The sequence below is a fragment of the Apteryx mantelli genome, chromosome 8 (assembly GCF_036417845.1).
Source record: "Apteryx mantelli isolate bAptMan1 chromosome 8, bAptMan1.hap1, whole genome shotgun sequence".
NCBI classification, from domain to species: domain Eukaryota; kingdom Metazoa; phylum Chordata; class Aves; order Apterygiformes; family Apterygidae; genus Apteryx; species Apteryx mantelli.
Window position 1 is genome coordinate 7,251,233 of NC_089985.1, and position 144,179 is coordinate 7,395,411.

General features: G+C 39.2%; 3 long non-coding RNA genes across 7 annotated transcripts; 2 read left to right on the forward strand and 1 right to left on the reverse strand.

The window, feature by feature from the left end:
* Window positions 1-8,246: 8,246 nt before the first annotated feature.
* LOC106487409 (uncharacterized) lies at window positions 8,247-55,359 on the forward strand. Its single transcript, XR_010884781.1, has 5 exons — window positions 8,247-8,323; window positions 8,758-8,830; window positions 30,488-30,553; window positions 40,965-41,116; window positions 55,261-55,359. It is a non-coding gene; the product is annotated as an uncharacterized lncRNA (long non-coding RNA).
* On the reverse strand, window positions 52,276-60,323 carry LOC106487410 (uncharacterized). The gene is made up of 3 exons (XR_001293061.1): window positions 60,271-60,323; window positions 56,830-56,905; window positions 52,276-52,310 (listed from the first exon to the last, which is right to left on the reverse strand). It is a non-coding gene; the product is annotated as an uncharacterized lncRNA (long non-coding RNA).
* A 208-nt stretch (window positions 60,324-60,531) lies between these two features.
* On the forward strand, window positions 60,532-93,867 carry LOC106487411 (uncharacterized). Of its 5 annotated transcripts, none has more exons than XR_010884818.1 (7): window positions 60,532-60,594; window positions 72,321-76,254; window positions 79,916-80,007; window positions 80,974-81,076; window positions 82,498-82,583; window positions 85,864-86,184; window positions 93,166-93,867. It is a non-coding gene; the product is annotated as an uncharacterized lncRNA (long non-coding RNA). The 5 variants fall into 5 exon arrangements; XR_010884816.1 differs by lacking the exon at window positions 93,166-93,867 and having other exon boundaries at window positions 72,321-75,369; window positions 76,164-76,254; window positions 85,864-90,455; XR_010884814.1 differs by lacking the exon at window positions 93,166-93,867 and having other exon boundaries at window positions 85,864-90,455.
* The last annotated feature ends 50,312 nt before the right edge of the window (window positions 93,868-144,179 follow it).

Consider the following 144,179-nt stretch of genomic DNA (forward strand, 5'->3'; position numbering starts at 1 on the left):
TACTTACAGCATGCGCACATGTACCACAATAATAAATAAAGCAAACTAATTTTCATAATTCACTATCCAAGCTATTTCATATGTGCATCCTTTATAAATTTATATGACACCTTGAGGAAGTTCAGCTTCCTGTAGTCTTATTGCCTAGCAAGGAGGATGAGTCAGTCACCTTATCACTCAAAGATACCGCTGGGCAACATAAAAATTTATATTGGATACACTATACTTAGCTATTGATATTGCTCACAGCAGTCACCCCTGGGGAAAGCAATTTCATTAATGACCTTCCTGTTTAAAAAAAAAAAAAAAAAAAAAGATAATCCTCTTTAGTATTTATTCTCAGTAAAACCAATAAACTTCAGTTCCGAGGATCTTCCTGACCTAGTTCTTTGCCATTAATTTAGTCTCTGCATGTGCGTGTTCTTTATAGTATTTATCACCTAAGCATTATTACCAGCTTTATGGCAAAAATCATTATGTTCATATTTCTTGGTAATTTAACTTCTCTATTGCATCAACACTTATATTTGGATTTTTAATTGTATAACACTTTGCTTAAGTATCCTTAACAGTCAAACTGCTCAAGCTAATGAGTCACCACACACTACTTCCCCCAAATGGTTTTATTCATTTGCTGAATTCATGTGAAGTTTAGTTCAGAGGATATGAATTAGAAATGTGTGGATGTCCCTACAGTTAACTAGTGCCTTTTGCCATTTTTGTTCTCTTGGGAACTTCTGAAGCCGCTGAATCGCTCCTTTTCTCTAATGTACGTGATGTATCGCCAAAGAAAGATACTCGCTTCTAATATCAGTAGACCAGAAGATCTGTCACTTGTTTTCAAATGCAAGTTGCGTATTTTCTTGTATCATTCTTCTGAATGTAGAAGGTCAGGGTATATAAATTATCCCAATAGCTTAAGAAACTGTAGTGGCTACACTGAAAAATATAATTGTGTAGAGTAAACACATAATTTACATTTTAAGTGAGTTTTTGTGTAACAGTGTACAGTAAAGGAATTTTATGAAAAGGGAAGAGGAGAGTATAGGTGAGACTTTCAAATCCCCAGTTTATTTAGAAAGATGAGTACTCATAAACACTGACTGAATATTTCTAGTAACATAGTTCAGATATTATGAAAAATCTATGAAGAATCTCCTGCTCCTCCACAGTATGAAATATCCTGAGAAATAAATACAAAGGATTGTGGAGAGAAAATGGTATTGGCAGAGACTGCAGCTCAAATAAATGATTTTATCTATCTACTTACGTAGTACACTAAAGGAAATCCTGAAATTATTCATATGGGTGGGTACAGTTACACCTGGCTGTACTCTTTGGGTACTGCACAACATAATTTTGAAAGTGTCTACATAATGAAGTAGAAAAAAGGTAAACGTATATTTTCAATTTTTGCTGCCTTTGCAATGACGATGTGGGGGCTGGATCAGACAACTTCCAGAGGTCCCTTCCAACCTCAACTATTCTGTGATTTTGTGATATGGTAACTTGCCCCATACCACTTTAACTCAGGTTTAAACCTAACCTGCTGGCCTATCAGCAAGATCTCTACCTTGCTTTCGAACTTCTAACACAAATTGTTGTCATGATTTTTATTTTTAATCCATTAGATAACTCAACTATATAATTTTAATGACTTTGGTTTTTTTGCATTGCAGAAGTTTCTAGAGTTATAGAAGAACAGGAAAAGTATGATAGTGGTCATTTGTACTGTTTGAAAATGTTATTTTAATTATTTCAATAGAGATTTAAAAAGGTTATACTTTTTTTCTATCACATGAGAACAAGTTATTTAAGTATCTGAAGAGAGATTTAATGCAGGTACAACTGACTAGCTCTCGTGCTAGAAAAAGTAAACTGTACTTAAAAGATGCTTACTTAAGACTGTTATAATTTTATGGTTTTCATTAACTTTGTCTATGCAAGTAAGATATGCAAAAAACGTACTGATGCTAACAAGAGTTTTGATTCTGCAGAAACTAAAATAAAACTGCATAATTCTTTTTACTGGTCCCACTTGGCTTTTTGAAAGAAACAAAGTAGAAGTATTAAGTAGCAATAGTCAAATTTTCTATGAAATAGCAGTAAGAGTGAAAACAGATAAAAAGAAATAAGTTTCTTCCTTAGGTTTTTATCTTTCAAATTATAAATAAAACCTTTCATTTTTGGTTAAATTTATTTTTCCTTGGTTTGTGGACTATACTGTACAGAGAATAATAGCTGTGATGCCTTTTTTTTAAACCTTGTGCCAGGATTTTAGCTTTTATTCATCCCTTACAATGGATCTGGTGCTAGAATGCAAAACATAGATGCTTTGTAAGACAGACATCTTTAAAAAGCCTAGCTCAAAAACCAAAGAAGAACTAAGAGATAAATTTCTATACAGCTTACGTCATTGGTAAACTATCAATTCAGCTTAGTGCAATTTTAAATAAGTAAAATAAAATATTTCAGTTCTGTCTAAAAGCCAAGTATTTCATCTTGATTTTCCTGATAGAAACCCATAAGTTACCGGCTAAATAAAAATATTTTCTCGGAAAATTGTTCCAACACATTTCTAATCCGATAATGCTTAAGCATGTATTTACTATTAAAGCTGTGTTAATGCTTCAAATGTTAAGCCTGTATATAATTTGCTTACAGGATAAGGCCATAATGAAGCTTTTGAAGCTTTGCCCTGTAGGTTTCATCAGGTACACATATTTCACCCTAATGCACCAACCTCAGTCTAACGGAGTGGAGCATTAAGTTCCCTGTGCACCCCAGTCAAGGGAATAGGTCTCATTCATGTTAACGACCGTTCAGTGTATGCAGCAGAGATTTATTGTAAAGAAGAGATGCATGGTTCATCTGAACACAAAGAAAAACCTTATTTTAAAACACGAGATGACATTCTAATGTTAGTCCTTTAATTTAGTGGTACGCCTAGTAGTAGTCCTAATTTGGTGGTAAACCTACCATGACAAAAAGGACCCCAAAGGTATTCCAACAAGTAACCTATCAACTTGGTGAAGAATAATTATCTCCCTCGGTTCATTCTGTTCATCACAAATTCTCTCATTTTTCTCACGTGTTTTCCAGCTGGGAAGCAATGCAAGAGACTCCCAGAGGAACCAGACGCCAGTGCTAATGTAGGGTCTTGAAGTCTGAAATTGTTCACAAACCAAATTTGTTTACAGTTAGAGGGGAAAAGGCCATTTGGCACAAGAAAGCCTGCACTTCAAGGCTTATTCATCTCAGCCTCCTCCCTACTTTCTCTCTGCATCCTTCAATTAATCCCCCATAGAAAAAAAATGCTGTCTTGAACTCATTTATTATATTTGCTTTAATGGCTTTATGGAATCGTTTTGCATGTATTAACTGAAATCTAAATACTTTAAGAATGGCATGCTGTTTTGGCCGCAGAAAGCTGTTATTTTAATGGAAGTCATGCGGATATTCACATGAATCACTGTCAGAACGCAGGGGTTAAAATGATAGCTCTTAAACAGAAGTAGCTCTCTCTTAGCTGTAGGATAGATTCACTAATTTTTATCTTTTTTTTTAGAATATTAAGATTATTTCAACAGGGATGAAATGTAATCTCCATCTACAACATGAGAACCATTAGTTACAAACTTATTAATTGATTATCTTACTAATTAGAATATGATTACTGTTGTATGGCTTCAAATTAATTTTAAACTACTTGAATTAAAAAAACAAACACAGATTGCATCTATTGCAATTCTGAATACAAATATAATAGAGCTATGAATGCTAATTAGCATTTTAATTAGCCTTTCAGCACAGAAATGAGTGTAGATATAACACATTGTGCATCAAAATGTTCATGTTTGGTGTTTTGGTAAGGATATGAATCGCTAAGGATAAGTAGCACTATATAAAGTAGATGACTATGGCAAATTTGGCTTGTCTCCATGTCAGCGTGCTGTCAGTTCACTTGTTTGCTTCATTGCACTGAGCTAAACGTCCATGAGTGCAGAATCTTAATACAGACTTATTAATTATTTTTGGATTTGGCCTTAGGAGCAAACTTACAGCTTTCTTATTAAAGAGAACACTTGCAGTAATCTTAATGTACCGAGGACTGCTACCAAAGAAATAAAGAACAATTTACTCCAGTACCCAGATACATTCCTATTTAAATTCCAGAAGTGCAATTTCTTTCTCTCACAAACGCGCATAGTGGGACAAGCTGTTGTTATAGGATCTCAAATGCCAAACCTTTAGGACAAAGTCTAAGTGCTGAAAAGAAGTGAACTGATAGTTCAGCAGATGGCAGAACTTCCTCTAAGCCATCATCTTGGAGGTTGGAGGAAGGGGTTACTGTTGCACCTCAGTGCTTGAAAACTGTGGGTTGCTTAAATCTGGCAGTTTGTCTTCAGAAATAGGGAGAATTTATAGAATTATATTATTGAAGAAAGCATTTTGTTATTATGAGATGTTTGGAATTTTTGCAGGAAATTCCCTACCTAAAGGAGCTAAGAAAACGCTGTCTGGCTGAGATGAGTTTCGTAGGGAGCCCAGATTCCTCATCTGGCCTACTGATATTTAGGTTGGCAACTCCCGTTATGGGTTTTAGGTGGGGATGTACATGTCAATAATTAACAAAGAACAACCCAAGAGGATGTGTTAGTGAGCAGGGGCGAAGCAGTCATTGGTGCAAAACCATGCCAAATACAGTAGGACTGTCATTTTGTCGCATGATCTTTGCTAGCAAATTAAAAATGTATGCCTTGAGACGCATGAAACGCTGATGCCTATGTCAAGAGGAAGATATTCTTATAGTTAAGGTACTGGTGCATTGACTGTGCTGCAGGACTGGCGGTGCTTCAAAGGTGTACCTGCCAGCCTCATTGCATCTATGTCAGGAGGAAGCTGAACGTGCATCAGGGAAAAGAGGCAAGTGGCAAACGGCCCGGGAGGCAGCTGGGATATGCTCCCGCTGAGGCAGAACGTAGCCTAGATTCTCTCAGGATCTCTTTGGTTTCTAACACAACCCCAAATTGTTGCTGACCCCTTATCACACAGCGTCATCTCTCTGCCTCATTTCTCTAGCGGGTAATTTTTCTTCCCGCCTTCCATCCCTGTTCTGTCTCCTAGCGCGGTACAGTCTGAGATGCCGGATCAGTATCTGTAACAAGCCTTTGTTTCTGTCTGAGCTTTGTTAGAACTACTGTAATACAAATATGCCAGTATTTCAAATGTTTTGACCTATTACGAGGTACCCTCCTCATTCAATTCTTGCAAGCCTTTAAGAACTATTCCTCCTGCAACAGTTAAAGTAGCTATGTGAAATAATTAAGAAGTATGAGGTAATGTTTGAAAGACAAGCATATCATAGTAACTGAACGGCATGGCTTGCATGTTCTCCTCTCTTCTTGTTTTACTATTTTTCTGTGGAAAAAAAAAGTTTGTTTTTTTTCTAGATTTTGCCTCATTCTAAACATGACACCAGGGTGTATAAACAAGAAGGAAAACATTGTTTAATTGTGATCCGCACTGTTTGCGTGTATTGGGCCAACCCTGGCTGATGTTATTCATATGAACTTCTCCATGACATGATCTACACCATTGTGCAAGATAACCTCAATCTCCGTTCCTCTAAGATCTTTGCATTGCTTTACAGAGAGTTTTTCAGCTGGTGTAATTTCCATGACCATATGGAAGTTCATGGAACTTTTGACAATTTGCCCCCTCTAAGGACTCCTCTATCAGAACAAATGGGCTTTTAAATTTACTGATGTGACACCAACATCTAACATAAAACCTCTTTATACTGTTAGAATGGTGTAAAGGGACCTTCGCATTGCTGGAAATCAGGCTTATTCTGCTAATTCCTTTTCTGTGTTTATATTTGTATTTCAAAAACAACAAAAAAGGTATGTAAGGAGCATTAAAAACCTAAATATATATATATCCAATTTTAGCATACCTATATCCAATTTTAGCAAGGTTTTTATTTCTCTGTGCCTATCATCTCAGGAAGATATTTATTAGGCTATTAGCTATATTTTAGTTTTGCTAGGCTGTTTTAGTTTTGTTCCTCATCATGCCTTTTTGTTCCAGAGACAGTGTAAATACCTAAGCTACTACTGGTAACCCAATGAAGCACTTTACTAAGCATCTCCTGAAAAGAAAGTGGGTCAGTTTTCTGACATTCAGTCATTAATCTAATGAAGCACATGGTAATTGCAAACAGTCAAAGTATGAGTCTATACTATTCCCTTTAATACTAAAAATCCCAAGATACTGAACCACCAGATATAAAATTCTGTAACGCAATGCTTATGTGAGTTCAATAGCCTATTTTGTAATGCTTTTTGGTCTCAGAAGGATACAGATTGATGATATTTGGTACTAAGTTCTCAGATCAGCACTTACAAGGCATTTCTTAAATCTTTCTTGCCACTTTCTGTCTAGTCAATTGGAAAAATCTGTCCTGAGAGTAATTGAAAATTGCCCCAGATTGTCACTGAGTGATTTACAGAAATACTCTTTGATTATAGTCCCAGATGGTTTTATATTTTACTGGCCATCATACTGCACTGAAAAAAAAAATTGTCAGCTGTGGACAACTAGATAATTGGCGTAGTTTATTCCAAAAAATTATGTCTATTTCTTCAGGCAATCTCTTGCAAGGTTAAAAAAAAATCAATACCATAAATCACGATTCAATGAAAATATGATGGCCTTACAAGGTCTGATAAACTGTATCCAAATGTTTATTTTGCTTCAGCAGTATCACTTTTCTGCGGGAGGCAGAAAAGGCAGCTGAGGGACACATTTTATATCAGTCCTTTCCTTGGATGGCCTCCCGTTTAGATATACAGTATGTATGTCTTGGTCATCTTTGAGAAGTGCACGAGTTTTTCACCCGGATTTCGTGGGCAGGTAAAGCAAGTTCATAAAGCGTATTACCACTGAGGTACACTTATGTTAGTGGGCTGTAGTAGGTGACAGAGAAGTGATTTCCAGAGGTGCTTGTACCAATGACAACCTTCAACTCTGAGAATAACCTTAGCGGTCTGACGGTTTTAAAGGCAACCACATGCTGAAGGAACTTGCTGATCTGAAGGATTAAATACACAGCTATTAAAATCGGTATCACCTGAGTCACCTGAATCCAAGCCCACTGGGTTGTAATATATCTGAAGTGTACGGCATCAATAAAAGATGCTTTAATCCTAATTTCAGTATCAGTTTTGCCCAGTAGCTGGTATTTGTGAAATGCCTTTCCAGATCTTCTGTAACCCTGTGCAAAATGAGGAGATGTACTGAAAAATATTGGAGGGGAAAAAAAGTGGATAATGGAAATCATGACAGAAAGAAATAAAGTAGGAATGACAGGTTCTCAGACAGACTAAAACATTGCTGAGAAGTGAAGCCTGAAAACTGCCCAATATTCAGATCTGTCACATGTGCAGCAGGAAAACATCTTTGGAAAAAAAAAACAGCTAGAGCTCAAAATATCTTTCTGCTGAAGGCACAGCAAAGCAATGAAGCAGAGGTCTTGCAGGTCTGGTATCAGGAAAGCCAGCTGCTTCAAAGTGACAAAGGTAGTTGGATATTAATGACATTGTTTTAAAATGAACACAGGGAAAACGCATCAGTATTTCTCCTGGGATAATTTTTATCATTCCAGCTAAAAAAATTACTAAAAACTACTGCAAGGCCTGGAATGTAAAATGCTGGCAGAAGGATAAGTAGCTCATTCTTAAAACGAATAAATCCAGTGCCACTTTAGCTCCTTTTTTATCATCCAGGTGTTAGGACTGAAAGTCTTTCCTAGCATTCGGGAGGCACAGGAACACATGCAGAAAGCCTGTTCTTGTCTGTACAAATGACTGTATCTTCTGTTTGCTGTGTATTCTAAAAACTTGTTTTGTCCAGCCACATTTAAGTAGACGCCACCAGTTAAGGATATGCACCTTCCTGTTGGGCATCACCGCTAGGGTTTGGACAACAGAGGCTGCACGGTGCCCTCGTCTGCAGGGGGCGGCGAGCTGCCCCGCGCCGGTTCCAGCTGGTTCCAGCCGGTCCGTCCCGGCTGCGCGCAGCCCCCGCGCCCGCAGCGGCCCTGCCCAGAGGAGCCGGCGGCGGCTTTAGCAGAGGGCGGGAGCGGCGAGGCGGGAACGTGTGGGGAGAGAGGGGAAGAGACGCGGGTGGAGGAGCGAGGCGGGAGGCACGTGCGGGGGGACGGGGCGGGGGCGGCGGGAGGAGGCGCGTCTCGTCTCGGGGGCCGCGGCCGTGGGGTCCCCGCCGGGGCAGAGGAGCCGCGCAGAGCAGGAGGAGAAGGGTGAGAAGCCCGTTGCGGCGGGGAGAAACGTGCAGGCGCTGAGCCCGGGCTCCTGCGCCGCCCGCCCGTCGCCTCAGCGCGGGGGCTGGGAGGGAGGGAGCGAGCGTGAGGGGCGGCGGCGGCGACGGGGGGAGCGGAGCCGAGGGAGGAGAGGTGTTGGGCTGCGGGGGCCCTGGGGAAGGGGGGCAAGGTGTTTCCTCAAGTGCTTGTGTAGTTGTTTGTGTTCTCTTTGTTTCCCAATACCTGTATCTAGGCTAATTGGTGATCAGTTAAATTAAGTGAAATTTGCTGAGTGATGACTTTTACCCATTACAACCTCACAAAAATTATTTTCTAAGAATAAATGTGTTTAAAAAGAATCGTTACTTAGAGATAAGGTTAATTTTGTTATTATACATGAGTTAATGTGAATTGGTCTTTTTGCTTTTTTTTAGGATCCTGACATACTGATGGAACTCGATGACAATTGGAGGAAAGTTCAGAAGCTTTTCCCTTTTCAGCTTAATGGTAAAAATCTCTTAAATAATCACTTAAAAAGAAAAGTTATTTGTTATTTGATGGAGCACATGGATTCTAGCAAGTAGTAATAACCAAACTAAATTCTAAGGTGATAATTATAAATAAGCTCACTATTTGGATATCATAAAAGAAAGCACATGCTTAAGAGAAATTGCTCATATTTGAAGGTATTAAAAGGCTTAAATTAGCAAAAATGAGCTAGAATCCTTAAACTAAAATTTGGAGAAGTCATTTGAGAATGGGAGAAAAAACAAATTCTGAACTTTCAATCTAAAAGAGTGGTCAGTTTGCTGATCCTGACAAAGTAATTGTAAGTGTCGCTGCCCACTTAAAGTATTGATTTTGTAAATGTGAAACTACTAATCACGTACCAGCACTTTTTGCAAAGATATAAATGATCCATGTGAAGTTGGAGGAACTGCTAAAAGATGGCACTGATATCAGAGCTGTCATCTGTAACACATCTCGCCTTTCTTCCTCTCAGTAGTCTAACTGTCCTGGGTCATGTAAAACTCATGAGTACCTTTGAGAGAACTGTCGTGCTCTTCTGTCATCATCTCCGTGCATTGGAGAGCTAGACATTCCAGTTCATACCTTTTCCTCATTTTAATGTGTATGTTACAACTTCAGATGTCCATGAGGTAATACCATAGATCTGATCAAAGAAAGCACGTCTTTTTTTCTTGAAGGAAAAAAGGAAATTGTCGTAAGGTCTTCTATTAAATTGAACAAAGCCTTTAATGAGCTGTGTTCTGTGGCATGTGATGATGCCATTAGCAAAGTTGCTGTGCAGTAGCTTTCCTCTAAAGTCACACCTTGTTTCGCTTGTGTGAAATTTAATTAGTTAGGTTTCATCAATAATCACTGAGAGCGAAGTGTCTCTTGATTATGTGTTTGGCTTGTGTACTTCAAAAGTAGGAAGTGAATTCTGTCTGCAACCTAGACCTTTGCAAAGATGTCCTCCAGTGCCTATTTTCTGACAATGACAAAACATTATAAGGCGTTTATGGGATTTTTGCTTGCTACTTTTTTTTTTCCATCTGTGAACAGCAAGCAAATGCCTGTAGAGAGAGAAAAGCCTACTGTGAGAAAAAACATTGAGAATTCCTGTGAGAATTGCAGTTAGTATAGCAAACGAATGTTGTTCTAGGCGCTGAGTTATTGGAAGTCAGTTCTGTGTGTGCATCTGAGACAGGTTTTTAACTAGCTAAGGACATTTTGGAAAAAGGTGTCATGGCAACTGGAATATTTCTGTTTAAGTAGCAGCAGCTGTGGAAGAAGCAGGAGGAAAAAGAATTGGGCCTTGGGCACTGGAGTTGGGGTTTTGCTGACAGGTTCTCTGAGCACAAGAAGATCCCTTTGAGGGGCTGCAGGAATCCAGATTTCTGGAAAGTGGCACAGATGTAACTTGCAGAGCAGATGATGGTGCAGCATCTGAGAGGGAAATGTGGACTGAGATGTCCAAAAAGACTCGTGGGAGTTTTGCCTAACCTTTGATGAAAATCTGGTGCCTAGGGAAGCACAGAATTGCCTGTTACTGGGCAGACTGATTCAGAGAGGTCTGTGGGTTCACAGAGCACAAAACTGCGTTAAAATCCTTTTAAAAAATACATGAACTTCTTGATGTGTTAATTAAGAAATGGCCAAATAGTCTGTCATCTTCTAGCTCTGGAGTACAATACCATTATAAATAGGACATGTTTCCATTCATTAGTTAATTAAAGTAAAAATTGAATGGGAGATTGAGAAATTGGTAAGAGCGGAAAACAAGTGTAGTTACGGTTGCACAGGCTGGAGTTCAAAAGCATGTGTTTTTATCTGACTTATTTCTCAGCAAACACCCTACTCTTTAACAGTTTTGCTTAAGGAGATTGCTAAACTGGAAGAGAGACTTCTTCCATAAAACCCTGTTAAAAATGTATGTTAATATGAGCCAGGAACCAGGAGCTGAAAGTGTGGGTTAATTTCTCTTTTTGTTACCGTATGTCAAACATACCTCAATAATTCTGAACCATATTCTAAGCTGATAAATAAGTAAGCAATACAAGAATTAGACCTATAAAGCCTAAACAAAAGCTCAACATTTCCACCAGTTGGAGTACAACGACATACACTGCGTTTTTTCTGTCCCAGTAACTGTTATAATTTGTTGGCAAGGGCTGAGGTAAGTACTTTGCAGCCAACATTCTCCCTGTAGGCATTAAACAGTTTACCTGAATGATGTACGTTGCTTCTGCCAGCTTAAGGCTTTGAGTCTAAAATCTTTTTTCCTCGATATTTGGTCGTTTGCACAAAAGCATAATATGCTTGCAGCTGCACCAGAAGGCTGGTTCCTCTTCAGCTGGGGCCAAGAAATCACAGCTGTGTGAAGTGGCACATATCATAAACAATTAGGCAAGGGAATCATTTTTTAAAGCATTCATCCCCTCAGCTACACAGTGATCAGAAAATAATGAAATGCCCTCCCATCAAAGGAAAAATATCTTAGAACCTGATGAAGCAGATGGGCTGGTTTAATAACAGATTGAGGCAGCATTCGCCTCTACAGCACTAGTACCTGTAGTAAAGCTGTGAGAATTTAAAACCCATTTGACATGAGATAGTATGTGTATTCCAGTTGTTGCTGAGGAAGAAAAATCGGCTTGCAAAATCATCAGTGGGACTATTTTTAATTGTGTCAGAGAAGAAGCAGTGGAGAGGCTGAGCTGTTCTCATGTTTTTTCCAATCCAAAGTTTGAACCAAATGGAGGTACAATGTAGGGGAATGAATATCTTTGCAGCGTCCAGTCCACATGAAAAGAGGACGTTCGCTTTTAAAAACGATAATCGGCAACTTTTGATTAGCGCTTTGATTTTTTTGAAGACTCTTCTCCTGGGTTACAAGCGCGACAGCTTCAGCAGCATTGACTTAACCTTACAGTGAGAAGAATGCCTCTTCTTGAATTAATACTCACTACATAAAATCTATGAGAATCTCTCAGTCACCAAATGGAAACATAGAAACCCGCAGGCTAGAGTTAGGGTCCTGTAACTCGGTTGAGGTACTCTGGATGTCAAGGCAGAGTTAAGCCATGGATAGAGGGGCACAGTCAAGATAACTAGATGCAAAATAATTGTAGGCAGAAAGCTAAAATATACTTGAAAATACCAGCTACCAATGTAAGTACTGATGGCTGTTTTCCAGACATCATAATTTTGTTGATTTGGAGGATTTGATTTGTACAAATGTATTTAAACAAATAACTATAAATGAGTGTAACCATCAGTTCAGAAGAGTAAATTTTTCCTATTATTAGTCAATTTAAAAAAAAAAGGGGGGGGGGTTAATACACTTGTGATGGCTAATACTACATTTCACCACAACCAGCCATTAAAAATGGGAACCATTAATAATGGAAAAAATGGGTAAAAATGCAGAGGACTAGGAAGCTGAAAGCAGTACACAGATGGTTAGTGGGAGACCTGTTATGTATGAATATTTTTGTCAAAATATATATTAATGAACAACATTTGGTTGTATCTTGGATCATATGATATTTGACACCAGTCCTGCATAGAATTAAGCACACGCTTAATGTGAAGTGTGGGGTAGTTCTGTTGCAGAAGCGAGACTTCATCCAACTAAAAGTTATACATGTCTGAAAATGTTTTTTATAACTAGAGAAGTGCAGAAGTGTTTTCAGGCATGAGTTTTGTTTTTTTTTTTTTAAACTAAATTAAGTGTTGCCATTTCCACTTAATGTTTATACAGCTATCATTATAAATGATCAGAAGAAGGATGTAAAAGATAATGAATTCTGAGCACTCAAATATACAAGGTGAAATTCTAGATCGAGTGAAGTGAGTGCAAGCTTCATCATCCAACGGAGCCACATTCCCTAACCTTTTCTGTTCTCTTTATCAACCAGTGCAATCTAATATCTGATAACAATAGGTCTGGAAACCAGGGCTTGATTATACTACTGCTTGTGAAGCCAGCTTCTTTTTTCTTTAAATCACAGCGTGTGTTTATCAAAAAGTTTTCAGTATTTCGATATGTAACCTTCTGTATAATATAGTTACACATAAGAACAGAAATCTAAAATTGATCTTTTTGTAGCTGTGTTGTATCTGTTCCTTGTCTATTTTTTACATTCTGTACTGTATAGCAGCTGATTATCTTACTGACGAAGTATACTGTCCTGCCTTTGGCATTACAAAATCAAAGAACAAAAAATGTATTACTGTTTATTTAAGTAACAGCAAAATTTTCCTCCATGACCTCTACATTTTTTACTTTTGATAGTGATGTATGAAGGCAGAAAAACAGTTTGACTTTCAGATACACAACAGAGGTTATGCTGGCAGTAAACAAAAATCCTCTTTCAAATATCTGCAGGAAGCAAGCTTGATGTGGAATTCACTAAGGGAGAAGAACCTGGAATGCAGGTAGTTAGCAATAAAACTGTAGTTCCCAAATACACTAAAGAATATGAATGAAAGATGATATGGAAATATTTGCAACTGCAAATCATTGTTTCTGTGTGTTTTCCTACTTTATTATTTGCAGTATACATATAACAGTTAAAAATGCAATAATTAAAATGTTACCAATTTTGAAGAAGCATATGGCAGCTGTGTAGAAGATTTGTTTCTGTAGACTAAATGTATTCTAGAAGTGTATATGTTATTTACCTCTATTGGCTTTTAAAACATGTAAGCTTTACTTAGTATATTATTAAAGGGGGGGTAACACACTTAAAGAAAAATACAGTAAGTAGCTGCTAACAATACCTGCAGAAATGTTCCATACTTAAATAAAACTGAGAAAAAGACGTTACAGCAATCTTAAGTCTACCCCCCAGTGTATAAAGGTTGGATAATTATCTGATAAATGTTCAAGAGCCCTAATATATAATGAAAATTGTATATGCCTTTGTAGCATGATTTGCCATTGGAAATATTTGTATGGGTCAGACAGACATGGAAGGGTAGAGTAATAAAAGAAAAAAAGGATGAAGCAGCTTACTTGGGATAGAGAGTTTTTCAGTCATTTCCAAACTAATCTAATTCCTTTGGCATGTGGAATGAAAACTTCCCACAATTTTTGAGTGCAGGACAGAGCCTTCTGTGTGTATTCTTTTCCTCTCTAGAGCATACAGAGTGTATGTATTCATGCAAAACAGATGTAGGGGTTTGTGTGTGTCAGAATGGAGTACAATTAGGAAAAAAAATAGGTTAATGAAAATGTTGTCAGTCTTTGTCAGCAAGTTTGCCTTTAAGAAGTCCATTCTTTAAATACTGGGTTACAACCTAACTTGTCATCCATAAACAGCGAAAGATTTCTAAGGCAGAAAGTACTTGCCCAGAACCTACAGTGATGCACTACAAGGAAAGCCATCCGAGTATTTCTGCTGGATAGCTCTTCAGAAAATGGGTGACAGATGGGGCAACATAATCCTTATGAAGTGGGGAATCTTTCCTTATTGCCACAGTTGCAGAACATCTGAAATATTTTTTGCCTGTTTTTCATGCAGGTTAAAGTTTTTAGGCATTCCTAACACCTCCTGTGTTAACTGTGTGCTATTTTGCATGTACATGGTTTCCATTTAAAGCGCCTGAGTTAAAGGATAGAAAACAATTAACTTTAGAAATTGGATAGCAGAAATGCTTCTCCATTTTTTTTTCCTTGCCCTTAACCTGAGTTTCATAGGTGCTCTACATGATCTTATATGTATAAATATGTATATGGCCCAGAAATATTGGATTAGGTTTGACCTTCAATATATTCTTCTCTTGAATCAATGAGAAATGTTTGGTATTTGCTATTTTAATTTTTCTTCACACATTGGCAAGTGGATTTGCCACTGTGAAAATAAAATCTGGCAGCAGGATCAGTATCTTATTCTCGATATAGTAATAGACAGGAAACTGATTTCCTTAGAATACCTCCTTTGGATTCGGACAGTGGAAGAATCCAAAGTCCAAATCAAGCATTTAGAGAAAAAGCAAAATCAGCATAGGTGTGTCTGAAGCCAAAAGTAGACAAGACTTTGATTTGAAGGATCTGTGTGATTATTTTTTAAAAGCTTGACAGCAATGCAGGTTTGTCTGACTTGATTTTTCACATTTTTTTTATTGTGGTTGGTCATATTATCTAGGAGGAGGAACTCAAACCCTATGTCACTGGAATGGAGCAGGTGAAAAATTTGTTTGAGACCTGTGCGGTTGGTAAGACCCCTCTCTCGCACAACAGAAAAAACAGATTTGCTGAGTTGTGTTCCTGAGGGAGTTTGTTTCCATGTCAGTAGAATATTGTTGTAGGAGTCCTGTCAAAGATGATGTGAAATTAGGAGAAAGAAAAAGACAGAACTGTTTGCAGTCCAGAAAGAAACATTGAATGGTAAGAACAGAAACTACACGGTGGTCTTGAGGCTTGAGCATCCTCTGACTGGCCAAGTGCCTGTGCTGAGTAGCAAGTTAATTCCTTTCCTGCTAAGTTTCTCTGAGGTTTCATAAGTGTGTTTTCTGCATCTGGATAGAACCAAGAGCTTTCAAAAGCCTTTGAGGAAGAACAAGTGGAAGGGTCCCTAATTCATAATGAATCATCCAGTAACTCAGTGATAAGGTCATTTAGCTGAGATATGCGAGCCTGTTCAGACCAAAGATTTGGTCTTCAGTTCCCCACACTTTAACAAGTACGGGTTCTCATTCTTACTCCAAAGTCTCTCTTGGACCCAGGGAACACTGGCAGTTTTATCACAATTTTTTTATTTAAATGAAACTTTTTTAGGGGCTTCCTGTTTAAAGTCTCAGTCAGCTCTAATGATGAGCTAAAGCAACTCCATTGTCCTCTGCAGCCTGAGCGCACAAAGGGAATTAGTCTCTTTTATGTTGTTCTTTAGGCTAAGCATGCCTTCAGTGTGTCTTCGTATCCAGGCTGAAGAAACGTTTAATCTAATAAGCTTTTATTTGACATCTCTGAAAGGACCCTTCAGCCCTCATGCAGCTACCTAAATTTGGTCCTTTTCCTTCACTTCCCCAAATGAGGATTCCTCTGCCAACTTGGGCTGTATTGGTTACTTACAATTCTAGCTGGCCTTTTACATTACGTTCGTTCTCCCTGGCTGAGCAGAGCAAAGAGTGACCTTCTCTTCAACTCACTCGTTTATTTTAAAATACTAGTCTTATCAGCTTAATGTTGCAATAATTGTTCTTTTTTCCTGTTTATACTATGCTGTTTTTCTGACTCCGGGACAATCCCCTTATTTATCATTCTATTTCACTGAAAATGTTGCTGATACAACATGAATTATCTCTACTTCATAGCATCTATCATTCAGAATGAAGTTCAGTATCTGAACTTTGCAGCCTCTGGCATGTTATCAGCTGCCATCCAGATAGGTCAGTCATTTGTAACATGTTAACTCCAATTCTTTATTTTCCTTTATAAGTTGCAAGGTCACCTTAAACCCTGGAAAAGGCCTAAAGAGCAGTGAAGGATGAGTGGGCAAGGAAGTGATGTATTCACTGTTGCTGTAACTTGGATGCTCCAAACAGAATGCTATACAAAATACTAATAATGTATCATAAGAAGGAAAAGCAATTCAACAAAACACCACAGTGGTTAGTCAGATCCTTGTCTGCCAGCAATTTCATCTCTGGTTCCAGAAAATGCCGTTGCAACTCAGAATTGTTTTACCCTTGCCCTGCCCAGGTTCACAGTTCAAAAAATGGCTGGCTCCCTGTGAGTCTTTTTTCTAGTTCTCCACAGCTTTTATGACTCCTCCCTAGACTCTCAGTATAAAGCTGACAGGTTATTTATTCCTAATTTAATAAGGAAACCAATGTCTTACTCATATCATTGTTCTGAGGAAGTCACCGAAAGTACTCTGCTTTTTGTCTGAATTTCAGGGAGCTGGTATTAAAGCTGTACTGACCAGGGAGGTATGTGTATTTATTGTATTTTTGGCTTTAATGCTCCTTTCAGTAGTCAAGACTGCATCGTTCTGAACATTTGTACCTGTTCTGGAAAAGATGAGAGTTGTAAACTAGCAAATTTTCCATGAAACTATTTTCTCAAAGCTATTGCGAGTAGCTTAATCTCCAAAGGACAGAAGATCTTAACAAAGCAAGGTATCTCACAAGCACAATAGGAGATGAAATTCATTGTGACAGCTGCAAGGTAAGGCACACTAGAAGGAACAATTGATACATTGATGGGATCTAAATTAACTGTAACTACTCAGGGAAAAAGTCCTAGCTGTCATTGTGAACAGCTCAGTGAAAACCTCTGCCCAGTGTTCAGTAATGATTAAAAGCCAAGCAAGACGTTACAATGTGCTAAGGAGAGAATAGAGACTACTTTTGAAAATGCTGTAAGGCCGTTCTGTAAATCAGTGTGGGAGCTCACCTTGAACCATGTGTTCGGTTTTATCACCCCATCTCAAAAAGGATGCATCAGAAATAAAGAACAGAAGCCCTGAAAGTCTACCTTTTCAGGGAGATTATTGGGTCAGATTCCTTCTTTGATTTATACCCTGTGCTGTCCCTTTGAAATCAAATGGTTCTCCAGGTTACAAATCACTATAGAATATGACCTATTTAATTTAGAGAAGAGATGCATAAAAAATACTTATGGTGAGGACACACAAACTAGCAGATGACACACTGCAAACAGATTCTTTCCTTTTTGAACAACCCTAGCTCTTAAAATGACCAGCAATGCATAAAAGGAAATACAAGCATATAACTTTATAAACAGGCATCTGATACTTGCTTTATAGGAAATACATCCTCTTTTCCCTCCAGTTGTTCCTGATTAAAAATAATTTTGGGAGTCAGAGGGAGAAGAAGGTGAAGATACCAACAGAAGTAAGGATTGGGTAGCAGTATGCAAAACTGATTCAGGAAGAATGACTCAAAATGAAGGGCAACTTGGACTAAGGTGCAGCGAACTGCAGGAGAAAGATACTGACCTCACTGATGAAGGAGATAAAATCGGGCCAATATGCAAAAAAGACCCAGGAGTTGATAAACAGGGCAACAAGAGTTGGAGCACAATTCTGAGAAACTTGATAGAGTCTTAGAGGACATGATGTGTTAAAGCAGGGAAGAGGTACAAATTGCATCCATGTCTGTGGTGGTGCTGCGGAAAAAGCACCTGGTTGCTGAACAGATCAGTCAGTATGTTTGATCAGGATTTTAACAAGGTCTGCAGTGGGGGTTTACATTAATTTGTAGCTAGCCTAAGAAAGACTGTTTAGGTGCTAATTAGAAGTCTTTTGAGTGCTCCTGTGTTTGAAACATTGTTGCCTTAACTAACTCAGAAGTTCTTACTCTAGCAAAGCAAAATGAGCTGGTTATTAGTAATGAAAGCTGATCGCAGAGGGAGATGCTCAGGCTGTGAATGTAATTCATAACAGGCAGGAGAGCAAGATTTCAGCAGGGCAAAAAAGGAACATTTCATTCTCTTGTTATGTGCCTTGGCAGGGGAGAAAGCCCAAATGGAGCATGTCACAGAGACTCTGAATCTCAGAGCCAGATTATGTGATTTACAAGAGAGAAGAACACAGGAGAAAAAATCCACTCTTAAGACTCATCTTTCTTGGTTTGGTTAATACATGTTACGATCCATTTATAACGACAGTTCACATTGCTGTCTCCACTGAACCAGTCTGGAAGGGGGCAAGCTGTGGTACTTGCTCTGTCTTCCCAGATTGCCCCTTTTCTTTTCTGAGGTTCCAAAATCTGAGAAATTCCAGCTCAAAGGCATTGTTCTGATTGCCCTTGCAGGGGTGCATACAGAATAAAGAAGGTTTTCATATCAGTGTTAAAGGATAAACCACAGTATAGACCATTATTTCCTTAAAATAAAGTGGTTTCCTTTAGTATTAGGTAGTTTCAAGCAGAATTGAATAAAGTCATATGTTTTATTTTTCTTTTTGGTTTATTACTTGGCTAAATTGCTGAATTTAAAGAATGAATAATTCTGTGGGTTGGAATGTAGACTGAATATTTCCTCTTGGTTTCTTACTAGAGCTTGGTTGAACTATTTATTACGGTGACAGGTATATTCGTCAAACGTGTGTGTGAACAAATTTCATCCTGTGGGCTGTGCATGACAGTTCGTTTCAGTCACTGGAGTCACATGGCCATGCAGTTCTCTATTTAGATGACATAACCTCTGTAACTGCAAAGAGCGTCTGAACAATTCACAGCAACTTTGGTTTGCTCAGGGGTCTTTAGGGAGCAAAAGACAGCAGAAGAGAAGCAGGCTTCTGGAATTTAATTAAGGATGTAGGAAATAGTCTCCTTTTCTACTGCAGAACCATGACATTGTGTCTGTGTAAATGGCCTTGGTTGTCAAGTGAGGATTTGCATAGACTTTATGAGCATTAATGATGTATTCCCCTGAGAATTGTTTCAGTCCAGCCGTGTATACTGCAAAGGTGAAATAGCACCTGTGCGCGTCCCTTACCAAAAATGATTACCCAGGTGCATCTACTGTGTGCAGAAAACTATAGTTAGATATCATTTTCTGATAATTTTTGGCAAATGGACAGTTACTAACTTTTCTCATGGTAATTGGTGTTTTCCTCAGTAAGGTCACAGAAGGTTTTGCAAGCTATTAGCTGTGAATCTCAACTTTTCTTATGTAGCGTGAAGCACATTTTACATGCAGTTTTTCAATGTTCATGGAAAAAATTTAACTTCTCGGCAGTAGTTTTGTGAAGTGAACCAGAGTTTTTGCATGACAATAATAATTGCTCCAGTTCCTAAAACTAGCAGCAAGCCTGACAAAATATTAATAACATAGATACCTCTAAAGTATTTCTGTTTTGTCTCTTCTTTCCTTTTTTTGGACCAGTTATAAAGAAAGTGTGACATCTCTGCATAAAGCAAGAATTTTCTTAAACAGTATTCTTAGGTCTCCCACACAAATGCAAGTAATTAGGATAACAAAAATATTATTCATCAGTGTCATTACAGGAAACATAGCACTTCAGACAGTGACAACTGAGCCATTGTAGTCAAGTGTCTAGACAACAAGCTGTAGCAGGTGCAGACAATAAACCAGCTTGGGTACACCTCACACTATTTAAAATTCTTTATGGAGCTGCTTTGTGAGTAAGATTGCAGGAGAAGCAAGCAAAAGGTGAAAAATCTCAGTTATAAAAGTTTCAACGCAATTTCTAGAGAGGGCAAGCATAAAAGTTTACAGTTCCCATTATGGCTTTCTCTGAACCAGACAAACCCCTGAGATTACGGTAAGGCAGGCATGCCAGGGTTATAAATATATTTATAGGAAGCACTGGTGCAGTGAGTAAATGGGCTGTTGCTTCCAGCAAGCTCCCAGGAGTAATCACACATGGGCTCCACGGCTTCTCCAAGGGCAGGCATCCTGACAGGCTCTTCCCACAAACAGCAGGTAGCAGTGAACTTTCAGCAGTCTCCGGGTGTGCCCTGAAGCAGATATGTCATGCAGGCTCTTTCTTGCTGCAGCAAATAACTACTCTGTGCAGCCAAATATACTCTCTGTGTGAATATATAACCTACACATGTACCTATTGAGTTTCTCGGGTGCATCTGAGAAGCAATGAACCCAGGAGAAGGTGGGAAGAGATGTGAGGCTTTTATGTTTTTCCTCTTGCTCACCTGCCTGCCGCATTCCTCTCCTTACTCCTGGAAATACTGAGTTACGTAGTGTGGATTCAAGTATGCGTGGATACCAGGAGTGTGAGGACATGTGCTTTGTGAGAATATCTAGTTGATGGCCTTTCAAAATAAAAGAGCGCACTTGTCCAGCTGAGCCATGTGCCCGATCACTGCAGTATGTCTTGTCTTCTCACTCATGCTCTTTCTGGCTGTTTCTTCTGTGTGTGTTCTCTGTTTTGTTTGTGTACGTGTGTATTTGTGTGTGTGTGTGTGCTCACACTAGCGAACATCAAGCTGGACTAGCTGGCAAGCAGGACAAGAGGTCTGGGTGCGAGCCACCGGACATAGAGGTCGCGGGTGGTTATTTGTGTGAGTGTGCTCTGTGCTCACGTGGGTGCCAGCACAGGCAGTGCCGTGTTCAGTTCTGCATGGCATGGTTTAGTCTCCGCATGCGTGTGCGTATGTGCCTCTCTGGGATATGCGCTCAACCTCCTTGTGGGCTGAAACTGGTGGGACAGAGTGCAGCCTCTGCAAATTCGCTGATGATACAAGACGGGGAGGAGCGGCTGATGTGCCAGAGGGCTGTGCTGCCACTCAGAGGGACCTCGACAGGCTGGAGAGATGGGCGGAGAGGAACCTCATGAAGTTCAGCAAAGGCAAGTGCAGGGTCCTGCACCTGGGGAGGAATAACCCCATGCACCAGGACAGGCTGGGGGCTGAGCTGCTGGAGGGCAGCTCTGCAGGGAAGAGCATAGTTTATCTATTAGTATTATAGTAATACTATACTTCACTGTCAGTACTATTACCTGTAATCTAGTACTTTGCTACTCTAACTGCAAACTTTTTTCTCCAGGATCAGCTCTCTCACCAGAGAAGTTCATAGAAACTGAAAGATGAAACGCATGTAAAGAATGAAATGAAATCTTGCAGGTATAGACAGAAAATAATCAGATAATTGTGACTGTTATAAAGGGATATCACGTGGAAATCTGAGTTAAGGAAAATTAATACAGCCCAATAATTTTACAGTGAAAGTAATGGTGAGTAAAATGTTCAAACTTAACTTTGCAAACAACTTTTCTCTCCAGAACTTCAATGACCATAGTAAAATACTGACGTTTTTAGATGGCATTTTATCATTGCTAGGGTTTATAAACCAATATAGGAAAAAATCTTAATAAATGCTAGTTAGAATGAAGCAACAGAAACCTTATGGCAGGAATGATATTTTTAATAAAAAATTGAAGTAAGACATTTAAGAGATGACTTATCTGGAAAACTTTGTTGTTGTTCTCCACAGTTTCTATCTCCTTAAATTAGTCTCTAGTTGTAGATTACAGTACAAACTGGCAGAAATTTTAGTGCTAAGCCTTATTAATAAATGAAGGTATGTACCATTTTTCCTGACATCCTTAAAATAGTGTCTTTCTTGCATATCAGTTTCCAAATAAGTAGACATTTATTTTGGGCTGATTGTTCTATCTTAAAACTGGACTGTGTTTGCATGGGAAGGCTCCAGTTCCTAGAAGGCGTTTAGGCTACCTCTTAATTTTAATCAAGTTGTCAAATGGATCTGAAACGGCAAGAACAGGCCGGATATTGTCCGTGTTCCACTGTGAACCTGCTGTTTTGTTCTACAGAATTTCAGCTTTAATTAGAAAGAAACGGCTGTTCTTTCACACTGTTATAGCCACAAAGAAAATCTCAGACAAGACCAGAAAGGAAGTATAAATGAGGCGATACAAGCGCTAAGGCCTGTCTGTGGCATCGCTCGCCTTAATGAGGTTTTACTTCATGTGGTATTTAACAGTATTATAATTGTTTGTTCCTTTGGTAGAAGGGAGAGGAAGGGATAGAGTTGTAAATAGTATCTAGAAAACAAGTGCTGGTGACGTAGGTGAGCAGTATTTCCTAAGTGTTTCACATATGTTTTTAACAGCTTCTTGCTGGGAAGGAGCCCAGCACACACGATCCATGAATGTATTAAGGCCCCTCTGAAGGGAGATCAGACAAAACAAGGGAGATGATCTTTATGCACTGAAACTCATTAGAAGTTGTTTCTAAAGGCCATTAATTTCTCCTTCAGTTCCCTCGGCAGGTTGCATTCATACCATGAGGCTGGCCAGAAACTGTTCATTAGCATTGGTTAATCTGAGAGTTAATAGAATATTCTGCTGCTTGTTTACTTCGGCGTGTACTTTATCACCTTCTGGAAACATGCTCTGTTTTATCACTTTGAGTTTCTGTTGTCCTGTTTTAGCTAGAGAACATCATGCTGTATAGGTGTTGATCTGACAGCTTTGATCTCCTTCTTTATCACTTCTTGCACTGTTTCTTGGGTTTGATCTTAACTGAGGCTAAGAGTTCCTTAGAGACCCGGTGTGCCAAGTGCCAGCTCAAGGCTTAAGCACAGTAGATAACTGCCTAAGTCTTAAGTAGACTGTCCGTGGAGTAGGAAACAGCAGACTGCCTGTTTTGTGCAAGCCAGAGAAGACAGGGAGTTAACTGTTCCAACACAATGTGTTTCTTTTTTTGCTTGCTCAGCCTTTTCTGCTGTTGCTGTTAATAAAGAGGTAGAGTGTATGGCATGGTAACTGCTCAGCCATAGACCTGCACACCTTTTTTTCCTGCAGCCCTAGAACTAACTGTGCTGCTACAGCAAAACACAATTTTGCTTTTTCTCCAGAGAAAAACCAAGTCTGCACAAGATATATAAGATTATGCATTTCTACAACACTAATGCGTCCTGACTGAGGCCTTTTAGCATACTCATAATAGAAATAAAAAAGAATAGTTGTATCACATACGGGAAAAGTGCTTCATGTAACTGTGATGTTTTTCAGCTGCAATTGTAAGCACCTAGGGGGTGAGTGGTACCGTGTGCTTGTACAGACAATGAGGAGTTTCAATACTGAGAAAATCTTCTGGGAGCTAATGTAATATAAGAGTTTACTACTATCACTATGAATAAGATTCTGCCTGCTTGGGATCACAGTGAATGTTGTCTTATTCAAGACGATGGGAAATTCATTGGCCTTTTATACCACTCGGGTAATCTCTGAATATCGTAATTTCCAGAGAGGTACCTTATTATGATAAATTTATTGCATTTCTGAATAAATTTTCATGTCCATTTCTTTTCTATTTATGAGAACTCGAGCAGCAGCTTAGTCCTAATAAATGTGGAATTATTATGGGAAAACATTTGCTTATTTGATCCATTTGTGTTAGGACATACTAAGATCTGCATTGTCATAAGGATTTGATCATCTCATAATCTCTATTTATTCTCCCTGCAACCCTTTGAAATTCAGTGTTACCCACACATTTTGTAGATAAGGAAAAGCAAGATGAAGCTAGGAACTAATAGGAGTATTTAGATTTGAAAATCAGAATGTAGTATTGCTCAAGATTAAAATTAATGAGTCTCATTTAACAAGACTGCGATATTCACATGTCGCATCTAGCATTTCTGTGAACAGTTTACTGCTGATAAAGAAGTCAATTCCAAAAGCATTAAGGACATTAATGAATTATTTGGAAGTGTTTCGAATTATCAAAGTTAGAATATGACTCAACAGCTGGGTGAAATACCATGAAAATTTTTGTGATACATAGAGGTTGTTTTTATATTTCCAAGCAGAATTGGTGCTAAGGTGGAGGTTTTTCTCAAACTGTTGGGCAAAGTGAGCTATGTGGTAGAGCACAAAAATGCTTTGCACGTTTTATCCATTATCTTTTCATATTGTGGACTGGGTTGTTTGTGGTTGGCCGTGTAAATCACAGGCTGCTATTGTTGCAATGGTTTGGGGTGAGATACACAGGGTAATAGGTGGCAGTTACTGTGGTTTAATTTTAACAGTTTAAAATGTAGTAGCTATGAAGGCCTTTCTCCAGCTAGCCTCTTCCTAGCTGAAAAAAACCTTTAAGACAGTTTGCAGTAGGGAGGTCAGCGTGAAAAATCACGTGGAGAGTCTTGTAGACCAAATAAGAGCAGTAAGACAGGAAAGCAGAGCAGTCAGACAGAGTATGTATGAAAATCTATATGCTTTTTACAGATCCTGCAAATACTAGTAAATCCTTAGAAGTCTGGTTTAAAATGCGCTGTGGCTGTGTGTAATCCAGACCTCAGCAAAGGATTCTGGGAAAACGTTGAGCCACTTCTCATCAATTATTTTCTCCCCATTCTTTCTCAGTGGACCCTTTTTTCTTGCTTTGGTTGAAGAGATCTAGTCCTTAATTAGAATACCAGTAGGGATTTTGCAGGTGAAACTTTTGCAATTCACACATCTGTCTTCTTCAGGAAGGTTATTAGACTAGAGCACAGGCCCATTTGTCTCCTTTCTCAGGCTTCTGACAAACCGTTCTTTGTTCCCTCTGGGAGTGTGGGAATTGTAATGTAGGCAGAAAATTGACCCTGCATGAGAGAGTCTGTGAGAGAAGGAATACATTTAAAAACAATCTTAAAACAAGAAGACAAGCTTCAATTTGCGACATTAAGTAAAACATGTGAAATTGTTGAGGAAAAAGAGAAAAAAGCACTTCTTTGCAGGCTATTAAAATGAAAAATTCTGGCTTAATACTGAAATAGCTTACCTGGTGTTGACATTGCTGTATCCTTTCTGAAAACAGAACATTTGGGTCTGTCTTACCCTGAAGCATTGAAGAGTAGGAAACTTTTTTTTTTTCCTTTTGTCTAGGAAAGCCTAGTCTTACTGATGGAGAAGCGTGGCTGCTTTACACAGAGGGTCCTGTTCATGGGTACATTTTTCTTGCAAACAGCTCACTAAACCACTGAGACCTGCCTACATAAAATGTGCTTCTGGGATGCGTTTTTCCTCTTCTCACCTTTCTGCGCTTTCCTGGACCTCGTCCTTTTATACCTCAGGGCTGAGCGGCATCTCAGAGCGACTGCAACAGGTCTGATAACTTCAGTCAACATTCTGTTGCTCGAGTATCTGTCACCCCCAAATTATTTATTGGAAGGCTGATGGTTTAGACTGCTGTTGGAATCATTGCTCTTCAAATAGATCATTTCTTTATTTCAAGAGCAAAGAGGCAGGAACCATTAATGCCTGCCTTGTAATAATTCAATACCTGCTAATAATTCAACATTACAAGTCCGGCTGAAATCTATAGTTCCTAAAGAGGGATAAGAAGTCCTAGAAGATGGAGTATGATGCATCTCTGCTCTTTGGATAGCTCCATTTCTAAATTAATCTGATACAGATAAGAATGTGTAAATATTAATTAACTAGCAACAAATAAATTGGTTTAGATAAGGTTTCTAAATTTAGAAACAAGTTACTCTTTATTCTCTTCACAGTATGCTGACATTTCTGGTGCTTTAACAGTCAGGTCAATTCTCAGAAAATGCATCGTGTTACTTTTATTCTAGACTAGTTAAATTCTAAATTCCTAAAATTTTGCTGGCTAGCCCCAGAAAACAGCAGGAAGAGCCAAGAAATGATACACAATCAATAATTCATTCATACTGTCTTCTACTCTGCCTCTTCCTCATATATATCTGTTAAGTTGCTTCACTGCCCTAATTCAAACTTCTCTTCACGATTTTCCTCTTTACCGTATCTGGCATAGAGCCTAACAGTAGCTGTGTCCAGAGTATGTATGGGCAGATTTTCTTTCCAGAGGAAACTTCCATTTGTCATGTTCTTGGTGATATGTATCTGTTTTACATCCACCCTAAGCCTGAGTTTCATGAATCATTTTGCATTCCTACACCTGTTTATGTCAGCTGTCCCGTGTAACTTAAGAGTTAATTGAGAGAGTTAATTGTGTGATGCTGGTTATCCTACGGAAATAGGACTAGATTGCTCAGAGGTGGTTAGTATTTGAATGCTCAGTTGTTCTCAGAATTTTGTTTTACCACAATGTCTACTCTCAATTTTTTTTTATTATTATTATTGTTAGTATTAACGACTAATGCAACTTCATTTACAGTTTTTGTGTTAGAGCTCCACTGACAATCGTCAAAGAAAAGTGTTTACTCTGTAGCTTTTTACCGTTTAGTATTACTGTGTATGTGGCTAAATTGTATTTTTTCAGTATATCTTTCTGCCTCTTTCTCTATCTGCCTGTTGTTGTTTTACTTCTATTCATTGTAAGATACTGAGACAATTATCGCAACAGTGGGGTCTGAAAATGAATGGTAATGTCAGGTAATGTAATGGAAGTGCTTTATACGTGGCTCCGTTATTTCCAACATCAGACAAATATATAAACCTGATAAAATAACCAGTAGGAATCAGGCATTTAGAGCAGTACGTTTTGTGCTGGCTGAACGTCTGGAAGGCAGTATCTTTTTATTTGTTAAGTTATGCTGAAGAAACTTTTGGAAGAGCAGAAAGTTCATTGGTGCTTGCCTGACCTATTCCAAGGGGGCCCTTTATTTATTGCAGGTTGCCAAGTTACCTTCTGCTTGGTCATTGAAATCACTTGACATGAAGCTTTTATCTGCTTGTGGAAGGTTGTTGACCGTGCCATTCATCTCAGTAAAGAGTTATTCTGTCACTTTTAGTCATAGCTGCATAAATGTTGTGATGATAATAGTAGAAAACTTTATCTCTTAAAGTGGCAACTGTTATTTTATCCCCTGGAGCAAACTGTCAGGATTCCTAAAGGTCTTATATTAAATTGCAAATCTAGGACCATCATTTCTGAATTCTAATTTTAGTTGCTGAAGTTGGAAAGTGTAGCTCTGAGCAAATGTACACTCAATTAGTGCTAAGTTTTGGAGTTTTTCATCTAACGAAAGCTTTTTCAATTAGTTCAAAATTAAATCAAAACATTTCCAGTTCACTTTTTCTGAAATATAGTAACCAAAAAAATCATCAAGTGCTATGTACTCTAGCAGCATTTTCTTTAATAATGGATTTTCTGTACATAGACAGTTGAAGGTTGCTTGCCTGCTAAGGCAAAAAGGAGCTGATTTTTCAGTAACTGAAGTCCACCATCCTTTCATTAACACCTAACCAAAACTGTGGGACTCTGTAACATCAAACCCTAAAGCTATATTTTAACTGATAATAATTTAAAATAGCTTTCAGCGAACCCTGAATTAACTCTTTGTGAGTGGTTCTCAAGCAAATACCTAGTCCATAATATTATATTCAACTCATGAAGGAAGATAGGTTTTAAGTCCTTTTTCTACCTGATTTGAAGAAGAAAGAGGTACAAGTTTACTGAGGAGTCATCTGATTTGCTTAGTCCTGAATTTCCCAGTTTAGTCTCCAGTGTGTTGATCATGACGGCTGCTATCACGCAAGTATATGATAAGACTTCGTTTTGGGTGAGACTAAAGGGGGAGATGGCAGAGGTCTGTAAAATCATGAATGGCAGGAAAAGGGTGAATGGGAATCAGCAGTTCTCTCGGGGCAAAACCTGGGGGCATCAGTTGAAACCAGCAGGTAACAGGAGACTGTACTTCACACAGCATATAGCTAAGCCTTGGGTGGAAATACTAACTTTAAGTGGGTGCAAGGGGAACTTGTAGAAGAAACGGTTCTTGACAGAAATTTAAAGTGGGCAAGTAAAAATATTCAGAAAGTGGTTTCCTGTATCAAAGATTTCAGTTAGGAGGGAAGTTACAAAATGTGGCTCTGTTCTTTATCACTCTACAGTATGCGAGGTGGTGCTTGCTGCATCTTTCTCCCATCTTCTATCCCAGCTGCCAAAGGCAGATCTCACTACGTGATTTTGTTCCTGGTCAGTAAAATGCCTCTGTAGGTGTCTAAATAGGCATTGATGATACCTAGATTGTGGGGAAGATATCCACATGTGGGACTTCACTAAAGCACCTACGTTCCTTCCTGCGAGACTGCAGGGTCCAAGGGAGCAAATGGTGCGTACGCAGCACGCTTCCCAGCACGGAGCTGGCGTGCTGCTGGGTGCGCTCTAGGAACGCTGAACTACTTCCATGTCCTGTAGTTCAGCTGTAGCAAAGCCATAAAATTGCATTACACTGAATTCAGCTAAGTTACATAGTTGAGTATTAAGCTGCAGAAACAACAAGATTAGATGGCTTAAATATGCAGTAATGTATCTTTTCACAAGATTTTGAATGAACTGTTTTGTGCTGCAGCTACTTTGGTGCCCTAAACTGGTTCTGTTTGATTCCTAAAGAATGTACTGTTACTAATTTATAAAAAGACCAAACAAAATCAGTATTTTATAGTTCTTTTAAAAAATGAGAAACTGGCAGTTTAGTATATGCTTTTTTCAGGCTATTTTTAATTTTGTCTGTAAAACTCTGAGATAACATGTCACACACAGGTGTGTGCGCATAAAGATTAAATTAAGATCCTTGCAAATGTATTGGCACCAGCTTCAACATGAACTTACTCTCCGAATGATTTTTCCTGTAGGAAATGGTAAGAATGAGCCAAGTCTCTTGTTTTGAAGTTGCATGTCATCAAGAACAGCTGAAGTCCCGGAATAAAGCTTAGATCTCATTTGTGTAGTGATTCTAGTATAGAGTTTATTTTCCTTTAGGTTACAACTTTCTAAATGTTCAAATCCAGATGTACCTCATGAATCCTCCTTCATGTACTACAATGTGTATAGCATTTTATGACTCTTACTTGGCGTTTTAAAACATTGTCATTGATCCCTTCTCGCTACAGCCCCCACTCCCCAAATGCAGTATTGCAAATGCCTTGAAGTACATCCATGTTTTCATATTGTGTGAGTTATCGACTCTTTGCTGACTCGGAAAGTCAAAATCATTCTATTCATCCTTCTGCCAAATATCTGCTATCATTCCAAATAGCTCTGCTTTGTCATATACTGCTATAAAATGAAGCTGGCTTTTCACGTTCTGGATAGACTGGTGTCCCACTGAATAAGAGCACTCAATGCAAAATATATAGGCCTGCTGTTCCTATTCAGTACTGTCCAATCTGCAATGACTCAAATTTTTCTGTATAACAATGTTTCTTTACAGTTTGGAATGTCTTTTGGTGCGTGATAAAGTTACAGTAGATGAAAGTGAATAAGGAATTATACTCCCTAAGTAGCATGGCTTTGTTTTTTGCTTTTTATTGGGACTTCACCTGTGCATATCCTTTTCTACCTCTTGCTTCTTTAATACATGTTTCAGTCTAGTTCCTTCCAGGTACATCTTAACTGCACACCCAGAGAACTCATGAGAGCTATAAAACTATGGCTTCTTTGGAGGAAGTCCGTTATAAGCTTACCGAATAGGGGGAAAAGAATGAATGTACCTTGACAAATTCCTTATTAAAAAAGGTCACATGATGGGATCATTGCTCCTATCATCTGATGATTTTGCAGCTGACACTATTTGTCTCCAAAATAAAATCCAAACTACAGCAGCTACTGTATTTCTAATCAGCATGATAATTCAACATCATCCCCATTTCCCCCAGGATCAATTAAGCAAAACATCAAAAAGCGTTGTGACTGTAATTAGCCAGTTATTCAGCATGTTTTTTATTATTAGCCTGCTCTGTAACCACCACCCTAATCACAACTATAATCATGGAGAAAATTAAGCTATAGCTACTGACTATATTTAATAAGCAATTCCAAAGCAAACTGGATTTAACCAGAACCTAGTTAGTAAATGCGTATGACCGCAGATAACTACAGATTTAAGGCAGTCTGAACTCCCCTTGTTTGAAACCATACCTATGAATTTGAAACTATATCTGTGAAGTAAAACACTGTGATCAACTCTCAGAATGACAATATAAAAATCAAGATTAATTTAAGAAAATCCCTTAGTAAATGTAGAACGCAAGATGAAAAGATTTTTTCTGCATATTAAATGGATGATTCCTATGTACATTAAACAATAGATAATATTATTAGCTGATGTATGTATTTGCTAATCTTAAAGCGGTGTCATTGATTACTGAATATTATCAGAGATGAGAAAGAGTACATCTGAGGCGCTTGAATGAATTTTTAGAAAAAATAAACTAACAGAATATCACAGGCTATAAGTTGTTTTGTCTTGTCTTCCAGGGTATGTATGTAGTTCAGAAATTATTCTCAAGTGACAAAGATGGAGTCCATCTTCATCCAATGAAGGTACTGGTATGACTGCTATTTCTATAATACCTGTACATCACAAACACTTCTACATGCTTATCTTAAATATGTAGAAAACTTAGGTGACTTGAGAGTCACAAACTGTACTGTGTGAATGTATACTGTACACATTCATAGTTGTGACTCAAGTATAACGAACTCATTTCAGAACTAGCTCATCAGCTTAAAGACTGGCCACTTCTCCAGTATTAGATTGGTTCTAATATTAACATTTAGAAACTTCAGCAGATGTATCAGAGCTTTGAGCAGAATCCTACTGAGTCCTAGGTACTGGTAGGTCCAAAACCATAGCTGAAATGTCGTAACCACTCCTACAAAAGTTAATGGGAGTTTTTTTCTCTGACTTCTTTAAGGCCAACAGAAGTGTCAATTTTCCCTTTTTTTCACACTTTCAGTCTATATAAAATTCAACTGAAGTATATAAAATTCAATTAAAACATATTCAGTGGATGTTATTTTAGAACAGGATTTCACTTTGTACATCTGGACAATAGAGATAGGCATGTAAATTATAAAATTGTATTTTAGGTCTTTTTTCAAGCAGAATTTCCACTCCCCAAGAGACTAGAGATACTACAGACTGAGCTTTTATGGGTACATTTTCCAGAGGAAAACCACACTGAAAATCAGTAATGTCTAGACAACTTAGCAGTTCCGCTGATGCGCGGTACACAAGGGGAGTGACACCACAGGCGCAGCATGGTCCGGCTGATGTTTTTGTGCTTCAGTAACTCAAGATTCTGAAAAAGAAAATGGGGAGTGGAGAGAGGCAACTCTCTCCATGCCAGCTAATAAGAAAGACCAGTTAATTTAAAATGTTCTTCCCTCTGCTCCATTAGTTTATTTGCCCTTGTACCAACATAGCCTGTGGCTGAATGACGTTTTCCATTTCATTTCTTGAATGTAAAGAAGCACCCATGGTACCTAAAGATCTGTGAGTAATTTTCACTAATGCTAATGTTTTAGAAAAAGATTTTTCCCATCTTGTTTACTAGGATGGAATCTACTTCAGTTTGTTCCTTTTGTTTTTGGCAAGAAAATAGGCTTGCAAAACACAAGAACAAGCTGACATCCAAATGTGTTTTTCTCGTGCTCAGATATATAGGTAAAAAAGAGAAACCTATACAAAGTCATGCAGTGATGTAAACTAGCGATCCAAGATCAGCATTTACTGGATCAAAGTCAGCCTTTGGTTACATCAGTAATTCCAGTGAAGTCAGTAGATTATATCTAAAATCAACTATATTTTTCAGAGCAAAAACTTGCTTTTTTATAGGAATGTGAGTGTAGGCTGACCTTACAGAATAACTATAGGGTTATTAACTTTCATTCCTTTTCAAGTGCACACATACGCAAAAAAAAACCCAAATCAAGAATTTTCTCTTTACAACATGTTTCTGTCCTGAAATGGATTGTAGGCTTCTGTTTTGAGAATATGCTGCTTCACTCTGGGCTAAATTTAGACACAAAAACCATTGCTAGGAAGGACATCCAGGTATTCCCACTAGAATTTACCACTCAGAGTTACCTATTATTTTGTTCTGTAAAAGTGAAAGTGTACTATTTATGGTAGAAATAATGCTTTATTTTTAGCAGGTGAGTCGATGTGGCATTTTGAAGCACCTACACTCTTGACCATGTTGTTCTAAAGAAACTTCTGTTACAGAGTTGTAGCTACTCTCATACTAGATGACTTTCATTAATTTTGAACAGGAATCTTTTATCAGAAACCACGTATATTCTTGTTTGTATATGCATAATTGTATGGTTGATACTGAGCTATGTTAACCAGCCAGTAGCAAATTATGTACAATTTTAATACTAATAAATATTGAACAAAGTCACAAAGGCTCACATGCGGCTGTACATTTCCCCTCAGACACTCATAAGCATTAACAAAAAATTAAATAGCAGACCTCATCTTTCAGCAAATGAAAAAATGCAAACTGAGGCAAATTGTCTGCTCCTCTCCGGGAATGTAATAACCAATGGCCTAACTTCTGTTCAGAAACCAATGCCTACTTTATAAGCGCTTCACAAGGAATACATTTGAAATTTCTATCACATCAGTATAAAAATGAGAATGAGCATAGATTTCTCAAAGCACTTCAGTCAGTTCTTAGTTCCTAGACTAGCATCTCCATCCATCCATGAAGCCTAAGATATAATAGCAAAGTGTTAATTATGGCTGAAATCCTTAAATATATTTCAGTATCTAGCTGTCACCAAAATAGTGATAAGCCTCATCCTCTAGCAAAAATCATGGTGTAGCAATACCTGAGGTGTAAATGTCATGAGACTATTCCATCATTTCTTACGGAAAGTTACTAAAAATAATGATACAAATGACTTCATATATAATCCAGTAGAACGCAGTATACTAACAGACCAATTCTCTAATGAAAATTGGGAGACTGTATTATCAGTGTAACGTGAGGTCAAACTAACTACACACCTTTACACCCTTGTGAAAAAACACATTCAAAATCATACCCTGATTCCATAGTAGAGACAGAAATCAAAAAGGATTTTAATCCACAAACTTGTTTTCACTGCAGGTAAAATCAAGATAAAGGATAAAGTGATCGTCTTCTGACTTGTGGTATTTAAAGTTCAGTTGTACTGAAGGTGCCCAAATTTGTCCATTGTTTCCATTATCATGCTAAGGATCTCTAAATATGCATGAAGTTAGGCCTTGAACAAAGTTCTGCATTTTCAATATTGTGAGAATTAAAATAAACTCTTAGGTCTGTTCAGCTTCCTTAAAAAACTACAAAATCCCTCAACACCCATTAATACCTTCAATTGAAAGAGACTGATTATTGTAACTTCTTAAAACTGTGTTAAGTTCTCTTAAAATAAGCTCTCTGTGCCACCCTTATGAAGAATTAAATTTTCCATTATTGCTAATATCCTACTGAAAAGCCTTGTCATGTCAACATAATATTTGTTGAAAGTAATGGGTCAAGTTTTTAACACCCTACATTCATCTAACCTGAACGTAAACTGTAATTAATTAGTGATAGTTCATTGGCATATGATCAAGGAGCTTTGAAAAATAGATTCGGGTAGCTGGTATGAACCGCAGTGTTTTCCTTTCTGGCAAAGGGCTGCTAGAAATGTTTTGGTAAGGGTGGTTGAGTGGTGTAGTGTAACCGTCTCCCACAACCATCGCTTTGTTATCCTTTCTATTCCCCACTGCCTTAAAACAGCAATTAGAAGTTTATTATAAATGTCCAGGAACCATAATAGGCAAAGATCAATTAGGAATCCATGCTGCTAAAAAGATATTTATTAAAATAACAACAACCTTTCAAATAATAGTTCAAACTTCATTACTCGAATACATTCTTGAACTTCTATTTTCTGCCTCACTTCACTGTAATTGCAAAATGTAATAGTGACAATAAATGTTTCAGACTAAAGTACATAAAATACATAAAGCTTTTACATTACAGTGTCAGTGGTTGGGATTTTGTAAGCAGATTCTAACCAGTTTTATTTGCTTATTTGCCCGCACAGTTCTAAAGTTCAGTTCTAGTGTAAAATGGCAAAAATCTGCCATTTAGCTAAGTTTAACTGGAACTGATTTGTGCTTGGCATGTTGACATGGATATACAAAATGGCACTTTGCTCTGTATATGCATACTTTTATGAACAGATGGCACCAGTCAGAATCTGGCAGCAACCTGAATAGGTAAATGCGGAATAAGGACTGGCTATTATATGACAGCTCTCAAAAAGGATATGAATACCTAAAGGGATGCCACAAGTTTGGGACGACGGTCTGCTGAAGTGCTGAAAACTACTGTGATCTAACAGGATACAAAGCTTATCCTCCAAAATTACACTAGCCACTATCAAGTAGTATCAATAACATTATCTCCCACCAGAATAGAACTGTCCTTCAAAATAATGTTGTCTTCTGGCTTTTATGAAAGTCAGGACTTAGACAGCTGACCAGTGACATTTGTTACAACACAGGGAGTAAGGCAGAGACAGGCAGAGGGAGGCCTGAATGTTAGAAAAAGGTCTGTAAATACAGGTGCACGAACAAAATTACCCCCTCAGTAAAAAGACTCAGAAATGAGTCATTCTTCCTAAGTTTTAATTCTTCATTTTCCAGGAAGGTGAAGGCCTTCCTCAGCATGCTAGTTTTGGCCTATTTAGGAGGTACATCTGGGACTCTATTTACAATACCTGAAAAACAACATTGCTCAGTATATCAATCTGAGCAGTAATACTTTTTTTCTTGCTGCCTGGAGATGGGCCTATTTCGATAAAGTATATGTGTGAGAGAATCATTCTGTTACCACAAATAATTTAAAACATAAATGAGATTAAGGTTTTGATGCTTATTTTATTGAAGAAATGTCTTGTTGAAATATGTCTTGAAGTTTTAAAGGAAAAAAAATCAATGTATTTTATGCTAAATGATGGGGAAAGAGGCGCTTGTTTCTCTTGCTCAGTCTCCGCTTACGCCTTCTTTCTTCCCCTTTGGGGAAAACAATAAGAGATGGAAGAAGAACTAAACACACCAAAAAAGATTATGTCATTGAAAAGAAGTTTATTTTGTTTAATAAAAACAAGTAAAACTGCTGTTTAAGCTAATCATTAAAAGAAGCAGGCAATACTTCTAAACGCTTTTAACGTTTGAAAATGCACAGCTGTTCAAAACATTATCCTTAATGTAAAGTTGTTAAAACACTCCTCTGCAAGGGCTTCTTATAAAACGCTAATGGAAGCACCACCAGAGCTCTGAGCCCCCCATAAGTCATACAGCGGGGCAGGCCTGACGTGGTACTTACTTCCACAACAGTTAGAGGTGCGAAAGCCCTAAGAGGTTTTTCAACTGACACCTGTATCTCAAAAACAAGAATAAATATGAATGCTACTGTCAACAGATAAAACTTGCAGGTTTTATGCCCCATGCCCCATGTACGGTAATGTCAACTAACTGCTTTGCAGCAACCTTCCACAAAGTTTCTAAGGGAAGCTTTCATCATCAAATGAGCGGATTTTTACGACGGTAATTTGCCCTCATCTTTCTGTCAGTGGTCCCACAAGGCCAGCTTGCCCCGATGGTCTTACCATCAAGAATATTGAGCTTTTTCTAGAATATATGGAAGCAAATGGAAAATGCTGCTTTATTCTTGGAGTAAATAAGAATGCTTTTATTGCTTGTAAAGTGCATTAGCACAGGGCCACAAATGATACTGATGCATCAACTGATCAGTAATGTGCGTAGGCGTCCTCACCGCTGTTGATTTTCGTTCTTTATTACAGTATTTCCCTTGGTCCCCAACAAAAAAGGAAAGGATGCTGAATTTCAGTCTAGTAGCAGTGTTACAAAATGACTAAATTAGGAAGCATTTGTGGGCAACTTACTTCAATATAGATTGTTGTGACAAATAAATACTACTTAGAAAATACAGTTTGAAAATGTGAAACTATTTATGTAAGTATAAAGATGTCTAATGGATTTGGCTTAAACAAGTTTTATACTTCAAATCCTTTTCTTTTCACGCTCAACAATTTTATCTCTGATCTTTAAAACCCTCTGTATTTCTGTTGCTGGGTCTGTACCTTAGAGAGAAAACATGCTAATCATTTTGCTCCTGCTTCCTAGTGTTCTGAACCTATTTCCCTCCGACAGTTCCATGCATGATTATAATTTGAGGATAAGAGAAACAATTTAAATCTTCAATTATGAAAGCGTTTCTTTGTTAATTCCCTCCTGGCTAAATGACTTCCTCTCACACTAGGAAGTTAAACATCTGACAGCATGACTGAGCTTCAGCAACTTCAGTTTCCATTCACAAAAGGCTGCTTCTCTAGCTACTTTTCACAGTCTTGATTGAATTTACGCTGATTTGCTCCCTCTTTTCTTTATAAATGGTTCCCTGAGAGAGCCAGTCTAAAGCCAATATTTGCATCTAAGCTGGGTGTTTGATTCTCTGCTCGAGTTTATGCTATGTTATGTGTATTTCGATAATTGGCTGGATGAGGAACATAAACTTTCTGGGGGGCTGTTTCTTTGGGCAGCATCTGGCTAGTTCAGCTGGGAAGACAGGTCAGAAGTTTATAACGCAGTGCTCCTGGAAGCGTTAGTAATGGTTACGTGTTGTGAAACAGCATTGGAAAACAGCTCAAAATTGTCATATTAATATTACAATATTACAATGAGAAATTCAGAAGGTAGAATAGAGGTTGGAGTAAATGAAACACAGTATAATTATTTTACCTTTAAGTATATAAAATGTGCCCTCCTTACAGTGTTGTAGTTCAAATATAAGGGGAAAAGTGTAGGGAGTTGACTATGTTCCGGGGAGGCATAGTTGGTTTTTTTCTTTCTAAGGTTATATGCAAACTAGCCATAAGAGGGAATAGGGAACAAGGACATTCAAATATATATACTAAAGTTACCATTTGCAATGTGAAAGACCTGTATGCACAGAAGAGACGTTTAAATATATTTTAAAAATGCTTGCCATTTATTTCATAAACTCATTACTTCTCAAAAATAAGCTGGCAACTGTGAATAAAAAACATATTTATATAGTGAGCTTTCTGATTTTCCTCACCCTTCTGTATCATGCCAGTCAATATATATTTTATTTTTAGAAAAGCTGGGACAGAAGTAGCATCTTACTGTTAATAAAAAATAAATAATTAACTGCAGCACTTCAACACATGGATGATTCATGAAATAAAAACAACCATCATTTATCTACTCATCTATATTTCAATGTCATGAGTGGATACTAATGTATGACTTGCAATAAATATAAAGTTAATATGCTTTCTGCTAAGAATATGTAACTTTGATTTAAGGTAATTTGTTTAAGAGCCTAATGAGGTTGACATTTGAAGCAAGTTCCTGCCTTTATTATTACTTCTGGCTTTACTGAGATGAAATAAAATTGTTGCAGGTGACTCAGAAAATGCGTTGACCTGTCAGGGCAGAAGAGACACTCTGAAATGACCATGCAGCATGATGTTATTTTTTGAGCTTTATTGGATATGGTAGCAAGTTTTCCGATACTACCTGATTTGGGCCAAGGACAAGACAATAGGGAGGGAAGACTGGAGAGTGCGGCGGCTGGGCTGACATGGCGTGAGACCCCCATGCATGGAGGATCAGCCACAGGGGAGGCACGAGGGAGGGGAGAGCCGTCACGGATGGGGCAGGTTGGCCTAGCAGAGAGGGGAGCAGCGGTAGGGAGCTCGGCATGGGCACCGTGTCCCTGCAGGGAGAAGGCACAGTGGCAGTGGAGAGTAGAATACGCTGGAAGAAGATTGTAGAAAGCAACTGGGAACCAGCTTTAATTTCAACAGCTGGTGAAACCACAGCAGATTAGAGTGCCTCTGACAGAGGCTGGACAGTAGGTAACTTCTGCTGACCTGTAGTAGAATATCAATGGAGAAAATAGACATTAAACTAGTCAGTATTGCTTCCTGACACTTAATTTTACTCTCTTAAAATGCAGCTCAGCATATTTATTGGAGCAGAGGGGGAAGATACTTGTCTTCATGTCTCCTGCTTCTCTTGGGCATCATAGTGGGGAAGTAAATGAATGTCTGCATCTTACCAGTAGGAAATAGCTAGCTATTCTTGGCACTAATGAACATCGATCCTATTTGTAGTAATTAAGATAAACCATTGCCCATGGATTTACATGCCTTGTTATTATCTCTAGATTTCAAGATTGCTGATATTGAAAAGGAGCGGGAACCAGTGGAAAGTATATTGTCAGGGGATGCAGATGGGATGGCTTTATGGCAGCGGCAGGCAGCAGGAGCTGTAGTTGTAGCTTGGCAAGTAAGTACTGAAGTGTTCAGCCTAGAAGAGAACATAATGGAGCTTAAGCATTACCCCATCATCTCCCTAAAGCCACCCAATGTCTTGCTTTAGAAAATGAGATAGTGGTGGGTGGGTATCCAGCATTACAGGTCTGAATTGTCAAAATCTAGGTTCAGCTGAACAAATATAAATTCTTCCATATATCAGAAATTGTAAGGGCAGGCCTTGAACAAAAACAGGGAAGAAGATACTGGGCAATACAAGTAAAAGAAAAACCTAGAAGATGAAAGGGGACATGTGAGTAAACCTTTTTTTCCTGCAATAAGAGGATACAAAACTATGACTAAAGGGTTTTGTTACTTGTGGCTGAGGTATTATGCTTTCATTTTTTGTTTTATTTTGTTTAAGAGGCCTTTCATTTATATAAGTGAAATCAGTGAACATGCTAGGTAGGGTAAACTGTTGAAATAACAGAGTCTACAGGCAAGGTCTGTGCTAGTAGAAGATGACAGAAGGCAGCTGAGGAAGTGCTGAGGGGGAGTAGGATCTAGAGCAAGCAGATTCAGGGTTTATATGAGGAACAGGATTGGGGCAGGGAAGTAAGACATGCATAACATTTCTCTTGAAAACAGAGCATCAGAGATACTCTGCTTTCTACACTGGCTCTGCGCTATGCTAATGTTAAGAGCCATCATATACAGTGTGATTTCTTGTGTAGCTGTTTCTTGATTTGATTCATGACTACAAACTTTAAAGTTCATGAGGTTTGAGATAAGGAGGTCTTTTTGCTCATATCTGTCTCTTCTCATCTTAGAGAGTCCTACTCAAAGGGAAACATCACAGATAGTAGTCTAAACTGTTTATTCGGGCTGCTCTTACTTTTTTTCTCACGGACATCATAACTATCTATAACAGGCTGTGCAAATAATGCCCATCTCAAATCAGCACATGGCCCATAATCAAATAAGTGTTTTTTCTCTCCTAAAGATGTTGTGGTTCCAGTTTAGTCTGATTTCAAAGTTTGGTCTACCTACACTTCTTGGATTTGTTTTTTACCTAAATAGTGTCAAGGTCAGTAGTTTGCACGAAATCCCACATTTGAAAGAGGGAAGATGTAAAACAAAGCTAACTGTAAAGCTTCAGAGTCACCTATTGCAATGAAAGATAATCAGGGAAAACTTCTCTTGAAATACCTCAGGTTTTAAACATTTTTCTATCTGTACTAAAATCAGAACAGTGATTTCACTTGACTGAAGTACATTGGGAAGGTCTTGGCTATAAAAAGCATTTTGATCCATCTCAAGAAGATAACTGCTGAGATGAATGAATTAAAGAGATGTGTGCTGAAAGCAAACAAAATTGCAAAATAAATAAATCTTTTGTCAGAGTTTACAAGCTCAGAGCCGCATTAAGTTTTGTCTACAATTTGCCCCAATGCTTAAATACCTGTATGATGACATATTGAGGTTAGAGTTCCCAGTGAAGCAGTGTTGTGTATCTGACGGCATTTATATTGATTTTAGCACCAGATAGCTGCAATGTGACAACTGATGGATTGTAGGGAACACACTTCGTTAACTCTGTATGCCTGTCTCTTGCTACTAGCCTTTTTAATCTGCTAACTTTTTAACACCCCACTCAATAATTTCTCTCAAGAGCATGTGTGTCTGGCTTGTACTTTAATGGTCTTTCAGAATGAGGAAATCAATAATATTAATTACTCATGGAGTAGGACCTAAATAACCTGGCTATAAATATACATACATTTTTTAAATAGTATATTTAAACAAATGGTATCACATAGAGTAGGAGTCTATGCATATTTTTTATATTGATGATTATTCTTCCTCTTTATATAGCTCTTCTGAAAATGTCATTACTTTCTTCACTATTTCAGTAATATAATTCATTGTAGTTTGCTTGAGGAGAAGTAAAAAAGCAAACTACCACAGCAAAGAACAGTTTACATTTAAGATCCCAAAATTACATTCTGCACTTAACTGCATTTTGTCAGGTCGGTCATAACCAAACAACACAATGAGCATTAGAGATGGCAAATTAATAATCCAGTTATTTGGCAACATGATCGCATGCATTGCCATCACCTTGGGGAAAACTTCAAAATAGAGGCACCTGGTGTTGAAAGAGACCTGTTATGTTCTATTTCTGGTTTATGTTTTTGCTGTTTGAAGCACATGCATTGAAATGTCTCAAACAGTGAGATCCAACATTATCTGATGACTACTGAACTGTTAAATTGATCAGAGCACTGAGATATGTATATATTTTTAAATCGACCTACTGGCAAATTTCCTTTGCCTTAATGCTTTCCCATTACCCTTAATTAAATCCTTTTCTCATCCATTGCCTCCCAAATTACATCACTAACACCTTTCCTTCCCATCTTGGTAGCGCCTCCAAAATTTACGCAAATTAATAGCTCCTCAAGGTTTTAAACACTTTGGGCAAAATTCACCTCACGTAATTTCATTGGGAACAGATGGAGCTGCACCAGGAATGAATTTGGCTGCTAGGAATTACTGAGCAACCTGAGGACTAAACTACTTATGCATTCGTGTTTTGCAGGTCTGATTTCTCCAGCGATGTCAAGAAAGATAAAGAAGCAAAAACAAAACGCTAAAGAAGTTACGATCTCTGCGAGGCTGCTCTGCTCTCCCCTCGGTTCACCCATTCACAACTCTCAGTGACAGTGATGAGAGGGCTGCCATGGATCAGAGGTAGTCATAACCCTGGGTGTGATGGTTGCTTGAAATGTCTATTTATCTAAATATATTTAGAGCTGTTTCCCTATAGACATTTTTATTACCTGGTATTTATGTAGAAATTGAATTACTACTGCCTTATATTAGTTTTATGCCTTTGTAATGACATTAAAAGCAATACTTACTCAACATCAAACTAGAATAAAGTGATGGTGAACCAGGCCCAATCCACTTTACTGTAATCATGCTCTTTAAAAAGGTGCAAGTGTTTGAGTATGAAAAAAACAAGCGCTCACAAAAACTAGTAGCTTCCTCTAAAATATTACCCTTTTTTCACAGTATCTTAAAACAGATTGGTTTGGAAACAAAAAACAATCTTAATGAAAGCTTTACTTTGACAATAAAATATATGTATAACATAATTGCTGGAACAAAGCTGAATGACAAAGAAGCAATATCCCTGATTAATTTTGAAACATTTAAAACAATCAATTGAAAACCTTTTAAATAACACCTTCTGATGAAACGCAGCACTTTACAACAGCAAAATAACCTGTGGATATATTTTTTTTTAACTGGAAAAACTGGAAATGTTCTGGGTAAATGGAAATGTTCTGGGTAAACCACAAACAAATTGCTTTGAGATTTCTTGTTTGAATACATTTTGGAAATATAGAATGACATTAGTTATCAGAAAGAATTCCGTATCTCACTGTTTAGGCCAAGAGAAGTGGGAAAAGTGTGACAGCTGGCTTTGTGGGCACTCGAGCACATTTCCTTCCAGAAGGCTGTCAGGCAAAACTAACTTCCTTGTTATAATTAAATTACATGATGTATATTATTCAAGAGTCATCTCTACTGGTTCTTAAACATAATGAATTGTTTTGAGGGCCAAAATGCTGTCATTTTACAAAATTACATGTTTTCTACTTTGTGCTTTACTGTTATTTAAAAAATTAATCATAGGAAGGACTCTAGTCTCACTCTGTCACACAAAAAAACTGTCCTTTAAGCAAATAGCTTGCTAGGATTGATTTATAAATATTATATAGTATAACATAATGACATGTAACAAAATTTCATTACAGTGTAAGGTTAATTTGAATTCTGATTTGTTCTCCCTGGTAGGCAATGGGAGATATTTGCCTTCGGTAGCTGCTGTGCTATTTTATGCCGGTATTAGAGTGAACTGTAGCATTCTGCAAATGCAAAAATTGACTTTCTTAAAGACAGAATGCTGAAGTGCTCTACTAGGTTTTAAAGAGAAAGCGTGTGTTGTTTGAATGTAATTGATTCAGTATATGCTCAATTCCGACTACTTCACAACAGGTAGGAAAAGGTTGTAGTGCGAAATAGAGGGATTGAGGAAAAGTAATATGAAGCAGGAACAGTATCCTGTATTTGGCAAATTATTTCACTGTGTGCAGGATCCTTAAGAGCCTCACAGCAGTGGATGAGTAGGTGGTTGTAAGAAATCTGCATGAACTGCTCCTAAAAACTGTCTGAGGTGGGCAAAGAGAGGAAGAGAGGTTTTTGGCTTTGTCCTGTCCAGCTGCTCTAATGCAGATGGGAAAGATCGAGACCCAGATTGCTTCCCATATATCAGTGCCTGCAGTCCTGCCCTGCTCCATGAACATTGCTCCTGGGTGCTGCTCTCCTGTCTGGAATAAAATGGAAGGGAAAAATACAGCCTTTGTGCTAACAGAGTTTGCTCTTACCTTTTCCTGTTTTTAACTGTCTTATGTATATGAAAATGATAACCGGTGAGCAGCTAGCAAACATTTTTATACTTAGATCTAATTACTTTTCAGTTTTGTCATTCCAGCCATAACTGCAACTTAAGCAGATGTTGTGATAAAGTATTTGATGATAATACACAGCCACAAGCAGTTGGGGTATATTTTGTTCTTTGAAAAATGATTTTAGGTCGATCATAGAATGATGCATGAAATCTGATTCAGAAAAGTAATTAAGACTTTAGAGGGGAAAAAAAAGAAAAGGACTCAGCTCTGACTGAAAATGGTGGATTTTTGGACAAAGCTCCAAAATACCAAAACACTGCTTTTCACTACTTACCAGAAATAATGCTGTTTATATATCCCAACTCTCATGTTTCAGCAGGAAAACTTTCAGTAGAGGAGCTGGAAATCAAAGAGAATTTGAATCAGTGAAATACTACAATTCATTCAGAACTGATCAGTTATTTGGGAGGTTTTCCAGCATTGTGAAATCCTCCCCAAGCTGATGTACAGTAGATTGAGAGTCTTTGTATTACCACATTTCCACTATCATTTAAAAAAAAAACAAAAAATACCTTTTAAGTAGGTTGTAGTATCAGACCGTTCCTAAGTAGGGATGCTCAAACTCAAACTGGGATAATTTCTGCAGGCCTGATATGACATGACAGCCTGCACATCTCTCCCGTTCTTGAAAATAAGTCATCATCTAACTCACAACTTCAGAAGTTCACAGAGAATCAGAAGTAGGTTCAGAGAGCTGCTGGCATAAAGGAGCAGGGATCAGGAGAGGAGGGTTTGCCAAGAGATAAGGGACGCTGGAAGAGACATCCCCATGGATTCCCTTCTCCTTCTTATAATCTCTGCTGCTCCTGAACTGCAGGTCTTTTTCAGATAACTTACAGTTATAAATGTGAAAGCAAAGTAATAATGATTTCAGTCGGCTGCCAAGATAACAACAAAGTGCAGGTTCTTACAGCCTAGGGAACAGTGTGAAGTAGTTAAAATGATAGAGGTCAGATGGAAAGAGATCCTGGTTGTTTTCTTTTTACAAGATTAGTATGTGGGAATATGTAAGATATATAAAGAGGCATATTTCATTGGAGACTGAACTACTGAAAGGACTCTATCATCAAAAACTGCACAGATTTTAGTCAAGAAATTACAATCCAGATTCTCTGCTACATTCTAAAACGAGATGTAACAAATACCTACTCAGTGGAGCTCAGTGGACTTCCACGATCATAAAATTGGTGCTACAAAGTGGAAGCAGGCCCTGAAAAACTGGATCATGAATGTAATAAAAGTGGCAAGAACTTGGAGATCTGAAAACAAGATTCAGTTCTTTTCCTCTTCAATATTTCATTTTCCCTAAAACTGTTTACAGAATAATCCAAGCTTTACGTTTCGTTGCCACTATGGTTTAAAGATTTTGCAAGATGAGATTGAGTCCCTGCCTGCATTGAAAGAGACAGCTCTCAAAACACTGCAACACATCACGCGGGGAGGTGAAAGCCGAGACAAAATGTGAGGTCTGAAAGACAACCTCTGCCACTGGCAAATTTATTTTTTTTCTTTAGAAAGTACTAACCTTTCTAAATGTGAAATATATGAGGACTTCATGCCCTTAACAAATGAACAAGTATGAGAGAGAGAAATGAAAACCAGGCCTGGGGGAAAGTTTGATCCCTGGTTCTTAATAGATACACAGAATGCAGTGCCAGTATAATCAGACTGAGTCTGTTGGAGAAGAGAGATGTGTGGCACACCAATTACCGACAGCAGGGAAAATTGAAAGAAATTACATTCAGGGGAGTGTGAAATGTGAAAGTCAAGGAAATAAATTTGATGTTGTATGACCTCTAGTGTAATATGTGGAGAACTAATACATTTAACCTAGTTGTAATCATGTCATAGCTGGACTGCATTAGGAACTTTTTCATTTAAATTTTCCTCTCTATGTCTCTGTGCTCAACTTTTTAAAATGGAAAATAACATAGCAACACAGACAGCTCTAGAGTTTGGTCTAGAAAGGGGAGCTATGCAAAGTTTGGAGCTCGGAATTTGCTAATCATACATGGCTCACATCTGATAACATTGAATATTATTATCCCTGGAGATTTCCTTGAAGAAGAAAAGAAAGACGATATGGGTACTATGAACTATATTGTGCATTGGGTTGACTGGTAGACTAAAGTATTTACAGAGTAAAAATGATCTGTGTAGAAATACCTGGTATCAGAAGAAGGGAAGGTGTGGTTTAAATTACTTGAAGATGTGATTGGGAAGCCTTAAGTTTAGTGATGCTTCTTGAAAGCAAGCGTGGATTTTGGTTGTCATCTGTTTTAACAGTGGCAATGAAAAGGGTAAAAGCTCTGATTAGGGAGAAGCAAAAGACTGTGGGAAGCATCTGATGACAAGATCGCACTGAAGCTTTTTGTGTCTGCCTGATACCCGATTTAAATATTTCAAGATAGTTGATGTCTATTACTTCTTGTCCTAACCACCATGGACTTGGAGAAGAGAATAGTGTCTTCCCCTTTGCAACAGCCTTTTATGTCTTCTTGTCTTTAGGATAAACAATTGCAATTCTTTTACTGTTTCCTCATGGTTCCTGCAAATCATTCTGCTTGTGCACCAGTTGATCCATATTCTTAATGTGGTTAAGATGTTGGAAGAAGAGCTTTTGGGAGATGTGAAATGTCATTTCTTAAATTCCCTTTGCCAGTTCACTTCAAGTAGAATTGTGGCTAATCCGACTGCCTGAAAAAAACATCATAAGGACATTAATTTGTAAAGATACCTGTTAGAGGTGCATTTCAGAGGAACAAAGGAAAGAGTTAATAAAAGATGCTCTATCCTGTGATGCTGTGACAATGTACAAGAATATTTCTTTTGTCGACAGGTATCTCCAACACAAACAGAAACACAGGATTTCTGCAGGACCAGTGTGAAGGTCAGCGTGGCAGCCCAGCTGCCTGAGAACTTAGCTGAGTGTTGCAAATTAGCTTAGTTTAATAGATTGGATATAACCATTTGAAAATCTTTGCTATGTTAATGCTGGTTGTTAGTTGTTATGGTTATGTCTGGCTCAAGAATGAAATTTTAGGGACCCGTACCTCTCAGAAAGGCCAGCACGACTGATTGTTACGCACCACAGTACTGATTAATTAGAGCACAAACACTAAGTGAACCAGACCTCACTGAAAGTCCTTCTTGGCTCTGAGTTCTGAGATCTAATGCCCCATTGTATTTAACTAAACTTTGCTCGATTATGTTTAAAACAGGTGAAAAAAACAATGTTTTAAGTCCACTTAATTCTTCCTTCAGAATGGTATCTTTTCTGACTTAGGAAATACAATTTTATTAAGCACATTCTGTATAATTCTAAAAGAAATGGTATCTAAAATAAAGCATACACCCACACACTATATTTAAAGGTTTTGCAATTACTTTTGTCTGAGGGTACGCTTATATTATTTGGATGAATCATGACTATCAAGTTAATGTGTCTTTGCCATTCGTGTATGTTTTAAAAAACTGTTTCCTCACAGATAAGAAAGTAACTTTGGTCATGAATTTGGAAATGATGCAGACTACCTATTTCTGTCTTTTCCCTTTATCAGTGCTGCTTTTTTCAGTGAAAGAATTGGTTCTCACAGTTAAAAGATGGACTGATCCTCTCAGCCAATCAGTCCATTCTTCAAACACTTAAAGCCCTGTTTTCCCAGCAAACAGTTCTTCTCTCAAAGTTATACAAGCTCTCATGTCCTTTCTAGGGGTGTATACGGTGGTACTGGATGTGACAATAAGGTGGGTGCTTGAGTGACCCTCCCGGCAGCTGGGTATTGCGCTCATACAGCATTCCCATCCCCTGCTGATCCTAGAAGCATCGAAGGACAGCACTGTCACGCTGAATCAGCCCGGCCATCTGCTGAGTTCGGTATGCTGCCCCTCACTGTGGGTCATTCTGTGAATCCCAGACAAAGACGCAGGACCCTTGAAATGAGAAAAAATGGGAAAATCTGTATCGCCTGCTAAGCAGGTCTCTGAAGTTATAGCAAAATGTTTAACACCCATTCTCAGATCTGTTTATTTTTATACTCTTTATGTTCACCTCATATATTGGGTGAACTTTTGTTTCTCTGTGTAGTCTTCTGTACAAACTTATTCTGGTTTGCAGGCAAAACGCAATTTAACAACTGAAAAATCCGGAAATGAATGTACCTTGACATCTGCGTAAATACCAACCTCATTTGGAGCAATTCAGCATGTCTATACTTTTGAATAGTGATGTACCAACAGCACCCACTCAGCTGCTAAATGCTTTTCTTTGACTTTCAAAAGTCTTGTCGATAAAGTCAAAAGCTTTTTCTTGTGAAGACTATAATAACATTTTCACTAAGGTAAAGGCACCATCACGGTAAAGTAAATTCACTAAAGAAAATAAAAAGATGGGCACAGAGAAGAGAAAAGAAAGAGAAGAGGGCCAGTAAAAAATATAGAATTATATTGAAAGATGAATGAAATATATGAAAGGACATGGGATACTATAATTTCTCTGTAGGCTACAAATGGAAGAAGGCATTGAGCTTTAGGGGTAAGGAGAGGCTCTTGAAAAGAACGTAGAAGGGGGTAAAAGTACACTTAGCTTGTGGCAGGACTATTTTCCTTTTTAGGACACTATCTTCAGTCATTTAAATCCAATTCTGGTGTCCCCTAGGCTGTCTCAGAAAGACAGTCTGAGCGCCTGAAGTACAAGGCCATTACAGAATGCATGATTAAACTGTCATCTGGGTCCAGGTTTAAGTGGAAGTAGACTAGCGTAAAATCTGTAATGGAGGATTTGGCTCCTGCTTTTTAACCCTATAGAAGGCACGAGTTCAAGCATCCCTTAAAATTCGGGTTATTACTAGAAATAATCACACGTTTATAATTAAAATTGATTATTAAAATATTTATTTTGTTATTGTACAGCATATCATTCTAACTGGCAGTTTCTATCAGTTTCTAACTTGTGGCATGTAACTTGGAGAATCTAGCTTTTCAGGTATTTAAATAATACCTGAGTGCTGCTGACTGGAAGAGAAATTATTATGCTAATGAGTAACTATCTTCCTTTTCCAGCATTGATTGAATTACTCACAGAAAAATTCAGATTTTTTTCATCACATGCTTCCAGAAGCTAAAGAATGAGGATGTTTAGAAGCAGCATCTAGGATCCAAATAATCAGTGTCTTGGGAATGCACCATGTTGCATGAGGCATATTGTAAGGGATCCAGGAGGAGGCACTGGAAGAGAAATAGTCTTCTGAGGGAATGATAATTAATCTGGCAGGCCACTTGGTATCCAGTGGTGATAGCAAACTTCACCAATTAATCAGTGTGACATGCAGAGGTCATTTACCAGCTCTTCGTACATCTTTGCATCTCTGGAAATGAATGTGAGAAAATGCACGATAACGTTGAATATTATCACTTCCTCCTTAGCATTGACCTCCACTGAAACACACTGTTAAAAGACTGTCAGTTGTTGTTACACTAATTTGAACTGAAGAACAGGCAGCAGGTGGTGCTGCCTCTGTTGACTCCTTCCTGCCTACACAGTCTGTTTCCTACTGGAGGAAACATTCATTCTCAGCGGATCAGTATTTCAGTAAAGAAAGCGGAATGTTCCTCACACCGAGTCACAGAGTTAAGTGTCTAAGCAATCAAAGTGAAACATAAACACAGAGAAAAAGATCAAAGCTTGGACACATATGCATGAAGATTTGGAAAACTGATGCATGCTGTGTAGTGCTCCTTTTGGTCCTAGATTTGTCTGCTTGTAACACACTGCCATGCTATGTGGATTTCTTTGTATCCTCAAACCATAGGATGATTCAGGTTGGAAGAGACCCTGGTCTGCGATCCGACCGGGTTGCTCAGGGCTTGATCCAGTTGGGCCTTGAAAACCTTCAAGGGTGGAGATGGCACAGCCTCTCTGGGCAATCTGTTGCAATGTTTAATTGCCCTCACAGCGACAGTATTTTTCCTTATATCTATCAGAAACCTCCTCTATTTCAGTTTATGACCAGTGTCTCTTGTTCTCCCACCATGCAGTACTGTGAAGACCCCAGGGTCTTTCCAGCAGAGCTGCTCCCACACCAGTCAGTCCCCAGCCTGCACCGTTCAGAGGGTTAGTGCATCCCACGTGTGGCACTTTGCATTTGTCCTTGCTGAATTGCATGAGATTCCTCTCGGCCCGTGTAGTAACTAAGCGAATGGCTTCTGCAGATTTGATTTTGCCATTCTGAAATCCTTAGATAACATTGATCTGAAGATGCATCAGATGAGTTGTGGACTAGAGTTTTCTAAAGCTCAGTAAATACAGTTTGTCACTGTAGAAAAGAGCCAGCAATTTGCTCATGGAAGCATGTGAAACTATTAGAAATTCAGCTCTTTGAGCCCATTATTATCAGTGACTGTCACACTAAGAGGGTGTAGTTGTTTATTCTGTGTTGAAAGACAGCATTGTGGAGAGCGTTTTTTATCATATTTCATAATGTTTTTCAATATCGGGTATAACAGAGCAGCACTATCCCAAGTCTAAAGTATACGTACTTGATTTATAAAAATGTATTTTCATAGCTTCATGTGAAGTCTCTAAGACACATGAAACAGCTATAGCCAAACCTCAGAATCATTACTATATACCTTGTCCACACTAGCATTAACCAGATCTGATCATATCAAAAACCCTGAAAAAATCAGTAAAAGCTGTCTTAGTGAACAATAGTGAGAACAGACATGAGAGCGCTGAAATGAAGTGACACTAAGATTACAAAGGACCCCAGCTAGCATGTTCAAATTGCAGCAGCACAAGAAATATGTAAAGCACTTTTCACATTCACTGTGCATGTACACAGGCCCTTCTTTTTCCTTAATTAAAGAGCCTGAGTTTGAAGTCAGAGGATGTGAAATTTCCATTTAAAGACAGACTTTATAGTGAGCACACTCTAATTGCTGTGGTGTGGCTTTCCCCACTTCTTTCAGTGCTGTTCAGATTTTGGCTTTCTCTCTGCCATTCCTTAAATCTTTGCAATGTTTTGGAAGTGCTTTTAAAAAATGGCACTGTACTAACTAGGACCTTAAAATCAGATGCGAACCTAGTGAAGGGCCACGAAGATGATTAAGGAATTGGAGCATCTGATGTACAAGGAGAGGCTGAAAGAGCTGGGAGTGTTCAGCCTGGAGAAGAGAAAGCTTGAGGGGATTTTGTCCATGTGTATAAATACATGATGGGAGGGTGTAAAGAAGGTAGAGCCACAGTGGCACCCAGTGACAGGACGAATGGCCGTAGGCACAAACTGAAATACAGGAAATTCCACTTAAACTTAAGAAAAAACTTCTTTACTTTGAGGGTCAAACACAGAAGCAGGTTGCCTAGAGAGATTGTGGAGCCTCCATCCTTGGAGATATTCACAGCCCAGCTGGACAGGGTCCTGAGCAGCCTGTTCCAGCTGACCCTGGGTTGGATCAGACAGTCTCCAGAGGTGCCTTCTGACCCAGCTATTCTGTGATTCTGTTAGAAAGGTCAGGTCTTAGAGGACATCAGAACTGAGTGTTTCTTCCAAGAAACCCCAAGATCCACATTCATCCCGTATAGCTTCAGGCACAAATAAAAACCTAGATTCTTCTGCAGTTAATAGTAACACAGAGAGAGGCATCTCCAGAAGAAAGTTCAAATCTGCCCTTGAGTTTCCAAAACAACTGCAGGTATACCAAAAGCAGCAACATTATCTTAGTTTTGGAATACCTGTTGCTTTCTGAAGGCTATTTGGAAAAGTTACTTCCCACAAGACTAGATTCTGAGTCTTTGGTATCATTTCCCTAGTGTGAAGCAAGACAGAAAAATCTCTTTCCTTTATACTTCCATCCACACTGAAAACTCTGTTGTTAAGGCTGTGGAGCTGCGTCTTTAACGGGTATGTGAATTTGAGCTAGGTGTCAAGGTAACGTCATGAGTAATATATATTATTCACAAATGCTTCTCTGCTTTTGGATTTTTGCCACTTAATTGACAATTATATAAAAAATTCTGGTCATGTCAAACACAGGATTCCTAACTCATGTTCACATGCAAGTTTTATTTTGCATAACTCATATAAGGATGGTCTTTGGTTTATAGAAATGTATATCTAGACAAAAAGTTAAAACATGATTTTTTTTAAAGAACCTTAAAAGGGTTGCTAAGGAGAGGGATACAGGATTGACAGAGGGCATATATACCAAATTTTTAGGTTATTGTAATGCCATGTTTCAGGTTTTATATGGCAGGTTTGAGGGATAAAATTAGTCAATTCCTGGAAAATAATGAACAGTGCAAAGGTGACTTTTCTGTGTTACAGCTCACAGCTGCTGTTGCACACCTTGGAAAATAACTATAGCAATTATCAAATGGGCACAAAGAATAATGTTGGTGAGTCATAATTAATTAAGTTTTTTGAACTGATTTTGCTGTGCTTTATGACCAGTAACCTGCAGGTGAGCACAACGTTCCATATGTAAGACCTATTTCATAATTTAGAACAGATTAACTTTTAACATACACTTCTTGTTCGTTGGTACATTTAGAAAAATCTGTCTGTCTCGTTCCAGTGAACAGGAAAAGTGCAGAAAAAAAGGAACCTTATGTTTGAAGGAGATATTTTTAGAAGCCCCTCATTCTGTCATATTTATTCATGCTACTTTGTTACCACATTAGCAGCTTTAAAAAGTCTTGAGCAGCTCCACTGTATTTGTCTAATTACTTTCCTTTCTGTTCCGGAGCTAATAATATAAAACGTACTCCGAGCACTAGAATGAAGTCATTAATCAAATTGCAGATTTAACTGTCACGGGGACCAAGCGGCAGGAATAGATTGTAGGTGGTATGAAAGTGTTCCTGGCAAAACTTGGACTTGGCTTGTGGTGTGTTGCTGCACTTAAAAGCAAAGTCGCTATGGCATGTGATCGCTGTTCCCCACTCTCAGCTCTCAGGCGGTAGGGTGGGAACAAACAGGAAAGGATTTAATCAGCCGCCAGCACTGCCCAGGAATGGGAAACTCGTTCAGGAGCGACGGTGTTGCTTCTGCCACCCTGTACTGTGTTGGCAGAAGCCCTTTCCAGGGCTCCCATCCCAACTGCAGCACAGCCCTCTCGCCGCTCCCATCAACCGCTGCATGCGCTAGCGGTAATGCTCACCTGGCTGGCATCCCCGGGGCAGTTTTGGAGTTTCCTGATGCTGCACGGAGCTCCAAAATGCCGATGGAGTGTCTAAGAGCCTAATTCTGAAAAAGACATTGCTAACTTTGGATATATACACACCTTTTTTTTCCAGGTAACTAAAGATCCAGGGCTCAAATGCAGATGTAGTTAGGTCTGTAGCTGCAGAATCAACAAAATCTATGGCTTCCCGTGGTTTGAACAGATTAAGTGCTGTCTTTCATGAACTGGAAATAAAAAGAAGTCAATCAATGAGAGGCATTAAATGAATTTTTCTTCACTTATATATTTCTATAAACTATTAATTTAATATGTCCTTGAGGTGTTTGACCTTTTGCCAAATGTGATTGAAAATGGCCAGAAAGGTTAAAAGCTTTCGGGGTATCAGACAAGCAAATATGTATAAACATTCAAATTTTTAGATAATCAGGCTAAGAATTACCAGTTTGATCTCATCTTTTGTAGAGATTCAGCCACCACAAATACTATTGATTTTTTGTGTGTGTGTGTGTGTCTCTCCTGCTGAGACGTTCCCACTCTTCTGCCCTTGTGTTGTGTAACATCTCCTTCTTCCGTAATTAACACCTGTGACCGGGAAGTCTGCATATAGTTTAGCTTGCAAGCCGCAGATTACCTACCTTTCTTTAAGAGGAAAGCAGTCTTTTTTTCGTATAATACTAAGGAAATTAATCCTTAATATTTAGTCACTTGCCAGTGCACTTTCAGACTTTTTCCAGCCACTTTTCCAGGGCACTTTAGCAGTAAGTAAAACATGCTTAAAAGGAAATATATTTCAAGCAAGTTTTCATTCATACGCGCTCTTCTCTTGGTTAATATACTGCTCTAAAATCAATATATTGAGTTATATATATGTTTAAATTCAGTGCTAGTGTGTTAATCCTTTGGGAACAGCACATTAGTAGTCTTGTTTAGGCTGAATATTCTTAGCATGAACATTATTCATGCAATGCATGTCATTCACAATTCATATCATATGTCTGATATCATCAATTCAAGGGTATGAACTTGCTTAAAACGTAAGAGCTGGGTATATCATAGGTCATTTTAGCCTAATCTCCTGAGGAAGTGAAAATGATTTGATAGTATGCCTGTCTCTTCCAATGATTTTTAATCTAGTTTAGGCTTTAACCAACTTTAGCAGAAGATAAAGGTCTAGCAGAATTCTGGATTCCCTCTACTACAACTTGGGAAGCAGGTTGGTTGTGGATCCAAGCCTTGCATCTTGTTTTTATCAAAAATAATTATTGCTGATCAATAGCCAAGTTGCTAGATACCCACAAAGAGAAGCCCTGGCTCCCTGGCAAGAGCGGTTCACTGAGAACTTAGGTTACTTAGGAGGGCGGGAGAGAGGGAGGGAGGGAAAGAGAAAGAGACCTTTCAGCTTCTAAAGCTTCCCTCCAAAACATACCCATTTCTTCTCCAAAAGATTTAACAGCAGGATGATCCTTGGCGATGTCATGACACTTTTTTTGGCATCTGTGTTATGAAAGTTTCAAGTTATATTGCCTGTCACTGCTCCTCAGTGTCTCTGATGCTGGCTTGATTTAGAGCAAAATAAAAACTAGCAGACAGAGACTCAAAGCCCTGTTGTCTGTATAAAGACCTGTTTTCAAGCTGAAGCAGCACTAACAGATGCGTGGCTTGATTCCCCCTTTGAACTGAGGAAGCTGGAGTACAGTTTTGAAAAGATATCAAGAGCTTGTTTCCCCTGAACAGCATGATAATTTTGGTGTTCAGAGAGTAACCTGAATCGCATTATTTGAATGAGGTGAAAAGTGGTACTAGGTAATTGAAGGATGAGTGCATACAGACAAGCACAGTTCTGGGATAGAGTCACATAGGTACTGGTGGTGATAAAAGGGCAGAGATCAGTAAAACTGTGAAGATTAAGGGAAAACAGAACAATTAGGATGAAGTGGTTAGTGGGATCTGCAGCAGGTCTTCCGGACAGAGTAACATAGTAGTCCTATGATATATAGGATATAAGAACTTGAGTACATTACAGAATTGGGATCCAGTCCTTCATTTGGCATTGCTAACTAGAGAAGCCATGGTTCCACACCAATTAGCACCACCTCCCTATGAATGAAATGTGGTACAGGAGGGGACGTTACCCCAGGGTGCTCCTTGTGATTGCACTGTGGACATGCACTGCCCATCTGTCGGGTGCCTTGCGGGATGCTGTCCCCGTTGCAAGGTGCCGGTGTTTGCAGCATTTGTCGTTAGGGGTCTCTTCGCTCTCTGTGGCCCTCCAGTGTCTCAGGATAAGCATTTTGGCTGCAAGTAGGGAAGTTCTAAGTCCAGCCGCAGACTAAGCAAAAGGAAAAGTGCATGACGCTAGGCTCTGCTGGAGAGGAAGGCAGCAAGAGAAGTTACAATCGGTGCACGCAGAGGGAAAAACAAGACCAGAAAGGGCTGACGAAGAGCCCAGTGGCTAGAGGACATGACTTCGTAAAGTGAGGAAGGTATGCAAGCAGTAACCAATCTGGCACAAACTCTGCTACTTCAAATCCCTTTCAGGATATACCCTTCAGGATAGTTTGAATATCTTTGATCCAGCAGAGCAGCTTTGCAGTGGATTACTGCTTTGTGTTACTTGATTGGTGTGGTTTTAATCCAGCAGTAGGCACCCGAAAACTGGACTTACTGTCTTGAGGAATGATCTGATACTAGAACAGCCAAGACCACATGGAAATGCAAATTTATAGTTAAATTGCAGCTCTGTCACTCTAAAGGATGCTTCCAAAATTCTAGATAAAAATAAAAAATACAAATATCCCTAAGATAACCATTTGTAAAAGAACTAATAAGAGTAGCATATATTACATTAGTGGGCCAGTAACCTGTGGAGGAATATATTTTAATCTGCCTAATGTCCAAAAGTTCAACTCTTGCGTTTAAAAACAAGTTTAAATATGACCCAGTTATTTTCTTTTTTAACTGAAAAACAAAAATGGCAAAATAGTTCTGAACAAAGCATAGCAATTTTAATTCTCTTACAGCTCCTGTATACTATGTTTCTTTCATTTTATAATTAGGAAATCACAACATTTCAGTCAGATCTATCCATTATTTGTAAATATAAAGTAGCAAGTTACTAACATTATCAATGTTGTTGATATGCTCTTCAGTCTAAGCAGTTTATTCACATTTCAGGGCTGGGCTGCACAGACTTCACTCCAAGGAAGACATGAATATGGATTGGGGCTTTTCTGTGTAAAATGTAAGGCCAACCAGGGGATGAAGTTCTATGGAAGTTTTGTGTTTTAAAAGGTATTTTTCCATTACACATAGGATATAAATAAAAAATTGTCTGAGTGCTTTTGCATTGAAACTCAAACTTTGCATCACTCAAAATTTGCATTGAAATCTTTGAGTTCTTGTTTGAGATATCCAAAGGTCTTTAGTTCCCTAACATCACTTGCTTACTTTCTGTCCAAAAAACCCATTTTTGCTCACTAGCCAGACTAATTGAGCCTGTATATAGCCAATAGTACTGTTGCGCTGGTCTATGTCAGTATAAATTTACTGCTGCCTAGAAGCCAGGAGGAGAAATACAATTGCAAGATGTGTCTGATTTGTGCTAAATCCAGTCATGCTGATTAATTATTATGGCTTGCTCTGGGATGTGTGTTAAACCTCACTCAAGTCCATTATGTTATAGCTGGAAATAAAACATAAGATTTGGAATCAAGGCCATCACTTTTTTTTTTTTTTACTTTTTTTTTTAACTAAAGCCAGCTTGCCATATGTTGAATCTCATACCTGTAGAAGAATATTGGGGATAGAAAACCCTAGACTGTGTAAATAAAGGAGGCAAAATGGCTCCCATTGCAGATAATGGATGAACATTTCTTTGAATTAAACATTTAAATGTGGCTAATTAACTCATTAACCTTTACATTAACAATTATATTTCACACTGTGCACTACACTGCTGCTCTGCTGTGGTTCGTGTGATTCTTAATTAAATCTAAGTCCAGTAGTCTGTCAAAGATTTTCCATTAATTCAACTATTATGAGTCCATAAATTGGGGAAGAAAATTCCTCACAACTTTGTCCGCTGATAGGCTTGTGGTTAAACTCTTGTCTGTAAGAGCCGCGGTTCGCCTTTAGTCATTTTGGTAGAACCGCAGAATCCTGTGGCATTTAATTAGAGAGGCTATTGAAGGAGTTTATGAAGTAAAAGACATAGGTTTCCAGGAGCTCAAAGTGCTTGCCTTTTCATATGACTGTGTTCTCCTCTGCCTTCCCAAAATGACTCTTCTGGGTCCTTTTCAGTGTTCTGCAGCAGTGATTTCCTATTTAAATTCCAGTCTTAACTCCTGACTTCTGTGTATATCCGCCTTTCCTTTTTAAGCTAGCTTCTTAATGAGGATCAGGATATTTCAATATTTGGAGATCCTGTGTAGAAAACCTCATTTGATTTAAAAAGAAAAAGCTGCAATTACTTGAGCTGCAAAATTTCCAATTTCTATTTATTAAATTCGACTAACAGTTAGTCCTCAGGTAATAACACTGTGCCTGTTAGTAGATCATATAATTGTTCTTGCTAAACTGGTATAAATACCAGTTAGCTCTACTGATTTAGTGAAGTATTCCACATTCATACCAGCTACCTCTGATCAGATGCTTCTCCTGTGGGATAGGACCCACTAAGTAAAAAATGCAACAAATTAAAGCACGGTTTTCTTCAAGCAGGTAAATGAGGTTTGTAATACTAACATGTAACACTATTCTTCCGATGTGGACATTGTCAGCCAGAGTCTCTAAGACACAAAACCTCTTAAATCCTCTTTTCCTGGAATCATAAAAGAGAAAGAAAAAGTTAATTACTGAAGCTCAAGATGTATGATAGCCTTTTAAGTATAACTCTTCTGTGACAGAAACAATTTAATAAGTTATTACAAAAATGATGACATTAGATTTATGTGTTCTCAGTTTTCACTCTTTCTCTTTAGGCTTTCATCCAGTTCATCAGGTACAGTTTACTGCCAGACTGTCAATCTGTTTCATTTAAGTAACTTCTGTGTTTCTGTTTATAATCCATTTTTTCTATGCACAGAATGTACTGCAGAATTCTATGATTTGCTATTTGTTAGTATGATCTTAAATATTGCATGCTGCTTTGTGTAAGACCAAAGCTTCCCGTTTCTGCCATTTAACACTCCTCCCCCTTCTAGTAGCTATCCAGTCTCTTAGGAAGCTTCACATCCTTCTCAAAGTACATTATAAACAGTTCCTGAATTGGGAAAAGAGAGATGGATATTGACGCTTGTACACTGCTTCTGTTACTTCTACATGGAAGAAGATGGTATTTAAAACCATTCTATCTTGTTAGTCTAAACCAGAATTGTAACTAGTGAAAATAAAATTTGCTGGTCTAGAAACTGGCAATGATATTGGAATAAAACAATGCATTAAATCATTCATAGTAAAACATAGGCATGGGCTCAATTTTTATAATTCATATGAAAAATGACAAGCATCTTTAATACCATGTTCAGACAGTCACTTGGAGCAGACTCCAAAGGAAAAAACATCCCCTAGAAACACTACGGATTATTGAGAAATGCTAAGCACCAGCATCGTTTCCTAGAACATAGTAACTGACATTCCCTTGACCTAGCTTGGCTTACTGTATCAGAGTTACAATATAGAAATGTTGAAAAATGAAGTATGCGTTGACAGGACAGTGTAAACCATTTTTTCCACAGGGGATCTTAGTTTTCCAGGAAAATACCTTTACCGTCATCAGTCACAATGACCCTGCATTGGTTGAGTTTCAAATCAAGCTACTCACAATCCACACTGTAAATGAAATTTGGCTTCTGTGCTTTCTTCAATATTAGAGGCCCTTCACACCTTAATTTTTTCTCCTATGGGACATCAGGCAGAGCATAGTGGAGTGAAAAAGCACAGTTACAACTTCCAGATGTGACCTGCTTGTGGTTTTGCTGATGAACACACTCACATATTTACCTGCCTTATCTTACCTACATTTATAGCTGAAACTTGCTCTCCATGTTATGATCTTTCTAAAGAGTTACTGAGTAGTACATTGCATCTGTGACACAGACTAATGAACTAATGCCAGGTAGAAACACTCTAGTTTATTCGTACAGTATTGTTGTTTTTAACAGTCTCATTCACTTCCTGTTACACTGATGAATGTGTTCGATGTATAACTGTGTTGCCAGAAGTTTTTCTTTATGAGTTTTTTTTGTTATTATTATTTTCCAGGGGTTGGGGAAGGGTTGTTTGGTTGTCTTTCAACTTGGGAATTCTTGTATTTGTCCTGGTTTCATTTAGTCACTGAACACAAGCACTGAAAAGGTAATAAGGATGCAGCTGCGTTTTAGGGGCGCTGGAAAGATTGAACCTCTGTCTCATAGAAACAAGGAACTTAAATCTGCTTTCAGGTTGCAATAAACTAGGATCAGGAACAGAGCACAACGGACTTGTCTTAGAGAGTCCACAGCAACCTGACCCCAAAGTGATCATAATCACAAAAGACTTTCCTGCGTATGACACCAAATCTCCTGCCTTTCCTGAGGAAGGATACTCTGCCTTATTGGGGCTGAGATCTAATGACAAAAGTCCTTAAAATTCAGCCCACCCTGCAATTCGATTGCAGTATTTCATAACTCTGAGCTTTCATATCCTGAGAAGGTCAGCAAGTTAAGGAAATTATGAAGAAGCAGATCTGGGAGGTTGCAAAAAAGACCTTGTTGTGATTTATTTATGCAAAGCTGGAATCCAAAGTTTTATTTCATTTAGTTGGGAAAAAAAAGTTTCTGTATTTTAGATTTTACAAGTATTTTTTTCTGCTGAATGTTTCTAAATACAGTTTTTGATCTGGACCTCATATACAAGTCACATCAAAGAAGAAACACCTCTCTCTGGTCTCCTACCTCAAGGCAGAGGTGCAAGGTAGCAACAGCAGTAGCTGCCAAGACCAAGGAGTGGTTTGCTTGCTATAGACAAGGAGAGTTTTCTCTCTGCTCTCTTAGGCATCAACAATAGCCCTGTTCCTGTGAATTTTTACTACTTAAGAAATTCACCTCTCCACCATCCGTACCTGGTTCGTGTGCAGATGACTTGTTGCTAAACAATTGCATGGAAACATTTTGTTTAATCAGATTGTTAATTTGTTCTTAATCACAGATAGGGGGAACATTTCCAAAAAGCAGGAAAGCCACACATGCAGTTAGTCTAACAAACTGTTTCGCTAAATTCGAAGTGAGATTGTTTTTATGTTTCAAACAAATGCAACCCTTGCTGGTTTTCAGTGAGCATTTTTTTAATGAAAAGCCACTGTTTATTGTGCAAAGCAGAAAATAGTAATGCTATGCCTAGTATTAATGAATTTTAAAAGCTCCATATCTTTAAAAATGTTTTTGGAGGCAGCAGGTAATGTAAGGGCAGTGAAAATATAAATCTTGTATTTAGTGGTCTAGCAACTGGATAGAAAAGAAACTTTTGCCCTAAGTGCCCTTCCTCCATTCTTTACTTTTGCCCTTCTTTTGGGTTAGTTTGTTCAGGCATCTTTAGCCAGGTGCACAGAAACTCTGCAAGCAGGTTATACACCACTTGAATGTATAAAGCAATTATTTATTGCCTAACACACATGAAAGATAACTAGGATTGAAGGAGCTGTTAGGCAATGCTCACCGCTGAGGACAAGGCCCCTGGGGCCCTTTGCTGGCCGGGCAGGCACCGGTCAGGAGGGGACGGGCTGGCCCCTGTAGCTACCAGGAACAGTGTTGCTGAGCTGCTGTCCTCCACCGGCTCCACCGAGACTTGAGCTGAGGATCTGACAGCTCCTAGCTGCCAGCTAGCTTACCTGGTTCTTCCCTTCAGGATATTATGGCTTTCCCCGTTAATGTTTTTCCTTTTGAATCTGATGTTCCCCATCTCAGCAATCCTACCTCTCTGTATACATTTCACTTTTCTCATCTTTCCATGGATTTAAGCAGCTTTTTTCAGCAGTCTGAGCCAAGGTTATACAGACATGCTGTATCAGAGCTGGGCCCTGTATCCTTGTTAAACAGGGAGCTAAACCCCCAAGGGGGCTGGTTTAAAATCCCAGGGTTACAAAGGGAGAGGCTCATATAAATCCACTGGCTGTGCTCTTACCTTTTCCATGGCAATCGTATTTCTTACCTTTTATTCTTATTCACGCTTTTCCCGCTTCAAATTCTAGAGAGAGAGAGAGAAATTTCCTTCCTTCCTCCATACCTTCTACACAATGAAGGTAGTTTTCACCCTGAGACTGCCTATAGAAAATTTCCTGACGTTCAAACGACATGGACTGTAGTACCAGAAGAAGGGAAGAAAACTATACTGAAGCAAAAGAAACGGCATGCATAATGCAGCTAACTCTGAACGAAATCTTTGTTTACAGAATATTCTTTCTCCTTTTTTAGGTTGTTCCGTACAGTTTCTTTGGCAAGACTGCACATCAAAACCTCAGCCTCAACTCTCCAGGTGGGTGTCGTTCCCCTCCTTTGTCAATCTTCAGTCCCTGACTTTTTCATTTCAGGTTACTGTCTTCTTTTCACTCTTCTGCCTTAGAGAAAATCACACAGCTGTACTCACTGAGGATATGAATTCTCTCAAGAAACAGTCTTTGTAGGCTTTCTAAATCCATTTGAGATTGTAGTGGCTTGGATAAACAGTTATAGATCTGTTTTTCCTGTACTGCCTTCACATCCTATTTTCAAATGAGCATCACTTAGTTTGAGGGCTTTCAGCTCTCTTGTTCTAGTTTAATGACTGTGCGTTAGCACACCAAAGTATTAGCTGGAGGTATCAATCTGAATCTCGCTCTCTTAAAAAGGCAGGGCACATTTTTTACAACTCCTCCTAGACTGTATGTCTGCTTTATATCAGATATGATTTAATAGACTTTTTAAAGTCAGCTTGTCATCTGTCTTCCCTGAATATGAAACGAAGCACATTTACAAGTTACACACTTTAGAAAGCCTTTCCTTGTCCCTGAAAGCTCCTACTGAAGCATCTATTCTAGCACTCCTCTTTTTATGGAAGTCTTTAAGCCTCTCTCCCTTGTATGGACAGCTTAAAGTTTGTTTGCTATTTTCTACTTTGCTTCTTATCAGGTCTAGGAATGGTGTATTACACAGGCACCTTCCCCTTGGGGGGATTTCAAAAATATATTGGCCTACTCCAGAATCTGGCATTTATTAATCACGGCAGAGTGTACCTGGTGCTGTTCCAGACAAACTCCTTCCCTCTGCCATCTATCCTCAGCCGAAGCACTCACAGGGTCTCTTCAGATGCAGTTTTTGCTTTTGTTATTTTGTATCCTGCAGCAGGAGTGAAGTCAATCAGCTTCAATCAGTGCTGACACTATGAAACACAAGAGCACTACATCAAAATAGGAACATTTGAGGGCAAGGTTGCTTTATGAATACACGAATAATAAACTCCAGCTGTGTCCTGCCAGTGGCTACATCAGCCAGACAATCTGTTTTATTGGTTTGTTTGTTAGTTTGGGGCTTTTTTGTGTCTGTGTGTATCTGAATTATCTGAATTTAGCCTTACATAGCTGAATCGAAGTTTGCCTGTAGAAAGAATTCCATCTTTGAGATGGAAGAACTCAGAAGATCTGAGATGTGAGCACTATTGAAAGAAGCACTTTCAATAATTGAGTAGCAAATGCTTCTTTCTTAGGAACAAACTTCAAAAACAAGCCTCTACAAACCTCCCTTGAGGAAAACAGAGAGTTAGCATAAGATCTGCTTCTTCTGGACAGGAACTGATTAGGATACCCATCTGCCTCTTCATCTGAGCAATTTCTCTAGAAAATGACCAGATAGTGGTTTGCAAACTGTGGCGTGTTGTGTACCAGTGGTTCAAGGGCTATGATGAGTGAGTTGAAGATTGCCTACAGAACTATATTCCCTTCCTAGCACCGTGCATGTGCTCTTCTGAGAATCCACAGTCTAAAAGGCAGAAGAACCATTGCCATTGCAGTTCGGTGCTGACCTTGAGAACTGTAGCTTTGAGGTGTAGTGTATAGAATAGCCACTGAAATAATCAGGATGAGAATAACAGAACTTTTTTACATAGAGAAAAAATGTTTGTTTGGACTGAAGACAGAATATGCACATACCATAGTACAGATAAAAAAACAAGAATGAATAGAACAGAGAGGAGAAAGCTCAGTAAACTCTTAACTGGAAAATAACTAGATGAATAAGATAACTTTTGAAAGCAGCTTCATGAAATTTTGTTTTGTCTGGGCTTCTCTAAAGATTTTTACCTAAATAAGCAGAGGAAATCAAACACCTGAAATATATATTTTGCTCTGCTCAAAAGAAAGAAGGTACTCCAGGGAGGTGATTACACCTCCTTATGATTTATATTTCTCAAAGGTCCAGTCTCTAGCTATCCTTTACCAGATCAGAGGTTCTCTCTGTGCTGGAGGTTTCTGGGATGAGCTGTCACAGACTTTACTTATGATAACTCAGTGCTTGCTGGAAAAAATCAGGGGAGAGATGCAAATATTATCTATCCATCCCTGTTTTGGCTCACTAAACAACATGTTGCTCTTCCGTATCAAGAGCTATTTTCCTGCCTTAATGGTTTACAGGGCATGGAAAGACAAGACTTGCATTAAATTAGTTGCTATATGTAAATTTTTGAAATAATGCTTGCATCTTTATCTTCGTGCATATTTTAAAGGTACTTCAGAGAGACATCTGATTGTAAATGATTTCTAATAGTCTTGCTTAGTTAAGACCTGTGAAAACTTGTTTTTGGTATGATTTCCAGTATTTTCAGGTTGACCTATTCCTCAGTTCCTTCCTACTACAAGAGCTTTTTCCATGTTCCTTTATGAAACTGAAACATAAGCTTTTGTTTTCTTTTCTTTTCTTTATGAATTATGTAACATTTTCTTCTGCAATATATGCTTAATAATTGTTTGTTTGGGTTTTGAGTTTTGTTTCTCCAGTTGGAAAAATTCTGTATATAAGAATGAGATGGCTTCACTCTGATTTTTTTTTAATTTAAAATATATGCTTATAATACATATTTATATAAGTAATAACATCCAATATATTTTTAAGATTACTTTGTGAAAAGCTTTATGTTTACATTGCTTCATTACATCATTAACGTCAACAAGTTCTTACTATCACATATACCATGATCAGTGAAACCTGCTTTTTAATATTATAATTGGCCTCCTGCACATGGAAAGCATTTGTCTGCTGATAAGCAGAATGGTGTGAAATATTTTTTCCAGGCTCATTATGATTCTGTGCACCTCCAAATAAGAAAAAGCAAGAAAAAAAATCAAAATTCTGTAGGAAAAATAGGTTTATATAAAAGATGTAAGCAGCTTGAGCTTGGCTTTCTCTTGCTCAGTGTTGATAGCCCCAGTTTTACACACAGATTTCTTAAAACTGCTGATGTGAATTTGTAGTCTTGGTTAGAGATTCAGCTGTAATCCTAGTGCAGGCTTCAAAGAGCAACAGAGCATAGCCCTGATGTCTAAGCACTGATAATGCTCAATAAGGGGTACTTCTTCTTCATAGCTCTTCATCAGGTCATCTCTGCCCTGGTATGGCCTGATCCGATTGCTGCATGGTAAGGAGCCTCCTTTTTAAAGGCTTTGTGTTATTTGACCGAACAGAACCCCATAGCTGTCCGTATAGTTTTTTATAAAGGCAGTAAGGCAGTGCATGGTGTGGTATTCTTAAATCTGCCAGTTCTGTTACCACATATAGGGGTTGTTACAATAAAAAGTAAAAAAAACCCTGACAGCTGACTACCTTCAGCCATGATGAAAATGATGGTATTAGACATTATCACTATCTCCTGGGATGCCATTTAGCTTAAATAACACATAAATGCAAGTAGTCTTACAACTGATATGAATGATAATTGCTCTCTTGCTCTATTTTGCCTAAAATATCCATGTAATGATAGTGATGAAAATGCTGATAGATAAATGATCATATTATTGCATTTTCTCCCCTCCCCAAAGCATTTAAGTCTGAAGTCACACTCTGTGCTATTTTCTTTATTTAGAGTAAACTAGAGTCCTATATCAAACAAGGTGACATGAGCAATTATTGTCAGTATTAACTTCACTTATACACGGCAGAATTTGGCTTGAGATTTCATTGCTGCTGAAAAAGATAAAAACAAACATCATGATAATCTCTAGCTTTTACAGCATCATTCATCCAGAAGTGTCACAGTGGTTTACTATAATGCATTGACTCTCTCCAGTTATTCTTGTCGTTTAAAGTAAGCAATAGAGCTGGCTGAACATTTTTTAATCCTTTATTTTTAACAAAAAGTGTTTAAAAGAGAAGTGTTCATGAAAATACTTATTTCCCTTGGAATTTTTGGATATTCTAGAGAAATAAATCACAACAACCTCTTCAGGAGGAAATACCAAAAAAGAAGAGTTTCACATGAACATTTTTGTACTGTGCCTAATAAATAATAACATACCATTTTTTACAGATGCATGAAGAAAGAGGAAGAGATAGATAATCTTTTTATCACATGTTTATACTCTGTGTTGTTCACACACAGAGAATTTTTTATTGCTGCGTTATTATGCGTTCATATATTGTGAAAGGGATATCCTCAGGGTCACTACGAAGTGCTACCCGAGTCAGGAGCAGAACCCAAAGCAATTGCCATGCTTCCCAGTCCCAGGCTGTAGCTACCAGCCATTTGCTTCTCGCCTGTTGTATCAGCTGTGAAATACTCTCTGTGGTTATCAGTCATGACGGATCTCTCCTATTCTAGCATGCAGCAGGGATTTTGCTATTTCTGAAATTATAAAAGAGATTGGGTGAAAATGAAGAAAAAAGTCGCAGTAAGAGTTAAGGTCCATTGAAATTAATTCTTGACCAGTTTCCTCTCCATAAACTCTCTAAAATAATTATCCATAAATTCCTTAAAAGTCCATTTTATTACAAAAAAGGATCATCTGTAGAACCCACAGTCAGCTAGGTGAGACTCTACATTCATTCTGATTAACTGAACTCCACAGTTGCAAAGTACAGGAAAAAGGTAAAAGCTACTCGGCATGTTAAATCAGATCTAAATTTACTGAGTAAATTTAGAATATCGTATACAAGTATGACGTTCATAAGTGGGGTTATTCAAAGATGCATATATTTAGGACCTTGTGCGAATAAGTATCAGGGAAATAGTTGATTTAAGTTGAATTAAGAATATTGAATTATTCTTTCCTTTGAAATGTCTCAGTACTAAATTTGGAGATTTCATGCACATAATTATATAAACAAATTAATCTTCTTGTACGTACAGGTCCAGGACAGTAGGAAATGTATGCAGTAAGTTATGTATAGAATAATGCTGTGGGATCTTGTGCAAAAAGGGATCACTTAAAATTAAGGAACTTGCCTTTACCTTTACCTGTTAGTTTTTTCTTTGGCACAAACAATAAGACTCTTTCCAAAGATAGGCTCCATGACATGATTTATTAGGGGGAAGTTCTTTTCATGAGAATAATATTAATACCTAATTCATTATAAAATAATGTTTCTTTATTAAAGCACTGAATACCTTAAAACAGCTTTTGTGTCTCTGAGGTGTGCAGAGACTTCACGGTTCAGATATTCTGGTCAGCTAGATTTCAGCCTGAATCTTGAACCATGGATATGAAGTGAGAATTGGTATGCAGAAAAATGTCTGATGTGGGAACTTGAAAGTGCTGAAAAAATCCATGGGATTGCCCAGGAACTCTGGATGCTGGGAGGCCCTGCTGCTGCTGACCCCAATTGAATGGGGTTTTTGGCTTCCTCACTGACTGTTGCTGAAACTGCTGAAGTCAAGAAATGGCCACTGCCACTTTTTCTGCAGGGAAAAAGCAAACAAAATGTTACTTTTTTTGAAAGATTGTGGTGAAGCCTCAAGGTGAAAGGCTAGAGACCTGGACCCTCTGAAACACCCTTCTGCAGAGGATCCGGATGACAGTAAATCTTACGATCTTTGCAAGGAAATACAGTATTCTTTCCCTCCTCTCTTCATCACAAAGTAAAGATTTAGAAATGTTATTGGAGAAGTGGGAGGGTATGGATCACCTGTTTGAATGCTCAACATACAGTTATGTTTGGTGCTCCGGATGGCATGGTGGCAATGAAGGGTATGGATCGCCTAGCTCAGTGCTCAATGTACAGTTATGGTTGGTACTCTGGATGCCATACAGGTGATGAAGGAGGGTATAGATCAGCTAGATCAGGGCTCAGTACACAGGTTTGGTGATGAGGATGCCATAGTGGCAAAGAAGGACAGTGTGGATCACCTAGTTCAGCTCTCAAGACACGGTATGTTTGGAGGAGTGCACAGCCCTGATGTAGGTCCAAGGCAGATGCCTGCAGGTGGTTATTCAAATGTCCATTCTGCCTGTTCTGTCCGTTCTGGGTGGGGGACGTGAACCTACTAATCATGATGACAAGTAGAAATTGCAGCAGTTTCTACAGAACAGCACTTTGGCCACAGCTTTTGGGGGTTGTTGGTGTGCTGACTGCTTTTCTGCCCCAGCAAGCCTCACCCAGAGCGCATGCCCTACGCCAGTGCTTGCACTGGGGACATCGCAAGGTCTCGTTACCCCCCCACACTCATAACTGGGACTTCAGGGCTTTGCTGAATCTCTCAAGTCTTTACTCAGTTCACAGTGAGCAGAAGCACAGGGATGATGCTCTAACCATTACAGAGTTAGATTAAGCAGAACTAAGGAAAATGGAAATTATTAATTTTCATCAGCTGAAAATCTGGGAGCAGAAGTTGTGCAACCTACAATAAAATACACATTTACATTTTGGCATAACTGAATTCACTTGGGGCGTTACCATTTTATAATATGAGTATTGATTGTGTAATAAACTACTTTTGTCGTACGGAAACCACACCAATAATCCAATATAAACATTAAAATTGTGAGCATAACATTCCATAAAATATAATTGATTTTAAACACTAGTAACTATATAATAATAGTGATAGTATTTTAAAGTCTACTACAGATATTCTTGTCTGCAGGCAGTGAAAAAGGCCTAATTAAAATGAACTGTAATGGTGTTCGACCAGCATGTGATTTGACGTATTATAAATTCATTCCCATATTAATTGAGTATACTCTTTTTTGTGATCTCAGGCTTAATAATAAGAAAGGGTGAAAAAAGAAATGAAGGTAATTTATTTGCTCTTTCTACAGTACTGACATTTTTCATCTTAATGAGCACTTAAAATGTAAATTATACAGTGAGCTTAAAAAATAGAACAAAAGATGTGTGTGAGGCTTTTTCTTATTTTTCACATTGAAATTAGTTGTGATAATGATAAAAAAAGTGGATGTTCCACAACAGACTTTGCCCAAGAGTACTGGATGTCATGAGATATCTTAATACATTCAGCATTCCTGCTTTCCTTGATTTATGGCTAAAAGTTATGAACTATTTTGTGACTTTATTTAAGGACAGAAACCTGAATCAATAATAATTTTAAACATTTTCTTAAGTGCTTTTTCAGAATAACAGTGCTTTCTTGAACCTTGGCCTGGGCATCTTCCACCATAATCTTGAAGAACAGACTAGACCTCAGGGAAGTTGCTTAACCTTCCCATGTTAACTCCTGACATCTAGTGTTTAATTAGTTCATGGTTTATGAAGTGCTTTGAAGTGAAAGGAATGAAATTGTGTCAATAATTATCTTTCTGCACTTATTTCATAGATCTCAGAAAGCAAAGATTTGTTTATAGCTTCAGCATTTTTCCTCGGTCTGTAGTTCAAATTAAACCTCAGCTCCACCTGGTGGCATTTTCTCCTGACTCCTAATTTATGCTACTCTGTTCTCTGGCTTATAAAGAGGAAATGATGTCACCAAAGAAAATGTTTCTTAAAAAACTGCTTCCCAACAGAAACACTTCAGTTGTTCCCTAATGTCCTGCTCAGCTACCTCTAAGGAAGGGTGAACAAGATCCGTCATACATATTGTCCTCCACTCATTTTTCCCATAGTAAGGACATTTTTGAGGCAGTTCTGTTTCTGAAGACGTGACTCTCTTGAAATTAATTTGAAACCTTCATAAAAAGGCTTCATAAGACTGAAAATGTTAAAAATTTGAATATCTGTGAAAGCCGATATATTAAGAAAGCCAAGTAACTGTAAGATAACCTAAAGAATTCAACTCCGAGACTGGTTTGTTCTTTCTTTTCAGGATTTACCATCCTTTCTGAGAAAGCACCCAGAGTCTATGAGTAATTATTAGGAAAAAGCACTGCAAAGTTTAAAATAACCCCTTTATAGTTCTTTGATAAAAAAGATTTTAAATATTTGTTTTCACGAGTTAACAGTATAATGAATACAGTGCCATCATTGTCATTGCCCCACCTCCTAAGCTAATGTTCTGCTGGGGAATTTCTTGTCTGTATATCAGAACTACTTAGTGCAGTAGCTGTTAATAAAGAGTATTCCAGAACATCCTGTAACATTGACAACTTTTCCTAAGTACTCGTTCTCAAAGAATATACAGAATACAGGAGGGAAACTGGAAAGGAAGCATCATCTTGTCATCAGAGATGGTGGTCTGAGTCCATTTCTTTGTTTTTCCACAGACATTCCCGGCAGTTTTGATAAACTGCACTTTCTCTCCATGTGCTTTTGCTTCTTACCAGTGAAATTCATGCAATAAAATGTCCTTCCATCATTTTCATCTCTCTCTAGCTTGGAGGCAATGGATGTCTCTTATTATTTGTTTATAATCTGGACTGTTCCCCCCAGCTGCTAAATATAAATCAAATGAAAATAACAACAAGCATATTGATATGACTAGCAAAAATGGTTGCTGTAAGAAAACTGTACAATTTTAAAGCCAGTTCGATCATATCAACACATTTTTTTTCTGCTATGTTCCATGTTAGACATGATCCATCTCATGTAACACATCCCCTTCCTTAATCGCGTAGTGTTTCCAGGACTAGTGCATTGTATCAAGAAAATAAACCACTGATTTAAATGTAGTTAAAACTGGTCTGGGTGTAGCCAAGATTAAAAAATTTTAAATTAAAGATTAAAACATTTTTTAATCTTGGCTATATGTAGCTTCAGTAAAGGGGCTCCAGGATATATATTCCAAGTATATCTTCAGTCTTGCAGTTGTTAAAGAAATAAGGACTGCATGTGCCATATATCATGCTCTGAGATTCCCACTTTTTAACTGGAGCTGGAGATACACTAGTAAACTGGGAAACTGTTTCCACTTCTGATCCATGCTTTGTGAATACAATAACAAGGAAGCACTAAAGACAAGAGTGTAATAATCGATGAAAGCATGTAGTAAAAAATAGTGATTGTCAAAAAAATGAAAACTAATTTTTATTACAAATCCCAAAGCTACTTTAATTTCCAAAGGTTCAAAACTAACCCATGTTTTTCGTATAAACATGTATATCATGTTTAATGATACATGTATATATAAACATGTATATCACATTTAATTGCTGTTTAATATTAAACATTTATTGAAATATTTTCTATCGCAATTTCACTAATTTTTATAGCGTCATTTTATTTCCTGAATCAACTTTTTGAGAAATTGTATATTTACATGATGATTGCCTGAACTAAGATGCTAACATGTTCTGTTCAAGTCTGTTATATTTTAGCCAGCTTTAAAAACATATGTATATTGTTCTTATGCTGCAAAAAAGTAAAATATAATCCTTCTTTAAATTAGGTTTAGTGCTCTGTTATGCAGAGTTCTGCCTGTTTTCATTAACCAAGCCTACATCTAGATGAGAAAATTTGTAGCAAAACTTGGACTTTTCCTTATCAAGTCTCGCTCTTCATCTCTTCCTTTCATGCCTTTGCTCTCTCATGCTGTAGCCATGGTATTCGCACTGATGAGTTGATGTTTTGTGCAGCCATTTTAGGTGTAATTAATTTCTTTATGGAGCAAACACCTCATCAGCACTTTCAGGGGCATTCGCAGCTCTGGGGTTAGCTAATTACCTGTCAGCCTTTTGATGGTGTCTGTGTTGGGTCATGCACTTTATTCCTAGCTCATTGCAAGCAAAGAATTGAAGGGAAAATCAATCATGTTGTGTTTCCATAGCAGCTTTGGTTAAATGCAGCAAAAGTTAAAAATTTTCCTCCCAATGGTTTAAAACTCTATTGCAATCCCCTTTTTTAAAGTTAATGTATATGCACATGTGAGTGCATATATACACATATGAACATGTGTGTTTATATGCACAAACATGTAGACACACAGCTCTGTTTATGTTACCAGACGACTTGCAGGCTGTTTTGAACCTTGCAAGGTGAGTATCACTAGTAAATATTGAATTGCTATAGAAAAGGCATTTCCCTTCTGCAAAATTCAGGAATGCCTACAGCAAGTACTCGTAGAGAGGAGAAAATGGATAGAAAATCTCTGGACATGATCAATGTACTAATTTCCAGCATGAATGAACTCTCCAGAGTTCTTCAAATGGATGCATATTTATCTTCTGACTAAATCAATATTTTTGCTAGAGAAAACTATTGATAGCCTCAAGATTTTTTTTATAATATAATTGTCTGGCTTTCAGTTACTCACTTTTTGGTTGATTTCGTACTGAGAACAGATTTTTTTTTTCATTGTTGACATAAGCTATGAAGCTCTATCAGGATAAACATGGTTTTGAATGAGTCCTGAAATTTTAAAGGTCCCAGCATATTTTGCAGTGCTGTGCCAGGTATCAGTTGCTGGGAATTCTGTGTTAATGCATTTCACATTACGCCTTATCTTTGTTTACAAATCATTTTTCATTATCACCCTTCTGCTGCTGTCTGTTCTAGTCTATTGATGAAACCTGGGAATTGAAACATGGTGTTTATTCAGTGGGATATTGATACATTTGGACAGTTTATTCATGGGTGGCTAACTTTGCTGATGCCATTTGATGAGTACACAAGTACTGATCAAATTTCCTTCACACTGTCTTCTCAGGCTGACTAGGAAGAAGTAACCGAACTTAGATTATGGCTTGTTTGCTTTCAGTAGGCTCTAAGTATAAACCCTACCATATTTATACGTTTAAAAAAAGTCATAAATCAAAATAAATTCAGGTGAAACATATGGCATCTTGGATTTCAAAGTTTAAAATGAAATCAAATGTAAAAGTTGTTTGCAGGTTGTTCCTAAAATGTGTGAATTATCATGCAAAAACATGTCTCTCTTCAGTCTCTTTGGTATTGCATGTACCTGGGGAATTGTTTGCATTCCGACTCATTGCCTAGTTGTCCATGCAAAAGCAAAGTGTGCAGAAGCTGAGGACTGCCTGTGGTTGATCTCAGTACAAAGAGCTTTATCGTCACAGCATATGCAGTATGCATCTTTACGACACAAAAAAACACTTGATTTTGGTCTTCTGGGCAGGTAGGGCTTGTAGTACTCAAAACCACTAGTACAAGCTGGGAACTGCCTTCTCCCTTGAGGATCAGCCTCCACAGGGTATCCCTGGAGAAGGAGGGACTGAGAAAGCCCTTAATGAAACTGGGAGACTGGGCAAATCTTCCTGGGGGGACACGCGGGAGAGCCTTCTTGAGACCTGACTTGCTGTGGCTGACACCGCCTTTGAATTCACAGGTCTGCAAAGAGCAGTTGAGTCACTGCTAACAGCTGTGACCTGAATCACAAAATTCTCTTGAATCAGCCCCCTTGGATAAAGTTTCTGATATTTCTGTTGCCTTTGTTACTGTTTGGTAACCTCCACAACATTCCTTATCCAAGGAGATGCTGCTTTGGCATTTCGCTTTGGATTGCTTTTGCCCCTTGTCTGTATAGCATCTAACAGTCAACAAGACAGAATATAAAATAGCGGTTATTTATTTGTTGGCAGAATTGCTGGTACTGTTGCTACTTTTATTTCCACTGGTTGTAAAGTTACAACTCTAACATTTTCAAATTAACTGTTGTATAATATATACATACATACACACACACATATATATAATTGTTTCATTTTGAGTGTAAGCAATATGGCAGATTTTAGGTTTTCTCTCAGAAAAACTGCATCATATTTGATTATATATTTGAATGTATGTGTGTGTGTGTGTGTGTGTGTGTAAAAAATATGCAACTATTTAATGTAATAAAAAGCCTGACTTGTGTGATCAAATATCTGCAGTCATCTTTTTTTCCTTTCCTTGTAGAAAGAACCTCAGGAGACTAATGGAACAAGTTAGATGTCCAAAGCCAAGAGAAAACCTGTCAAAGGATGGTTTCTTTTTTGTTGTTAAATACCATTAAATTATGTTATACATTTCCCATTATTTTTCAATATAAAGGACTTCTGTAGTTGCCATTTTGTAGATGTTTGTAATGGAAACATTAAGACTGGTATTAAAGGAGAATGAAGGGAATGTCTGGGTGCAGAAGCACCATAAGGAGCAGCAAAAGGTATGTAAGAACAGCAGGCGTTAAGGGCTGTTCAGATCAAAAGAACAAAGGGACAGACTAAAATGAGGGACAGCCTAACCCCGGATTAAAACAGAGAACACGTCACAGTCACTGTGAGGTCCTAAATGGTATGCAAAAGCACATCCAAAAACCAGCACATCGTTACCAACATAAGGAGGACATGGATGTGGTGATGGCTCTACATTCAGCACCACGTGTGCTCTGCATCGCTGCAGTTAGCCCTGGCCAAACCACTCGACCCCACACTTCTCGGTGCTGGAAGTATGGGGTATTAGACTGTCCGTGTGAGTGAATGAAATCAGTCCTATTTTTAAATAAAAACACCTTCCCCTGCTATACAGTCCCTTGCTACATGGTTGTCATGGTATTGCGACATTAATTGCTGCAGAGTGTGGTCTACGAAAAAATCTCAGAACCCTTTTTCTTAATCCACCATACAATTAAACCAGGAAATTTTTGATCATTTGGTTCCTGCATTTTAAGCTTTCAAGCCTTTCAAGTTTGTGAGCAGTTACAGTTTCTCTGAGAATAAGGCAGCAGATCCCTGTAGACACTAGAGAGTCATATTAAATTGGTATCGCTTTAAAAGTCTGTTCTAGGTGAGAAATAAATTGAGTTCAGAATGCTTCCTTGTCAGGACACTGCTTCAGAAATAACCTGATCTTGCAATCTCAGCTCTGCTCTGGCTTCTAAAACTTGTTATGTCAATAGAGTTCACCTAGTTCTGTCATTTAAATGTTGTCATTAGGCTGTGATAGATGAGAAAAGATTCTTAATATGCCATTCCTTTTTTTGTTTATTTAAACACTATCCAAATCAGAATATTTCTTACTTCACCTCATTTCTCATTATACTTGAAAGGTTTTTTGTGTTTAATTATTGGCTAGTGAAGATAAGCAGGAATCTTTATTTATTTATTTTTGTTCTTGGACAATTGGTTCTACGGTTTATCTCTCAGTCAAAGGAAGCATTAAAAAATTTAATGAATTGTGCATACATCATCTGTGGGTTTCAGTTTCTGATAAAGGACGTTTTATTTATGTATTATTTAGCTAACATACACTTCTTTGACTAAGCCAAAGAAAAATAAATAGAAGCCTTAATGGAGGTTTCTCAGAGATAATTAACTGAAGGGCTTGCAAGGTATGTGCAAAGGTTTGTTATTAGAAAGGAGAAGATGGTCTCCTACACAGAGGTTAGCTACATACTTCTTTTAGCTTACAATGATTTAGGATGACAATATCTGTCCCCCTGAGAAAAACAGCTAAAGAAAACTTGCAATTTTGCAATGGATCTCTTTTCTGATGATAAGAAATCACCTTATTTTTTATTTTTTAATTCAAATAATAAATATTATTACAATTTTTTCCTTATTAAAACACTACTTCGCTGAATTTGAAGTTTGATGTAATGCAATATAAAAAAAAGTTCATTAAATGGAAAATCTGAGCAACTATTTTGATAATAATTACTTGGACAAAGCTACTTTCCTTAAATGGCAGAGAAATCTCACAGATTCAACACCAGAATTTCTTTCAAGAAACCAATCTTTCTTGAAGTAGAGGGAGATGGGTGGGAGTGCTCATTAACAGCAAAATTATTTGTTCAACTACCAATTCCTTTCTGCAACTTCTCCCCACCTAGGAAACTCATACTTAGGGAAGACAAGACAATATGTTCATCTGGATTGCGATACTTCCCCGATCAGCCCTCTTTTTTCCTAATAAAAAGACCAGTGTTCCCTTTAACCAAGGAAAAGCATTTTAAACATTTCACTTCCCTAGTGCCTCATTTTCCTCTTTGGTAAATTTTTTCCATTTCAGCCTTTTACTTCAGTTACTTGCAGTGTTCTTGCCAGGGGAGGGGAAGAAGGAGGGAGTTTCCCAATCACACTTGGGTTGATTGAAAGGAAGAAATAGAATCAGCTCTTAAAATAGAGAATCAAAGAGGAAGGATTAGTATGTTGTGGGCAAGAAAGGGTCGGTAAGGTTAGTGCAAGGTATGTGTAGCTTTTTACCAAAATTTGTTCAATTTTCTGAACTACAAATGATGATCAATTCATGGATGTGCCCTGGGAAAGCCTTTCTTATTCTCTGAGTCAGTCAGTGTTTTTAGGAGCATTCAGAAATGTCCCCAAGCACTTATTAGAAATTCTCTATATCTGATGTACTACCTGCCATAACACACATGCTAGAAACTCTCCACCCAAAAAAGAACAGCAGCTATCTCAAAAATGCCAATAAATTTATAGCAACTAAAAAATGCATTTTTTCACAGTAGTCATCATATATATAAAGATTGCATGCATCAAGACTTCCAGTTAATATATATGTAAAATACGGGGAGAGGCTCAAGGGGATTATGGGTATGAGATTAAGTGCTCCTCTGCTGTGGTTGTCACATGTGTCCTGACAAAAGGGTGTGCTCGCTCACAGCAGTGTGCATGTTCTGTAACTGGTAGGATGCCATAGCCAAAGCAAGACGTAGCTTAAACACCACTGATCAGGTCTCCAAGACCCCAGTGTAGTGGGACCTTGCATGAATTCGAGTACTAAGAGAATGGATGGACAGTTGTTTCAGGGTTCCCAAATCTTGCTTCTGTTTCCTTGGATTTGGGACCACACCAAGTGAGATGGGCATCAGTGTCAAAGTCCAGCACGATCAGAGATGGCCACGCAGAGCACCCTGATGTACTGGGAATGCTGCAGAAGGTCCATCGGCTAGTGGGAAAGTGCAGCGGTCTTCAGCTGACTCTGGATTGACCCCTTATGATCTGCCAGGGTAGAGTCAACTTGGACACTTGGTCGTCATAATGCAAAAATTTACATTTTTCAGATTAAGATAGTTGTATATTCTGCCTTAATGCTTAGGATAATATTTTAGATTTCAATGCATAAACTAAGGAACCTTCTAGGCACAAAGTTTTCTACAAGATTTTAGCTTAGAAAATGAAAGCCATTTTTATTCAGTTAAATCTTTAGACAGTCTTAGATTCAGGAAAATGTGACACAGTCAAGTCTTGAAGCATAGTCTCAAGATAAATGAAAGTGGAGAGTCTTCTTATAGAAGATTTATCTGAAATTAGCTTAAGTGAAAGATGCTGAAAGCTGCCAGGTAACATGTTGAATTATTTAGTGCTACCCAGACAGCTCCACCCACTCACTGCCATTTTGATATCTGCCTCAGAATAGCACCAGAATGTGGGATTTGAAGAGTTGCTCTGTGGCCAGGCAATGCACTGCTAACCATGGCTTGGTGCTGCTCTTAGGGAGGGATGGTTGCTTCCCAAAGAGCTGAGTGACCACTGTTGGTTACCCAAAATGTTTTTTTAGAGCTGAGACAGCTTTCCTAAGATCTTCTGACCAAAAGCCGAGCTTTACCGCAAAAAGTCTGGTTATCCGGCACTCAGGTTGCTGGTCCTGGGTTCATTCCCTCGTTACATCAGGAGCGGTAGGCTGATTCATATATTCTTACCCCAAAATACTGATTTAGCATCACCAAGGTATGGGTAAAGAGCAAAAGGAAATTCTGAGGCAGTTGTTCACGTATTTTTACTCCTTTTCTTTACTATGCAGAGAAGATGCTGACGCTTCCAGCAGCTCCAAGAAGCATTCCCAAGTGCAAAGTACAAGAAACCTAGAAGCAAGGGGGGTGAACATAACTATGGTAAGGATACCATCCAAAAGGAAAGGCCGTTCTCAGACCATAGCTGAAGAAAGATGTTACAGAATAATTCCTGCTAATGTCTATAGAGTCTTTTTTTGTTATTGTTACCAACTTTCATCCCACTTGGAGTTTACCAGGTCTTTGGAGAGCACTCCAAATGCATCTCTGAAATTTATGTATTTCTGAAATGACTGCATATACCTACTATTCCCCACAAGTGATCTGTCAGTGTCTTAGCTGAGACTTCACTTAATGGAGCCTCAGATAAACTTTCTGTGTACTCAGAGCCTTTTAAGTTTTGGAGCTTAGAAAATCCTGTGATGCATCCCTCCTCATTAGTGCTGCTATATTCCTAGTTTCACAGTTCACCTTTATTCCTTTGATAAAATTCTCCAGCTGGGTCTTGAATTTCCTTCATGACTATGCTTTTAGAGTAAATGGAGAAATTCCTTGTATTGATGAATTTATCCTCACGGCAAATTGATGTAATTACGTTGTTTGTTGTATAGGGACAGAGAGTGGTTTTATGCCTGTTATCCAGAAGCTATCGCATATTCCTCTGGAGAAATTTTAATTTTCTGCTAAGCCGTATTGCAGTTTTTTAGGCATTGTTTTCACTTTCATTCTAAAACAAGTATAATTCATACTCATAAGCACAAATCTAGTGAAGAAGCAGCAAGACATTTTTCTCGGCTTTTAGGAAGAAGCTCGTTCCCCAGGATTTGCAGCTGCTGGAGTAAACATAAATTTCCAATTTCTGATGTCGGGCAATCGGTTAAGATAGGTATTGAAATACCACTGGGCAAGCCCAGTCTTAAGTAAGCCTGCAGATTCTCCATGCTCAAGTCTTTGGGAATGTTTACCCGCACTTTGTTAGGGTGAAATTTTAAAGGTTTGTTTCTATTGCACCTTACTGTGTAGCAATGACCTATCAATAACACAAAAGATAGCAAAACCGCTACTATCACTTGGCTTTTTAAATCCAAGCACAAAAACTTTCTAAAGTAGTCAAAAGTTCAGAAATCTATAGGGGATATTTGAGCTCCTAGAGAGGGAGGTTGGGTTCGCAGGAAAGTTCAGCTCTCATTTTTGATATTAGGATGCACTTAGTTCATCTACCAAATGTCCCAAATCCTCAGCTGCATTCAGATTTGTTACCATTTTAATGAAACAGGAGACAAATTCATCTTTTAGTTTATCTCTTCACTCGGAAAATTTTTGGAAAGGATACAGGGAGAGAGGGCAGCTGGTGGTTAGCCTGTTATTCGTCATCTTTAAGGCAGGCTAACAGACTTCCAGCTGAAGACCTGTTTGTAGGCTGACAAAATCTATTCCACATTTTTCTTACAGAAATAAATATAACAGTTAGCTGTAAGGCCTGACATCTCCACATGATTTGCCACTGCTTTATATGTTATATAGGAGAACAGATTACGGGTATGTGATTTCAGTAGGCTCTTTGCTAATCTACATGAAATACCGCTTGGGGAAAAGGAAATAACCTGCGCTGTACAACAAGGTGAAAGAAAAGGTTAAATCTCCTTTACTAAGTAAGCTTAATTCAGTTCAATGAATCCACCGTAATCCAGTGGTTCTGAATTCCTTCCTGGATTTTCCGTTGTGGGGGGAATAATTTATGTGACGTTCCGGTGTGCTTCTTCACTGGAGTTCGTCCTGCCGAATGCTTGGTAGCACTGAAAGAAATAGGCATTTTTTGAAGATTTACCAGAAGTAACAAAGATTACATGTAACAGCTGAAGTTGTGCTAACATCACTAGAAGAGTCCTTTCCGAGAGCAATAATCCTGCTCTGTAGCCAAAGCAGAGGCCTGTGACACTTAACACGGTATAAATGCAGTAATTAGGATATAATTAATATTAGCTTGCCTTGAACCCAAATATAGCCTTTCTGTGGCCAACAACAGTATAAGTGTTTTGTGACACTGTGACAGCATAGATCAACAGGATATGGCCATCAGTGCTGACTCTATGGCACCAGCTCCATGGCGTTATATACATACAGCTAATTTAGGATATAAATGTTAAGGACTAACAGTTTTTTATATAAGTGGTGATAATGATTCACGAAGTGTGTGGTTAATGAATTCGATAAAGTTTTATATTCAGTTGCAGCAGTTTCACATAAATGTTTCTTCAAACACAAGCACTAAAGCAATTTAAATACACCCTAAGACTCCTCTATACCTCTCTAAGAGAACTGGTTTGTGTATGCATGTGCACGTGCACGTGCGTGTGTGTGTGTGTGTGTCCTGTTCAGTGGATGAAAGAAAGGATTTAAATGAAAATATGATATATGGTATAGTGTAGTCACTTTTTCTTCTTAATTTGACTTCAGGTTGAGGAAGAAACTAAACCTTCATTGAGTTTACTTTCTTTTGGAAAATTAAAGGTTACATTTCCTTACATATACATAGTAAATTAACATGCTTTAATAATTCAGTCAAGTGACATATTAAGTGTCATTTTTTTTATAGCTTAGCCAGATGGTATTACAAAAAAAGTGTGCAAAACCAGTTAGTATTACACCTGACAATTTTCCACACTTGTCAAAAGGACAAATTGATTTTTTCTTCAGGCAGGATATCAGAAAAAAACAACCTTAACCATTTCAGTGTGGAGCTAGATTAAGTCTGGACAATATTTGATCTGGCTTACTTGACCTTCCTTAAACTAGGCTGATACCAGGGCTACTGTTACCCTTCCAAAGCTATCTATGCATTTTATATAAGACTGTTGCAACTGTGTATACACACACACACACACAGACATATACATATACATACATACATACATATGTATATATATGGGGATTAGAGCTTGCTGTGATGGAAGCATTTAGGAGGCTGACAAAACAGGCCAGTTTTGAGCTTTAAAACAAAACTTAACTCATTATTATTGTTATCATTACCATCATTGCCATTATTATCATTCTTATCATTATTATATTACTGTTATTGTTCATTCATTAACAGCACACTTCATGTTAGTAGTTAAATCTTACCTGTCATCATCAGCATCATCGCTATATACACAAAATGGTTAGTTTTTAACACTCGTATTGTAAATTAGCTGTGAGTATACAATACCATGGAGCTTATACGGTATAGTTAGCAGTGGTGGCCGTGGTCCTTGGTGGTTCTTAGTCTTGGTGGTCAAGGTGATCAGGCTGGAAAGCACTTTGATGAGAGAAGTTGGAACCAAAATGGGTTCATCCTTCTTCTCCATCGCTTCCTCCTTATGCATGGTGTTTCTATGCTACTTGCCCTATCCCCAAAATGTGTCCGTGTTGGGGGGGGATGTCACATCTGCTTCTGATGCTATTTTTCTTATTTTTTTCTTGCCTGTCATCCCCCCTGCGCATTCCTGAGGATGCCCTGCCTATTCGTAATCCCTTCTGCCTAACTGCTCTGAATGCCTCCTGCATGCGACCACACACATCTTTGTTTGCCCCTTTGGTGGTTACATTGCTCACATACTCATGTAAAATGCTTATACATTGTGTCTGGTTATGCCACCACAGTTGTTGGCCACGCTATTTTAATATGCTCATATTTGGGGTTTAAGTGAAGCTAATATTAATTATACTCTAATTAGTGCACTTAAATTGTATTAGGTGTCACAGGCCTCTGTTTTTCTTGCAGGATTATATGACAGAAGTATTTACTCTGGTTTACAACAATTCTGAACTGAAAGTGAAGCCTCTCCTTTTGATAACCTCTCTGAACAGCCATGAGTAAGTTTAAAGAAATATAAAATCTGTATAAAAGTATATAATGGACCTATCTTTTTGTGTGTGTGTAGTAAAGATTATAATGTAATAATAATATAGATGGCTCCAAATAGAGATTAGAGAGATAGTTAATAACGATCATGGCATACAAATTATTTTAAAAAACGGTAAATATTTTAACAAATTTGGCACATAGCTTCTATCTGTTTCCTGGAAAATATTTCAAAAGGGACCCTTTTTACTGAGGAGCTGACATAAGATCAGCAAATTGTATATGTTGGAGAAATTGGTACAGGAACAGTTCTCTCTCTCTCTTTATATTGAAGTCAACAGCAAGAATAAAACTTCAGCACTCAGGGAGGCAGAGCCTGATAATCTTTGAACTTTCAGACTTCAGAAATTCCAGAGGGAGACAAGTCGTGAAATTCAGTATTGAATTTCAGGCCAGTTTAAGACTGATTCGTACTACCTCACTCTTCTTATCTAGTGTTTTCCATCAGCAGAGGTCAGTCTCTCTACCCTCATTTTGCTGATGAAAAATGATGAGGCACAGAGAGATAGAAGTGACTTGTCTAAACTCATCTGGCAGGTGCAGGTGGGTTTGGAGCCTGAGTTCATAAGGTCCAGTGTTGCCAATTTGTTGCATCCAAGTTACCGACTAGGCTGCTTTAATTCCCACAAGTTTCTTACACCCATAGTCTTACTAATGGCAAAAGAAACGCACTTTGTATACAAAACCAAGAATTTATTGCTAGTCTAATTAAAGTCTTAACAGTCTAATCAGGACTTATCCTGAGTCCTCTGGTGGGTGGAGTATGGTGTTGATGGCGTCTTCCTCTTTGCTATAGTACTGTTTGCAGTCATTTTTGTATTTTTGCTAACATGCTCTTACATGCTCTAACATGCCTTTTTTTGTTGTTGATTTGCAAGTCCATGTTACATCTGAATCTATTCTGTCTTAACATACAGTGTGTTTTGACATATGTTGGATACTTGTTCTTTGATACCTCTAAAAGTGGATTTGCCCAGCTCCCAAGGCTGAACTCCTCTGGTGACCAGTAGTTGACCAATGGTGAGTTATTGGTAGCTCAGCACCCTCTGGCTTCATCCTGTGTTTGTACTTTCAAGGACTCCGCTATCATTCCACACGTGTAGTCCCCTATGCTAGATCTTATTCTAGGGCCCTAGATAGCTCATTCTGCACAGAATAACATCTTGTTATTAAAATCTAATAGTTGCAATAACACAGTAAGTGTGACCCCACAGAATGGCACAAAGCTGGGTAAAGGACAAGCAGGGAGCAGTCGCCTGGTGATTAGACAATTGCTGTTGGAGCTAAACAAGCTAAAACAAATCTCCAGGCAGGCCAAGACAAGCTCAGAGGCCTCTGTTGTTAGCTAAACACAGCCTGTGGTCTGCTGTGAGAATTTGCTACGCCGTAGGCTACAAGGCTACGCCAGTCCCATACCTGTGGAGTGCACTTAAAAAGATGAAGATGAGAGTTTGCAAAAGAATCTGGGGCAAAAACCAGAAAGCTACGCTACCTAACGCAGGCTGTAGGTGCAAGTGATGAGGTTTAGAGATCTGTAGAGATGGGATGAAATTGTGTTGTCACTGTCATCACTTAATAACACCCCTGAGGGTTCAAGCAGAAAGCGCTAATGGGAGTCCTGATGGCAGTCTAAAGCAGTCCAGTGTCACGGTGATTTTGGACAACAAATACGTAAATGCCAGGCTTACGCTTAGAGCAAGTTATTGGTGTGATTCCAGATTAGTATGGTACATTCTGTGAAATCAATAACATTCACAGAACTCTTACAGTTTTACTGTTCTTCCGGCTAACAGTCTTACAGTTCATCCATTTTTAAGCATCCAGCTTCCACAATATTTCCTTGACACTTTAAATCTGACTACAGGTTTTCAGTGAAAGGGTTCATTTAATCCCAATGCAATCTTATGCTATTTGTGTTTCTCTGGTATCAATGCGTGATGATGCCATTCACAGAATTCATAAATACAGAGCTTCTGATTAGATATTCACCTGAATAATTCTTAGTCAAGTGAAACACCTTCCTGATATTTTAGACCAATATATTTTCCACTTGGTGGGAAAAAAAGTCTGAGAAACTACTTTGAAAAGATTTCTAATTTCATTTGGCTGACACATATAAAGACTCAAAGCCAATTCATGTTTTAAGTGGTATGCAGTATTTTGCTGAAGGTATTTACAGTATATAGAAAGGCATAACGCATATCATAGAGAAGCTGTTGATCATCCAAAAGAGAAACAAGTTGTCTGACCGAACTAAGATCCTTCAGAGCTATTAGCCTTAAGTGCCTACAGAGTTAGGTAAGGTGTTTGCCCTCATTTATGTAAGAGGTGGGAAAACTTAGGTGACAATCTATTAATAATAATAATCCCTTCACTGTAAGGGGCTATTTTTGAAAGACAACATAAAAACCTAACAAGTGTTTGTGTTTGTCATTTAACAGCTCTGCTGTCATTACCGTCACGCAAATGCTAGGCAGGCATTTCTGGGGGATACAAGCAGACATTAAGCTCACCAGGCAGAGCTCAGGTATGTCCTGTGTTAGGTTATCCCACTTTATTTCCTGTGAGAGAGCCCTTCCCCTTCCCCTTTCCCAAGCGCAGCTCCCCCACGTGCCATCTCGCAGTGTCCTTGACCATCCTGCGCCTCTGCTGTTTTCTCCCACTTTTCTCAAAGATAGACATGCTCACGCCTTCAGCCAGGGCCCCTGTTTTCACTGGTTTTATTTTTCCTGAGGAAACCCATCTGCCCACATGGCCCGGAGTCTATTTAATCTTGACACGTACATCTGTGCTTTGGAGATTGGACTCTATTTTTCCAGCTCCAGGAGACACCCTGCTCTGCTGTTCGGCTCGAAAGGGAGGGCAGCTGCGATGCCCACCAGTTGCAGTAACATTTAACCCAACCCATAACTGTGCTCACAGTAACTCATTACTTTGAAAGCCCCAGAGGTATTATTTTCACCTCACCTGATCAAACTTCTATTTCAGTCAACGGAAAGCTTCCCCTACCTTTGCCTCCATGTATCTAGCTTCAGTTTTCCAAGAGTTTAAGCCTTTATAGTGGCTGAATAGGGGTGTTTCTTGAAAATCATGATCATGCTTCTATTTCAGCATTTTTAGGAAAAAGACCTCAGCTGTCTGTATGAATATTTAGTTACACTCGCAATTGAAACGTATAGAAGAAAAGGGGTGGGGGGGAAGAAAACTTGAAGGTAAACAGGAGTAGGAAATATTATATGGCCCTTTGTTTTCCTTTATATCCTTCTGCTCCCTCTCATTTCCTGGGTATGCTGGCTCTAGAAAATTAAAACCATTACTCTTTATGGCTGGTGGCAGTCTTCTGAAATCGTTTTTAATCAGCGCGCCCTAATGAAAATGGAGGTTTTGAATGAAAACGTAGCGCTGTTGCTGCAACGCCGGGCAGAAAAGGTGTCCTCAAGGCTAGGATGAAATTTCTAATGAGGGAGAGGAGGCAAAGCTGGCAGGCATGGCACACCGTGCCGGGCAGCAGCAGCCTGGCAGCTGAAGCGTTAAGTCTTTTCTCTGTTTTTTTTCTCTGAACCAGGGTTACTGCCCTGCTGCTGCTCAAAGGACTGTTGACTGTTCGGGGTAGGGAGAAAGGAGTGCGTTGAAAGAGTATTTTGAAAGGTTTTCAGCTTCAGAATGAGAAGTATCTTCAAATATATAAAAGTTGCCAAGGAGAGGAAAATGGTTCCCCCCCCCACCAGTTTTCTCTCTTTCAACTTGCTTTTTAAATCTACCCATGGCTTTTGTTATTTGCCGTCCATTCCATGGCCTTTAATCCTTAATCCCTGTTTAGTGTCCTAAATACAACTTCTGCAATATTCTGGGTGTGAACAGGAATAAAATGGTGCAAGATATATGTCTTCAGAACTTTCTCTTCCCCATCAGACTCTACCTTTCCTTCACAAGTGATAGAAAGGCCCCTTTCAGATTTATTTTCCCAGTTGTGAAAGCTATTGTATATCAGGCACACGGAACTGCTTACTACTCAGATTTCTTTAATAGGAAAGGAAACTTTAAAAGAGACCCGGTCACCCATGGATGGCTGATAAAGACAGCAGAGGTTAGAAAAGAATCAAAAGCAGGGCATAACAGAATAAATCTAAAATAATGAAACAAGTAGAATAAGATAATAGGAAGGAAAGTGAACAGAGCAGGGGAAGAATTACTCAATTTCTTCTCCCTGAAGAAAGCTGACGGTAGAATAGAAATAATCTTCTATAATGGAAAGGTGTGTTCACATTTTTAATGAAATGTAAAAAAGAAAAATCTGTCGTAAAAATAATTAGATGTCTAGAAAACATGATCTGCAAGGAAAGATTGAAAGAACTGAGATAGCTTAGGGAAGGGAAGTCTAAAGGGAGATGTGGGAACAGTCTTCAAGTATGTAAAAGGCTGCTGCAAAAAGCAGGGGAAAATCAGTTCTCTTTGTCTTAGGTGAATAAGACAGGAGTAAATTGCAGCAAGGGAAGATCGAATTAAGTAAAGGACAGTGAAACCCTGGTGTAGACAGTTTAAAGACAACATGATTGGTAGAATTTACTTCCCTAAAAGCAGTTATCCAGAGGCATTGCTGACGACCTAGGGTACCCTGCACATGTGGCCTTGCTATATCTGCCAGCTTCGAATACCACAGGGTATCTAAAAGGGCAATAGCCACCATCCAGACAACTGAATCTCAGTCTAGATAACCTCTTGAAGTCCCTATTAGCCTTATTTTCTATGATTCTGCAAGTAAGGACAGTAAAAAACAGATTTCTAATGCAAAATGACAATTAGGCTATTAGTCTAACTGTTATGATAAGAAGAGGACTTATTCTAGTTTCACCTGAATCAGATTTGAAGGTTTTTTTTTCTTAAGGAAATGTAATTTTTCTGCAGTCTCCAGCCCTGTTTTGCCTAAGAGACTGTTCCAAAAGTCTTTGAAACCAATATCTAGGTTTGTGGATGTTGATGGGAGCTAAACTTGGATGATGCATAGGTTGTGATTGCCAAAGCTAAAATGTTAAAATACCTGAAGTAGAACACTCATTTTTTTTCTTCTCCATGGCTGCCAAGTTTATCTCTTTACATATTTATGCATTTCAGAATAATTAGCTTTATTGGAGGTGTTGTTAAGCCAGGAAATAAAAGAGAAACTTTCTGACCTCAAGCTGTAGCAGAAGACTATTTAGAACAGTTTGGTGGACAGGTTAGCAGTTGTTTAATAAATATAAAATGCAGCCTTATTCCACATGCAGGAAAAAAAAAACATTGATATTCTTACCTATGGTGGGGATGAAATATTATGACTGTAATATTTTTATGTATGGGCAGTATTAATACTGTGATATTATGCTAATATAGCTTTAGCATTTACTCTTGTGTAATATTATTTTGTTTAATGTAAGTGAAACTGGTTGCCCAAATGCATAATATTATTGCTGCTTCAGAATAAGTAGGCTTTTTTTAATCCCTGTGCAGTAAAGCATTTAATCTTTGACAGGATATACTGACAACTGGCATGTGAAAACACGAGGCATTACTTGGGCATATTAGTTCTTATATGTTGGTTAATTCTGAAAATCACACTGGGACAAATGTGAGAACGATTTGCTGAGAAAGTGAAAACAAGGGACAAATGCCTTCTGCAAACAAATGAGTGCCAGGCAAATTTGTAAGGGGACCTGGAAGTTCATAAACTTTCCATGGCTTGTTTTACTTCCTTATCATTGTTATCATAGCAGGAACATGCAGACAGTAAATACCAAACCATTTTTTCTCTCTTTCCTAATGTCTTTCAGTCATATATAATTCTCAGCCTTGATTACAACAAGCAAACAAAGAACCCTCTATGCTCTGAAGTGTCTAAGACGCCCTTTGGGATTATGTTCATTGCACTGTCACCTCCAAAGTTTGCCAGTTCAGCCCTGGAGGACTTCTCTAAAACAACTGCAGCTTCATGAAATTTTGTTGGCATCCAGCTAGAAGCTGATGACTGTTGGCTCGGGAAACTTTCCTCCAGCGGTTTGATCAGTTTGGGAAGATAGACCTTGCTCTTCGGATGGATGTAATTTCATAGCATTTGTATATCCTTGTTGAACTGATATCACATGAAATGTTTGGTTAGTACCATAGAAGTCCACCTGGTTCTTGCAGCCAGTCCTCAGCTATAACTTTATCTCCTGCATTTTATTTGGTTTTACCTTATGTTTATTTTATATTTGACTTGCCATAAGTAGAGCCTCTCCCAGAGGTTAACTGAATTATCTACAATATTTTGCTGCCTTATGCTTAAATTGTCATGTTTTCTAAAGTTGAAGCCTACAATGAACTGCAGTTTTTTAGTGGTCTGTTCTCTACAGTATCAGTACTCTAATTTGCAAGGCAGGAGGGAGCTGTTTCACTTTAATATTCATTTAATATTTAACCTGATGACTACTGAACCTCTTTTCCCCCTATTTAAAAAGGAACATTTCTCCTGATATCAAAAGCCATTTGTGGTGTTAAACCAGACGGAGCAATAGTGTGTTTTACCCACTGTACCCATGCCGAAACGCCTCGGCTGAATTTAGACTTGTAAATTAAATATACTTGTGGGTGTTCTCTTGACCTAAAGCCAACTGACACAGAATTACTTGTGTCCGTGCTAAATCTGTGTCTTGCTCTCCAAAACAGTGTGGTCGTATCCGGTGGGAACAGTGGTCCCAGGGCTACTTGCTCCAAACCCAGGAGTCGTTTGGAAGAGTCCTGGGAGACTTTGGCCAAAACTATTGCAGGAACTCGTCTAATAACTGAACAGTACAATCACGTTCAGTGCCTGTGGGCATCTCCTGGCTCCATTAATAGTTTTATTAGTAAATATTCCTGGAACATCCTGCCCTTTGTCCCCCTTGCTAAACTCGTGTGTTCTCAGGCCTCCTTCAGGAGTAACAGCATCAGCAGCAGTGGGGCTGAGGCTTTTCCTCTCCATCGGGGTTCACTCTCAGGGATGTGCTTGCAGGGGGACATAAATTTTGCTCCAACGTTCATCATACCTGAATAAACACTGGAAAACAAATAGAGGTACACAGCACTACTAATTTCATCTTTTGCTGCCCTAGCCTTAAAACACAGATGAATAAAATTTTCAAACACTTTATTTTCTTTTAATAAAATGCTATTTCTAGCCTCAGATGATGCCTGCTTTTCCATATGCATCATCTGGGTGCGTTTGTAATTCTTCAAAGAAAAAGAATAGTTAAACTAAAACTTTTTTTTTTCCATTTATTACACTGGTTGCCAACACAGACTTCAGTGGTGTTAATTGGTATTTGCATCAGTGAAAATGAAATTGGCTTCTAAGTTCATATCAGTCAGTGACGATTTATTTAAACTGAAAAGTTCTGGCTTGATATCAGAAAACATTAATCATTTATCATTCCTCACAGGTTGAAATATATACCATTATGTCTGTAACACTGACTCTGGACAACCGCAATTAGATTATGTTCAGAGTAAGTACATTCAGATAGCTTTGAGGAGTTGGAAGGCTTTATTTGGTAGATATCTTCTGATTTCTTCTTTTTTGCAATAGATTCAACTCAGTTTTCTGTGCTAAATGGAAATTTAAGCAATACCCTCGGTGTTAAAGAATGTCACTGTGAGCATATGTCACAGTTTTCAATGACAGCTGCGGTGGTATCTTATAATCAAAATATTTTTAATGAACACTTTACTCAGGTGTCTCATTTCCCACATGGCTCAGATAAAGTATTTGATGAAATTTGTTACAAATCAGTACGATCCATTCCTCTTCCCCTCTATATTTTTGGACAATCGTTTTATGTCAGGTAACACTCATGTATCTGGAATCATCCAACAATTGCACCGAGACATTACAGGGCAAGAAATTATACTAATGTCTTGGCCAATCTTAGCGGCTGAGTAAATGAAAAGCCGTTTCATACTGAATGTTCAGAGCAGGGGAAAAAACAATGCAGAGAGAAAACATGAAAAACATCAAGGAGCAACAACAGCTGAGCAATAGCTCATATATGTATTTGTCCATTTTGCCTTCATGTGAAGGCTGTATTTTTTTTTCTTTTGCTGCCTTTTAACAGTTTTCTGATGCTAATCCTAAAATCTTTCTCCTCTTTTATTGATCATCTGACAGCCATAGCTTTGCTCATTAGTCTTCAGAACTATGTATTCCAGTAAAAATGCACATATATTCTCTTGCCGTCACTGGCACACGCTCATCTGATTCATTAATGCACTTTGTGGAAGGGTCCTCCTTTCATATCTGCCCTTCAACCCTCGAAGCAGCTGCAATAACATCAGTAATTTCAAAGTTTAATATGATTTCTCTTTCCTTACTGATTCCTGTGTTGGTAGAATAATCCCATAAAGCAGCTTCTGTGTGTTAATGGGCAAAGTAGACAAGTTAGCAGTGTAGTTTGGATGACCATGCAACCTTCAGATGTCTTTGGGAATCTTTCCAACCGGGAAAGCAAAGCTTCACTGGAATTCTGGCAGGAAGAAGCCTCTCAGCAGGCTCTTTTTCCTTTGTTTCTCTTTTGATCTCTACTGTAGAAGGAATAGAAACAGTCTTTCCATAATATTCCATTTCCTTCAAGCATGGGCAAACATTATGAATAATTTTTCTGTTATCCCGCATGACAATTTTTTAGGACTTTCTCATGCATAAAATGTCTTGAATTAGTGGCCCTGATTAGGGCCCTAATGACTGACAGCAGGATGTTTCCTAATGAGCACAGTACCTCAAACCCTGATACACACCTTGTACGTGTTTTCTTTCACCCTCTGAAACTCAGAAAGCTCATAAAGTTTTTGCAGACAATTTGCCCACCTTGTAATTTATGCTGTAGCCTCAGCTCTCAGAGCTGCCTTAGCGCTCTTGCAAGGAAGTGAAAGGTCTCTCCTGTCTCAGCCGATGCTGAGACCTCCCTCACACCCACACACATGACAGAGGTTGAGGTCACGCAGAAAGGAGGACCAGGATTTCATGAGCCAACAGGACAGACCAGGGTGACCTGGCGCCAGGCTTGGCCTGACGAGCTGCTCACCCACAACAGCCCCTTTTATCCCCCTTCGCACCATTTTCCCACACTTGGTCTTCCCCTGCTGCACTCCGTTCCTCCCTTCCTCCACCCTTGTCTCCTCCCAGATAAACCATCCAACCCTAATTATTTTTTCCCCATTGGTGAAAGTTTTGCTACAGCAAATCTGGTATTTCCAGTGCCATTACTGAGGTCGTCTCTTCCTTACATGGTATTACTGATGCAGCTACCTACGTGCTGTTGGCCCTGCGGGTCTGCACTCCCAAAAGGTGCCCAGCGCTCCCCTCCAATTTATCTGGGAAGCTCAGCCATCTCTCACATAACCCCTTTTAGCCACCTGTGAAATCCAGCCATCCCTCACGGTGCTGTCTGTAACCTTTTTCACTTCTCACTCCGTTATTTGTTATGTCCAGCTATATCTCACGTCGTGTTTGTGGGCTGTTCAGTTAGCTGAGCCCCGGGCCAGGGCCCAGTCATCTGCCCACATATCTTAACACTTAACATACCACTTTATCTGATGATAAATCTGACATTATATGCACCCGTCAGCAATGAAATAAAGTGCGGCAAATAAAAGAGGGGCTGTCTCTTTCCCACATCCGTTGCGGGGAGGATAAGAACTAGTGAACATTAAATCACAAAAAGAAGGCCACAGGCTGGAAAGCAGGAAGACTGTGCTCAAAATGAAGATAATAGAAGATATAAATTAATTTTCTCGGAAGGCTGTAAAATGTGCATCATTGCCTTGGAACAATTAGGACAAATGTCTGTCTGGAACTGCATAGACACAGCGAATGCGGCCTCTGGATATGAGCGTAGATTCAGTCACTGCTTATGGCCCTATCCAGACACTTCCTATTGTTCTGTATCCAATTGTTCTCTAATTGTCAGTGTTGATGACACTGAAATTGGTCTGATAAACCAAAAGAACGGAAATCATCTCCATTTATGCGCCAAACCCAGAATTATCTTTCCTTTCTAGCTCAGTTTTAAAATGACTGAAGTCACTGTAGGGCCAGTAGTTAGAACGGGTCACTTGATCTGCAGATCTGAATGATGCTTAGGTCGGTACTGATTGAAATGGGATCCTTGGCTGGCACAGCACGCAGTCCTATTGGGAGGTCTTACGTTTAACCAGGTAAAACTAGTCTTGTGTCTAGTGTACTTGCATCATGTCACCTGTTTAGCTTTTAGTAAACGTTCTCAAAACCTGAAATGGCCACTGTGCAAAATCAATGTTATTAGAGTACAATTTCCTTTATGCTCCTCACCATATAATTATTTTTTTAGCAGCATTTCCAATAAAAATTCTCCCTGAAACTCTGTGTTTCCAATCTTGCAAGTCGAGAGAAACTTATTTTTGCCATTCATGGCTCTTTATGCCTTCCTCCACTGTGTAACTTGCTCTTTGGAATTTTAAAAGGAAGGTTCATATGAAAATCTTGGTTTAATGAACTTGGGGGTCAAACAGTATTAGTCTGTTGCCTTAAAAGCAGTATTTTTATAAAATTATGCAGCACTGCTGGGACAGGTGTTTTTTCCATTTCCTCTGTTTAAACCTCTATGTCTTTTTGAGGGCACACAGAGAAGGTTTATTGACTGGGCCTATTGAGTTACTGCTTTTCAAAGGCTAGAAATTCCTTAATTTATATTTGGCAAGGCTTCAGTTTAAAAACAAAAAAAGTTAACAATTATGTTTGCTGCAGTTCTTGTTAATACATCCACATTAAGTAAGTGGAGTAGAGTAAATGCCATATGGATGTAATCCAGTTTCTTCTCATTATAAGAGTCCTTGGCTGGTTATTATGTAAACAACTTAATAAATACACAAAATATGAATAACTCTGGCTTAGACATTTGGCCAGACAGTAAAAGAACCATAGTGGTTTATACAGTTCTGTCACAGCTGTTGCTAAGTGAATTGGCAAAATCATGGTGTTTAACCTCCAGCAGCCTGTCATACAGAATTGCAGCAATATACTTTAACCTGATGCGTGAAAAAGCATACAGTAGGCCTCAAATTTCTGTTGGCTAGACTTTCTGCTGGGCTGTCAGGATTGTAATTCTATGATTGACATTCAGTCCGTATTTAAGAGCTTTCACAAGAACCAGAAAGAATTAGGTGCACAATCCAGTTGAATTTGGGTGATAAATCCTTTAAGGTCCCTTCAAAATCTTCCACTGTGGCAGTACCTATCAGAAGATGTCAGAAGTTTCCAAGATCTCAAAAGCCTGCACATCCAAAATATTTTTGTTGCCGCTCAGCTGCCAAATCTGTAGAAAGCTTTCCAGGGCTTTGAAGGCAGCACAGCACTCCGCACTTATAAAATAGGAAAGTTAGGAGTACTAAGTATGGATGGGACCCAGGTTTTGTGTCCCGAAAAGGGTTTGGATTAATCAAAATGCTTGTTAAAATCTGTTGACCTCTAAACACCACAAAACATGTGAAAGTTAAATATATAAAGCATGTTTTTGACAAAATGTCAATATTGGATATGCCAAAATTAAACAAATGCTTAAACTCTTTTTAAATCATGCCTTTCCTAAGAACAGTTTTGATGAAATGCTTGCCATAAAATGCAGATTCATTCAGAAAATTGCTGCCATACTTTAGCAGCCATCAATTCCTCCTCAGACCACCATGAATCACAGCATAATAATTTCTGTTTTAATAAATAAGGTAATGTCCACATGAAGGAGAGAAAGGACTATTTTGTTAAGGCAAAGGAAAGCTTTATACCTGGGCGCGTACAGCAGATGTGAGGTTTCCCTGTCTGAAGAAATAGCATGTATCTCAGACTGCACTTGAGGATTTATCTCTTAGCTAGTTGTTTCCCAACACAGTGCTGTTCCTACTGGTGCAGAAATAAATCTCCCTTGCCTTTCTTCCCCAGACAACCTCTTCAGCAGGATATTCCTTACTCTTCTAGGGGATACAAGGTGTTTACCTGGATGATTCAGTTTTTTCTTTTTGCCTTAGGATAAGGAGACTACTTCGAACATTTAAGTGAGCAATTCTTAGCTTTCTCAATATATTAAGCTCCTTGGTCCCTCTCCAGGATGGCCTGAATCTCTGCAAAAAAGTGGGTTTAAGTGGAGGCAATCTAGCATGCCATTTTCCCCACTCAGGAATATTTTCACTGTGTTGTTTGTGGTCCTACAGTTGCCATGAGCAGCTAAGCCTGTACCTCCTTGCAGTCCCATTCCCAAGCTACAAGCAAAGGCTGAGACAGGATATGAGCTAGTTGAGGGAATGGTGAGGAAGGATTTTAGTCTAAGCAGCAGGAGAAAGGATGATATTTCTCTTTGGGGGTTGCAGATACTGTTGCAAGCAGTGAGAGTCCAGGGTGTGTTAATGATAGGATACATTGCTGACAAGAACGGCCCGATAGGAAATGCTGGGGCAGAGCAAGATGACACTCCTCTGTGAAGATACCTGAAGTTCAAAATTTAAGAAGGAGCTGGAAGGAAGCAGGAAACCTATTTTCTCACCTCATAAGAAGCTTTGACATAAGACTGAGGAAGACAGCCCAAAGGAACCGTCTCAGAAGATACTTCCGTATCAGAAACAGGTGTCTTAGAGATCTCATGGCTCAGTGGCCTCCTATCCTACATCACTGTACACAGATGAAACTGTTATTGTTTAATGGCATCATCCGTTACAATCTTTTATATCTACTAAAGATACTGATTTCCCTTATTGACCATTTGACTATTCTGGCCACGCACATCTAGTCAGAAACTCAGGCTTTTAAAGGACTCAGGCATAAGCAATTTCGTATTGTTGCAATGAAGGCCTTCTACACATGGAGTGTCGCATGAAGTCCACGTGTGATCCTCTTGCTATTCCTGCCTCTGTGCAGGTGAGCAGGAAGAGATGGACGAGGTGGCAGACTGGGAAGGGTCTCATATCTTCACTAATTAGCCAGGAGAGCTGACAGCTGCTAGTAAAAAGGCAGAAGTAAATCAGGTTAGGATGGGATTTGAATCAGTGTAAAATCATGTATTAAATTGTAATCCAAAAATTCTGTTTGTGCAATATAGGCTGAGTCAGGTGGAGGGGGTTGCTTTGCTGTCCCAGAGATGATGCAGAATGCTCGTCAAGCCCTAACGTAATGAAATCCCCACCATAGGAATCCCAAGTGCCACCAGAAGGCCATCCAGATGAGTCCTGTGGACATCAGAGACAAAGATTATGGACTTCCCAGGCATAAAGCATGGTTGCAAGTTACAGTATTTGTTATGCAAGGCACAACAGGCTATTTCTGCGCATCTTTTTCTGCTCTGAAATCACTTGAAAGCAGGTTTTTTAAAACTTGAATCTGGTCATTACTTGTGGTTACTCTTCTGACGATTTTCTTCCTCAGCTCCTGGGAGCCATTTGAGAACTGCTCAATAGCTGTGCACCTTCCCTGGTTTGTAATACATCTCACAGTATTGTATTTTCAAAACTGGGCGATTGAGTTTATTAAACAATAGCTAATATAATACATATATTCAAGCATGAATACAGGTAGACTACAGAAAAATGTTCCCTAAGTATTCGTATGTACAAAACTTCAGTTTGTCGAGACTTTGCTGAGTTTCTCTTGAAACTCCATGAGGTTCATTCAGGAGTGAGTTCGGTTCTGCAAAATTTACTGTCAGCTCAACTCTCTAACTCCATTTTATTTAAAATTCAATCATGTTCATATAAGCATCAACAAATACCTTGTAAAACTGAACCTAATAAAAGTTCTCGTATATCGCCACTAAATAGATTATGTGCATATTTATATTTCTATTACCTTCAGTTTCATCAGAAGGGTTATTCTCTCATGAAAACAGAGAAACTGATTCAGACTCTTTAAAATCCATCTGTCCAATGTTTTTATGATACTTTCATTAGAAAACACATGCTACTTTCATAATACAGTTTTTAAAAAATGGGATTGCTTCCATTTCAAAATGTCTGAAACATTTAAAGCAGAAATATTGAAATCCTAAGTGAACCAAAACACTTTGGAAGAAGGGTTATTGTTAATACACTAAAGAAGAACAAACTCCTTTTTAAAACTGATGCACAGAATAGTATCTTGTTTCATCGACAAAAATGTAGTATTGTATTAATAGACCCTGTAGGTTGTTTAAAATGCTTATAGTGTTGGCTGAAACAGTTTTGTAACTGGAAAATGTCCAGCTCGGCCATTCATTTTCAAAGCAGGTATATCAGCTGTTGACACTATCTCAAATCAGCAAGTGGTTTTAAACAAATTGGTTTGCTAGTCTTCTGACAGATACCAAACACTTGTCTTTGAATCTTGCATGCTTGTTGGTATGTACGTACCTTCCCCTCCCATGAACTGCATTTAAAACATTTGTTGGTTGACGTTTTTCACATATTCCTGCCTGGATAAATGAATTCTTTGCCTAGGCCTATCATACAGAGGAAATGATCCATATGAGTCTTCATTATAGTGTCAATGAATGTAAGCTCCAAAACAATCCTCAAAAACAGCTGTACTTCCCTTCCAGGTGCACATATGGAACAGAACAGATAGGAGGAGGTGGCTGAGAGTTTGTACACAACGTGTCTGGGATGCAAGGAGTTTATTAGTACAGGTTCCTAAGGCACGGGCTTCTCTCTCCTGCCTGTTTGGCAGACGTCTGAGAAAAAGCAGCTGAATAGGCGATGGAGTCCGTTGTCTGAGGATTCCTCGGCTTGCAGAAAACGTCGATACCTGTCTGCCCTTAAATATGGATCATTGGTAAACAGTGTCGGGAATATCATGGGACAAATGGACCCTTTGCAGACTGTCGTGAATTAGACCTGATGCTGTTCTTCTTGCACTTTCACAAAAATTACTTAATGTCATCGTGGTTCTCATCCAACGTTTCAGCAAGCGTAACCTACCGAGCTAATCAGTTCACTAATTTAAAACCCCAAATTAAATGGCTGAATCTTCCATATTTTGAGAAAAAATATTTCTAATGAGAATACGAACCTCAAATATATTGTAAAATTCAGCCTAATTTGGGGTTGGATTGAGCTCACAATCTCACTGACATGAAGGAGTCTTCATGTACAATCTAGCAACGGAAAAGGGCCACAAAAAGGATGTTAAGGTACAGGTTCTGGGTACGAATATGCATCGGTTCTCATATTAGCACAAGAGTTGACCATCTGCCCTCTGGGGAATTTTTCTGTGATCTCCCTGAGGCTCACCTCTTTTAAAATGTCTGAAAATGATTCCTTCAAGGCCCATGATGAGCAGCTGCTTATTCCCTGTAGTCCAGTTTGTCGCTTCTCCGGCAAGAACTAAATCAGGTGTCACCATTTGGGGGTTGATCTTGTATCATTTCAGTGCACTCTGAAATCTTTCTTCCCCATATTTCAAATCTTACCAGTTCCCATCCACTTGCTTCACCTCACCGCTTCCATAACTAAAATTCCTGCTGATTTCTGGTTGTGTTTCTTCTTTGCTAGATTAGCCGTGTCCCGTCCTGTCTTAATGCCTCATCACGCTATTACAGCACCAGAGCAGCGCCTGGAAGGCGTCCTTCCCCATCCATCACATTTACTCTGATTTACACATTTACCCTCCCTCGACTTTTCACCTTTTTCCAAATAAAACTAGACTAGGGACTCAAACCGAAGTGCCTCTGGAGTCCCAGAACTGATTCTTCAGGGCTTATTGGATTTAATTAATATTTGTACAATGCTTTGAGATCATCTGCTGTTCGAGTTGACTGTGTTACTCTGACAACACCCTTCCACGTGGCTGCTAAACGTCAGGCAGACGGCGCGATGAGTCTGTAAGTGCCAACTATAGAAAGACAGGGGGAGAAAAATGAGAATTAACACGCAGCTTCTCCACTGAGGTCTTCTTTGTTCTCTCTTGTCTCCTAGGAAGGGCAATTGTTTAATCTGTTCCCTACAGCTGTATTGACATTTTTAATTTTATATTTAGAAATAGAAGGTCAAAACCTCCAAACCTTCGTTGGTTCAGCAAAGTTGAGGGCAAGGTGAATATCCTTCTAAATTTGTTCAGTACAAAGGAAGCTGCTGTTCAGCACTTAATTCCCACTGGCAGATATTAGTATTCCTGAGGGGAAGGTGTACAGCAAGCAGGAGGAGTGTGGAAGAAAATGATTTAACTAGCTAAATACATAAAACAGGATTCAAAGTATGGAAAAGAAATCTTGAAAAAATAAAAACAGACCCCCCCCCCCCCCCAAAAAAAAAGCCCAGTGTAGATTAAGACTTAAAATAGTTCTTTCTCTTTGGAAAGCATGCAAGCTTGATCATACAGTGATTATATTTCTCCTCCTTGGACCCATTTTACTGTGCTCTGTAAGAATTAAAACTCAAGCTTTCATCAGTGGAAGAGCCCTGAAGATGACACTGCTCTCAGAGGAGTTCCAGTGACTCTCAAAAAGGAAAAGATGTGGTGGTGGAATGGGGAGATGGGCATAAAAGCAAGAGATTCTTCCAAGATGACTGTGAAAAAGAAAAAATAAGGAAAATGAAAATGATTTCCTATGGGGGCTGCAGAATGCACAACTTTGCGTCCATGCTGTTTCAAAGATATTAAAATTAAATATAGTACATCTGCTGTACAGCACCAAGATAATATATCACAGTGTGAAGTTCCATGATGATTATGTGTATTCAGCTGTTTTGCTGTATATTCCAATTCCTCTTCTGCATTAACTTGAAAGCCAGAAAAACTGCCGTTAGGAGACAAGTCAGATAAATACTTAGGTCAAGCCATCCATCCAGGTGCCACAATAATGAGATCTGAAGAATCCTTTTTTTGACTGTTTCCCGTGTCCCGCTGCGAGATGACTGAACAGTTGGGGCTGTGTTTCTTCCCGAATATTTAACAGGTGAGTTCATCCAAATGCTAATGATTCTGCCTAGTCGGTGGGGGAAAATGCTGGCTCCCCGCTTCCGGTGGCAGCGTCGTTTGCCGGTGGCGCGCAGGTGGGGAAAGGGTTATAACAGGCATGGGTACCCACCGGTAGAATAAATGGCAAAGGATTACGAGGTTTTATGGAGCTGTGCCGCACTTCTGTGCTATCATACTGTTCGCAACGCTCTCATCTGACAGAGATTCAGCTTTCCCATATGGGAAACGCATTAAAACGAACTGCTATTTCTCTCGCTATTTGATTCAATAAAGCTCTGGATTGCTTTGTGCAGTGTGAGGCGGCAACCCAGTTAGACTGGGGAAAGGTGGGGGGACGGGGAAAAAGAGGAGAGGAAAAAAGAGGAGCGTTTCCCGACAAGCGAGCTCATATCTTCGTTGTTGCCGGCTGTCCGCTAACGAAAATAAAATCACATCGTGGCCACTAAACAGTATAGAGAGCAGGATGTTGCTTTGCATTAAAAGAAAATTAAAAAAACTGTAAAGCTTTTCCTCACATACATGGCACACTAAAATCAAGAATTTCAAAACTTCCATTATCACAGGCAGAAGCTTATTATTAATGTGTTTTTCTTTTTCAGAGCCTCTTCACTGAAATAGAATTCAAAACTCATGCTGCGACTCTGCAATATTGTTCACTGCAAGAAACTATTTTGTTCTGCCTCAGAGGCAATACATTTTTATGTTTAATTTTGCCCTGGGTATATACAACACTTGTTTATGTCCTTAAAATGTCTTTTAAAGAGATTGATTTCAATGCTTCTCTAGTAAATCCAGCTATGAAGATTTAATTCTCCCCCTTATACAGCAAGACAGCATTTACATTTTGCTTTCGTAGCTCATATGTCTGCTAGGTAACTATGGACATAGTATCTAATCACATGCATGGAGATATATGCATATAGCTCTTTCCTATCCTCAGTGTAGCTTTAATTATATAATTTTACTTAAAGTTTTATTACTAGCTTCAGATCACTCTGTAGCCTCAAGTGCTGTTACCAAATTTGCATCTACAGTAAATTAGGTTCCTTTAAATACATCCTTTTTCTCTGAGAAAAGTGTCAGTAAATGGTACGTGTACATATCGGAAATACTTTTATTTGACCTGGAGCTCCTTCCTTGGAAATGAACATAACCCAAGATTAACACATGAGTGTAGGCATGAACGTGCGTCCATATTTCTGTGTTTTCATTTAATATGGACGTGTAGAAAGCAGGAGATGGGTTTAATTCCTGTGCCCGCCACAAAGAACAGGGACCTGATGGCATACCACAAGCCTGCAGGAGTTTACCAGCCCGGAGCGATTTACTCAACGTGAACACTGTTTATTACACACATCTGTTTTTTGGTAAAAGCTTCAAGGGAAAATAATGCCGTTCTCATTAGAGTTTCTCTCAGTTATATTCTGCTTGTTTCTCCAGTGCTTTTAATATTAGTGCATTTGCTTAATATTTTGCCGTAGTAAGTACACTTGTCACTTCCAGGAGGAATTTCCCCCCTCATCAGGAAATCATTAGGCTTTCCAAAATCTAAATCCCACTTTATTCCAAACACACTGAAGCCAACATCAAGTCACCCATCAACTTCAAGTGGGAAGTGTCAGAGCTTACATCTTATGGACTGTATTTATTCAAGCATATGCAGGTATTGGCTTAAATCTACAGTCTCCTTAAACCTGAATTCTTTATTGACGTATATGCTGTGTAGTAGTTTAAAAGTTGTGTAAAGAGAGTGAAAAAAAATTGTACAAAATATTATCAAGCAGAAATGGCAATGCTTAGTACGCGCTACTTTGCACTCGTGGTTTCTGAACGGGAAGGAGTACCTGCACAGATGTAATGGGTCTAGAAGGGGAGCATAAATAAAATAACTGCAGGGAGTTTAATAACAAAGAAGTTGCTTACTTCTGCAGGTTTTCTTTCTGGACAGAGACCATCTGCTAGTGAAGCTCTAGCTAAGGGAAAGTTTTGCTTGGATAGCTCCGTTATTGAAGATAACCTCCTGTAGCTCAAAGTGCACTTTTTAATTTTCCATTACTAGATTGCAACTCCAGATATTGACAGACACAAGGGACTACCATCTAATGAAAATATATATATATTTATATACTTTCTAATGAAAATTGAGAAAATAATCATTGTAACCCTAAAAACAAAGTTATGGTAATATGCACATGCATTTGTTTTCTTTTTCTTTTGCTACCCAAGCATATTTATTTAATCCCATATGTACTGTGACCTGTAGACTGGAATTGTTTTTGCTATCAAAACTGTTACCCGTCAGTGGATAAAACATAGTTATCTGAAAGAAGTGCAATTTTCAGTATACACCGAAATGAGAGATGAATTGTGCCATTATAAACTGATTTGAAATGGTTCTTCAGGAGTAATTGTTATTTTAAGACCTATCGATATAATTTTTTATCAGATCTCATTTTTTACACTTTCATATAAGAAAGTTCATTTGTTCATAAAACTGCTATGAAAGATTATTCTTCTTCTTATAGAAAGAATGATATGTAGTAGGTATATGTACATATATAATATGTATAATGAAAGGCTGAAAGCTATTATTAGTACTCAGGAATGAGACCTTGGTTTATATTAGATAATTCTATGGAAAACATCAGCTCAGTGCTCAATCATTGTCAGAAAAGTAGTTGAAATGTTAGGAATTAAAGAAACAAGGATCAAACCATCATTAAGCTACTTCACAAATCCATCGTCAATCCAAAGCATTCTGTATACTGTGCATGTATTTCTGATGTCCTCTCCAAGAAAACATAGCAGAACTGGAAATGATTCAAAAAGGAGAACCAGAAAGGTTGAAGGTCTGTACAAGGCATTGCTGAATAGAGTAGCACCTGTGAGCCTGCAAAACAGATGTCCCAAGACTATTATTACAGAGCTCTATAAAATCATGAGCAGCTTAGAAAAGGTAATTCGGGAATGGTTGCCCATGGTCTGCAACACAAGAAAGAGGGGGACATCAAATGAAACCAGAAAATGGCAGCCTTGAAATAAAAAAAAGGAAGTGTTTCCTCCCACAGCGTGTAAATGCATTGGGGAACTTCTTGAAGGAGAAACGGGAAAATGTGACCAAAGAAAAATGTAAGACAGGACTTCTAATTCAGGAGGTCCTGAAACCACGTATGGATGAGGTCTTTCATATAGAGCAGTAAGGATACTGTAGGGAAGTATCACTCGCTGCTTGGCTTGTTCAGATATTCCCACCTAGCTAGCTACTACTGGTTATCATCGGGGATGAAGCTAGATGCGTCCTTGGTTTGCGTTCGGCCGCTTTTGCATTCCTGCAGGTAGAGGCATGTTGTGAGGCTGTATGATGGACCTACTGGACACTGTCTTAATCTGATACCCGGTTTGGTTACATGTTTCCCAGGCACTGGATCGATATGCACATCCTGAACTCACTTTCAGGCAACCTTCTTTGAATTCGTACCTTCTGGAGTGGGCTTAATTCTAAGGGGTTTTGATTGTAACGCATTTAGATTATCAACCACTTTTTGCAGCTGACTTAGATTATTTGATTTATGTTCAAATATTTTGATGCAAATCTGCTGATGCGTAGTATGGTTGGAAAAGCAAAAAAATTGCAGGCAGTTTCTATGGCCCACTTTCTGTTCATTACCCTGGTGAAAACTGGCAGAGTGGCTTCTCAAGTCAATGAATTTACACTGACGTAAATTGGTAATAATAGACCCTGACATGTCGGTTTTAATATTTGCTGATAAAGTAGTTTATGGCTTTCTCCCAGATGAAATAGTCCTTTATGGCCACTGACTTCCTATGGTAACACTTGTTGATATATTTAAAAAAAGCCTATCAGAATGAAGAGCTCAGCTTAGTTTTCCTGTAGTTAGGTCTTCCCCTAACTTTAAGAAGGCAATCTTTTTCTGTTAAAATGTTAATCCTCAAATATTCTCCAGGTAAAACAAGTACTCAGAGTATAATGTCATGTGCAGAAAAAAGTCTAAATGAATGCCAGTATAAGCATATATAATCAGTATAGTCAGCATATATTCTTCAAAGGGAGAAAACAAATGTTCCTGCCACTCTAGTAACAGGCTCTGTATGTTATGGAAAAATTGTGGATGGTAAATATGCTCCAGAGTAGTAGTCACTAGCTGATACACTAATACAACACTGATAGGATGGCAATTTGTATGATGTGACATATATAAGCATGCTGCAGTTTGAACATATGAGTTCATCTATGGTTAGATGGTTCCTCTATTTCTTCTCATAAATATCAGTATTTTATGTTTTGCTCATATGAGTATGTTTCTTATTAGAATTTAGCAATTTGAGATCATACAGTCATAGAAAAATGAGAGGCAAGGAGTCTCTTCAACGCAAGTGTTGTAAATTGTTCGTTCACAAAGTAAGGGAAGACTTCCGTGGAAGTCGTTGAAACCAAGTACCTTGGGGTGGCTCCTCAGGTCGTAAAGATCAGCACAGCCCATAGAAACAAAAGGTCTGTCAAGGAAAGGAATCTTCCATTTAAAGGCATTTTTAATGTGATGAGAAAGTGCAAGGCTTTGCACCAATTCCTTTTCCATAAATCACAAAACAGATAACACAAATAAGCAGTTATGTTTTATTTATGCTGTTAAATACAGAGTGTAAGAAGGTACATCTTACTGTCTCCCAAGCTTAAGGGTATGAGCTTATCTTCAGTGAAGTCCAGTGGAAAATATTTAAGTCTCCACCTTAGTCTTTCTGGATTTCTCTATACTTCAACCTGGGCTTTGACATTAAAGTGATAGCATGGGCCAAATCACATAATGCTGGCTCAGGAAGCGCTAAGTAGGGGATTTGTCCTTTCAGGTGTTTGATCCATGTAATCTCTCAACATAGGCCAAATCCCAAAGTCCTTAATTATCTCAGCTCCGCTCTCAGCCTGGCAAAACTCCCACTGATTTCAAGTAAGATCTGAATTAATACTTCAAGTTTGCATCTGAGCGTAGGAAACTGAAACACCGTCTGAATATCATAAATTCGGCGTAGGTAACTGCAGAGCACGTACAGCAGTTAATTGCCCCCTTCTCCCTGTAGCCGGATTTTTGAATCGCTCCCAACCTGTGCAGCGGCTGAGGGATGCATTGCCAAAATATCTGCGTTGATACATGAAATTAGGTTCTAACCTATTAAAATGCTTAAACTGTGCTTTTGCCACGTTGCTCACAGCGGGTCACATTTTTGCTAACCTTTGGAATAACGACAGGCTACATAAACAAAACAGCAGGCCAAAAATCTATACGCGTTGTAGCGCTTAACAGCAAAAGTGGAACTTGTATTTTAGGTTTGTGAGGTTATTGTTATGTCGCACTTAAAAGATGTGAGACACTCTCTCCCTCAGGAAAGGATGTTAGCAGCGTAACATAAGCCATCATATTTAAAATTTCCACGGCAATATTAATTTCCTTTGCCATTTAGTGAACCCTGAGTGAATCAGCCTTAATTTGTGGTGTTTAATTGGAGATGGATGCTTGGAAAGGAGAACAATATGCTGTTTGCTTTCCAATTACAGGTCCAATTGGAATGCACCGTAAAATAAGTTTGCAAATGAAAAGTCTCTAAAACCGCGTGTTTTAGATCTTTAACTCCTTTCAGACTGTTTTCGAGAAGCTCCCTCGCTTGGGAAAGCAGGCAGTTGATACATCTTCAACATCATCTCATAAACAGGATAATGATCCATTGTATGTTTGAGCAGATTTGCCCTTTTTATGTTATGTTCAAGGAATTTTTCTTACTAGAGATGAGATGTGCATGTCATGAATAAAAATACACACTCGGGGAGAACTTAATAGCTAAGACAGATTCTTGCAAATAAACTAATACTATTAGTTTTCAACTAGGACACATTAACAGTTACTGAGAGACCCCCTCCATCACAATTAAATAAGCAAACAGCAATTAATATTTTAATTGCCCTTGAAAAAGGATGTCCTGACCAAGGATATTAAAAAATCTGGAAGCCCTGGCGTTTAAATTAAGCATTAGATATAGCTTTTCCACCATGGATTTTCTCTGAATTTATCTGCTAGGGACCCAAAGGTGATAATTTTATTGTGAATTAAGGCTTCGTATTAAAAAGAGATGAAATCATCCTGATATTGGATCCAAATATTTGTTGACGCAGTTTTAGCATAAAATTTTGGAGAGGAACCATTGAAAGTACGCATTTGGGCATGAATACTACCAGAATAAAGTCATTGAGTAGGCAATGCTTTTCATAAATGGAACAAAATATATCCATAGGAACAGTTGAATTTATTCCATTCAAGAGTGTCCTTTTCTGTAAGTAAGACGTCTATATTCGCTTAAAAAAATTTTTTTTGGCAGTAGCGAATTTTGGAGAGGCGGAAGACAGACAAAAAAACGGGGAGAACATTTGCAAACAACCCACATCACTGGGTTCTGTGGGCATAAAAAACATATCTATCAGTCTGACAACTCATTCCATCCTAAAGCTATTAATGACTTGAGCTAACGAGAGCCACAGAGTGCTATATATAGTAGCAATGTGCCTTTAGTTCTTCCTTTATAGCACTAATGAGGCATTCCTTAGCTGCTGAAGGGAAGAAGAGATGCTAATTCCTCGCTCTGAAATCGTGGTTGGCTCTGTAGCTGCAGATCCCAAGCATCTGGTAGATCGTTTGCTAGCTGTCAGCAGCAGAGACTATCTATTTTCTGGATCAAATCACCAGAATACCACAACACTTTGATAGGGCTCTGAAAAAATAAAACTTGGAGGGCCGTAAAGTTTAATTCCGTTGCATTACAAAGCAGGCGAAATAATATGCGTGTCCCCACAAAAGCAGGATGGTCTCTAATCCTTTCCCTGATTACTAGGCTCATTTTCTGTTAATGCATCAGTGTAGGCAACTTCTGGAGGTATTCATTAGCTTAAGAGACATTGGGTTTTCAAATGGTTTTCAAATTTAGAAGTACTGGTAGGGAAAAATCCATCAGGTTGAAGACACCATAAAAAAAATTGAGTGCTCAGCTGAATGCTCTGCAACTGTTCTGATGGAAAGCTATGGCAAATTAATTCCTGTCTCTCTCTTTTTTCTTTTTTTTTTTTACATATTGGGTCTGCTGCTCCTCCCTTTTCTACCTCCAACACGTCCAGCCGGGCTGTACCAGCATCAGCTGAAAGCTGAATAGCTGGAAATTTCATTTTGAAAAATGATTTTGGTCTAATCAAGACAGAAAGCAAGAGTTATTTTTCAGAGTTTCTTTCAGTGTTGGCTGAAATGGATACCTTGAGAGTCGTGCTTTGCTCCGCAGAGTAGCAGTGGTGGCTTCCCACCTTCGCCTTGCAGATTCCCTGGACCTGAGGCACCCTCTGGATGTCTCTGCCCTCAGGCTGAGATCCGGAGCAAAAACCAGTCTCATCCCTGGCCAGGAGAACGGCACTTCTGAAATCAGACAGATTTGGCTTCAGAATTCAGCTGCACAACTCTGCTTTGATTTCTTTAAAAAATTTTTTCCCTTAGAAAACTTGGTATAAACTCAACTGATACAATGCTTTTCTCCTGTCCTGGTATTGCAACCTGAGGATGAAAGTACATGGCTTTTGAATGACTGTCCTCTGAAAATATTCCCAAGAACAGCTCATTTCTCTTCCCACTTGCTTTGATTTTCCTATCTAAAAGAATACTTTAGCTGGTGGATGTGCTTGCTTTGGCCTGTTTGAGTTGCCACAGAAATAATAAATCCAACCAAATCTTCAGATCTTGCTTCCATGCTAGATTTTTACCAGGAAGTTCCAAAATGTTAAATTATAATAAAATAATCAGCTGCCCATGTAATGTAAAAATGTAAGAGGTGATCATAGGTGGGTTTGTAGTATAATTCTATCATAGTGCAGTAATTAATATTTCACAAGGCAGAGCACGCACAAACTTGGTCAAATGGATCTCAAATGGATCTCAGATGTCTCACGTGATCTCTCGTGCTATATCAAACACAAATTTTGACCTCAGTGAGGTTTAATAATTTCACATCATATTATCAGCCAGCTTACCTTTCCCGCACAACCCTTTACAGCTGCTTTCCATGCTTCTCCTCACTTGAAAGTCTTCTGTCGCCTTAGCCCACCGCCAGGAGCTACTGATCGCTGTCGCAGCTTCTGCTACCAAACATCTCAAAAGACTCAACCACAAAAGAAGGAGCAGCAGCTCATGCTCGCAGCCTTTGCAATGGTCTATGAGTGGATGATAGGCAAAATGGCCCGGTGTAAGGTGGGATTTCCACTGGTAGCTGCCCTATATAAACTATATAAAAAGCACTATATAAAAATACATTCTTACATGCCTTTCCCAATGCTAGCTACTTTCATGTGTAGCAAGAAAAAATTTCCTTAACCTTTCTTATCTTCTTGTTCGCCCCTGGCTTAGCCTTCTTTTAGCATTTAAACCTCCATAATCTTGAAGGTGAAGGAGTGATCATTTGCTTAAAACCAGCAGGCCACTTTCTTTGGTGGCATAAGCGGATTTAAGCAGAGACATTCGAGTTTCTATTAGATGAGATTCTAGTCTAATTGTGCTATTAATATCACAAGTATATTAGGATAATTAGTATGACACATTGTTATTATCGTTGCATGTTTGACAGGAAGGGTAGGAAGGTGTCATCACTTTGCATATATTTCCTTCTAAAATTTTAGGTTAAAGAGACACTTGATAATTAAACTCAAAACAATGTAGGGTACAAGAGAAACGTATCGTTCTTTATTAAAACAGGTCCTCTTCCTAAAGGCTGGTTCCTATTAGACCACTATTTTTACTTTGTAAACTATGTGTTACTAATGACAGGAGATATGAGGACACTCCTTCCGTCAGAAAAAATCCTATGTTCAAACATTACCCCCCAAAAAAGTTTCAAATTCTCTTTTATTTCATCGTATTTAGTCTAAATGTATAGGTTCAGTTAAAATCTTCACCAGAGCTCAAGAAAGGTATAATTTACACTTCTCCAAGCAGTCTGTCGGATACCTGCTTGCCAAACAACCTGCTACCAGTCGTATCAGCCGTTGTCGCTTGCAAGACTTGAGTAACAGATGGGGATTTGCAATATACTTAAGGCAGCTTAGAACGGAGATGGTGATTTTACGCGTACATTCGTGCTCCTTTGAACCCCTAGCAAAACAATGAAAAAGCGTAATTCAGTGGTTCTCTTTTAATAAAGACCCATCTTAAGTCATTAGTACTATTTATGTCCTCTTTTAGTTTTTATTAATTCTTCAGATATGCCCACACAGCCTATAAAAGTGGCTAAAACAAGTTTAATTCTGTTTGCCTGTCCAGGTATGCTTCCCGACAATTAAGAAACACTTATGCAAGTAGACAGTTAAGTGAATAAGAAGTAGACGTATCATTTGATATGTCAGACTTGAAAATATTAATTTTGTTTTATTGTAGAATAATTTTGCCTGGCTGTCCTCCCCTTTTAATTTACCTTACAAAATGCAATAACCTATCTCTGTCCCACCAGGGTGCTCTCATTATTCCCTTTTTTTTTTACAGGGAAGCTGTGCCTCATTGTCTATTCCGCTGTCTCATTCCAATTTTGGACTACAACTGGTCTTTCATCAAAATCACACCTGCGATTTTTTGGCTTTGCGCCAAAGCTAATCACCCTCTACTCCTCAAACAACCCACACGGGGCGATCTTTCTGCATTTCTGTCTCCTTATGGGTGTATTGGCAGCACGGATGACCGTGTCCATTTGATCTAAGCTTTCTAGTCTGAAAAGCGTGATGTTGGCACAGACATTTCCACCTGGTACAGAACAGCGACGAAGAATCGAAGCAAATTTGCAAAAACAGATCCCCAAGAAGGACGTTGGTGAAAAGATGCACAGGATGAACGCCCAGAGGAGAGGAACGAATTAGCAGATAAGTGGTTTCCACCGAGCTGGATGGGCGTCCCAAGCCTAATGGCAAGCCGTAACGAATCTCTCATCTAAAGTAAAAATCTCTGGCGCAGAGGCCACGCTTACGCTTGCACGGGACTCCCGTTTTTACCCCCAGTGTCACCAGTAATCGGCCTCTGGGGCTGTTGCTTGTAGCGTGAGAGCAAATCTGAACACGCATTTCTCCTTGTTCCTCGCAGAAGGATTTCAGGCTCCTTTGGTTTCTGTTTTTAAATAAATAGTTTATCAGTGATTGGCGCTAAACTGCTTCCTGCTTTACAGCTGTAAATCAAAGATAATGCGATGGCTTTGTTTCGTTTGATTTAGGCAAAAACATACAACTTCAAAGGCGTTTTTGAACAGTTACATTATAAGTGTTTTCCTTTCCACAGAAAGAAAAAAAGTGAAAACTTGGGGATTTCAGAAGACTTTTAGCTTTTTTTTTCTTTCCTCAGTCTCTTGGTTTGCTCTGAAACAACATCAAAGCCTTAAATGGGAAGGCAGCATAAAGATACATTTTTCAGGGTATAATACATATGAAAAGTATCAGAGAGCCTGGAAGAAGGATTTTCTAACTTTTCCTCAGAAAAGGTGGGGACCAGACGTTAGGTCCATTTAGTCCTTCTGCTGAGACAGTTGGGGCACATGCCTGGGAAGCAATTCGGGCTGCTCGGGAATTGCCGTCAAATAATCCAAATTCCTCTGTTCTGCAGGCAAGCGAGCTTCCCCACGGAGCGAAAAATTTTATCATCAACTGAAACTAATGGTTGCCATCATGTGAGCTTCAAACTTTTGAGCCTGTGGAAGGCTCAGGAACCAAAGTCACTAAAAAAAAAGGCTTAATTTTGCTGTCCGGGTGTCGACTGGAACATTGTAGGGAGACGCATGTTGCAAAAGGTTGAAAAACTACTGCCCAGTCCCCAGGGAAGATAATCATCTGCACTTTAGGTGACTCATAACTACTGCTTATTTCCCCAAATAAGACACCTTTCATAAAATGCAAGCAATTTCCTTTGCCACCTGTCTCTGACACTTGACAGTTGAATTGCAGTAAAATTCTTTATAAGAAACATCCTCCAGCTCCCATTAGCAAAATTGCTACGTGTGCAAAAATGCCCAGAAAAGGAAACAACCAAAAAAAAAAAAAGAGAGAGATTGGCTCTAAAGTAAAAAATTCAATGTAAGAGCATGCACAAAGTCTTTGTTTTCTCTCGTGCAGAGATGCAGATCTTCCAGTGGGAGAATTTTAATCTGAAAAGAAATCACCGTTAGCATTGCCTTTTATAGTCTGCTGAGCACCCTAACTGCCAGCGAGTAAAAGACACTCATTTACTTTTTAATATTGGGCCCTATCTTCTCGAAAGCTACTTTACAAATATCTTTGGTGCAATTAGCCAAAACTGAGTGAGACCACAAGTTTCTTCTGCAACACCCGGAAAGCAGAAGGGTGTTAAGCTTTTGCTGAAGCCACATGAGAAGTCAAATCCGAAGAGTAATAGAAACCCTGGCTGCAAACCATTAAACTGCAGTGGATAAGAGCAGAGGGTGGAGAAGCAGCTACTCTAGCGACTATTTCTTTTTTTTTTCCAGGGTGGAAAGGCAAAGACGAGAAGTCAGATCCGCAGCTGGGGGAATGGCTGGTGCTGGGTCCTAGCACAAGAGTTTGTGCTCTCGCGTGACCACAGTGGGTTAATTTTCTGGAGAACGTGACCGGCACTTTAATTAGGTTTCTGTTATTAGGATGTCAAAGCATGTCACATCTTGCAGAGTGTCTGATTTTAGCAACCGCTTGCAATGATCTTCTCCCCTCCCTCCGTAGCTCTACCGTGATTTCAAAAATGTAGTTGCTCAGAGTGATATGAGGGAGCAATATCTTTGCTGCCAGAGCACCCAACGTGGACATGATATTTTAGAAGAGTGTCAGAAAAGGTAAAAAGAAATACTCCCGCTTTCTGAGGAAATGGTTCCTTTTACAGATAATGGCTGACAGCAGAAATGTAAAAAGAACTTAAATTTATGTATCATTTATTTGAATCCTACCATATTGATGAAGAGCCTGAACACCAGGGGAGTTCCTAAGTCTAAGACTTAGGCATTTTGGGCAGGATGTTGACAGAAATGGGCATAAAAAATCAGAAATATCTCAAGTCGTGTGGGACAGAGAGGGCCTGGTTCTCCAAAGGCAGAAGGCCCTTGGCAAAGCCCCAGAGTGGTACCTGCAGGAGGCGTTCCTGATTTCTACGAGAAAGTACTGGACTGCTACATGGATTAGCGGCATTCGCATGTGCAGGTGGTCATCTAGCCAGTAAGTTCTTATTTTCAGGCATAACTGCAGCGTTTTACATACAAAATAAGCAGACCTTCAGTTATGTGTAGGCATGCATACATTTTGTGTATGATGCTGAAAGACTCTTCTCTTGAAGTGGCACCTGGAAGACCTTTGAGATCTGAGCAATATTTCTTTTGAATTTATTTGTAGAAGAGTCTAGTGTCAGCATTGCTATTCAAGTTGTTCGATCTTGAATAAGAGCTCTAAGCAGTGTAGCTGAGCTCCGGATTAATTAGATTTATGCTAGTGCTTAGCAATTCCACAGTAGAAACTGTGAGCAAGGAGGGGATACCTCTGGTACGTTAAAATATTTACAGTACGGTTCGGCTAAGAAGTGCCACATTCTTTCCTTAGGGGTATCTTTAATTACCCATTTTAGCAAAACCTGCTTCTCTTTATCCGAGCATTATTTAAATTCTTATTTATCCCCGACAGCCAGTGTGTTAGGGCATCGAAAGCAGAGTCGTTATGCTTTATTTTCAAATGTCTTTTAGCATACAAACAATAAAGGCGAAGCAGAGGACAAAAGAGCTACCAGTGGAAACTTAGCAGATGTGGTTCCTTTTACAGGGTTTGCAGAGATTAATATTTTCAGCCCCCTATAAAAATGAAGAGAAAAAAAAGCCATTGCTAGACAAGGCTATGCTGTATACATATATGTATATATATGTGTGTGCATATATATACACACATGTATTTTAGCAGAAAATATTGCCTGTAAAATACTATAAATTTCAATGCATAGACTCAGCAAGTTTAGTGATAATCTTAACACCTGAAAAATCTACTTTCAGTTCATGCTCAAACTCATCAGGAAAAACCTGTCCCGTGGCAAGTTTGGCCAAATTCAGAGGTTGCTTCACAGAAGGCAAAATCTGTCCTGAAGCCCAGGGCTAAAAGAAGGTCTCAGGGTCACCGCGAAGCTCTTCCTGAGGGCTTCCATGGCTTTTTAAAAGGTACCCCGTTGTAGCTATATTTTAGTGCAAAACCCATGATTGTTACCTTCTAACATAGGACTGTCAGAAGGAAAAAAAAGGGTACTCAGCTGGAGACGATAGTCAAGTGATGCACGGTTCCTTGGCAGATTGAAGCAAGGTGGTGCACAGGTATATTAACATTTCCAACAGGAGGGAAGAGAGGAAGAAGCGGACTAAATATTGCTCCCCTTCTCTCCCTAATGCCTCTGAGATATACATGTATATAGATTTGTAAACAAGATTTCATAACCCCAATGGTGATGTCGCCGATATAGGTATGTTCTTCTGCGTGTGCAAACTCTCGGAGTGTTTCGACATGGTGTGTCATCTGTACTGAGCAATAGATGCAGTAGGACTTATTCTTTTGGCCAAAAGAAAAACATGTTTTCTTAAGAAAGGCAAAGCCCCATCTTTGCACGAGGTAATAAAATGGCAAAATGATTCTGCAGACTGTATTCTGTTCTCCATCCCTGCTTTAATGAGGTTATTAGCTAAAAATGCCTGAGCTTTGGGAGGATTATGGTAATTTGTGTGCATGAGAGATATTTTCTGAAGTATTTGTTATCCCGTGGATTTGAATTCATACAGGAGCTATGACTAATGCTTTATATTTGTTACATAGCTTTATTCTCCAGGTGCCATTCAGCTGTATTTCTTTAAGGTTTGCAGTTGTCCCGTAACTGCCCTTTTTAGGGTTAAAGTTTTGTACTGGTAACAAATCCTTCGGAAGGGAAGTAGGACACGAAAGCCATGGTCTTTTCCCTGGCTTTGGATGGATGTTTGTTCACAAGTTCTTACTAAATTCAAAGATGAATGTTTCCAGTGCAGTAACCTTTATCACTATATGTGACCTTGTCCTAAGATGCAAGTTAATCCCTTACCATCATGTGACAATGTTAATAGATATTCCAGTTGGAGGAGCTTTCCTGAATTTTAACGCGCGTCCCGCTCTATTCTCTGGAGCCTGCAACAAGTGCCATGCGCAGAAACGCTCTGGTTCACTCTGCAGCCAACATGATGCACAGCATCAAGTTGTTTTCTTCCTCCTGGGCCACAGAGCTCTGTGGTTTCTTCTGCTAATTTTATGTGGATTGAGCCTCTCCAGCTCTCCTGTGCCGTAGTGGCTCCAGCATTGGCTATGCAGAGCGAAAATACCGAGGAAGCCTCCTTGGCTGCTCAGCTGTGATTTTTTGCAGCAGAGAAGAGTTTGTTTTTCGGCAGTGAACAGAACAGTGTCTGGTTACCTTTAAAAACCTGGGGTCCTCCATCACCGAGTCCCTGCGGTGCTGAGTAAAAAGAAGACACATATCGAAAAGCTGGTCCACAAAGCAACAACCTGCTGAAGGTTGTCTGTATATGATTAATTTCTTTGTCATTTCTTGTTTGGGAAAAGAACGGGGCACGTTAAAAAGGTTTGGGGTTTTTTGTCAATGCTGCTATGTGATTAAAAGAAACCAAGGCAATGTATTTTCAAACGAAGGCCATTAGGTTTTGGATGCCTAAATACTTCTCAATTATCTGGATAATAATTCCTGTGGGATTTTTCCCTTGGTAGGGCATGCATATGTTCTTACCTGCTTTACTCTTGGGGGGAAAAAAAAGGGTTGTTGTGCCTGAGGAGTGAGGCTGGCCACTGTAATCTTCATCTTGGAGACTGAGGAGATAAATGGGCCAGAGGACCAAGCATTAAAGCTTAGAGCCAAACCCTTGAACTTGCTTGAAAATTCTGTAAAAAGTCAGTCCAAAGAGCAGAGAGCAGGGCTCGATACGTCATTTGAAACCCATACATTTACATTAAAGAGCAATTTAAAATGCCAGAACAACGCGAGGGGAAAGTTCCTCAGCCACGTCCATGTGAAGAGGTGACAGCAAGATCCTTTCTGATCTTGCTGCTCTCCACATCTCTGATGGCTGATGCCTCCTTCAGAGATTTGAAACGGTCCGGCGTGGGCATGCAACTCTTAAATCCTCCCTTTCTGGGGAGAGGGGAGTTGGAGGAGAGCCCAGTTGTGTCTGCTCCGCGCTGGTAGAGCTGTGTAAATTGGAAACATTTTGATCTTTACTCTCAGAGAGTCAAGATGATTCACTTGCCTTGCCCTAATCCAAAAAGAAAGTTTCCTGGAATGAAGCAATTCATAATAATCAAAATGTTTCTGCTCTGGACAGGAGCCACCATTCGTGTGAAAGGAAGTCTTTGAAGGAATTTTAATAGAATCGGGGGGCAAGAGAAGCCAAGCTAATATGCTTTTATACCAAGTAGAAAAAATATTTATACGAGTGAGTCTTACTGATTGCTATCTAATATTCATTGGAATCCAGTTTTCTAGAATGGAGCTGTGGGGTTTGGGGTTTTGCTTGTTTTGTTTTTTTTGTGTTTTTTTTTTTTTCCTCCTCCCCTTTACTTCACCACTGTCATGGACTCTGGAGCAAGTTTTCCAAGCTGTATGTTTGTAATTGCATGCATATATTTCCCGAAATGTATTTTCTTTTTTAGTGTCCATCTGCATAACAGAAGTTTACACGAACTTAATTAGGAAATGTGAAAAAATGGGCTCTAAAATCATATGTTAAGTGGGATATTCACAAAGAGTAACTAATTAGTCTGCTCTTCCTAGGCTCCATCTATGGTCAGTGCAGACAATAAGTCAGAAAAGAACCTAATTATGGCTATCAAGAAGGTGGTTAGCATGATTAAGCCCCTCCATTTACTGTTGAGGGAGACAAGGCAGATAAGCCTCATCAGACAGAAGCTGGCCTTCAGGAGTACTTTCCTAGCGTATTTGCATGCATGAATTAAGTGAACCCAAACAGTTGCATGAATCCAAAAGTTTCAATTCTTAAAATGATGGCCATGGCAAAAAGATTACAGGGAAGTAATGTACAAACTGTTAATACTTTTCTCAGATTAAATGCAGGTTTTTGAGCTCCTTTCCACTTCTCCCACATCATGATAGGCCATCAAAGACCTTCTAGCCATCATATAAACTTGCATAATGGAGGTTTCTAGTCCTATTCATCAAATAACAAATAGTATAGGAGAAAGGCAGTCAACAGGTGAATACCGACATAGTTCTGTACAGATCGGTGGAGTTATAGTGACTGAATCTGACCCTACTTACTATTCATTTATTCAGATACGCTTTAATTTCCATGCATCCCTCCAGGACTGAACATCTATCAAGGAAACTATAAAATTGAACTGGGAAGCAGATAGAAAACACAGATGTTCAATGTATTGAAAAGCGAGAACATTCTGTAAACTGCAGGCACATGTAGGATATCACGGTCTGCACACTGGACATCCCTGAGTTACTTCGTTTTTCAAGTTTCTGTTTCAGTATGATGAAATACCTAATAGGGCATTTCCGGAGTTAGGTGCTATTTAACATGTAAAAAGGAAGCAGAAGCAGAACTACAGAGTGGTTTTCTTGGCATTCGTTTCCCAGGATCCTGGTTATAGGATCTGTACCCACTTATTCTCTATTTCTACATCCTTATTTGTCTCTTTAAACAAAATAGAACAAAAAAATCCGCTGCTGGTGGTGAAAACCCGTTATTTTTCTTATCAGAACCCTGTTGCGTGTTATTTTTATATTTATATGTAAATATATATAGATAGAAAAAAAAAAAGCATCAGAGTAGGCCAGGAGAGGATCACGTTATTTACACATATGTCTTTTTTCTCAGGTGCAGAGTGGCTGCTTGAACATGGCAACACGTAACAACTTTCCCACAAGGTGACCAAGCAGATAAGTTTAGCAGCAGAAGTCGTTCATTTTCCCCCTGGGAAAATAGGTAGAAATGCTTAAAAGCTGTAGGTTATCTGCTTAACCTTGTTCTCAAGGACATATCAGAAAGGCAAATCGGTACTCTCTGTTGAATTACGGGGAAATTTTATATAAAAATTTAAAGACACATGCTGCTCATTATATCTTAGCGCGCCGTCGAAATCTGCAAGATCTCACTGAGGCCAAGAGCTCTGCCGAATTTAGAAATCAATTGGATAATTACAGTGATCCATGAGTTGTCATAGTAAAGACTAAACAAAGATGAATTTCTCCTTCCTCAGTAAATAAACAAACGCGCGCCTTAGAAGGGATAATAAATTTTCAAGCTTCAGGGCATAAGCAGCCTCTAACTAATAGGGTTTCGGGAGAAATACTCAGCAAGATATACTGTACCTAAAATAGACTTAATGGTTGCTGGCTTAATGCAGGAATTACTAAGCGAGGTTGCTCGGCCGTTAGGGATTCGGTGGTCGTGGCGGTACCTGGGGGCCTCTGCAAGGCTTTCTGCGGGCTGCCTCTTGCAGGGTTTTGGGATGGTGAGAAGCTGCTACTCCTTCCCGGCGGTGTCCGACAGAGGGGCTGTGGGTCTCCACGTGCTCCTGACGATCCTCCTTAGCACCCTTTCGAGATAGGAGCCCATTCCCCTTGATGCCAGCCTGCAGGAGCCAGGATTTCTGCAGATTCTTCCTCAAAAATCCTCAGTTCTTGAGTGTAAGATGCAGGAACAGTTACCTCATTTTGCTTTTACCTGGTATTAATTAAGCCCAATCAGGCTTCCGGCGTCTTTATAAAAATGGAATTTTCTTTGACAGCAATGTCTACGAAAAGGCAGAGAAGATCTTCTGATGTGGTCCTGGTCAGATATGAAGAGGAGACAGCATCTGCTGATGGGTGGCACCGACGCTCCAATGCAAAATTTGGTAAGCACTTACCAAGAGATTTAAGAAGAGTGAAAATCTGACGCAAGTAAATCTAGGAAAAAAAAACAGATGGTCTTAACTCAGAAATTTCAGGGTTATTTATGTCTCATGTCTCCCCAGACCAACGCTAATCTCAGCATCTCTCTGAGGACTTCAGTCCCTGGAGGAGCTGTGGTTCCCAGGTTTCTTGCACCTTCTTTTCCAAGGGAGATCTGCCAGGCTGGCAGCAACTTTCTCGATGCACTGGGAAGTCCCCAGGGGCTCAGCTCCGGTGGGGAATAAGGACACTCCTCTGACTGCGTTTGCCTTTCACTAACATACTCTGCTTAGACTCTTCCTTTATCTCAAGTAAATGCATAGGACTGAGAGTGACCTTCTGTAAACCATTTCAGTTGATCTTCATATGCGGAGCAATCTCTGTTTACATCTTAGGAATCAGCCAAATTTATTTCTGCACACACTCCTGTTGGAATTCTATCCCCCTTTATACATTTATTTGTTTTATTGGGTCAGTTCTAATGAAAACGTACAGATGCAATGTTTGAAGCAATAAATAGCTTTGTGTGTGTGTGCATACATACATATGTTTGCAGATTTATGTATATTATATATAATACATACAGGACTTACAAAAATAATTACAGGTCTAGCTGTTATCTGCATTTATGCTTCTAAATCCTCTTGCTTTCCTCCTTTAGAGGAAAAGTAGCCATCTGATGTGGTAGAAATGTGTGCTAAATGTTGCTTAAAGAGATAGAAATCATAGTATGTGATTCATGCCCATAATATACCGTGTTGGCTGGTTAAACAGCTATAAGGCTGCAAATACATTTGGAGAAGAAAAAATACAACTTGTTGGTGCATGGGGCTTTCCATTTGCTACTACCTTCTCGAAGAATTGGGTCACCCCTCAGGTGTAGCCAGGCAAGCAGTAAGATATAGTCTTCCTAATAATCTCATGGCAGCTTAAGCTCCTACGACGTGAGAACATTTCTGTCACTGCAATGAAACCTGAAGAATAAGTGCTGAATGCCCCCTTCCAGAAGGTGGACTTCCTATTTAGGTACAGTGCAGTTAAAGTTAATTACCTGAAAACCTGTATATAATGTCTACAGATATGGAAATAATAAAAGGCAATTGACTGAAGGCATCGGTAAAATATTTTTGAGGAACGGTCATTAATTGATGCCGGCTGAAACCTAGAACTGCACGCTTGAATCGCCGAAAACACGAGCAATAAGACAAATAATAGGCACTTATAAAATAACCATCTCCTATTAGGACTATGCGCTCAGAGCCTTGTATCCCAGGTCTCGGAGGGCAGCTGCCAGTGAGACTGGAGGATGGTTATCTCGGCAGCCAAAAGGAGTAGGTGTTCCCAAGGGACATAAAGCAGCAGGTCAGTGGCGTGACCTGAGCTGCCGATGGGACAAACGCCCACCTGGGGGCTATAAAATGCGGGAATTTGTGGAACCAGCCAAGCGCTTTGCAGCCTCTCGGTGATCTGTGCTGCAGGAAACTTTTTGGGTGCCGTAACTGGTCGCTCTCCCGATCAGTTGATCTTTGGATCGCAGGTGAAATCGTGCAAAAATGACGCAGGGCTTCAATGCGTGTGACTTTCCAACTCTTCTTTGTCTCAGCCAGATCCATGTCTTAAGAGGAAAAAGGAAAGGAATTGGTCATTACAAAACCTGCAGTCAGAATGTTATTTAAGAATAAAGCAGAAATGAAAAGATCTGTTCTTTGTTTCTTCTCCTACATTCAGTACTAATACCAGGAAGACCTCAGTTAGAAGACTGGTCTTCATGAAGATACATTTCTTGCTAGGAAATAAGACCCATGAAATGGGTCAGTTAGGCAATTAGAAATATTATTTCTCCTTTCTGAAGGAGGCTGTATGATACCGTAACTTCTCAAGTCTAATGGAGGCTGGTGTCTATCAAATACAAGGAAAATAGTGTTTTTTTATTGTTCTCCAATAATTCAATTATGAAAATATTAGAAATATTTTTAATAGAAATGAAAATTTTACTTTTACCACAGGAAAATATCCTTTTGAGCTCTTCTGAAGTCATTTATAAGCAATGATAATTGTGTAATTTCTGGCCTATTATTTATGAATTTTGTTGTTGACTCCCATGGAGTCTGTAGTTATTTCTCCTGGAACTTAATACCAGTTTTGTAGAGCGTTGTTAATCCCACCTCCAGACCCAAAGTAGCCAGGCACAATACTCTACACTGAGCTAATTGGAATAAGAACCTGTGATTTTTTAAAAGAGTATATGTCTTTTGTCTGGTGAACATGGACTTCGAGCACTGGTATGGTCTGGATATAGTCACCGTCCGATGTTCTCAGACCGTGATTTATATAATCAATTCCAGGGAAGTAATTGGAGTAGCTGCACTTGAACAAGAGTCTGCATCTTTATAAACTTGATGAATGTAATAATTAATAGGAAAGGCAAGTCTTTGACCACAGTGGCGCTGAAGCAGTAAATAAATCCTAGCGTTGTCACCGGATGCATCTTCAGAAGTTGATCCCAGATATTTTTCTGAAGACCAAATATCTTTGTATTTGAGCTTGCAGACTTGAACCAGCACAGCCCATGGGATGACTGTGGACAAGTCACTTTATTTGCCTTAGTTTTCCTTTGGGCACAACTGAGGTGAAGATACTCATTTTCCCATTCCTTACAATGAGATTCTGTTTATGAAGAATTCAATGTAGGAGTGATGTATTATTACATATTACTTTTAATATTATTGTTTGTCGATAGTGTACTTCAAGCGCACAATAATTTCTTTAAGCGTCACTCAGAAAATACAAAAGAGAATTATTCAGAGATGATTAGGTAGTGATACAGCATGTTTTCTTTTGTATGCAGCCCATGTATCATAATTGCATGTAATTAGGACTAAAAACACTGCTAAAGATTGAATGGATTGTTATCTATTTCCGATGTTCGGGTTTCTAATTGCCAAAAATAGAAGTATTTCTTGTCTTTAATTTTCTAGTGAGTTTTTTTTTCCTAGTTAACAATTATATGTAATTCTAAAATAATTATACTGTTGTGAGAAGAGTATTTGGGAAACATAATTAACTTAAAAGAATCCATTTTTGAAAGACAATCAGATTTTATTAAAATATATACATATATTTAAAATTTTCACACTGCGTTTCTCCGCTGTGTGTCATCCTGGCTGGATCCGTGGGTCTGTATATGAAACCATTCCTTTCCGATATCTTTTCTGAAAGAGTGATGTAAACAGCTCCCTTCAAAAGCATCTTCACAGACTCCTACTCATTTCCTCTTCCGTTCCTTCCACTTGCCGACAGGGCAACCCCTTTGCTTGCAGCTTTATCTGGCTTTAGCGGTTTTTAACTGGCACAAGTCTTCTTCAGCAATGACACCCTTTCGTTTGCACCATGCAGCAGCTGGAAAATACGGCTCCATTTACTTATACCGCTTCACCTCAGACTTCCCGCAGGAATACTGAGAAGTGAAAAACTCATTTAATTTTTCCACTGTATCCTGTTCACTTGGTATTAAGCTTCCGCCCTAATCCCTTAGTGGGCTAATTACCTCGGTTTTCCAGCCTTTAGCTCTTTCCCCTTATATATTTAAAGAATTTTATATTGTTTTTAGTCACTCCCACGGTAATGATTCCCTTTTTAGTCTATTTTTACTCGCAGCATCTCTGCGACGCTGACATCCATCCTGCTCTGCTTCTTTTATTAATTTTTAGGGACGCTGATTTGCACAGCTCGGGTACCTTTCCTTCCATTAGCGCTCGCTCTCCGTGATGTCTCCTCCCTCTGGGACAACCTGGTATTTCTTTTAAGTTGGCCCAGAGCAATCAGAGTATAATTAGAGGGGAGGCAAACTGTTTGTTTTTTTCCCTTTTCTTGGGTCAAAACGCTGAGTTTCAGGGTTTCCGGGGTGCATAGTCCCGAAGGAAGGAGGCGTCGGGCCGACACATGTCACCTCTCTTCCATCAGCTGCGCTTCTTGCCGCCGGCTGGGCAGTGCACTGGAGATGTCCCACGACCGCGGATGTGAAGCGCTCGGCACGCTGTTTCTGTTCGCGCTGCCAAAGTCAACCCAATTTGACTAAAACACAGGAACTGTGTGATGCAAACATGCTGTTTCACCTAGATCGATAAAATGGGCAAATTCCTACTCGTGTGTTTCCTGAGAGATAAAGCTAATATGGTTAAAGCCTGTGTGTCTGTCTGAACACAGATCTCTGCACCTGTTTATAATTTTAGACAACTAAATTTTTTTATAAATCATAACTTTTATGTAATGATGCATATAATTACATACATATAATATACACAGCTATTTCATAACTTAGTGTGTGTTTTCACTAGAGCTAGGTCAGAACTCTATACTTCCAAGAGCTGAAAATAAATATGAATAAATAATCCATTTTCGTGTACTTCCTCCTTCCTTTTCCTTTTCCTTTCCTTTTCTAGCATGTCAAAACCAACTTAAATTATAGGTGACTCAAGCCTGTCCTGCTAACTCAGCTCCACCTTTAATCATCAATTCCCCTTTTCCCACCTAAAAAATAGCCACGGTTAGCAAGTTAACCGTGTGTTGTTTGTTTGCTTTAAATAGCACCACCTTTCCCAGGGTTTCCAGCTTTTGTTGGCTGCACAGTTGGAGTTTGAGAGGAATTAGAGCCGGCACCTCTGGAGCCAGAGCAAAGCCTTTGAATGGTTTTGTAGCTCACCATTAATTAACCTGGGAGGGAGCCAGTCACTTCCTTCATCTGTAAATTAGCGAGCTTTGCTTGGAAAGCTCCTGACTTTCTGTATCTGCAGATGTTGTCAGGACTATTATATTCTTTAGCTCCTCCTAATGAGAGCAAAGATAATCTTAGCCTCTTTGAAACAAGCCTAATAAATATTCCTTAAAATACAGATTTGATTTCCCTAGTTCATTGAGTGTAAAGCCGTAAGAATTTTTAATATCCATCGCTGCTCAAGGCAGGTAATTGGTGCAGCAAAGGCAGAGATCCCCGCCGGCTCGCAGCGTTTAATACCTGGATGATGCACGTGCAATCCAGGGCTTAGACTCCATATCCAGCCCGTGGCAAAGAGAAAACCTAGGAAAAGAGGTGAGATGAAAGCATTATCCCTTACCCGTCCCCAACACACATGTTCATGTGAGATCCTGGTGCTTCAAGTTCCGTAGGAAGCTAATATGCACAGCGGTTACATTCGCTGCAACACGTTTTGAGTGCTTGAGATGGACTTCCAAACTATTTGAGAAAGATTTCTGGGTCTGAGAGGAGACCGAGTTGATCACACTACTGTCGTTTGAGTTATTTGGTATGTAAATATTCATTCTATCTGTATTCTGCCATGGAATAAACCAAGTGAGCACCATTGTATGTGATGACATTTTTTTCCTGCTGTTTGGGACTGCTTTCACCACAATTTTACCCGTTTAGTGACTCCACTGGCCAAAAAGGTGCATTTTTTCTCTTTGATTCTTGAGGAATAAGGTCTCCGTAAGTCCCGCGATGTTTACAGCGGTTACATGGCTTCATCTGGGTGGATCAAACTGGACGTTAGCCCCAGGTCAATATGTCATTTGGAAACAGCAGAAGGTGGTGGATTTTAATTAACTTTCTGTGCTTTCTCTGGCACCTTTCCCCTCTGCCTCCTTTTTGTTCATAATGATTAAAAGACAAAATCTTGCCCTAGTCCCATGCTTAGGAATGCTTCCTGATTTGTTTTCATTAACTTCTACTATGCACGTGTATTTAATTATTTAGCCGCTTATTTTCACAGCATATTCTCCTATAGAGATGGAAATCTTATTTGTAGAGATGTCATGTCAGCAGGGGCAAGAAAATCCAGTCATTCATCATTAAGGGAATGGAAGTTATGCATTCTCCAATACATTTACTAGTAAAGGAAGAGCACTTCAGCTTGGGTTAAAATTTGGGGAGCAGAGACCTACTGAATCATCTGGCACCTCTTGTGTCAGCTCAATAGTTCGTTATTCTGGGAGTTGGAAACTGCCTGTTTTAAAATGGTGGGAGAAGAACGCTGTGGGCAGATGTAGTCATCTGTGGTCAGGTTTGGGGGATACAAACCATAAATGTGATTCTGTGGACAAGTAGTTTGGATCCCAGTGGTTAGTGCAGTCGCCTGTGTTGTCTACTGGCCCGTGGAAAAAGCATTTTCTCCACCCAAAAGGGCACTCACTGTCTCTGTGAGTGGCTTCGCTCTGTGGACCACCTCCCAGCACTTCTGCCACGGGGAAGAGACGCTGGGACGCTGCGGATGACGGGGTCTGCGGGAAGCTGCTAGCAGGAGGGGACAGTTTGTCAACAGCAAACTGGGATTTGAGTCTTGAGACGGACCATATTACGTTAATGAAACCTATTATTAAAAATACTAAAGGGTTGGGATTCAGAGCTTCATGACAGGGACTTTTATTGGGGGAAAGAAAAGTCTTGTGGCTTGTCATGCCATCAGTGCTTCCCGTGGGACATCACGTACCATCATGTCCTAGCCGCTGTTGAGGAGGGCCTGTGCAATTCTGATAAGTGCTGCGTGTGGCTCTGGCACATACCAATACTCTGTCTTCATTTTCCTTTAACTGTTTGGGTTTTTGCTCTCCCAGATACCAGTGATCCAAAATACACCAAGTGCAGCACTCCTGGTGCTCATCTTTCTGCTCATATTCCTGGTCCTGGTTCAGACCCGAGCCAGAACATCGAATAATCCTAATACCGTCGTAAGCAAAGGAAGCTCACTGACCATCTCCAGACCTCTAAAGAGATCCTGGCCCAAGTTCCAAGTAAGTATTCAGGCGGTGCTCTCCAGCTACTCTATCCTAATCATATAATCAATTCTAATTACAACTTGCAGTAGGCTTTTTAATCAGATGCTGTATTTATATGATGAGGCTTAACCGAAGATTCCTTTCGCCATTAGAAGTGCAACAAATGCATAGAAGTTCCTCAAGACTTCGCTAGAGCATTGGCTACGAATTAGAGCTGGGCCAGAAAATGGCAGCACAGACAAAGCCAGCTGCACCTAGCGGCCCGTAACTCAAATGTTGGCATTGAGAATTAAGTTGGGAATTAGTGGCAGTACATCAGAATAAGCCATTTCGTGCTTCTGGATTAGGACTCGCCCAGGAGGAAATTGCTCTCGTTCTTTGGGAGTAAATATAACGACAGAAGGAAAATGAAAGACAGGCTTGGACTACAGAGCTGATGGCCATCTACCCACCAGTATGGTATACCAACAAATTATTTCCAAAATGGAAAGAGAGGAAGAAGGGAGATTAAACTCTCTGCAGTGTGTAGTATTGACTTTTTTGTGTGTGCTGTGAACCTTTATGAAAGCAACATCTGCTCCCATTTGTATGTTAATTTTTTTGGCATTTAAAATTTGGCTTTTAAAAATCATTCGCACTCTTTTCCTTCAGAGTGAGAAACTGAGATATAAAGCAGGTGCTGTACTCTATGAGAGCATCTGAGTTAAATTAGAAGTAAAATTATCTCAGAGGAGTAACTTCAGTCATCACAGAAAGCGGGTGTCAAATGCTGAGCCAGGACATGTTAATAAAATCTGAACCCATATTGCCAGATTAAATATCTTTGTGTAGATTTTGCATTTTGGGTTTTGGGTTGGTTTTTTTTTAGATTCCTCTGTCTTTGCCATTCTCCTTATCATGCTCCATGTTCCCGCACAAGGCTGCCATTGCAGAGACCGAGAAAACATCTGATTCCCCCATCCATGCTGCTGATGCCCCCAGAGCACCTGAGACACAGTGCTGGATTCTTTAATGAGAAAATACATTTTATCTCTTTTTTTTTCTGTTCCGGTTTTTCATTTCGTTAAAAGGAAATGTCTGCACAATCTTTACAGCACTTGTGTCCATGAGTTCTTAAAGAGCATAAAATTATAGAAACATGTATGTTAAAAGGGACCTCCAGGGACCATCCCATCTTTGGCATAAGACAAGCAAACCTTTAAAATTTTATATGCCTTTTTTCATTCCCCTCTTTCAGTATTTGCTTTTTAGGGGAAAAAACAAACAAACAAACAAACAACCCCCCCCCCAAAAAAAAACAAACGCTTAGGGGAATGATTTAATAACCAATCTCTTCTGGCCTCCAGCAAGGAAGGTGCTGTCAAACCAGACAGCACAGAGAGGAAGGAAGGAAGGAAGGAAGGAAGGAAGGGAGGAAGGAAGGAAGGAAGGAAGGAAGGAAGGAAGGAAGGAAGGAAGGAAGGAAGGAAGTAGTACACCTCTTTTGAGTGGTAACTTGGAAGAAGCAGGAAGGTCCCAGCTCTTTGCTTTGACCTGTACTTCTGACTCTTGCTTCCCTAGCTGAAGGTTGGTCTACAGAGGTGCTTTTGCAGTTGGAACTAGTGAGCAGAGGCAATTTTACAAATTTATTAGTCAATTAGTACCTATTACTGTATCTGTTGCTTCTACAGTGGGAGCCATATATTGTTATTTTAAGAATTGTGGAGATTTTTTAAACCTTCCTTTCCACAGATTATTGTTTTCCATTTGACACGTTCTCTTTCTGTCTTAAAAGCAAAACAAAACAAAACACATTAAATAAATCTGAGGGGAGGTGAGGAGTTTTAAATGAAACCCAAACCTTTCTTTAAGGAAAATGGGCCAAAAGTTTCATGATCTCACTCAATACCTTAGGGCATAAACACTACATGGACTACTGGCATTTTGGATCAGGACAGGAACAAAGAAAGGAACTGTTCATTCGAGCTCCGATTTACTGATACTGGGTTAAGATATGACATGAGGATAATCAAAATTAATTCACCTCCCAGAAAATCTCTTCTGGAGTTAACAGATAAATTAACCTCTGACCCAACTCCCTTACTTAAGAATACAGATTCATTATAACCAGAACAGTATAAAACAGCACTTGGTGGATCTTAGGGCTCTAATAATTGCTTTGGTCTGAGTTTCCTGCTCTTCTGCGAATTGCCAAAGAGAACTGGGGAAAAACCACTAAAACACACAAAACAGGAGAGTCTTCAACAAGAAGTGCTGTTGAAATATGACATTCATACCCATGAAAAACTTAGTTCGCCTGGTCTCAAAATCTCTCTTTTTTTTCTTTTAATGGGTGCCAAACATCTTCAGACAAGGACATTGCAGCCAGAATGACTGACGGTTGCGTGGAGGGAAGGGGTACTTCTGTGCCTGCGCAGAATTCGGCCCAAAGTGCAAAGTGACCGATTTAATTGCAAAACTGTTACCGTAGTGTCGCTGCAACATTTCGGTTCACAGGAGGATGCTCCGCTGAGCAAAAAGCCGCCTGGGAGACCCAGAGATGCCCTAAAAAGAAGTCTGACATGGTGGGAAATGACACAATCAAATCTGGGGTAACATTTGTGCCTGCAAACAGAGAACACAGTCCTGTTATTCCTTAATTTCAGGTATTTTTCTCTATCCATCAGCACTGTAGCATTCCTGATGCCTTCCTTGATGTCTTCCAAATTTCATTTTGTTCTTTGATCTCCAACATTAGTCATCCCACCATTTGCTAGCCTGTTAGCCTCTTGGCCTGTTCCCAGCTAAACTTGAAGACAACTCTTGAAGTCACGTAGCAGTCTTTGACTCCTCTCGCCATTCCACTTTGGTTCCAGAGCCTACTTCAAAAGCCACCTTGCCTTGAACCTCTCACCTTTATTCGAGCCAAGAACATTTTTAATTCCTTCACCATATAATGAAATTCAGTCACCAGAAAAGGAGAGGTCCAGGGTTTGAGGCAATTTTAATAAATGCCATAGTCACCCGGTGTCGATCATGATAATTTGTGTCAGTTGTGTGCAGATGTGTGATGGTGGCACGCTACTGGGAAATAAAATTATGGTAGAAATCTTATGTAGATGGATGTAGATTCAGCTAGTCCTCCCTGACCTTCTTCAAAGCCTTTGGGTTATCCTTCCAAAGCTTTCATCTTCTTTCCAGGACACCACTGAATTTTAATAGGAACAAAATAAAGCAATATATGAAAATAAGGGTCATGTTGTTACAAGGTTTCTTTGTTTGCTTGCTTTGAGAAACAGCATGTTTTGTAAGTAGGCTTGTTGCCTTCAGTAGGAATTCTGAAGGCAGAGGAATATTTCTGTTATTAACTCTGCAGCTGATTAGGGATTTTCTTTCATGAGGTGATGGTCAGAAAACCAGATATTGAAGTGGCAAAATTAGAATGTACCTTTTGGGGTTTTTTTCCTATTCTTTTTTTCTTTTCTTTTCTTTTTTTTTTTTTTGGAAAGACTTTGTTCCTTCTCAGTTAGACACTAACCTGGGTGATGAAGCTTGATAGAGATGTAGCTCTGATGGCTCCTGGCTCTCTTACCCTCATGCACTGATTTCTCCGCTCCATCCACAACTTTGTTGGGATGCCACAGGAGCCAGTGATGTAACAACAGAAATACCACCTGGCCAGGGAGTTTCTCCTATAAAAGAGACAGTAGGCTTGAGGCCACCACAATGTAAGACACTGGGAAAAGTTGGTCTAAGAAAGACTTTTATGGCAGGGTTATGTTTTAGAAAATGGAAACTTCTCTAAATAAATTATTCTTGAAATTCTTAATTTTTAAAAAAGGAAATACTTGGAAGTCTGCCCTGATTCGAGGATGAAGACATCTTGAAATATTGGGATTTCCTACTGGAGTGAACAGCACTAACTACAGCTCTTTTCTTTACCTGTTTCCTGAAATGGCCACAGACAGCTTCGGAAAGAGATATCCACCACCCCTTTTGTCTACAGATTTTCTCAGTGGAGTCCTGTTCTGGTTAATCATGAGATGTTTCACAGAATCACAGAATCACAGAATCGCTGAGGTTGGAAGGGACCTCTGGAGATCATCTAGTCCAACCCCCCTGCTCAAGCAGGGTCACCTAGAGCACATTGCACAGGATTGCATCCAGGCGCGTTTTGAATATCTCCAGAGAAGGAGACTCCACAGCCTCTCGGGGCAACCTGTTCCAGTGCTCTGTCACCCTCACAGGGAAGAAGTTTTTCCCCATGTTCAGATGGAAGTGTCTGTGTTTCAGTTTGTGCCCATTGCCTCGCATCCTGTCGCTCGGCACCACTGAAAAGAGTCTGGTGAAAGTGGTCCCCGTTCTGTCACCTGCTCCATACCTTGCCGCCAAACTTTCGCTTAAGCTTTTGCTTTCGTACCAGTGTTTTCACCATGTATAAATCGGGCTATATGGATAGAGATGAATAGCTTGCATTTCTCTAAACCTCCAGATTTAGGAATCGGGTGCTTCTGCAAGACTCATCTTCCTTTCTGCCTTTAAGGAAAACTCTGTAGCTACAGCAAAAAGTATATATATATCATTTGAGTGCAGTCTGCGGGGTCAGAAATTGAGAAGTCAGTAACAAGAAATCTATGTTTTATTGTTAAAAAAAAAAAAAAAAGATGAGCTTCCCCCAAATTCCTAGGCCAGTTCTTCCCTGTAATTGAATCAAAAATGTTTTTATATTGTGTGAGAAATTTCCCTTGAAGGTAGCTTCTAAAAGCACAGATTTTCTGGCTTTGTTCCCTTTTGCAGATTCATGTCATTCTTTGTATGGCAACACTACATACGTTATACAAATTCACAAGATTATATAGAACTTAGTCTGCAAAGCTTTTTATTGGCATCTTATTTATGATTTTTGAGAACAGTTTAAGGTTTGATAGCCTTAAATTACTATTGTATGGCAAAATGTTGAAGTATTTCTTGAGAAGAAATATCCTGGAAATTTGGTCCTGTAAAATGTGACTTGTTTTCAAAAAATAAAATAATAAAAAAAAGCTCCTCTCCCTTCTTATTCATTACCTGTGCTAAATAAAAACAAACCCACTCAGTTCTCCCACGGTGAAAATATTCATAAACACCCCTTTGGGAGGCAAAGTTCTGAATCCACCGTGCCAAGGAGAGCGCTGAGCAGGCTGTGATCCACGTCTCTTTAGAAAATCAATATGTTTCATGTTGATGAACAAACAAGCGCTTCATGCAAAACAGGGTTTTTTTCAGTTAAAATGAATGCATTGAGTTCCAGCAAGCCCAAATGCCTGATGTGCTTGGATTAAACCGATAGATGCATTTTGGAGCCGTTAGGACTAATGTTGGGTTCTGTATATGTAAAGCAGGATCCCTTCCCTCCCTCCAGAAAGGCAACCTGTTATATGAAGCCTAATACTCAGTATTTTTACAGCCAGACAACAGAATTCAGCATAGCAGAGGCTGGCTCATACAAATCTTTAAATCTTTCCGAGGACCGGTCGAGGTTTGAGATCTCTGTGCACAAGTCAATAATAACTTTCATGAAACGCTTCCTTGGGCAACCGCTGAATTACTGCGGAGGGCCCAAAACCTTAGGGGGACGTGTTCAGCCAATTATCGCACCCGTTAACGGCCGCAGGTGTATAGCGGATGACCGGCTCGCTGTCGGAAACGCTCGGCTCGGTGTTACGCCGCACCATGCATCATCATTTGCCTCTGCACTAAATGATGGCGGCGTGCCACTGTTGCGTTTGGCTGGTGGTGGAGAACACCGAGAGCTCAGAAAATAAGCAGCTCTAGTCCACTCCGCCTTTCGGACTTCAAGGTCAAAGCTCCAGCGTCTTTAAGGTTATTGCTCTTTATTTTGACCTTGCTGCAGTCCAAGCAGCGACTGGTTTCAGCGCTTTCTGTCAAGACCATGCAAGATCAGGAAGAACACATGTGGCATATGGTGACTCAAGGTCTGCTTGGGGACCTCTCAGTATTTGCCACGCAAACGCCAAAACGTGGGAATAGCTTTGGGACTGGATGTTCCAAATTGTAGCTGTGAGCCCAATATTGAGGAGTTGTTACTTCTTATTTTCAGGTCCCGGGCTGCACACTGCTAGTTGTATGCTGCTGCTCAGTGCGGGGCATTCACCTGCATTTTTGACATGGCATTGCACTGAAAATGGATCTGAGTAATAATTAAGGAACTTCAAGCTGTACTTAAAGTGTCTGCTCATGCCTTGCTTTGCGTCCTCGTTTTATCCCATGATGTTTCATCTAAAGATTAAAACGCATTTGTAAAAGCAGAGTTCACGTAAAGCAAGAAAATCCTCTGTTCCTAGTTGTTTACTGCTTTTAAGATCAGATTTAAGGTCAGTGGAATAACCCACTGGAGAACGGTTTCTGTCATCTGTGGCTTTGCCATAGCTGCTTTTACACCGGTCCTTCATCACTCCTGATGGACCCGCGATGTTTTCCAGCTGACCAGAGATACCTAGTGAGCGTGAGACTGCTGAAGTATGTTAGCAACACAATAGCGCAGCCCCCGGGCTGCTGTATGTTATCGGGACTGTTGGGGTGCTTTGGGGCTAGTGGAAGGCCTTCATTAATTGTGAGATATGCTCTGTAGCGATGCACTCTGGAAGTAGCCACCTACATCATTTTAATCGACTTCTGGTGTTTGATCTGTTAAGACTCACATTTTCCAACTTTCGTATGCTATCCTGAGGGCTAGAAGTACGCTTTAAAGCAAAAATGATGGCTGGGATTTTTTATGTAATCCACAAGGCGGGATTTCAATGAAAACAGCATCATGTAGCTTGAGACTAAGATAAAAATCATAAGAACATGTATGTATAGAGACCGTCACCTGGCAGCCCTGGGAGAAGGGTGCAAGTGATGACACTGGTGCACCCTCCATGATCTTAGCTGTCTACTAAATTCTTTTAAAATAGAGAAAAAAATGGCAAAAAAATAAAGGTTATACATTTTTGTATCATATAATGTTTTAATGGAGATAATAAAACAATAAGAAATGGGAAATGGACAGCGATAGACTGGCTTTGCTCTCAAAATGCGGTGCAGTTAAACACTGCTCCTCCCTGATTCTACCCATCCATCAGTAGAGCAAGAAGCAAATCCTTTCGACTGTGGCACAGTTTCACAGAGTTTGTGCCATAACCCTTCAGTTGTTTTTGATCTGAATTTTCCCACTTTGCCTCCTTTTTATGTTGTCTCCATCTATTTATCTCCTTTCTTAGCAGATCTAAGGAAGCGTTTCAGAAATGTTTCTGTAGCATGAGCTTGAAGCTTCCAAGATGAATCATGTACATACATCTTCCAGGTCATAGGAGTGTCTCCAGAACTGCATAATCTCAAGGCAGTGGCCTGTCAGCAAGGGCTTTTCGGTAGTGGTGTTCATGAAATATCTTCTCAAAGGGATTTTTTCCAAGTTCATTTAATGAACACAGATCTCCTAAGGCTGAAAACACTGGTACCTCTGAATGAACCCACCTCGCTCAATGTGGTTAAATTGAACATTAAGAAAGAACAGTTATTCTTCCAAAATACTTCTCTGCTTGTGAGCTGTAGGTTGTAATTTATTTTTTTTTCTTTTACAAAGTGGTTCAAGTCAGCATGTTTATGACCTAAATAAACACTGAACCCACTCGTATATCACCTATACACCCTTCTTTCCCCCAAAAGATATTCTTTTAACTGCTCTCTATCTCCATTCTCATATCTATAAATGGGACAGTGCTTTTGCTAGGGTATTGAATGCAGTGATTAAATTAAAAGAGGTTGCAGAGAAATCAATCTGTATTCTAGTCTGGTGCTTTTTGTTAGCTTTCACTTACCAGCTGATGCTTCCACTTCTCCTCTACCGTCAGTGAATGATGCTGGGTAGCATCCTGATCACACTGTAGCACAGTGATCTGTACCTTCATCTCAAGATAGTGGAATTTATTACTTTTAATTAGTTTAACTGCTCCCTCAAAAAGGTTCTTTCTTTCTAAGCTTTTTTCTTTCTAGAAAAAAAAAAAAAAAAAAGGAGAACCAGCTTTGCATTTTAATTGTGTCAACAACATGCAATTTTCTGGTCTTTTCTCCTTCTCCTAAGTTTAATTAATTTTGAGCAAATAATAAATTCTCATAGCTTTCAGCTCTGTTCCTAGATTCAAAATGAATACACTTCGTCAGATGAAATTAGATTTGAGATCTCTTATCATCTCCATGAGCTCCAATTCCTGGCCAGGAATCAAAATGCAAATATTTTACAGAGAAAATAGTTCAGTGCTCTGCGTTAGTGTAGTCCCTGTGGCCTGTCATATTGCAATAGCTGGATACATGCCTTTCATATCATATCTTTCCACTCCCGTCGCTATCACGATATTGCCATGGGTACTGCTCCAGCAGGTCCTTGCAGGGAAAGGTCCTCTCTGCTTCTTGCAATTGTGGCTAAGAGCAAACCAGGAGAATTCAAGAATTTGACCAAAAGAAGCCTTTGCCCTTCAGAACAGCGAAAGGCATCGTTATAGTTTTTCCACTTGCTAGAACAATAGCATGTCTTCCTTTTTTACACTGTCTGACCAAAATCTGGGCATCTGGTGACCAGACTGTGGTGACCAGTCAAGGAGATTGGAGATAGGGTGCGTATTTCCTTGCCAGAACCTGTTTGATCAGAAGTACCCCAAAGGGTCAGCCGGAGGGGGGGACGCACATTTCAGCATCAATTGGACGTTTATTGCCTCCTGCTTAAAATCCACCCCGCAGGCAGTGGATGCAAGCTATTTAAGTTTTCTAAAACATCACAGAAAAAAAATTATCTGCAGGATGAGATCTAACTTTGCAGTACGTAAGAAGAGAAATGTCTGCTAATGATTCTAAACTTGAAACATTTTTCAAGACTTTCCCACCACAGGCTCCTCTTGCCATTCACTGTTCTTTGCAAGAGAGGTTCAGAAAGTCTTTAAAAAATTGGCAGGGAGTATTATTATTTTTAATAAGCATGAACTCCCAGAACTCTAGTCCCTGGCTGGGAAAGTCTCAGCTCCATTCCTAATAAGCCAAGGGATCGTTTCATATGGTGAGAGCCAGAAAAGATCTCATTACATCTAGAAAGAAGAATCATTAAATTGCTGGTGTGAATTTTGGAATATCAAGGTATTCATTTTTTGTAAATTTTCATTCTCTTCATAAACTTTATTAGAAGAACAGATTAATGTTGGGTCATTTTTTGTGTGCTGGAAAGAAAAAATCTTTGTCCTGCATAGGCAGAGTTATAACGATGTGAATGATTATTTTGACCTTCTCAATATTTATAATTTTATCTGAGTGACCATACCCTTTCTGCTTAAAAACTTATTATAACCGGTGCAGATGAGTCCTGGCATAGTCAGTCAGGTCTTTTATTTGTGAAACATGCTATGAGCCCTACAATACTGAGTTATATCGGCACAAGGCCAACGTTTCATCCCACTCATTCACAGCTTCTGCTGCTTTAAGACTTAAGTTATATAGTTTTCCTAGTTTTGGAGTCTAGTCCTGTCAAAGGTCTAACCATTTTGCTCTGCTCCAGCAAGACTCTTGGGCAGGCACTTAAGTCTCTACCAAAAATCGCTAATAAGACATGCATAACTTGATTTGCTCTTGGCAATTATTACTTCTGATGACAGCCTCCTTTTTTAAAAATAAAAAAGAGAATTAGAGGTAAGAGACAAATGGATTGAACTGTGATGCCTCAGTAGGCTGGAGACCTCAAAGTATGGAGTCTAACACTATATAACATTAGCATGCTAGGATGGAAGAAGTAATGAATCCTAATTGCAAAGGCTGTAGGAGTGTTGAATTTAAAATCAGACTCTTTTGTTTCACTCGGTGGCATTCTCTAGTTTTCCCCATGCTTGAGGCATATAAACCTCCACGCAGTTTGCAAGGGAAGTACGTGTAATTGTCATTATTATAATATTATCAATATTAAATTATTATAACCATTGCTATCATGTTATTATACATCCCATCCAAATGCTACGAATGGAAAAAGATATAGAGAGATGCAGTGAAAAGAAAAGCCAGGACGCATGCGATGCCTTGCACATCACCCTGCTGAGGCAAATGAGGTGCAGTGGCACATGAAATACCCATCCTGGGTCAGGCTTACAGCACTGGCGCGCTTGCAAAAGCTCTGAATTTTACCCTTTGACTGTTAATGGGACAACATGTAAAAGTGAAATGAATAATGGCACGGCCTGTCCAAGCTGTAAAACTGGAGAAAAGGTACTTTATTGAATAGCTGGATTTCTCTTGTCAAGAAAACATGTCCTGCTCCAAACAGGTTGCGAAGGTTTTTTTTTCGTGTTTTAGTTTTCTCGTAGTTAGATTGCAGGCAAACCCTATTTTCCTGTAAATGGAGTTACAAGGCATGTGTTTTTTTGTCCCCCCTTGCTTCTGTCACTCCTCATTTGCACCAGAAATCTTATTTCCATTTCTTTCCATCCAGCAGGGCAGTGTTATTTATTATTTTGCTTCCTGACGATTATTGATTCCACTCTGCAGAATAGATTGCGGTGGCTGGCTGAATAAGTTTTTCCTCTGGGAACAGAGAAACTCTTTATAAAAAGAAAGTGTTTAGTAAGCTTGTCTTCTGATCCTTTCAGGGTTGAGATTCAAGCAAGACCTAGTTGGAAATTCCAGTCTCTTCTGGTTGTGCTTTATTTCCAATGAACGTACTGACAGCCAAGTCGGGAGTGCATTTCATCCAGGAGTTGCAGCCAAGATAATGTATAACTCTACGTAGCACTCTGAAAGAATTTCTGGTTTTGAGTACTTCATCCTCAGTCACTGAGGTTTTGAGTGCATAGCACCATTTTTCTACACAGATGTCCTCCAGCCTCTTTTTGGAACAGAAAAGTACCATTAATCCAACTTTTTGAATTTTCATCTTATATCACAGGAGGTAAATGGGATAAAATCCAGTGAAAAGACCTGGAAATTGTAAGTTAGGGGCTAGTTGTGCTATGGGTGTGCTGGGTTACCTGTGTGTAGTTCAAGTCAGGGCTACGATTCTGGTTAGAGCTAAGGTTTGAGAGATGATGATGTGAAGGGCACATTTCCTATTAGATTTAACACAGATAGGTAAGAGGTTTACGTTTTGCTGTAGAGCCTGCTCACACTGTTGCATTTTTGGCTATGATTTGGTAGCCTGACCGTGGCTGGATGCTGCAGGGCTCTGAAATTAGGAATGGGTTGACGGGGTCAAAGCCTTGCCACGTCTTTCAACATATGGCTGAAAAGAGGGATAGAGCTTGGGTTGTTGGAGGGTTTTGCATACCAGCGGTTAAGAATGGTCATTGCTGGATGATTGAGGGCTCCTGGAGTTAGGAAAATATCTACTCTCAGTCGACATCATTTCTTCCATTTATTTTTCAGATGTAGCTCCTTGGCTATAATCTAAATAAAGGTTGTTAGGGTGTGGACCTCTAAACACTGAGTAGCCTTGAATTTGGATGAACACTGATAAATTTACTTTTTATTCTATGATGTCCATTGTGACCAACATAAACTGGCATAGTAAAACTTGAGATTAGGGCTAACGCTAATCTTAGGGAATCTAAAGCTCTGTTCATCGCTACATACTGTGGACACTAAACTGTTAGGAAATGTTTAGGAAACTCTTGGTTTATTACTGTACTGATGAGGCTGCTGGCTCTATGTGTTTTAAGGTTCAGGTTTTAGAACTTAAAGACTGAGGAGCCCACATTATCTGTGGACTCTGCAGAGCCCCCAGAGCTTGGGAAAGTGCTAGCATGGATGCAGGAGAAAAACAAATTTCTAGTATGGGCTTGCAGACCTGGCCTGTGATACGAATTAGGGTTAAAGTTAGGGTTAGGGGATCTGAAGACTCTGTAGCCCAGTTTATTCCCATGTGCCTCCAGATGCCCCCAGGTGGCAGGAGGGTTGCTGGAGACAACAGTGATGCTTTTCAGATTTGAGTAGCTCTAAGATTAGGGTCTGGAAAGCCAAACATTGAAAGTTTATCACAGGCTTCTGCAAGGGCCTTGGAGTTAGGAAATGGATTTGTATACACCAGAGGATGAAATATGATTTCTTTCTACTATAGCAATGTGGCCTAAACTTACTGGTTGAGGGTGAGGGAGCTGGCTGATGTTGTTTTAGGACAAAGCTTTATCCTTTATTTTAGTTTACTGATAAAAATAAGGTTAGATTATAGATTTTAGACTCAAAGTTTTACAGCCAATTTATATTGCATGCTGAAGAGCCCTGAGAGGCAGGAAGAAGCCTAAGGTTGATTATAATCAAAGCCTTATCATATTTCTACTACAGCACAGTGGCCTAAGGTGTTCAGATTTAAGAGTTGAAAGAATGGAGAGCCCTTCTCCCCTCCCCCCCTTTTTTTTTTTTGCCAGATGCTGGTGGGCTCTGAAATTTGGGAAATTGGCAGTGCCAAAAATGCTTAATATGTTAAGGTGCCTTTTATTGTAGGGTAGTGTCACCTGAATATAATTTTGGACGGAGTAGGGTTGGCAGTCTAATGTTGCAGGAGTCCTGCTTATAGTGGAACTATTTTACACCCGCTGAATACTGGCTTCAATAAAGACAAAGCAGATTTGTTGTCATTTGGCAAAGGAAGGCTTTCCAAGTGCAAAACCAGCTTACGGTTTGCATTTGTGTTAAATTTTCCAATTTTGGGCCAGTTTATCATTGCGTTCTTCGAAACCCCCAGAATCAGTAAGTAGGTTGGTCCTCATATTGGCCAACGCCTTATGTTGTGTTTTAACCTAAGCTCATGTCCCCTATATAAAGTTATATAGTAAATTTTGTGGTTAGCGTGTGGCTTCCAGAACCATTTGTCCAATCTCTAGCTGCATTTTCCAAGGCTCGCAGAACTAGGAAGTGGCCAACAGACCTGTATTTTAACTGGATCGGGGTTAGCACTTGTGAAACCTTGGGAGTCCAGCTTGCTGTTGGATTCTGTTGTGAGCACAGTCAGAAGGAAGACTGGTTTCAGCAGAGGCTTTGTATTCTCTACTCATTCTCTAGTTATAACATAGATTAGATTACGGTTGGGATTTGGGAAATTAAAGCTCCAAGAGCTCAGTTTATTACTTGTTTTCAGACTTCCCACCCACTGACTTAGAAGGAGGGCGTACGTTGGAAGTGCTGGACTGAGGCCTTTGGGAAATAAACTTAAAGAAGAGAACTTGTTCAATTTTGTTCAATTCAATTTTGTCTCATTGCTAGAGACAGGAAGAGGGCTATTAGAGCTGGTGTTTTAGTGACATAAAGCCTTACGGTGTCTTTTAGTGTTACGGCTAATGTGATAATTTTAATCAAGGTCAGGGTTTGGGAATCTAAAACTAGCTAGTCTACAAGGCCCAAAGAATTAAGAAAAGAGCTGGTGACAACAGGAACAGGTCAGGAACAGGGAAGGAAGATTTAGGAAGCTGTTAGAGTGTCCTGGTGTGATGATGTAGCATAAGGTCACCTGTGTTTGGCCTCCCTGCAAATATTTTTGCCTTAACGATGATACAGCTGGGAGCTGAGATTATTGATAGGACTAAGGTGTTTTTGAAGAATGTGTTAAACACCAGTGTGGGAAAAGACTTGCTTTTGTTCACTGATTTTTTTTACATTTGACAATTTTTATACTCCATAGTCCATGAACATACAAAATAATGTCATCCACATTATTTTTTTAAGCAAGAAGTTCTGTTCTGGTAGTTTCACCGTACCATCTGAGTCAAGTGGAAACACTAAGTCTTTAAAAGAAATTTATCTTTCAATCTGTAACATTTCCTAAAAACCCAGGAGATATAAAAATGTAAAATAAGATTACCCTGATTCATCCACTGTGCCCGTTTCCATAATACCCATTAATACTACGAATGGTATGTAGAGAAGTATAAAAGAAAGGTCAGATCAGTTGTTTTTATCCCATTGTCCCTGAATGCTATACTGAAGGGTCAGATAGGAACCTGAAAAACTTACCACAAGAATGTACCCAATATAAGAAAACCTTCCTTGAGTTATATTGGTATAGTAGGTGCTCAAAAAGGTATATGTGGCCGTATACTTGGTTGGAGAGAGGTGGGGGAGGAGGACATTTAGACTAATATTATTACTGTCAGAATTCAGAATTATGGGGTTCACTGTATGCTTTGATTTAATTTATTCTCTAAAATGGTTAGGCTATGAATTACACACTTTATCACACACACAGTCAGGCCAACATAGTTCTGGTGAAATGACTTGGCCTCGAAACAGCTCAGCTTTGGAGCCTGCATTAAAGAATAGCTAAAAATGAATATATCCTTACACCTAGCAATTATTTAAGATATACAAAGACCCAGTTACTAGAACTGCTAGCTAATACAGTATAGTCTTCACAGTCTGGAGTACTATCTATCTGGTGAAGTCCCGGAGTATTTCCTTGGAAAAATAAAGTGCAGTACCTGCAGATTACACAAAGGGTAGAGTATTGCACACTGGGCTACTGAACACCTTCCTGAGCTAGACATCATTTTTCTTTTTAAACAGAAGTAATAAGACTCCTGATCCATTCCTTTCCCACACTTAATACTTTTGAAATATAAGCCTTTTTCCAAGTATTCCAATACCACCCCATCGATATTTGAAATGCTACTGTAGCTCTCCGTTTTGAAAGAATATTGATGACTTGAAATCTCTTCCTGCTTAGCTTAAGGTCTTCGGAAATTGCCAGTTGTTTTGTGTTGAAGTAGTGTTTAGGAGGCAATTCAGAACAGGTTCTCACTGTGTTGGGTGCTGTGCTAACAAAATTAGACCCAAAGAGAGTTTAGTATGTGTGATATAAATGCACGTGGACATTCAGTGCCGTGGGAAATGTGACTGTGGACTTCCTCCTCCATATCTTTAAGCAAGGATCCCAGCGCTCTCCAGTTTTCTTTTCTTTAATCCTGAATTGGGACTAAAAATTTTTGTTAAATATTTCTGAATCAAAACATTTTGCAATATTTCATTCCACATTTGTTGTAAAGTAATAAAATGATAGGTGGCAGTTCTGCTTCATCCTAAGGACCCTGGAGGACATATACCTCTTCTGGGTGAAGAATGCCAGGGAGGGAGGGGTATGGAAAATGTGGAACCGTAATTCCTGTATTCCCAACTATTGAAGTGGTGTGGGCAGACTCCCCTGAACTAACGAAGTTAAATCAACCTGAATCAAAACAGAATGTTTAGATTTTTAATTCTAATTTAACGGGAAACACAGAAGCATTGTGTGTTTGGAAGAACACTTGATTTTTGTTTTGTGTGTACTTCTCTGTTTCTAAAGTTTTCAGGAGTGGTTAATGGTATTCACAGCCCTGCCAAGGACATACATGACCCTAGGCACATTGCTTCTCTGTGCTTCACTTCAAAAACCTGTAAAGTAGATCTAGTACATCTGGAGATGGCCTAAAATTAGTTCCAATTCCATAAAAACCTGCCGTGTTTGCACAAAGATTCACATTTAGTACATGACCCCCAGCTATCTCCTGGCTTCTCGTTTTCATGAAAGAGATATCAATCCGGGACTCTTCTCTGCAAAGGCAGCACATCTGGCTGAGAAAGCCCAAGGCCCATAGAGAACGGGAGAGTGTTCTGAGGAACGCTAGCCCTGCTTGCATCTGCTTCCCTAGGTATCCACTGATGGCCGTTTTCAAGGACAAACTACTGAACCAGAGGGACCTTTGTTCTGACCCTGTATGGCTATTCTTATATTTATAGGTTCTTACGGTTAGGGAGAAAATTTGCAGCTGCAACCCAGCTGAGATGGAGGCACCAGGAAAAAAGACAGGCATTGAACCTGAATAGGAAAAAGGAGTGAGATGAAAGTCTAAGAACTGAACCCGGAATTTGCTCTAGATTAAGATGGTTGCAGTTAGTGCTGGTAAACAGAAACAACACTTTTGCAGCTAATTTCACAGAATAGCTGAGGTTGGAAGGCACAGCTGGAGGTCATCTGGTCCAACCATCTAGGGTCACCTAGAGCAGGTTGCCCAGGGCCGTGTCCAGTCGGCTTGTGAATATCTCCACAGATGGGGACTCTGGGAAACCTGTTCCAGTGTTCAGCCCCCCTCACAGTGGCGACTTGGTTTCTTGTGATCAGATGGAAATGTGTGGAAATCTTATGTTCAGATGGATTTCTGTTCTGAACCAGGCACTGTTTGGGGTTTTTTTCATTGATTTTTGTTTGTTTGTTTTTGTTTGTTACTAGAAGTATTTGAACATACAAGGAAGGAGTGAAGTTCTGGAGAGTGTCTCTGATGTATTCTGTTGGGAGGTGAGGACCACAGGCTACCCTCTAAGAGTTAGAAGGGAACAAAACCTTTCCTACCTCCTTCTTCTTCCTCCCCTTTCATCTCATCCTCTGTGTCTGCATGGAAGGTTTGTTTCTCTGCCTGTGCCAGTGAGGCGAACGGTGAACTGAGAGAGCCTTGGGCAGTCAGGACACACTCGCATGCTGCGGATAATATCGAGAGGGGGGATATAAGGCAGACACAAGGTCTTCACTCCAGATGCTGGGCTGGTTGACTCATAAAGGTGGTAGCTGCTTTGAGACACTGCTTTCTCTTCTTCCTGCGCTGCTTTAATTTCCTTCTCCTGCTGTGCTGCATACTGAGAGGTAGCGGATGCTGTTTAAACTCGCACAGATTCCCTGCCTTAAATCCCCATTCCACTCCCTTCAGCTGCTATGCTCATATAATCAGGCACACTATTATTACAAAATAATTGGCCTTTGAATAAAATTGTTTTTTAATTATTTGCAAAGCCGCACTCTTGCACAGCGTCTTTTATCTCACAGGGGTACATTAAATTTAGAACCCTGTGGCATTTTGTCAAATGAGAAGTTGAAAAAGCAAGCAGGACTGGAAATGTGTATTTATTCTTTTTTTTTTACTAAATTCAAGATTCAGCAAATGAGTTGTGCATTAAAATGAGCACTGGCTCTCCATTTTGTAAAAAATCTTATTAAATGTTTTTTTTTCAATCAGTGTAGAACCCAAACTCTCTTCAGTTGAGCACATCTGAATTTATATCCTAGCTCTGTCTCTTCTTTTAGTCGTCTGACTTCTCATTGTCCAAAAATGCAACCTGCAAGTGGTTAACACGACCAAGGGGCGCTTGTCTAAAATCGTGCAGCAGACATTTCCTTAAGTACCTTCCAGCTTTGGGTTTGCATTCTGCATCCAGATCTTCTAAGCTACATATTAAGTGGCTTTTATTTTGCACATGTCTCTCCGTTCAGCTGCGGTGAGCCGTGTGGCTTAAGAAGAGCTGGGAGACCTTTTTTAGAGAAGAAGCAGTTCAGTGTATTTTTCCAGGGCTATACTGGCGATGTATTTATATTCCGAGCGATCCAAGTAATGCACCTAATCTTGCATTGTTTGTCATGGCTTACTGAAAAAATATATAGCTTGTCTATAGCCTGAAATAAAAGAAGAAAATAAAGAGGTGTGTCGTGGCAGGACAAAAAAGAAGATAATAGTTTCATATCAGAAGCCAATAATAACCAGTAATAACTTTTCCCAAGTAATAGACATCAAGTTTGGTGTAATTTTGTAAAATATGCCCTTTATCCGCCTTTTTCATGTGATTCTAAGAGGAACTGAACATTTCAGGGAGTAGCTGCCCCAGTGCCTTAAAAGCACTTCTGCAGTGGTGTGAATGGATGAGGGAACATGTGCTTTACTTCATTTTTCAGATGATTCAGTTTAACTCAAACTAGACCTAGAATTATAGACCCTGTAGCCCCACCCAGGTCCCGTAGCTCCCAGAAGGTCAATAAAGGAATCGGGCATCCTGGAGTCTCCTCGGTGACTGTTCCTGTGCCCACGGTGGTTGCAATCTGGGGGTGAAAGCTGTAAGACAGGAGCTAGCTTCTTTGCAATGACCTAACAGCTTCTGCTGTCTCAAGGGAGGTGAGTAATGGAGCCTGGTTGCTCAATGGGTTTGGCCAGGTCCGCACCATGCAGCACGGTAATGGAAACCCCGGATGATTCGTGCATGCGGTGCAACAGGATGGATTCGCCAGCTGACACTTGCCAGCAGCGCAATAACCTTATTTTTGCAGTGCTTCGGGCTTTACTGAGCTTTCTGTTGGACTTAGCTTGCACACTGCAAGCTTGCGCTGGTCTAGCACCCGAGCTAGCACAAGCAGAACTGACTCCGGTGCTGGTATATCCAGGACTTTCCTATGACGTGTTTGCGTGTGCCGGCCTCACTAATGGCTATTTTGCGGTGTGATAAGTTAGTATTTGCCTTGCCCAATGCTCTGAACACTGCACGTTTGCATGAGGCTGCATGACTCTTGGCTCACTAAACCAAAGGGCTAGATGCTCGCAAAAGGGATTTCTAGGGCAGGGCAAATCTCGGTGCAATCAATCATGGCATGGCCCACTGTCATGTTTATATGTATATATACATGTATATATATATACATATCGACTGCTGAAAGTAATTAAGTCCTTAATCTATCTCTGATGATAAGGACAATTTGTTCCCCTCTCACCCCTTTTCTCCATAGGGCAGCATTTTTACAAATTTTTATAATAAAAAAAAAGTAAGTTTTACAGACTCGTTTTTGTAGGTGACAAACAAAGCAAAGGGGAGTTTTGCCTTTTAAAACCTGCTGCACAGCTGTGAGAAATTTCCTGGTGCTTGCTCTGAGGCACAAACAAAAGAAGAAAAATATTAGGAAATGAGATTAAAACTTTAAAGAACATCTTCTCCTTTAAGTTGGTCTTCCATCTGAAGTTAGAGGTTGGCATTTGGAAGTGGAACATCTTTCATATAATAAATACAAATGACTTCTTATTGTTTTGTTTTATTTTTATATTCCTTCACTTAACCAATAACCCAATCCTATTTAGCCTCAAAGAGCTATTTGCTTCACTTCAAATATATACCAAGATATTTTCTGACTACTGACACTCTTTAGCATCTATATAGTTATTTGCAGCTTATAAAAGCACAACTGTGAAAGTACCATAGTTGGAGAACTATAGGAATTATTAAATTAGATATACTTAGTATTCTCTATGCATCTTTCTTACGTGAAATCTTTACAAAATGCACAGAAATTCCCAAAAGATCCAATATGAAACACAATTAAAGTCTTTGATAGTACGCTTTGGCCAGATATTGCCAAAATGAGCTTCAAATGTCCATATGTCACCTGAGTTGCCAATAGAAGTAAAAATAAAAAGCGAAAGCAGCCGGAAAGAGCGAGTTTTCTGCCAGGATGCATTCAATGAACAGAGGGAAGTGCATTCAGTACCTACTAAAATAACACAACTATTGAGGGAAACGTATATATGAAAGAAAAAAGGATGAGAAATCCTGGTACAAGCCACAGCCGGCAGCATGGGCTTACAGGGACAAATTATATTAGGCAAGCCTAGTTGCCTCCGGATAAAATTGCCAAAGTAATAGATGAAGCCAGTGCTGTGCAGGCAGAGCTATAGGAGAGGGAGATGATGAACAGGGAATTTTGCCTGAAAATGAACTCAAAATGGTACGGCCAGATCTTGAACAAAGAATGATGAAAAACTCCCATATACTTAGTTGGGAAAAAATGCTGAATAAATACTGTCTTGGACCTAACTTTATCAAATGGGCAGAATAAGCCCAATAGCAGAAGCTTAGTACTGATCGGGATTTCTGCGTTCATCTCCAGGAATTAGGATGAGTCTCTAAGTCTAAATGATTCAAGTGATGAAGACATATTTTGTGTTTTCACAGTGTTTGCCTTTTATTTGCTTTGACCGAATTCCCCTGGAAAAGTGCAGTTGGTATAATGCAAAAATATTTTAAAGAATTCTCTGTCTTATCTTGTCAGCTTTATAACGTTTTAAGAATGTCTGTGAAAATGATAGGTCTTATGTTGAATCTAATCGTTTCTCTTGATATTTGTAAGAAAAGATCTGGTTTTCAGGATAGCACATTACAATTTAAAAAGTAAATAACATTTTAAATCTTTTTGATAAATTGGATCATGTACCGAACTAGTAAATCACCTTTTCCTACTCTATCTTTGTGATTATTATTAACGTCTTTACAAATTCTAATACATACTAAGTAAGTATTTTTTAGCAGTTTCCAAAAAAATACCCAGAGCATCTGTGTGTGAAGCAGCAATGCAGTAATACAGATTGTCTAATCACTGAAAATCACAGTCCAAAAGAGAATTCAATTATGTATCATTTGCTGTATTATTTGGGATACTTTCATTTATTCAATTAAACGTCTTCTTTATTCCCTTTTAAAATATTTCCAAAGATGGAAACTGTGCTACAGCTTCTAAGGGAGACATTAGACATATCCTTTAGAGTAAATCACACACTTCTGGAATTTTTCTCATGTTTGGGCCATGTAAGTATTTGGTCGCATTTTTTTCCTGTGAGGTTGAGGTTGTCCTGTGAGGTTATGGGGCAAGGGAATATGCTTATGGAAAAACACACATCCAGACAAGCTAGAAGAAACCTTTAGGGCTGCACAACATGCCCGTGCCACTTTTTGAGATCTTCGTGAGGCACTTATTGCTACATGAAGCATCCTAGCATGTAGCCAATTTGTCTAGCAAAGTGAATAAAATAAGAATTCATCAAAAACTTACGTTGCTGTTCTATAAAAACTCCAGTGCACAGGCACTGGCCAGTGATTTTAGTGCCTGTTGACACCTCGATCAGAAATTTAAAGTCTTCCAAGGTGAGGAGAAGTCTTTCAGTTTCTGCCAGTGCTGTAAAAAAAGTCAGGCATCTGACTGGTACAGAATAGACTTGTGGCAATGGTTTGTACCAAATAGGCCAAAACAAGCTATACCCGGAGCGAAAATTTTAATTCAAATAGCATCAGCCCCACTGGTTCCTCTTTTTCTGTTAGCTCCACGTCTCCGCTGACCCGCTGCACTGCAACATTGTTCCTCTGAACATAACCTTTTCTTATGAGTAGTATTTCAGGGAACAGCTCACGGTGTAATAAAAATATGGCATTTCCTTCTGCCTGGGGGTTGCTTGTGATGCCGGCAGCAAAGCACTTCCTTTACGCAAGGGTCAGGAGGTGCGAGTCTTGCCACGTTTGAGCGAGGGCTTCAGTATTGCTAGTGCTCGGCTTGGAGCTCATGATGCAGAAATGACATTTCGAAATTAAATTGACTATGTGCCTCTCCTTCTCCTTCACCTGTTAACGTTCACAGTGGCTCGGTGTGAGGAAGGTGCCGGGGTGAAAAGTCTTTTCAGTCGGTGCAATGCTCTGCTTTTGTCCGTGCACGCTGCCCTGCCTGCGATTCAAGGATCGGGTGTTTTGGTCAGTTGAATGGAGAACTGAAGATAAGCTTTGAAAGCGTGCTTGGTATTAATCCCGAAGCTAATTGTACTTAAGCCTTCTTATTGTGTTCTGTGGCTTTGTGCAAGCAAGAACCCCACAGTCCGGTAGCATAAATGTTACCGAGACATTCACTGATAAAACCTTTTCTATTTTCTCATCCTGGCAGCTTTCGAAAACCTAAACAATACAGAAGACTGCATCTCCAAGGAAATGAGAACATAGTATTTTTCTTCTTTTTTTTTTTTTCCTTGCCCTCATGTTGTTACAAACTTCCCCCCGTTGTTATTTGACTGTGGATAAATGGACCTTATATGAGGAGGTGGGCTGTACCGCCAAAAGCAAAAAGTGTATGGCAGCGAGGAGGTGGTATGGCACTCGTAGGAAATGGCCAGGGAAGGAGCCCATTCCAGACCTCCGCAGGTGACCCACCAGGCTGGCATCCTGGCGAAATCCATTAGTCCCGTTGTATTGCCTTGACGCCAGCAGTCGGATAACCCTTTCCGTAATGATTTAAGGCTAAAAGATCAATAAAACTTCTGTTATAAGTAAATGAGCGCTGGTGTTTCCCAAAGCAGACAGGAGAGCTTCATGGGGCAACATGGTGGCTACCAGTTAAAATCAAACTACTGTTGGGAATGTAAAGACATATAAAATATAGAGATGAACACGACAGGGTGGGAGAAGAAGATTAGTGTCATGGCACTACCTCAGTATTGAAATCGCAAACCAAATACTTGCTCAAGTATAGACATCTAGGCTGTGCTGGTGGACAGGTTACTCAGCCTCTTTTTGCCGTGGTTCTCCTGGTTCTGTAAAAGTCATTTGCAAAGTTATTTATTTCACACATGCAAAACATTAAAGATGATTGTGAGATATTCAGATACTAATAATCTCAGCTATAATAGTTAGTATGGGGATGTTCGCACCGCTCCGGTCTGTGATATAATGGGAGAATTTTTTTATCTACAGGATTGTCATTTGTAATGAGATGTGCATCTCACATCCTGCCTCAGAGAGAAAAGAGAGAAAAAATGTG